This window comes from Oryx dammah, unplaced genomic scaffold, assembly GCF_014754425.2.
Source record: "Oryx dammah isolate SB20612 unplaced genomic scaffold, SCBI_Odam_1.1 HiC_scaffold_12, whole genome shotgun sequence".
Lineage (NCBI taxonomy): Eukaryota > Metazoa > Chordata > Mammalia > Artiodactyla > Bovidae > Oryx > Oryx dammah.
Window position 1 is genome coordinate 43769458 of NW_024070196.1, and position 126817 is coordinate 43896274.

The 126817-nt window shown below is 47.9% G+C and overlaps 4 protein-coding genes across 16 annotated transcripts; 3 read left to right on the plus strand and 1 right to left on the minus strand.

Moving 5' to 3' along the window:
• Positions 1–989: 989 nt before the first annotated feature.
• On the plus strand, positions 990–25766 carry CHFR (checkpoint with forkhead and ring finger domains). 5 transcript variants are annotated; one of them, XM_040251502.1, is made up of 17 exons: positions 990–1123; positions 1278–1421; positions 5810–5909; positions 9103–9212; positions 10098–10157; positions 10304–10522; positions 10905–11072; positions 13121–13277; positions 14169–14486; positions 16288–16430; positions 17462–17578; positions 18074–18157; positions 18935–19005; positions 20242–20329; positions 22769–22876; positions 23316–23388; positions 24684–25766. In XM_040251502.1, the coding sequence occupies exons 2-17, from the start codon at positions 1289–1291 to the stop codon at positions 24724–24726; spliced, it is 1992 nt and encodes a 663-aa protein (XP_040107436.1). In that variant the 5' UTR covers positions 990–1123; positions 1278–1288; the 3' UTR covers positions 24727–25766. The 5 variants fall into 5 exon arrangements, with proteins under 5 accessions (XP_040107436.1, XP_040107435.1, XP_040107438.1 ...); XM_040251501.1 differs by lacking the exon at positions 990–1123 and having other exon boundaries at positions 1132–1421; XM_040251504.1 differs by lacking the exons at positions 990–1123; positions 17462–17578 and having other exon boundaries at positions 1136–1421.
• A 13237-nt stretch (positions 25767–39003) lies between these two features.
• Positions 39004–85151, plus strand: GOLGA3 (golgin A3). 7 transcript variants are annotated; one of them, XM_040251526.1, is made up of 24 exons: positions 39004–39101; positions 45258–45577; positions 47815–47934; positions 50222–50334; positions 54492–55150; positions 56048–56159; positions 60239–60545; positions 63531–63733; positions 65795–65932; positions 67522–67683; positions 67924–68292; positions 69053–69130; positions 69896–70159; positions 71292–71386; positions 72156–72372; positions 74164–74307; positions 74940–75137; positions 75925–76041; positions 78065–78204; positions 78794–78926; positions 79141–79263; positions 80024–80188; positions 81054–81217; positions 81795–84679. In XM_040251526.1, the coding sequence occupies exons 2-24, from the start codon at positions 45445–45447 to the stop codon at positions 81979–81981; spliced, it is 4341 nt and encodes a 1446-aa protein (XP_040107460.1). In that variant the 5' UTR covers positions 39004–39101; positions 45258–45444; the 3' UTR covers positions 81982–84679. The 7 variants fall into 7 exon arrangements, with proteins under 7 accessions (XP_040107460.1, XP_040107458.1, XP_040107455.1 ...); XM_040251524.1 differs by having other exon boundaries at positions 39005–39101; positions 47815–48054; XM_040251521.1 differs by lacking the exon at positions 39004–39101 and adding an exon at positions 39236–39325 and having other exon boundaries at positions 47815–48054; positions 81795–85151.
• A 6864-nt stretch (positions 85152–92015) lies between these two features.
• ANKLE2 (ankyrin repeat and LEM domain containing 2) lies at positions 92016–116803 on the plus strand. The gene is made up of 13 exons (XM_040251529.1): positions 92016–92237; positions 100328–100798; positions 102275–102469; positions 103881–104074; positions 104151–104339; positions 107426–107548; positions 109358–109424; positions 111047–111219; positions 111937–112043; positions 112745–112935; positions 113228–113864; positions 114418–114549; positions 114901–116803. The coding sequence occupies exons 1-13, from the start codon at positions 92051–92053 to the stop codon at positions 115121–115123; spliced, it is 2889 nt and encodes a 962-aa protein (XP_040107463.1). The 5' UTR covers positions 92016–92050; the 3' UTR covers positions 115124–116803.
• A 1307-nt stretch (positions 116804–118110) lies between these two features.
• PGAM5 (PGAM family member 5, mitochondrial serine/threonine protein phosphatase) lies at positions 118111–125067 on the minus strand. 3 transcript variants are annotated; one of them, XM_040251530.1, is made up of 6 exons: positions 124830–125067; positions 122102–122280; positions 121320–121445; positions 121145–121233; positions 120892–121025; positions 118111–119151 (listed from the first exon to the last, which is right to left on the minus strand). In XM_040251530.1, exons 1-6 carry the CDS (start codon positions 125018–125020, stop codon positions 119001–119003), a joined length of 870 nt encoding a protein of 289 aa, XP_040107464.1. In that variant the 5' UTR covers positions 125021–125067; the 3' UTR covers positions 118111–119000. The 3 variants fall into 3 exon arrangements, with proteins under 3 accessions (XP_040107464.1, XP_040107465.1, XP_040107466.1); XM_040251531.1 differs by having other exon boundaries at positions 120892–121022; positions 124830–125062; XM_040251532.1 differs by having other exon boundaries at positions 118111–118907; positions 124830–125062.
• Between the last annotated feature and the right edge of the window lie 1750 nt (positions 125068–126817).

A 126817-nucleotide genomic window follows, 5' to 3' on the forward strand; every position in this document is an offset into this window, starting at 1 on the left:
CCTTGGACTGCAAGGAGATCCAACCAGTCCATTCTGAAGATCAATCCTGGGATTTCTTTGGAAGGAATGATGCTGAAGCTGAATCTCCAGTACTTAGGCCACCTCATGAGAAGAGTTGACTCATTGGAAAAGACTCTGATGCTGGGAGGGGTTGGGGGCAGGAGGAGAAGGGGACGACCGAGGGTGAGATGGCTGGATGGCATCACGGACTCGATGGACTTGAGTCTGAGTGAACTCCGGGAGTTGGTGATGGACAGGGAGGCCTGGTTTGCTGCGATTCGTGGGGTCGCAAAGAGTTGGACAAGACTGAGCGACTGAACTGAACTGATGGACCCAATTATTCTTACACAAACGGGTGGCTACTTCCTTGTCGACGTCCTGGTCGGTCAGACGTGGCTTCGCTGCTCTGAACCGCAAGGCCGGCTCCCGGGACTCGGCACTTTAACTCTCACGCGTTCAGCACGGACGATCCCAGATCAATCTCCTTTGGAACACTCACCGGAGCGCCGCTAGATCCCCAAAAGCAGCATCGCTTGAGTCCAGGAAACGTGCTTTTAAAACGGAGACTGTATCACCGCCTCCAAGAGGTGCCGACCAATACGGAGATGCTCGCGCTTTCCAGAGCTCTCCCAGGGTACTATCAACATTTCGATCGCCAGAAAACTGGCTTTGGAAATTTTCAGCTTTCGTTTACCTCGTCAAATGTAAGGCAGACCGTCGCTTCGCACTTCTCAACGCCATCTGCACTTCCAACGCAGCTTTGGGAATTTGCTTCGGTGCCCAATGCTCGTTACTCTGTCCCCTTTCCGCGTACTTAACATGGGGCTGACTTCAGCTACTTCCGAGATCCGCGAACACCAAGTCGTCCCGGCCAACATCAAAGATGGCCTCCAAGCCCACAACCTATCCTCTGCGCACGCTCCGCTCGCCTCCACGTGTCCACTCTCGATGTCCGTCCCCAAGGTTCCACTCTAGCCGCCGCGTTCAGTGGTTGCCACCGCCCGCCAATCGCAGGGCAAGGACGCCGCGGGCCCCGCCCAGCGGATCAGCTGAGGGATCTGCGATGTCTGTTGACAGCAGCGGTGGCTGCGCGGCCGGTTCCGGGTTCGGCGCGGGGCGGGGGGTAAGCTGGCGACGGGCGCGGGCGTCCGGTGGGACGCTGGGGAGGCTCGCGGTGCGGGCCGCAGCGGTGGGGCGCGGGCGCCGAGGAGGAGCGGCAGGCCGCAGCCTCTGCCCTTGCGGCCCGGGTCTCACCCGACGTTTCCGGGTCTCGTCAGATGTGAATCCGATGGAGCGGCCGGGGGAAGGCGAGCAGCCGCCCCAGCAGAAGCCGTGGGGGAGGCTTCTTCGCCTGGGCGCCGAGGAGGGCGAGCCGCACGTCCTCCTGAGGAAACGGGAGTGGACCATCGGGCGAAGAAGAGGTGCGGGGCGGAGAGCGGGCATGGGAAACGTGGGACGGGCGGGGGACAAGCCTGGGGATGGGTCAGGGCACGGGGGCGGGGACCAGGGACCCGGGATGGGGGTGGGGGACGGGGACCGAAGGATAGAAGCCGGGGGCAGAGGGCGGAAGCCTGGTGATATTAGCAGGGCGAGACCGGGCCCACCAGGCTATGGGAGGCCCCTGGGCGGGGCGCATTCTGCCGTCCAGTTTTTCCAGTGGAATGGGCTTTCGTGTAACAGCTGCCATGTATTCACTTAATGGTCTGCCCAGTCACTTCTGAGTGCTTCATTCAGGTTGTTTAATCCTCACCACAACTTTATGAAGTAGATATAATAATTTATCCCCGGGAATGCAATCTTCTCATGTTTATTACTACCCAAAGCATCTTCTCTAACCTTAATAGAAACGAAATTAGAAAGCAAAGTAGAAGGAACACTGGAAAATCCACAGATATGTGGAAATTAAATAACATTCTTAAAGAAGCAGTGGGTGTAAGAAGAAATCAACAGGGAAATTAGAAAATATCTCGACATAAGTAAAAATATCATATGTGAAGATCGCTCAGTCATGTCCAACTCTTTGCGATCCCATGGACTATATGCATGCATGCTAAGTCGCCTCAGTCGTGTCCGACTCTGTGCGACCCTATGGACAGCAGCCCACAGGATTCTCCAGGCAAGAATACTGGAGTGGGTTGCCATTTCCTTCTCCGCATGGACTATATAGTCCATGGAATTCTCCAGGCCAGAATACTGGAGTGGGTAGCCTTTCCCTTCTCCAGGGGATCTTCCCAACCCAGGGATTGAACCCCGATCTCCCACATTGCAGGAGGATTCTTTACCAGCTGAGCTATCAGGGAAGCCCCAGACTATAATGTACCAAAACTTAGGGGATGCAGATAAGCAGTGCTTAGAGGGAAATTTATAGCTGTAAACAACTACATTAAAAAAGATCTCAAGTCCCAGCTCTTAGAATAGAGTTGCTTAAATAGTTGTTGATTTAATGAAAGGGGAAGCTAAGGACTTGAAGAAAGTCAAACAAGTAGTGAGAGGAAGAGCCCTCATCCTCCGTGCTTACTGCCTCTGCTGCTGCTGCTGTCACTTCAGTCGTGTCCGACTCTGTGCGACCCCATAGATGGCAGCCCACCAGGCTCCCCCGTCCCTGGGATTCTCCAGGCAAGAACGCTGGAGTGGGTTGCCATTTCCTTCTCCAATGCGTGAAAGTGAAGTCGCTCAGTCCTGTACTGCCTCTAGACCTGATAATTTAACCTCCCTTGTAGCTTTGACACTGAGAATGCAGTGCACTGATGAGGCCAACAAAAATATTTTGGTTTTATGTAAATTAATAAATTGTGACTCTGGGAATTCCTTGGTGGTGCAGTGTATGAGACTCTGCACTCCCAATGCATGGGAACTGGAGTTCCATCCCTGGGCAAGGAACTAGATCCCACATGCCGCAATTAAGTTCACAAGATGCAACTTAGACCTAATACAACCAAATAAATAAATAATTTTTTTAAATGAAAATAATACATTGTTTTTCTGACTTTATACTTTAAACAAGAGAGAATGAGAAAAATTACCATTTAAAAGCAAGTATTTTTTGGCTTCATTTTACCCAGTACGATGTACCTGTACCTGTTTTTCTGTCGGGGTCTTCTGGGAGACAGTCTTAAACCCCAGCATCAAGTTGTTATTTTTTTTACAACTTTAAAAATATTTATGGATTATTAGAAACTTTTCAAGATGCATTAATTGGTGTAAATGGATGTTTGATGAAGAGCAGAAGCCCCAGAGACCGCCACCTCCAGGCCCACCATGACACCAGCAGAAGCAGCAGCACCACCACAGTACCGCTTACTTTGGGTTAAAAATTTACATTTCAATGCCTTTGTACCTACTTCATAGGGTCACTGTGAAGATTAAAGAAGCCTGGCTAAGAGTTAGCACTTAACGTTAGCCATTGTTATTATAACACAACACTATAGTATCACTTTACACGTTAATACAAGGAAGCTCCAGTACTTTGGCCACCTGATGGCGAACAATCGACTCATTGGAAAAGACCTTGATGATGGGAAAGATTGAAGGCAAAAGGAGAAGAGGGCAACAGAGGATGAGATGGTTGGACAGCATCACTGATTCAATGGACATGAACTTGGGCAAACTCCAGGAGATAGTGAGGAACAAGGCAGCCTGGTGTGCTGCAGTCCATGGAGTTGCAAAGAGTTGGACATGACTTAGTGACTGAACAACAAAGCAAGGAACATAAATATGTAGTTAAGCTGATTCAGTGAAAGTCCTTTCCTTGAATGTATTAACCTTTTCAGCAAAATGTAGAGTTTAAAAGTCTGCCCAGGCCTCCATAACAAAATACCACAGATCAGGAAGCTTAAACAACAGAAATTTATTTCTTATACTTCTAGAGTCTAGGAAGTCCAAAATCAAGGTGTCAGTTGATTTGTTTCTTGATGAGAACTCTTCTTTCTGGATCACAGAGAGCTGCCTTCTCTTTCTGTCCTCGCATACTGGACCAAGAGACCTGTGGTGTCTCCCTTTTAGAAGTAGTTCAACCCTCTCAGATTAAGGCCCCACCCTAATGATCTTATTTAACTTTATCATCCAGAGTCACTAAATACAGTCTCTAAATACAGTCACTTTAGGGGATAGGGTTTCAGTGTATAATTTGGGGGGGCACACAGGTTATAGAACTTGATTATTTTAAAACTGTTACACACCTGCTATGTAGAAGGCATTATTTTGAGAAAAAGGGAGAGCTGAGTTGATGTGCAGCGGTTGGGCGGGGGGGGCAGGAGTGGGAGTCCTCGCTTTCCCAAAGAGCTCCCCATTCTTGGGGAGTGGCAGAAATGCATACCAGCCATGGCGAGATTAATGAACTGAAAGACAAGTACACAATATTCCAGTTCTCAATTGGAATGCTGATGTTCTGCCATGGAGAAGCCTGTTAAAACCCCACTCCGGTGCCACAGTGACCAGCCTGGCTTTGGGGTTGTGAGACCATCCTGGTGGTTTTGCTCAGTGTAATGGGACAGTCTTGAGCACAGGTGAAATTCACCTCAGATAAATGTAACAAAATGCTTCCCATAATTTGGAGTGTTTGGGCAAATAAGGTTTAAGGATTATGGAAGCATAGTTCACACTTAGTAAAATTTGCCCCTTTTAGGTGTTCAATGAGTTTTGAGAAATAGAGGCACCACTACCATCAAGATACAGAACATTTCTATCACCTCAGAAAGTTCCTGGTGGTTTTTTGGAGTCTGTCCCTGCCCTTTCAACCTCAAATCCTGACACTCACGTATCTGATTTCTACCCCTGTAGTTCTGCCTTTTGCAGAACACCGTCTAAAGCCATCTAAGGGAAATCACACATTATCGCAGCACTGTCTTTGGGTCCAGCTTCTTTCTCTTGGCTGGTGCTTTTGAGGTTCATCCTTGGCAGTTATGTGTATCAAGCGTGTTCCTTTTTATTGCTGGGTGGTGTTCTGCAGTGTGTGTATTAATTCATCACCAGTTGATGGGTACTTGTACTGTACTGCTTCCCACGTTTGGTTATTAAAAATAAAGCTACTGTAGGGAATTCCCTAGCTGTCCAGTGGTTAGGACTGTATGCTTTCACTGCCAAAGGTGTAGACTCAATCCCTGGTTAAGGAACTAAGATCCAACTAGTTGCAGGGCATGGCCCCCAAAACAATAAAATAAAGCTTCTATAAACCTTAGTAGCTATGGTGCAAACCTATCATAGGCAGATTAGTGACTTGGTATTAAAACACTCCTGAAAGCATTTATTCTTTTGATTTTAGGAGAGAACAAAGTATTTGAAGATTTCCCCCTTAGACTTAATGAGAATACAGTAATTGTATTCAGCTATAGATACATCCCTGTTTTGTTTTAAATTTTCTTAAATGTGTACGTGTGCCTGTGATAACTCAGTCATATTTTTGTGACTCTGTCATTGCTTCAATTTTGTGACTATTTATGAAACCTTAGATTACACAGAAGAAATTCAGGACTATAATACTGAAGATATTTAATAAGCCCCTTAGGTATTTCTCAAAGTTCTATAATGCTTATCAGGTTGTCTGCATACATGTGCATATTGTAAAAACGTCGCCATGAAGCTGTTGATGTATAGCTAGAGGTGTTGATGGGGTATATCCTCTGGCTAATGAGGAAGCAGAAAGGTTCAAGACATAGTCCCTTTTCCTTTTGGATTAACACTTAAATGCTTTTTGGGTCTTGACTTAGTGGGTCTTGACTTCTGGTCATGTGATATCATTAAAAGAAGCATAGTGTTGTGCCCAGTACCCACAGTTGTATTCCCCTTCTCTGCACACCCTCCTCTGTTTTAGGTTGTGACCTTTCATTCCCTGGCAATAAATTGGTCTCTGGAGATCACTGTAAAATTACAGTGGATGAAAAATCTGGTCAGGTATCACTGGAAGATACCAGGTAAGCTCTTTCTGAACTTCTTTCCTGTTTCCTCTTTTAGCTTCAGGAATCCAACTTTAGCCAGTGACTGCAGAGAAGAGACAAAGGCCCACTTTCTATAGCTCAGAAGTCTGCTACGGTCTCTGGGTATTGGGAGATATATTTTCTGGCTTCTAGGAATGGGCTACTTAGTGACACTGGTGCCTGTGACAATTCTTGAATGTTTTCAGATTAAAGCAAAAATGTCTCAGAAGTAAGACTTAAAAGGCAGTGATACATTTTGGGTTTTTACAAATATATGCAAGTTCAGTTCAGTCGCTCAGCGGTGTCCGACTCTTTGCGACCCCATGAATCGCAGCATGCCAGGCCTCCCTGTCCATCACCAACTCCCAGAGTTCACTCAGACTCACGTCCTTCGAGTCACTGATGCCATCCAGCCATCTCATCCTCTGTCGTCCCCTTCTCCTCCTGCCTCCAATCCCTCCCAGCATCAGAGTCTTTTCCAATGAGTCAATTCTTCTCATGAGGTGGCCAAAGTACTGGAGTTTCACCTTCAGCATCATTCCTTCCAAAGAAATCCCAGGGCTGATCTCCTTCAGAATGGACTGGCTGGATCTCCTTGCAGTCCAAGGGCTTCTCAAGAGTCTTATGCAAGTTAGGCTTCCCCAAATCAAGAAGTTTCCCTTCCTTTTTTACTATTACACCACATAAGTAGTGTGCGAAAATGAAAAGCTTTTCAAATTGCACTTACCCACTAAAAATATATACATATTTATTTTGTATTAATAGGATTATACTATTATACTGTTGTTGTAATAACCAAAGGCTCAGTGGCTGAAAACAACAGCAATCTGGGATATTATAGGCCTGGGTCCCAAAGTCCAACTCAGGTCTCATTGGCATCAGCTCTTTCTGGAGGCTTTAGAGGAGAAGCTGTCTTCCAGAAGCCACTGCCTCTCTTGGCCGAGGTGGCTGGAGGGGCAGGGGTGTTCCATGCAGAAGGAACAGCAGCTGCAGAGGTCCAGAAACGCCAGCAGGAAGACCCCAATGTCCACACTGGAGAGACCAGACTTTAGTCTGAGAACAGTAAAGAGTCACTAAGGGGTTTAAGCACCCCTTGGAGAAAGAAATGGCAACCCACTCCAGTATTCTTGCCTGGAAAATCCCATGGACGGAGGAGCCTGTAGGCTACAGTCCATGGAGTCGCAGAGTCAGACATGACTGAGTGGCTTCACTTTCACTTTTTAAGCAGAAAAGTGAAATCAGACTTTGGGCTAGAAAGAGCTTGAGGATGGATCTTGAGCCTGGCAGCAGAGCCGTGGCCATGTGAGACAGCTTCACTGGTCTCTGTAAGTGGGCTTTTACTGGGAAGGCAGCGCAGCCTTCCGGGGACCTGCTACCAGCTGCTGAGGACTCGAAACAGAGATGGTGTGACAACACCGCCTGCACTGTTTACTGTCTGGCCCTATACAGAAATCTAGAGTAGTGGAAGCCTGCTCAGAGCCCAGGCTAGAGCCTCTTCCTCACTGGGGGTCATAAGAGTGCAGCCATGGAGTTAGGGCCGAGGTAGACTGAGTGCCCAAAATTGGCTAAGGGGGAGAAGGTTGCTCAGGTGCGCTCCTCCCCCTGGTTGCAGTCTAGTCTCGGTCCACTCAGGAGGACCTCCTCAAGGAGGCGCCTCCTGTCCCGTCTGACTCAGGCTTCTGTCTCTCCCAGTAGTATCCGCTGCCCTCCCATCCAGTAGTGTGGTCCCTGATTTTCTTTTTTAATATTTATTCACTTATTTTAGGCTCTTCTGGGTCTTTGTTACTGTACCAGCCTTCCTCTAGTTGTGGCGAGCACGGGCTACTCCTCCTTACTGTGCATAGGCTTCTCATTGCAGTGGCTTCTTTTGTTGTGGAGCACTGGGCTTCTCCACTTCTGTAGTTTCAGTATGCAGACTCTAGAGACCAGGCTCAGCAGTTGTGGTGCACAGGCTTAGTTGCCCCATGGCATGCAGAATCTTCCTGGACCAGGGATACAACCTGTGTCCCCTGCATTTGCAGACAGACTCTCAACCACTAGACCACCAGGGAAGGCCAAAAGGGTCCCAAAGTCCAACTCAGGTCTCATTGGTGTCAGCTCTTTCTGGAGGCTGTAGAGGAGAAGCAGCTATCTTCTGTGCCAGCTTCCAGCAGCCACTGCCTCCCTTGGCTGAGGTGGCTGGAGGGGCAGGGGTTCCATGCAGAAGGAACAGCAGCTGCAGAGGTCCAGAAGCGCCAGCAGGAATACCCCAATGTCCATGCTGGAGAGACCAGACTTTAGCCTGAGAACAGTAAGGAGTCACTAAGGGGTTTAAGCACCTGATTAACTGGCCCCTGATTAACTGGAGTGGCATCCCAAGCACAGGAATCGCACTGTCTTCCTGTCATCCGTAGTTGTGTGTTGATTTGCTTCTGCCCAGAGCCTGTCTCAGGGCTTCCCTGGTGGCACTAGTGGTAAAGAACCTGCCTGCCAATGCAAGAGACGTAAGAGATGTGAGTTTGATCCCTCGGTCATGAAGATCCCCTGGGGGAAGGCATGGCAACTCCAGTATTCTAGCCTGGGAAATCCCATGGACAGAGGAGCCTGCGAGGCTTCAGCCCACGGGGTTGTACAGAGTCGGACATGACTGAAGCGACTTAGCACACAGAGCTTGTCTCATGGGGGCCGTCGGTGCTCATGTGAGGAATGAACTGAGGGGCTAAGGCTGCTGGAGGGAGGGCTAGGTCTGTGGACAGAGTCTGGTGCAGAAGAGAAGCTGGAAATCAAAGGACATTCTAGGGCTTCACCAGGAGGAGAACATGAGTTTGGAACAGGAAAGACATTCAAACACTTTGACAACATCATTTGGCTGCGAGTGACAGCACAACAGGCAAGGATTTCCTTAAGAGAATTGTAAGGCGGCACAAATGTTTATATTATTCCTATGAGTATTTATCATTTTCAAGGTGATAGGGGCTTCCCTGGTAGTCCAGTGATTAAGACTCCACACTTCAGTGCCGGGGGTGTCAATTCAGTACCTGGTTGGGGAATGAGATCCCATGTGCTGTGCACCGCCACCAAAAACTTTCTTAAATTTTAAAAAAAAAAAAAAATTGGTAATATTGAACTGCTTTCCTACAATTGTAGAAAAGGAAACTTTTAACTCCAAGTTATTTTAAGTAGGATAAATTCCATTTTGTTGTCCCTACAGCGCCAATGGAACTGTCATTAACAAGCTGAAGGTTGTTAAGAGGCAAATTTGCCCTTTACAGACTGGGGATGTCATCTACTTGGTGTACAGGAAGAATGAGCCAGAACACAGTAAGAGGGGGGTTTCTTGGGCTGGACCCACAGGTGAGGTGTGGCAGGGGGCCCTGCAACAGCTGGAAAGCATTTGGGAAGAGGCCTATTGAAGCCAGTATTTCCTGAAAGAATGTTAGCTTACCTGCATCCCTTTTGTGTTTATGTAGATTCTTGGTGTGGGTAGTGTCTGTTTAAGAATGGGAGTGTTGGCCTTGCAGTCTGAGCCCCAGGCATTCTTCAGAAATGCCACCGTGGTCATGAGCCAGGGGTCTCAAAATGGTAGCCAAGGAGAAGTGAGTGAATGGGGAGGGGTGAGCTGACAGAAGAAGACTCCTAAATTGAGAATAAGACTTAGAATGGGGGCTGGAGGCCACAGATGGCTCTGCTCTGGGACACTTGACAGTAGACAGCAGAGGTCAGACAGGATTCCACTGGAGCTTGTCCCAATCTGAGCATCTACATTTGTGGAAGAAGAATGATGCAGGACAGAATTAGGGGAGTCCTTCAAATGGTGCCCCCAAAATAGGAAGAAGGGGGCGGGTGTTCGCTAGGTTGTCCTCAGCATAGTCAAAGCCACCCCTGGCCACACAGAAGGATCTCGTGTCCGCTTCTGGTGGTTTGAAATAAGCAAGGCATAGACTCATCCCTCCTTGTTGCTCTGCTTCCCTTAGTCAGCCTCTTCATGCCAGAAGAGTTTCCTGAGGCTTTTTTGGCTTTGGTTCAGATGTTTTGGATCACTTGCTTTAAATTCCCTTAAACTGGCAGCTGTGGTTATTAGCTGATAAGTCAAAATAGTCAACAAGGACAAAGTGGCTGTGAGGTAGTAGGAGGGAACAGAAGAGAAATGTGAGTTCTCACCTGGCACGTGACTGACAGTGCTCTGATTTGGTTAATTTCTTTCAGACGTGGCATACCTCTATGAATCTCTAAATGAAAAGCAAGGTGTAACACAAGACTCCTTTGGTAAGTGGGATTTTCCAAGAGGAGTGGGTGTGTGTAAAGTGGGTCTGTGTGTTGACTGTCTCCATCAACAGGAATAGTTTGCCTGAGGCGGTGGTGCCCATCTGTGCCCTGACTATATTTTCCTCCTGCTCCTTCTGTGTTCACAGAAGCTAATAAAGAAAATGTGTTCCACGTGACCAAAGATACCTCAGGTGCAGGGCAAGGTGACGATCCTCAGGATCCCCAGGTCCTGCTGTCGTCGCCCGCCACTCAGGTGTGCTTTGAGGAACCACAGCCATCGACGTCCACGTCAGACCTCTTCCCCACGGCCTCTACCTCTTCCATGGAGCCCACCTCTGCAGGCCGAGGGCCTCCCTCCAGCTCCAGTGAGAATGGGGGTCTCGGGGTGGCAGCTACAGTGCTTTCTGTTCACTGTTCCTGCCCTGTGTTGTTACGGAGACAGACAAGCACTGAGGAGTTCAGTGGTGGCGTTAGGCCTCAGGCTGTCAGTAGTAAGGTTTCTGTAGCAGTCGCTGTCTTGTTCCATCCTCAAGAGAAAGCCTGGGAATAGGGAACTATAGCAGTGTGGTTTACAGGTTATGTAATTCATATACTGTAAAAATCACATAGAATGAACCCTTCCAGTTTCCTGGGTTTTTTAACAGCACCTTGTGTCACCTGTGCCTAGTTTGAATTAGTGACACTTCGATCTGCTGTTTCTTCTTCTGAGGCGGGTGAATCAGACTTTCTTGTTTGTCTCTCTCACAGGCTCCAGAGGTGCAGACGTCTCTCCAAAGGGGTGTGGCCCATCTGTGACAAGTGATGAAATCTCCAGCTTCCCTGTGACTCTCCCAAACAGAGAGGGGGCTTCCTTTTCTCTGTCGGAACCCCAGGATCAGGAGGATTTGGAGCCTGTTAAGAAGAGAGTAAAAGCAGGTCAGAATCTTGAGGTTTCATGTAACCTCAGGGCCCAGCAAGACCATCCAATCTGCACCTGTTGGGGCCCCACCGTCTGCCAAAGCCTGAGGATGTTGTCTTAGGCTGACAGCAGATGGCAGCCTGGGCCCTTTCTTTCCGGTTTGTACCATTGGGATTGAACTTTGTTTACTGCCAGGATATGCTATCAGTCTGCAACTGCATTCTTTTTTTTTTGGCTGTGCTGGGTCTTCATTGCTGCACAGGCTTTTCTCTGGTTACAGCAGGCAGGGCTACTCTCTAGTGACATGTGTGCACTTCTCACTGTGGTCGCTTCTCGTTGCAGAGCTCAGGCTCTGGGGCTTGCGGGCTTCAATCGTTGAGGCTCTGAGGCTCCACAGCACAGGCTCAGTAGTTGTAGTGCATGGGCTTAGTTGTTCCATGGTATGGGAGGTCTTCCCAGATCAGGGATCAAACCCATGTCTCCTGCATTAGCAGGCGGGTTTTTTTTTTACCACTGAGCTACCAGGGAAGCCCCTGGAAACCATATTCTCGAGTCGCGACTCTGTCCTAATACAACAGCTAATTTTTAAGAGTATGTTATCTTTAAGTGATAGTTTGAAACTTCACATTAAAGACAATTTAGAGAAAAATCTGTGCTTTAAAAGCCAAAGTTAAAAAGATTGTAAAAAATGTTTGGGAATGTAGTTGGTAGGACAGTAGCTGTAAGGCAGACCTGAGGGCTGCCCGTGGATTGGAGCAGTGTGATGCGAAGGAAGATGGGCCTTAGAAAGAAACTGTATTGCCTAGTGTATTGAGTGGAAAATGAGTTGATTGACCTGGGAAGGGGTGGAATGAATTGGCAACAGATACATAAACAAGTATAAGAATGAAGCCATTTTTAATTATCAGAAATGAAAAATTATATAAGGAAGAAAATTCTAATATGCTATTTGACTGAACAGACTATTTAAGTATAGTAATATACCTACAATATATTGACCCAATAATTGTGTTAGAATAATATTGGGAAGGCTACTCAAAGGGCAAAATCCTTCTCTGTTTTAATGGATATCAGGAAATGATAGCTAAAATCTTCAGCGTAAATGTAGCTTGACAATCCAGAAACACAGTGGCTGGGACCAGAAGAAACAGCTAAAAGACACTGTTAGGCAGGAAGAAAGTCCTTTCCTCAGAGGAGGCGGGGATGGTGAAGATGAGCAGAGGCTGGCGAAGAGGGCTGCTGCTTTTGTTTTCTTTTAAATATTTGATTTTTTAAATCATGTTTCTCTAATAAAAATTAATCTGTGATATAGAAAAATTAAACATGCCAGCCAAAAAGAAAAAGAAAAGATTTTAAGCTCCTGGTAACATTTTTTAAATTTAATTATTTTTTAATTGGAGTATAGTTGCCTTACAACATTACATTAGTTTCTGCTGTGCAGCAATAAGAATCAGCTATACATATACATATATCCCATTCTTCTTGAGCCTCCTTCTCACCCACCCCCCACCCCATCCCACCCATCTGGGTCACCACAGAAGCACCCAGCTGAGCTTCCTGTGCTGCACAGCAGCTTCCCACTAGCTATTTATTTTATATATGATAGTATGTGAAATATGTCAATGCTGCTCTCCCAGTTTGCCCTACCTCTCCTTCCCCCACTGTGTCCACAAGTCTCTCTGGGTCTCTGTCTCTGTTCCTGCCCTGCAAATAGGTTCATCAGTGCTCCTGGTAACACCTGATGGTCTGTATTTTCCAGCACTTCCCTGTATGCATATGAGTCACATTTTTTTATTCAAACAAAAATGACTTCATACACAAATGCTATTTGACAACTGGCCTTTTCTCGTACCTGTGTATCCTGAGTGTCTTTTTATACTATTAACTATTCTAAAACAATACTTAAATATACCAGATTATGAAACTTATTTTGAACCTTCTTAAAAATGTCCTTTGAAATACACAGAGAAAGAGGTCTTCTGTCCACAGTTTAAGACATCTGTAAATCCAAGAGACGTGTTGCCTCCATGGTCATTATGGTCAGAATGTGTCCCTTCCCTTGCAGATGGGGAGCCAGACCTTAACCTGCCCATACTGGTCGCAGACCCAGGCAGAGACCGTCCCGCTGCCTTTGACGTCAGAGCCGAGGCCATGAAACCAGACAAGATGGAGGAGACGCTCACGTGCATCATCTGCCAGGACCTGCTGCACGACTGTGTGAGGTGTGCCCAAGTGGGGTGCTATGGGAGGCCAAGGCTGGGGTGGGCCTTTGGGTCAGGTTGGAGGCTGCACCCACGGAGGGTGCCATAGCCGTTTTCCTTGTACGGCTGACGAGCCGGGAACCAGGCTGGTGACTGAAGCTTCAGAGGAGCCCTAGAGACTGAGGTGCAGTGGCTCTGACCTCGGGTTGGCCTCAGGCGGAGCAGGAGAGCTGCACCGAGGGCGCGGTGTCTCCTGGCAAAGGAAGCTTGGCAGTTAGCATGGAGCGAGCCTCCTAGAATGAAGATCTCTCATTGCTTCTCTGTGGGAACCTGGAATTAGTCTGTCTGAAGTTCAGCTGAAATGCGTGTCCTTTCCACCCACACCCCGTGTCGCTGCTCTTCCTCCCTGGCCCTCCCTAGGGTGCCATGTGACCTCTAGTTTCTTTTTTTTTTTTTTTCCTACTTTCTTGTAGTTGACAGGCACAGAGTTAAAGCAGTTGAGATGGGTGTCATGTTTTTGCAGAGGGACTGTTTCTCTGGCAGGTTTTGGAAGGCAGGTAGCTTCCCCTGGCATTAGCTGAGGATGCAGACCCTGCCAGCAGCAGACCTCACGCATGGTATGGGTGGAATGCCCAGGAAGCACAGGCTCAAGGCCCTGCTGAGGCAAAAGAGCATAGGGTCTGGGGATGGGCAGTTGGCTCATTTTTCTGTTTTGTACCCAAACCTCAGTCTGAGCAGGGCTGGACTGTTTTCCTCCGAGGAAAGAGGCAGCGTGATCCTGGGTCCTTGATCCTCATGCCCCAGGCCAGCCGTGCCCCTGGGGCCCTGGCATCCGAGGGGCTACTGCACTTGCTGGGGAGATGCTTTGCCCAAGAGTGCCCCCAGTTCTCTGAAGCCCATCCGTGCCCTCAGCCTGCAGCCCTGTATGCACACCTTCTGTGCTGCCTGCTACTCGGGCTGGATGGAGCGGTCTGCCCTGTGCCCCACCTGCCGCTGTCCAGTCGAGCGCATCTGTAAAAACCACATCCTCAACAACCTGGTGGAGGCGTACCTGCTGCAGCACCCAGACAAGAGGCGCAGCGAGGAGGATCTGCGCAGCATGGCCGCCAGGAACAAGATAACACAGGACATGCTGCAGCCCAAGGTCAGGAGGGCCTTCTCCGACGAGGAGGGCAGCTCCGAGGACCTGCTGGAGCTGTCAGACGTGGACAGTGAGTCCTCGGACGTTAGGTGAGCCCCTTGGGCCTGGAGCGGGGTGGGTGGCCCAGGTCTAACCTCCCCTTAGGACCAGCTGGCCCAGGCCACTGCTGAGGCGCAACCTGGCAGCCGTGTTGCCTGCCTTGTGCCAAGCACGCCACTCATTCAGGTGACCGTGATGAGGCTTGCTCACTGCCCTGCTTCCTGTGATAGCCTTTTTTCTCTTTTGTTGTGCAGTGGAACATTTATTCTATTTTTTTGTTGTTTATCTGTATTGTTTTCCAGTTTATGAAGATATAACTGACATACAGCCTTATAGAAGTTCAGGGTGTGTAGCATAATGCTTGGGCTTAATTATTGTGAGAGACTGGCCACAGGAAATGATACTTTTGTATTTGCTGAGTCCTCATCAAGTGCCTTGATTCACCAGCTAATACAAATACCACATAAGCACACTCACTCTCCACAGCTTACCTAGTGAACATACATCCTAGAGTATCACTTGAGGTACTTATCATCTGTCAGGGTATTATTACAGAAAAGCCACAGCCACCTGGTAGACAGGATGCAGTCCTAGGAGACCTTATTTTATCGGCTAATGTCTCCTGACTTAGAAGTCCAGGGTATGAATTTTTCTGTTGAGGCCATAATATTTAAAAAGACAAACCCCTACCCCTAGTTTGTCTCTTTTCACAAAATTTAGCACATAATGTTCAAGCAAAAAGAAAATCAAAAATCACTTTTGTGTGAAGTTTTTATTATATATTCATCCATTCATACACATGTGTAGTCATACCTGCTTAATTTTTTTTTTATTAAGAGATTTTTTGTAATATTTTGAAACCTGGGACAAAACCACAGTGCACATTCTGTGTTTACAGTTTAGTCCACATGTTATTTCTTGGAGACAAGCATGTGGAAGTAGGATGTTCATGTCAGGAGTCTCCACGAGAGGATACCTTGCTGTACTTCTGATGTTTGGTCGAGTGCAAGATTGGTGCTCGACAAATGCCCGCCGTTGAGTGCAGGTGGCGGCACTCCCCGGCGTGTGTGGAGGAATCCCAGTGATCCCTGAGACACTCAGGGTCTTGGGACAGGCAGGTAACTTATTCCCATTTACGTATTTTTCTTACAAACATGGCTGAGTGTCTTTTCAGCGTTGCTGCCTTTTCTAGTCATGTCTTGCCTGTCCTTCCCATGGGTGCCAGGCTCAGGCAGGCATCCTCTGACTGAGACCAGAGGAGAGTCTACATGTGCCTTTCCTGCAGATTATGTTTTACCATCTGCAGGTTTGAAGGCTCAGCTGAGGAGCATACAGCTGAAAGGTGCTGTGGACAGCGGCATCCAGCCCTGTGAATTTTCAGATTTTAACGAGGGGAAGGGTGTGCACTGGGTGGCGTCAGACCTGCAAGAGCGCATCCTGCCCAGTGTGGGAACAGGAAGGCTCCACTCCAGGGGATGGCTTAGGGGGTCAAGGGGCAGGCAGGAGATGTCTCCAGACCCCAGGCGTGTCTGAGGGAGAGAGCTCTGGAGAAGTATGGGAAAAGGAGGCTGGGAGGTGGCAGGGAGTAGAGCCTGCTGACTGCTGCTGTGCAGGGTGAGTGTACGGGGCTGGGGGGTGCTGGAGGGCAGCTGTCCTTCCCCTTTGCACGCACCAGGTCCAGCAGCTGATGCAGAGCTGAGACGTGGAGGCGGGACGAGGCCCATGAGCTGGGGTCTGGGTCTGGGTCTTGGCTTGTCATTCGGGCTGAGGCCGTTGTCGCTACCCTCAGCCTCACACACCAGCCAGAGCAGGTGTCATCTCATCCCCCCGAGCTCTGTGCTTTCCTTGCAGCCAGCCATCCATCGTGTGCAGACAGTGCCCTGAGTACCGCAGGCAGGTGGGGCAGCCCCTTCCCTACCCAGGGCCCGGCAGCGAGCCAGGGGCACCGCAGGCCCCCGGGGATGCACCGTCCACGTCCACCAGCGTCACAGCAGGTGAGATGGCCACTCTTTCCTTGCTGTCCTGACCGCTCCGGGTGTGGGTGGTGCTTCTGCTGGCTCTTCTCTGCTCAGATAGCTTGTTGCTTTTCGTGACCTGTTTTGAGCTAAGAAACCAGATAATCAGGTTTATTTGTGGATCTCTGCTCTTGAACACACAGTCCTGATTCTGACACTTACCCTTCCCCACCCCTCCCCGCTACTGCCTTGGGGCAGTCAGCATGCCCTGGGATGCTTGCCAGAGCTGAAGTGACCATCACACATGGGCCCCTCCGGTGAGGGACTGGCCTCTTTCCAGCAACAGGACGTGATGTTACCAGAGCCTCCCTGAACTGTCTGTTCGCTGCCCATTTCAGTGGGCGAGTTCCTAGGTGCCATTAAGAAAGGGACAATAAACATGTGGACTGTGGTTTGTGGCCCTACACTGTAGGGCCTGGCCTCGTTGCCACTGTCAGCCTGAGCCTGTCTAGAGGCCACTGACCTCAGGATTGTGACCCAGAGCCACATTCTTAACCATCTGCCGTATGTGCTGTGCCATGGCTTTCGGGGGTGTCCTTGTAGGCCCTTGTGGGTGGGGATGGCCAGGGTGTTGTGTGGAAGGCCCTGTTGTGACCATGGTGAGTACACAGAGCCTCATGTGGTGCATGAGTGACCAGGGGCCAGGCCACATTGACACAGCTCCTGGGGCAGAGTTAGCCAGCAGAGACTAGAGAAATCACTACTGTTTTATGATCTGTGCTTCCTTTACAGGAAATACTAGAAAACCTTCAAGTGGCCTTTGAAATCTTGCTCCAACTACTGAACCAAAAGCTAGCTTCGGTCACTTTTCCATCTATTAAACCTTTTAGTTTGAGTGGTAGACCGTCGCTTGGCTGGTAGCAAAATTGGCCTGAGATCTGTCCAGGTTTTCTTGTAGGTCTGTGTCCTCATGCGTATCTTGTAGCTGCCCCTCTAGGTGTGGGCTGAGCCGCTCGTGCTGCTGCTCCGGTGCTGGCAGCACCAGCCTGAGCAGGCTGTCTGTTCCACAGCCCAGGACTACGTGTGCGCCCTGCAAGGAAGCCACGCCATATGCACCTGCTGCTTCCAGCCCATGCCCGACCGGAGAGCAGAGCGCGAGCGGGACCCCCGCATTGCCCCCCAGCAGTGTGAGTGAGGGTGTGGGTGTGTGTGTACACCATCCGCCCGGGGCCCCTCCCCACCTCAGAGCCACTCCTATGTGTCCTTCCAGCCTGGGAAGCACTGTTGAGTTAAAGATACAGTTCTGTGTTTTCCACCTGTGTCATCAGGTATCTCTGCAGGACTGTGTTGATAATCTCTCTTTGGTCACCAGTTGATATCTACCCCTGTCATACACACAGGGGGCTCTCTTTCTAGATCCTGTATCTGACACATCACCCCAGTAGTTCTCCAGTGTCTCATTTTATTCTGTTCTGTTGGCTGCATAGTTTGTTGGATCTCAGTTCCCAGAGCAAGGATTGAACCCGGTCCAAGGTGTCATTTTAAAATCTAACAGCTGAACTGTACGTCACATTAACAGTTTCTAGATGGTGGTGAAAATCGAGCTTGTCATTTATTTAATGGTTACATGAGCTTCCTCCTCGCCATGTTGTGTGACTGGTGTGTGTCCTCTGTGTCCACAGGTGCCATCTGCCTGCAGCCCTTCTGCCACCTATACTGGGGCTGTGCCCGGACCGGCTGCCTTGGCTGCCTGGCCCCGTTCTGCGGTAATGCTGGCCCTATCACCGATCACCACCACCTTTCCTTGTTCGCTTGGTGTACTTAAGGCCAGTGGTGGGCTGGCTGTGTGCCTGAGCAGGGAAAGGCCACATTGGTCGCCATGAATTAGCTACCTTTTCCTGGAGGTCTGCATGGGTTTGCAAGTTTCAGTGAGTGTTGGCTCCAAGACAGCAATAACAACAACAGGGGAACTCTGAGTCGTGCATAAGGACCACCCCCACTAAAAACACATGTCTGGACTTCACAACCCCAGACCAGGGGCTATGCAGATTGGACCATTTCTGGGGGGCGTGGAATAGAATGCCTTTTACTTTTTCTCTGTTTGCAATTATACTTCATCACAGAACTTTTTTTTTTTAATTAAACTTTCTATTTCATTATGGGATATAGCTGATTAATAAACAATGTGATAGTTTCAGGTGAACAGCAAAGGAACTCAGCTGTACATATACATGCATCCTTTCTCCCCCAAACTCCTCTCTCATCCAGGCTGCCATATAACATTGAGCAGAGTTCCCTGTGCTATACTGTAGGTCCTTGTTGGTTATCCATTCTAGATACAGCAGTGTGTACATGTCCATCCCAAACTCCTTAACTATCACGTCCCCCATCCTTCCCCCACCACGCCCATGACCATAAGGTCACATAACTTTTCATTCTTTATAGAATCCATAGTGAACGAAATTTGGTTATCCTGTCAGGTGAACAGTGCTTTCATAAAGTGCATATGAAATGGGTAATGCTGCTTCCCTCCATCCCAGCAGAACTCAACCTGGGTGACCGGTGTCTGGATGGGGTGCTGAGCAACAACAACTACGAGTCGGACGTCCTGAAGGTACAGGCCAGGTGGAGGCCAGTGGGAGGCCTCCCGGGACTGTCCAGTGTTGTGACTCTGCATGTTGTGACTCTGCATGTCTGTTTATCCCTGTATCCCCCCAGATAGGTATTCCTCCCTGCCCTTCACACTGAGAAGCCACAGGAATTGTGTTACATAGTTCTAGCTCCTGCTCAGCCTGTCCAGGGCAGGCATGGGGAGCGGCTAGCCCTTGGGTGGAACCAGGACTGCCCAGTGGCCCTCTTCATGCATTTTAGGAGGCAGCTGGCTCTTAGAACTTCAGGGTTTAACATGCACATGTGTCGCTTGCCAGGGGTCTTCCCTTCACCCCAATTATGTGTGGTATGACACCCCCAGGGCAAGGCCCTTCTCATCTGAACAGCACCTCCTCTACCCCACTGCTCTCTGGCTAGGTATTCACAGGCACGCTCTTGTAGGTTTACACAGCGAGAACCAAGCAGCTCCATGTATCTTGAGGGCAGGCCCACCCAGATGTAGACCCTGGCTTCCTTGTCACATGGTCGTGGGCCACACTGTGGCCGCTCAGGCTACAATTAGGTCTCACTGCTCCTATGCTATAGGAATGTCTTTGCAGAATTTCAGAGAGTGCCGACTCTTACACTTGAGGTTCTAAAGCTAGCCTGCCCTTTGAGACTGAGAAGCTCCTTGGTCGAAAAGTTTGTGCTGTGCTGCGTGGGTGTGATACCATGTCTGTCCCAGGCCTCCCAGCTGAACTCATGGAAGCAGGTCCCCTAACTTTATGCAACGCTCACCCTCTGCAAGTGCCCACGACACTTGTGTGTTTTGGCTCTACCCACCTTCCAGGGCCTTTTATGAAATGTCAGCCCTCTTTGCCATTTGTTATATGTTCTTTTTGTTTGTTTTTATATTTATGTATTTATTGGCCAGGCTTTTCTCTGGTTGCAGAGACCAAGGGTTACTCTCTAGTTGCACTGCATGGGCTTCCTGTTGCCGTGGCTTCTCTTGTTGCAGAGCACGGGCTGTAGAGTGTGGGGCTTCAGTAGTTACAGCACATGGGCTCTGTAGTTATGGCCCTATGGGCTCAGCTGCCATGCAGCATGCCGGACCTTCCCAGACCAGGAATCAAACCAGTGTCCCCCCACATTGCATGGCGAACTCTCAATCACTGGACCACCAGAGAAGTTCCCTCTTTGCCATTTTAGTGTTTCCTTCTCCAAGCTCATGTTTCTTTTCTTGCCCATTCCCCTGTTACAGAATTACCTGGCCACCAGGGGTTTGACATGGAAAAACATGTTGACTGAGAGCCTCGGAGCTCTGCAGAGGGGAGTATTCCTGCTGTCTGGTAAGCCTTGTTGTGCCTACTTGCCCCCCACTGATGGTGGTGTTTTCCAGGGGCACCTCTGCCTCTGTCAAATGGTCCCTCCTGCCTGTCCACACACTGGCAGCATTGCTTGTTGGCTTTCCCATGTTCACTCCTGCAACCTCTGCCCACCCTGGCAGAGACAGACAGAAAGGTCCTTATACTTTGAGATTTCTTTTTCTTGTTGGGTTTGAGTCGACATGACATGTTCCAGAATCTTTTCTCATACAGGGGAGGGAAGGAGCACAGCTAGCGAGGTGCTGGCCCCACCACTGGTCAGCATTGACATTCTGGGGCTGGTTGTCAGGGTCTTTGCTGGCCTGTCCCTCAGTGCATCAGGTGACTCAGCGAAGGCTTACCCTCTCTCCCAGGGACACCTAGTGCTTTGTGAAGTGTGAACTTTTGTCATAATGGAGGGTGCAAAAAAATCAGTGAGTGATTTTTTTCCCCTAACATAAATTATTATCAAAGACTTGAAAGGTACTAAGTTATTTTGTCTCACAGACACATTATAGTGAGTATCTTGAGTTTTCTCTGTTGGGACAACTCTATGTGGTTGGATCTTAACTTCTTTTGCTTTTTAATGGCTATTTTTATAAGAATGATGTGGTTCACAAAGAAAACATTAAGTGATACAAGAAAGTCTGAAGGATAAAGTGAAAATCATTGGAAATTCCACCACCTAAGATATACCCAGTCATAATACTTTGATAGCCACCTTCTAAATCTTTGTACCCATGTGTGTGCATCATTTTCATAAATGAGATCCTGCCAGATATGCTTTTAATAACCTATTCACTCAACAGTATATCTTGGGCTCTTCCTACGTCAACAAAGATCTATGCTTTGATTTGTTTTAGTTATTACTTAGCATTCTGATACCATCGTTCATTTAGCCATTTCGTTATTAAAGGGTATTTAAGTTCTTTCCAGCTTTTCACTGTTTGAACCACCATTGAAGCTGTCAAGCATGCAATCCTGTAGGTTTCACAATCAGTCCCCGTCCCCGTGCCACCCCTCCGCCCGAAAAAACACAGTTGTCCCCTAGGATAATAAACAGGACTACTGTCACTGGTTAGCATGGTTGAGGCATGTCCTGGGGCCTGAGTGCCAGCATCCCCTAAGCCTGTCAGCTGAATGTTTGCCCTCTCAGTTCAGTTCAGTCGCTCAGTCGTGTCTGACTCTTTGCAACCCCAGGAATCGCAGCACATCAGGCCTCCCTGTCCATCACCAACCCCCAGAGTTCACCCAAACTCATGTCCATCGAGTTGGTGATGCCACCCAGCCATCTCATCCTCTGTTGTCCCCTTCTCCTCCTGCCTCCAATCCCTCCCAGCATCAGAGTCTTTTCCAGTGAGTCAGCTCTTCGCATGAGGTGGCCAAAGTATTGGAGTTTCACCTTTAGCGTCAGTCCTTCCAGTGAACACCCAGGACTGATCTCCTTCAGAATGGACTGGTTGGATCTCCTTGCGGTCCAAGGGACTCTCAAGAGTCTTCTCCAACACCACAGTTCAAAAGCATCAATTCTTGGGTGCTCAGCTTTCTTCACAGTCCAACTCTCACATTCACACATGATCTCTGAAAAAACCATAGCCTTGACTAGATGGACCTTTGTTGGCAAAGCATGTCTCTGCTTTTGAATATGCTATCTAGGTTGGTCATAACTTTGCTTCCAAGGAGTAAGCGTCTTTTAATTTCATGGTTGCAGTCACCATCTGCAGTGATTTTGGAGCCCAAAAACTAAAGTCTGACACTGTTTCCACTGTTTCCCCATCTATTTCCCATGAAGTGATGGGACTAGACGCCATGATCTCTAGGTTGTAAATATGAAAGAGGCAAACGGTAGGATATTTTATCTGCCATGTTTAATGATAAATGAAATTGAAAATCTTTTTCTTATATGGGACATATATATGCTTGTCTGTGTCCTTGGTTCATTTTTGGACTTGGGAGATTATTTGTGTGATATCTTTGTTAATTAAGGGTACAGTATATTGTCATTTGTGTTAAAAATGACTTTTTTTTATAAAAAAGTCCTCTACTATTTCATTAGTATTTCTCCTTTGTTATATGTGTTCCCATTGTGATATGTAAACTAGAGGCAGTCGCATTTACAAATCCCTTCCTTTGTGCCATTTGGTTTTCATGTCATAGTTAGAAATAGCTCAAGAGAAGAATATTAGATTGTTCTAAATATTTAAATTTTTAATCTAGACGGAATGATTTTGCTATAAGGAAATAAGTTGGCATCTAGGTTGGTTTTGCTCTTGTTTTCCAAATGTCCAGCCCTCTGTCTCACCCTGTCTATGGATCAGTGCATTAGTTCCCCAGCAGCGTGCAAGCCACGTCTGTTCTGCTATGCTGGAAACATGATGCTACCCACTGGCGGGCTGTGCCTGTAAGAGGCTGTGTTCCTTCCAGATTACAGAATCACCGGGAACACCGTGCTGTGCTACTGCTGTGGCCTGCGGAGCTTCCGCGAGCTCACCTACCAGTATCGGCAGAACATTCCTGCTTCTGAGCTACCAGGTGAGGAACCACCTGGCCCCTTCCTGGCCCACAGTTCAGTTCTGCTTGCGTGGGCTCCCACAGTCTCTTGCAATAGTTCAGTACCCTGTGTGGGCCTTTACTCTGAGTTCACAGCAGGGCCAGGGACACAGCCTGGTGGGTGAGGGCACAAAGGCCACGCTTGTCTCAAGTGCTCCTTGCCTGGTGCCTGCACAGGCTCTGGATCGGGTGAGGTGGGTTCTTGAAACAAGATGGCAACTGGAGTCATCTCATTTCTAAACTGGATTTTCAATTAAAGATTTTTTTTTTTTCCTTTCCTGGAGAACAAGGAAGTGAGCTATGAAGTGGGACAAAGCATTGTGTGTCTCAGCTGCAGTGTCTCTTTGGGTCTCAGCTTAAATTCACTAGGCCAAGTCTGTAGACATGTGCATGACATGTGTTCGTTTTTTTCTCTTCCCAGCGGCCGTCACATCCCGTCCTGATTGCTATTGGGGCCGCAACTGCCGCACTCAGGTGAAGGCCCACCACGCAATGTGAGTGTGCAGGCAGGGTGGGGGCTGGGCAGGGCTGGAGAAGTGAGTGCAGAAAGGCAAACAAACCCACGGTTTCCTAACAGGAATTGCTTTTCTTTAAATCTTTTGGCCATGTTGATTTTGAAGCTTTTAGGAGAAGGAAATGGCAACCCACTCCAGAGTTCTTACCTGGAGAATCCCAGGGATAGGGGCGCCTGGTGGGCTGCCATCTATGGGGTCGCACAGAGTCGGACATGACTGAAGCGACTTAGCAGCAGCAGCAGCAGCAGGGATGTTCATGAAGTAGTCAGTTCTCTATTTAAAAATATACTAATTCATTAATAATTGTCATGCTTTTATAAAGTCACGTAGTATATAAAAAAGTCATCATCACTTAGAAATTCTGCTCTTCTGTTATGTCATTTCATGAAATGTTTGCCCATACACATTCATCTCCTTCTCCACCTCCACGTCCCCAGCCCACACGTTCGGGGCTGGGCACTTTGTGAATCGGGGGTTGTGGTCCCAAGTCACAGCCATGTGCACGTCGCCCTGCACCTGGAACCACCTGTGGTGATGTGATGGCTAGAGCTCTCCCTGGGGGTTTCCCACGGGGTCTTTAGAGGCTGTTCGTGTTGACATTCATGTCACCACGCGCGGTCGCCCTTAGGAGTAGATCGGCCTCTGCTTTGAAGCCATGAGGAAAGTGATCGCATAAGTCAGTTTCATGGATTGATGCTGTTTGCGGTGACTGTGATCCCAAACAGCCATTTGAGGTTCAAATTAAAGAAATTGGTTAAAAGAGTCATCATGAGGACTCAAGTAAAGGCAGCCACCTGAGGGAGTGATTCTGTAAAATAAAAATCTTGATTTGTATTTGAGCATAAACTGTGTGGAAGAGATCATTTTATTCTAAGAGATTTCGCTAGTAACAGGCTAACCTGTCTCTATTAAAATGTGGGGAAGAGGGGCAGCAAAGGCACCCTCGTCTTCTCAGAGAGGAGGTCACCCACGGTACCTTGGGGATGCTAACGAGGCACAGGTCTGAGTTTCTGGAAATTACCCAAATGTGCCACTTATATTTTACATTTAGAAGGAGGGGTCACAAAGGAGTCAGACATGACTTAGAGACTAAACAACAACAAAGAGGGTTGCATTTGGGGTTAGTGTGTTTGCTGTATGAGAAACATGCCCTTGCAAACCCCCAAGCACAGGATCACTGTCTCCTGTAGTTCCTTTGGGTGCAAGTACAGAATTCCTTTACTGAATGCATCTGTGATGCCCTCTCGTATGATTTGACTGTTCTCTCCCCACAGGAAATTCAATCACATCTGTGAACAGACGAGGTTCAAGAACTGAGCATCCAGGGAGGCACCGTGATGGCTCAGGAGTGTTGGCAGTCAGTGACACGCATCTCAGAAAATACTGAAAACAGACATTTTAAGGGCATTTCACAGTCCCCCGTCCCCCCCCCCGCCCCGCCCCACGGGGGCCTGGGGTCTCGGCATAGGGCACTCTGGTGTGACCTTTCTTTTGTGGAGCAAGACCCTCTCGGCGAGAACCCCCACCTGTGGCACCCAGAGCCCTGGGGCCGGAACAAGAGCCATCAGCCATCCCCTGTGTATCTGTCCCACAACCACAGTCAAAGCAGAAGTCTCTCTTCAAGAAGAGTGTCCTGGGAGAGGAAGGGGAGTTTGTCAGAAACACTGTGCTGTGAGGAAAGGGAGCACAATTTTCCAGCCACGGGACGCACAGCGGCTCACGTGTGTGTTTTCATAGCTTCGGTGCTCATCTCCTAATGAGATTTAAATATCACAAACTGTAGCACAAATGATATAGTTTATATTTACAAATTGACTAAAATCGGAGACACTGATATTTGAAAGAATAAGCATATGTTCCTGTTTATGAAAAAAAATCATTAGACATCCAGGACTCCCCAGCGTCAAGGGCATGTTTGGGTCACTAACACATGGGCTCCTCCTCGGCACAACTGCAGCCCACCAAGCCGTCCGCCTTCTTCAATACTCCCAGCCTCGGGGCTGGGGTGGCCTGGGGCCAGGCTGCAGGTTGTCCCTGGTGACGCCCCAGCCCATCTGGAACAGCCCCTTCCTGCCAATAGGTTCTGCGAGTCCTTAGCCTTTCCTCCTGCGTTGGGTTTGCCGTGTCATCTGGAATAATACTTGAAATTTTGTTGTTTAAAAAAAAAATTTTTTTTTTTTATCATTTGTTAAAGCCACCCGTTTGTTTGCAAAATTGTACTTTTTTGCTTCTTCTCAGGAATACGATTTTCAACTTTGTCTCGCTCTTGATACAGACTCTGAGAAGCAGTGCTCTGGGGAAGAAGGCCTCCTTCCCGCATTCTAATAAACACGCTGTGTCTGTTTCTCTCCCCGGCACCTTCGTCTGTGTTGATTGTGATACCCTTCCTTTGGTAGGACCGCCTGCAGAGGTCACTGGTTACCTGCTTAACTAGCAGAGAGTGCCCCGGGTGGGGGGACAGGGGGCCGCTGCACTCATTAGCCTCACCAGCCCTGCAGGTGTAGGTGGCCTGGGGCCAGGGCCAGGTCTGAACAATTGGGAAAAGGCATGGCTTCCCTGGGATCCACCAGTCCAAGCCTTAGCCTACTGGTCCCTGATTAAAGCCACAGCTTTGTGTCTAAGCTCTGGCTCAGCTCATGCAGGCACGAGGCTGCCCTCCAAGTTCCTAACTTGGCACATCACCCCCTTCACTTTGGACTCCGACCTCTTCTCCCAAAGTAAGAACAGAGATGCAGGACCCTTAGCAGATGTAGCAGCTTTTTTGGCTGAGGCCTCAACATGCAGCCTTCCCTGGACTACACTGGATCCGTAGGTGAAGGGAAGGGCCCGCACCACCTCAGACAGCTGGTCCATGGTGCAGGCCAACTCCAGTGGAACTCAGATTCCCTGTTTCTGGTGAGCACACAGGGTCAGAACGGACCTTGTCAGCCCTAACCTGAAGAGGAGGTGCAGGACCCAGGCTTGCTGACCAGCTCTTTTATAGGGTGGGCACCATGCAGTGTTTTTTATGACTTTCTGTACTTCCTGTTCCTTGATACCCTCCCTGACCACCACCACCACCCCCTGGCATCCAGCCCACAGTGGGTTGGAGCCTGCTGTGTGCTCCTATTCTGGTGGTTTGGCTGGCACTGAGGGACTCCCATGTCCTTGGGCCCAGCTCATGTCCTCTCACAGCCTCGCTACCCAAGACCCAAGTCCCTCTTGGGCTCCTGGTGCCCGTGTCAGAAGGGCTGGCCCTGGCCACACCGCCCATCTGCTGGGCGTCCTAGGGCTGCACACCAGCCCTTTCTGGCCTGGGTCCTGGCCCCCAGATGACCAAATGGATTCCTCTTTGGGCCAGTGACCAGGAACCCAGCAGGTCATCTTAATACTGCATAGCTAACAGGATTGGGGGCTTCCCTGGCAGTTCAGTGGTGAAGAATTCACCTGCCAGTGCATGAGACATGGGTTCGATGTCTGGCTTAGGAAGATCCCCTGGAGAGGGAACTAGCAACTGACTCCAGTATACTTGCCTGGAGAATGCTATGTAGAGAGGACCGTGATGGGCTACAGTCCATGGGGTCACAAAGAGTTGGACATGACTTTTCAGCTAAACAATAACAGTATTGGGATCACGGGCCCAGGTCTGAGAGTCCCAGTGTGACATTGGTGGATCTTGCCCCAGGGGAAGTACCCCACGGAGAGAGTGGAGTAGCCAGACCTCTACCAGTGGAGGCCCTGCAGCCAAACCAGCTCTCACGCAGCAGGCAGAGAAAAGACCCAACGAAGCTCAGGTTCTGAATCAGGATTGCTGCTGCAGAGGGCACCAGACAAATGACCTGTGCTCTGGAGGAAGGAAGAGAAAGGAGGGATGGATTGGGTTTAGAAAGCCTAGGGTGGCTGGATGCGGGATCCTTCTCCTGTGTATGGTGGCAGCTTCCCAGACCTCAGGTTCCCTCCTAGCAAATACAGGTGAACTGGTGATTTCTCCATCAGTTCAATTAGAAGGCTATCCCTGACCCTAAAGCTGATGACCTGGCAGACCTGAGCTTTCCACCACCTTCCGGCTACTAGCACCTGGTAAGCAGGTGGGGCTGGGGAAGGCAGGCTCCAGAGTCATCGTTGAGAAAGCAGACTGGCCACTGTGGGCCAGACAGCCCATCAGAGCTGAGCCCATCCTCATTTCAGGCCTGCTCTCCCAGGCCTGACCCTAACGGGAATGTGCCACTGGGTCTCAGCTACTCTCCCTGAAAGCGCCAGCCTGGGATGGCGTTTGTAGTTCCAGCAGAAGTAAGTCAAAGGTCCTTGGGTCACTGGGGTGCCACCCAGTCTGGCCTCCATGGCTCTGTCTCCTCATTCCCACCCCTTCCTGGCCCCTCTGTGAGATGAAGCCATGCAGAACTCACTGTAAGGGGTATTGAGGCGCGAGGCCAGGGCCATGCTGGCGATTGTCCAGCCTCCCAGCCAAGCCGCTCAGCACTTGCTCAGCTGTGCCACCTGCTGGTTCATTTCTCTGTCTCAAGTGGATATCCTTTCCATCCTGTCCCTCGGGACGTGAGCAAAACAAACGCAACAGAGACGAGCTGTGCACGTTCCCTCCCACTCTCAGCTGCCACCCCAGGCCCCAGAGAACCTGGAAGGAGGCCCAGCCCCACGGATCCACTGGCTGAAAGTCCTGACCTGCAGATGAGCCACCCAGCCACCAACCAGGGAACAAATGTCACTGTCTCAGGAATGACTCCAACCGGTAACTTAAATACAACTGTCACAAAAATCGTATAAACTTGGAACTCCAAAATTATAATTAAACAAAGGTAAGGAGCACTCAGGACTCAGCCCTTCTTGATGAAGCTTGCTCCCACGGGCGTCTACCTGTCTGGACCTATACGTTCTCTGCAGTGCTGCCTTTGGTTTGGTCTGTGGCTCTCACCTTTGGCGGCTTGACACTTGCCGCACTGTGAGTATTCACAACATGGAAACTGGTAAATGCTGCAACTAGGGTCATTTTTTTTTTCTTTTTCTGGAGAGGAGGTTATTAAACACTTACCAGCATACCATTGCCCCCAACCAGTATAATCATGAATAAACAGCTGCTTGAAGCCACTGCATTTTGGGTCAGCTTGTTACACAGGAACAAATGGCACTACCATGGCCCATGAAGGCCCAGCACTGGGTGGCCCCCGCCCCCCCCCCCCCAGCAACCCTCCCTTTCCACCCACCCCACCCCAGAATCTTCCAAAGCTCCACTCAAAGCTGGGCTCTCGCCCGCTTCTGCAGTGGTGGCCAGGCCTCTGCCCCACTCTGGGCTCACCTCAGACCCGCTCCTGGAGGGAGCCTCCCAACCAGTGTTCTAGCACCAGCCTGTTTGGTTTCTTCCTGGTGCTGACCAATCATTTGAAAGGAAGCATTTCCCTACTATTTATCTCCCCTTCAGAATTCCAGAACAAGGCCCCACCCGGCTTGCTCACTGGCAGAAATGTCTGATAATCGCTGGCTGACTGGTCCTTGCAAAGACCCTGCTGAGACATCCCTCTGCTGGGGCTCTTCCCCGAGGCACGGGTGATGGCTCTTTTCCCTCATCTCTGTCGAGTCTAATGCATCCTCTTGTTTGTTTTCTGTGTGTTTCCTTTTGAAGACAGTGAGCCTGGAACACACCCTTATCTTTGGTGCTCCCGTGCCCACATGGAGCAGACTGGCGTGACAGGTGTGGGAAGCTGGTTTTGCGCTGACGGGACCAGGGATTACATGGCCGTATGCTGTGCTGTGAGGGGGGTTGCTCTCAGTAGCGGTTTTGTGTGCTGGTCCTGGGGCCTGCATAACACTCACCACAGGTGAGGAGGCTGAAGCAACAGACATTTACAGTCCTGCAGTTCTGGAGATAAGGTATCACAGGGCTGGTTCCCGTTGGGGCCTCTCTCCTTGGCATGCAGACAGCTGTCTCCACCCCATGCCCTCACATGGTCGTCCCTGTGTGCCTGTGTCCTTATCTCCTCCTCGTAGAAGGATACCAGTCCACTGGGTTGGGGTCCACGCATACGGCCTCGTTTTACCTCAATCACCACTTAAAGGCCCTATTTCCACACACAGTCTCATTCTGAGGTCCTCTGGGTCAGGGCTTCAACATGTGAATTTGGGAAGGGACATAGTTCAGGTCACAACACTTTGTCCTCAGACATCAAGCACCACAGGGTTTTATAAAATCAGATTTTTTTTTCAAACCCCACATCCTATGAAGAATCTGCATACAATTCGGGAGACCTGGGTTCAGTTCTTGGGTCAGGAAGATAATCTGGAGAAGGAAATGGCAACCCACTCCAGTATTCTTGCCTTGAGAATTCCATAGACAGAGAAGACTCACAGGCTACTGTCCGTGGGGTGGCAAAGAGTCGGACACGACTGAGTGATTAACACTTATATAAGGGAGGGATTGGGGGCAGGAGGAGAAGGGGACAACAGAGGATAAGATGGCTGGGTGGCATCACTGACTCGATGGATGTGAGTTTGAGTGAACTCCGGGAGTTGGTGATGGACAGGGAGGCCTGGAGTGCTGCAATTCATGGGTTTGCAGAGTCGGACATGACTGAGTGACTGAACTGAAGTGAATTGAACTGAACTGAAGGCTTCCTTAGTGGCTCAGTGGTAAAAAAAAAAAAAAAAAAATCCACCTGCCAATGCAGGAGATGCGGGTTCTATCCCTGGGTCTGGAAGATCCCCTGGAGAAAGAAATGGCAACCCACTACAGTATTCTTGCCTAGGAAAGTCCATGGACAGAGAAGCGTGGCAGGCTACAGCCCATGAGGTCGCAAAAAAGTCAGACATAACTTAGCAACTAAACAACAACACTTTATATACTATTAACATCCTGTGGCAGGCTGAATAATGCTCTCTGCCCTTGTCCCCAAAGAAGTCCATGTCCTGACCCCTGGAACCTGTGAATGTCACCTTATCTAGCAAAAGGGATTTGTAGGAGGTAAAACCATCCTGGACTGTTCAGTGGGTCCTCAGTGAAATTGCAAGGGTCCTAATAAATGGGGGGCAAGAAGGTCAGGTAGAAAAAGATGTGAGAGTACTAGAGGCTGAAATGATGCCTCAGAAGTTGGAGGAAGGAGCCACGAGCCAAGAGATGCACTAGAAACTGGAAAAGGCAAAAGAAACAGCTCCTCCGAGAGCCTGGAGAAGAAACATGGCCTGGAGACACCTGGATTTTGGAGATCTGACCTCCAGAAGCATGAGAAAATGAAACTGTGTTGTTTTAAGCCACTAAATTTGTGCAGCTTGTTACAGTGGCCACAGGAAGCTAAGACACACCCTCACCCTCTTCTCCTTTAGTTTTTAGTCTTTAGGAAGAAGCCGGTGTTTTCTGAAGCACTGTAGGAAGAGGTGAAGAATTCTCTGCCTTGAGCCCCAGTGGATGCCTTAGCTAGTTGACTCATTGGCAGGGTGTGGCTGAGCCTCTGCCCTGGTCATAAGGGCTGCCAGTCTCAAGCTGCCCACAACCCAAGTCCACATGGCACCTGAGCCATTTCTTCCAACACCAGGCAGATGATGTCACCCCTTGCCTGAAACCTGCCAGCGGCCCCACCACACCAACAGACCCTGTGTGTTGTAAACAGACCCTTTCCTTGTAAAACTCCTCCATAGACCTGCACATGCCTGCCTCCTTATCACCCAAGGTCAACTCAAGTGTGACTTCCTCAAGGAAACTTTTGAAGTTTAGGATCAACATATACACACCAGGGACTTCCCTGGTGGCCAAGTGGCTAAGACTACATGCTCTCAATGCAGGGGGCTGGGTTCGATCCCTGGTCAAGGAACTACATTCCGCAAGCCTCATGAAAGATCAAAGATTCCACATGTTGTAAGTAAGATCTGGCGCAACCAAGTAAATATGTAACACAAAAAAACATACACACTAGAGAAGGAAATGGCAACCCACTCTAGTATTCTTGCCTGGAAAATTCCCTGGACAGAGGAGCCTGGGGGGCTACAGTCCATGGAGTCGCAAAGAGTTGGACACGACTGAGCACCAACGGAAAAGAAAACTATATACACACCAGTGAATATATATAAAATAGATAAACAACAAGGACCTATGCATAGCAAAGGGAACTATATTGAATATCTTGTAATAAGCTATAATGGAAAAGAATCTGAAAATATATTAATATATATATGTATAACTGAATCACTTTGGTGTATACCTAAAACTAACACATTGTAAATTAGGTACATTTCAATTTTTTAATTAAAAATAAAGTTAAGAAACAAAAATCCCAAGCACATGGTTCTCTTTGCTGCCCCACAATTACCCTCATGAACTTTATTCTTACTTTCTGCATGTTTTTTTGAGCAACTCAGCTTAGGGGGCCTCCCTAAACTGCTATCTAAAATAGCAGCATGCAGCTCCACCTTTCTCCTCACCCTGCCCTTTTCTCTTCTCAACTCAGTTCTTCCTGTCCTATAAGCACAGTTCTTCTGTGCTTATTTTCTGGCCCTGCAATAGGATATAAGCCCCATGACAGCAAGGACTGTGTATGGCAACTAGAATGGTACTTGGCATACAGTATCACACTGCGATAGAATGTAAGCCCCACGACCGCAAGGATTGTGTATGGCATCTAACGTGGTATACTTGGCATATAGTAGACCACAATGAAGGAAGGAAGGATGACGCAGTGGAAGCGGCGTCTGTCCCACCCTAACACACTACCAGTTTCGTGAGTTATCGCTCTAAAGGTCTGCTCTTCTCCACACAAAGGAAGCTGAATCAGAGCAGGGATCTTGTGTCTCCTGTACCTGAGAACACTGACCAGCACTTCTGAGGCACTGGAATGGGTCCATCCATGGATTAGTGCATCATAAAATGGTGCATATCCAGACAGTAGAATTACACATCCATGAAAGGAGCAAAGTTCTGATACACATCAAGCATGGATGAATCTAAAAGCATTACGCTAATTAAAAGAGAAGGCAGTCACAAAAGACTGCATAATGTGTGAAACTTTTTATATGAAATGTCCAGAATAGGCCAACCCATAGAGAAAGAAATTAGGTTAATGGTTGTCAGGGGCTGGGAGAAGGAGGAATGGGCAGTGACTGCATGTACATGGATTAGAGGGATCCTTTGGGGTTTATCAGAATGTCCTGAAACAATCTGTAGTAAATCCAGTGTACTTAATAAATGTGATGCACCCAGTTTTATCTACTAAAATTTAGTGAGTATAGCTGAATTTATCAATACTTAAAAATCACTGAAGTGCACACGTAATATAAATAATGTATATGGTATGTAAATAATACTTTAATAAAACTTTTTAAATGTATGAGATTAGGTGTTTTTTCTTATGTGTGGATATTCCATCAATTTAATATATAATTAGGCTCATTTGTTTCTGTTTGTTTTTAAATTTAGTGTTTGTCATACTCTAATTGCTAATTTAATTATTTCCTCAGTTTCCCCCACTGGTTGTGTCATACGTGGCTGTGGTACTACATCAAAACCAGGAAACTGGGACTTCCCTCGTGTCTCAATGGTAAACAATCTGTCTGCCAATGGGTTCGATCCCTGATTTGGGAGGATCCTATGTGCCACAGAGCAGCTAAGACTATGGGCTACAACTTCTGAAGCCTGTTACCCTAGAACCCATGCTCTGCAACAGGAAAAGTCACCACAATGAGAAGCCCAAGAACCACAACTAGAGAGTGGCCCCACTCGCCACAACCAGAGAAAAGCCCATACAGCTATGAAGATCCAACACAGCCAAAAATAAAAAATAATTAAAAAAAAATAGGAAACTGACATTAGTCTAGAGTGCAGGCACAGCCCTCTGTCATTTTATCCCACATGCAGTTTCATGAATCCACTGCTACATTTAAGGTGCTGAACCGCTTCATCACCATAAGGACCCCCTTCATCCTACCCCTCTAGTCACACGCCACTATTCCTTGGCAACCACTGATCTCTTTTCCATCTCTGTACTTTTGTCACTTCAAGAATGTTTTATGTGTGAGATCCTATCATATAGTTTATTCCTTTGGATATTTGTTTCCTTCCTCAGCTTAATGCTAATGAGATGCCTATGAGATTCATCCAAGTTGTTGCGTGTATCAAAAAAGTAAGTCTCTTACATATGAATCTTCAAGTTGCAAACTTCCAAATATGCAAACGTGTGTTCACATATCCAACCACAGAAGTTAGTCCCATGTCTGGCATATATTGTCACGTGTGTGCATCCTCTACAAGTGGTTGTGCTTTTGTGTACTTTACCATACAGCACTGCATAGATTACAGCAGTACATTATCTTTATTTCAAGCCCAGGATGTCCAGAAGCAAGCATAAAAGCTGTGGTAATGTAGTTGGTACTGCTAAGAAGCAACAACAATGGAAACAAGAGGTGAAAACAATTGGGAGAATGGAGCTAGGCAAAATGATGATAGACTTCACTCATTCTTATAACAATCATTCAACCATTGGCATGATTCTAAAGAACAAGGACAAGATCACAGAATAGGTAAAGTCTGCTGAAACTAATACAACGAAGCATGGAAAAATAATGAAGGAGATGGAGAAACTTCTTGGTGTGCAGGAAATGGCAAGAGGGCTTTCTTTATTTGAGGAGGCACCATTAGTTGTTGAGGCACTGAACTCAAATGTAGAACAGTGCATGAAGGTTGCAGCCACCGTTCAGAATGCAATCTAGTGCTACTGTGCCATCTATGACAAGAAAAAAAGAACTACTACCCAGATATCACTGCATCATTGTTTTTTCAGGAGAGTAGATAGAACTGAATGAATCCTGCAAAGAACCAGAACCTGTACTTCAGCGTCAGGTGTCACTGAAATTGCAGCTTGCCCTTCAACTCCACCTCCTCTCCCTCCTCCAGTCAGTAGCTCTTCTTGTCTGTTCATTTGATGCCAGCCCCTGTGTGTCAGCCATTGTACTATACTACTGTACATTTAAAGGTAATTTATTGTAAAATTTTAAATATTTTCTTATTTTTGTGTGTTTGCTTTTTTCTGTATTATTTGTGTAAAGAAAGGAAAGTGAAAGAAAGTGAAGTTGCTCAGTCATGTCTGACTCTGCGACCCCACGGACTGTAGCCTGCCAGGCTCCTCCATCCATTGGATTTTCCAGGCAAGAGTACTGGAGCCAGTTGCCATTTCTTTCTCCAGGGGATCTTCCTGACCCAGGAATCGAATCCAGGTCTCCCGAATTGCAGGCAGACTCTTAACAGTCTGAGCTACAAGGGAAAGATTATTATTTGTGTAATCAATCCGTATGCAGGTCAGGAAGCAACAGTTAGAACTGGACATGGAACAACAGACTGGTTCCAAATAGGAAAAGGAGTATGTCAAGGCTGTATATTTTCACCCTGCTTATTTAACTTCTATGCAGAGTACATCATGAGAAACGCTGGACTGGAAGAAACACAAGCTGGAATCAAGATTGCCGGGAGAAATATCAATAACCTCAGATATACAGATGACACCACCCTTATGGCAGAAAGTGAAGAGGAACTAAAAAGCCTCTTGATGAAAGTGAAAGAGGAGAGTGAAAAAGTTGGCTTAAAGCTCAACATTCAGAAAACGAAGATCATGGCATCCGGTCCCATCACTTCATGGGAAATAGATGGGGAAACAGTGGAAGCAGTGTCAGACTTCATTTTTTTGGGCTCCAAAATCACTGCAGATGGTGACTGCAGCCATGAAATTAAAAGACGCTTACTCCTTGGAAGAAAAGTTATGACCAACCTAGATAGTATATTCAAAAGCAGAGACATCACTTTGCCAACAAAGGTCCGTCTAGTCAAGGCTATAGTTTTTCCAGTAGTCATGTATGGATGTGAGAGTTGGACTGTGAAGAAGGCTGAGCACCGAAGAATTGATGCTTTTGAACTGTGGTGTTGGAAAAGACTCTTGAGAGTCCCTTGGACTGCAAGGAGATCCAGCCAGTCCATTCTGAAGGAGATCAGCCCTGGGATTTCTTTGGAAGGAACGATGCTAAAGCTGAAACTCCAGTACTTTGGCCACCTCATGAGAAGAGTTGACTCATTGGAAAAGACTCTGATGCTGGGAGGGATTGGGGGCAGGAGGAGAAGGGGACGACCCAGGATGAGATGGCTGGATGGCATCACTGACTTGATGGACGTGAGTCTGAGTGAACTCCAGGATTTGGTGATGGACAGGGAGGCCTGGTGTGCTGCGATTCATGAGGTCGCAAAGAGTCGGACATGACTGAGTGACTGAACTGAACTGAACTGAACTGAATCAGTATTATAAACCAATTACAGGACAGTACTATATGGCTGATTGTGTTAATTAGGTACCTAGCCTAACTTTGTTGAACTCACAAATAAATTGAAGTTACAAACAAAACTTGTTGTCTGCACAGGGCTTACACTATACTGATAATGAACGTGTGGAAAGCAAAATTTAAAACAAAGTATCATTTATAACCACTCCAAAGAAAATGAAATACTTAAGTACAAACTTTGGGCTTCCCTGGTGGCTAAGATAGTAAAGAATCTGCCTGTAATTTGGGAGACCTGGGTTCGATCCCTGGGTTGGGAAGATCCCCTGGAGGAGGGCATGGCTACCCACTCCAGTATTCTTGCCTAGAGAATCCCCATGGACAGAGGAGCCTGTTGGGCTACAGTCCACCTGGTTGAAGAGAGTTGGACATGACTGAGTGACTAAGCACAACAAGGTATAAACTTTAACAAAACATGTTTAGGATCTGTATGCTGAAAATGGCAACCCACTCCAGTACTCTTGCCTGGAATATCCCACGGACGGAGGAGCCAGGTAGGCTGCAGTCCACGGGGTCGCACAGAGTTGGACACGACTGAAGCGACTTAGCAGCAGCAGCATGCTAAAAATTATAAAATACTGATGAAAGAAATCAAAGATCTAAATAAAAGGAGAGACATACCATGTCCATGGGTTGAAAGACAACATAGTAAAGATGCCAATTCTCCACAAATTGATTTATTAAAGTTTAAATAGTTAAATTATAGTTTAAATGCAATTCCTATCAAAATCCCAGGAAGGGTTTTTGTAGATATAGACAATTTTTGTAGAGATAGTTTCTTCTAAAATTTATATGAAAGGACATGAGCCCCAGAATAGCTAGAATAGTCACAAAAAAGTAAAGTGGAAGGAATCATCTCCCCCATATTATGGCCTGTTGTAAAGCTACCATGGTGGAGACTGTGGTGTTGGTGGAGAGAAAGACATGTCACCCAACGAAACAGGGCAGAGAACCCAGATAGAGCCAACAAGCATACAAATGACTTTTGACAATGTGCAAAAGCAAGTTAATGGAGGATGGATAGACTTTTCAATAAACAGTCTGAAACAATTTGATTGTTGTTGTTGTTGCTTGTTGTTCAATCACTAAGTCATGTCTGACTCTTTGCAACACCATGGACTGCAGCACGTCAGCTTCCTTGTTCTTCACTATCTCCTGGAGTTCGCTCAAATTCATGTCCACTGAGTCAGTGATACTATCTAACTGTCTCATCCTCTGTTGCCCTCTTCTCCTTATGTCTTCAATCTTTCCCAGAATTAGGGTCTTTTCTAATCAGTTGGCTCTTCACAGCAGGTGGCCAAAGCATTGGAGCTTTAGCAACAGCATCAGTCCTTCTAATGAATATTCAGGGTTGATTTCCTTTAGGATTGACTGATTTGCTCTCCTTGTAGTCCAAGGAACTCTCAAGAGTCTTCTTTAGCAATACAATTTGGAGGCATCAGTTCTTTGGTGCTGAGCCTTCTTTATGGTCCAACTCTCACATCCATACATGACTACTGGAAAAGCCATAGCTTTGACTATGTGGTCCTTTGTCAGCAAACTGATGGTTCTGCTTTTTAATACACTGTCTAGGTTTGTCATAGCTTTCCTTCCAAGGAACAGGAGTCTTTTAATTTCATTATAGTCACCATCCCCAGTGACTTTGGAGCCCCCTCCAAAAAAAAAATCTGTCACTGTTTCCATTTTTTCCCCTTCTTTTTGCCATGAAGTGATGGGAGTAGATGTTATGATCCTTGTTTTTAGAATGTTGAGTTTTAAATCAACTTTTTTACTCTCCTCTTTGATTCTCATCAAGAGGCTCTTTATTTCCTCTTCCCTTTCTGCCATTAGAGTTGTATCATCTGCATATCTGAGGTTGTTTCTCTCCTCAATCTTGATTCCAGCTTGTGATTCATCCAGCCTGGCATTTCACATGATGTACTCTGCATATAAGTTAAATAAACAAGGTGGCAGTATGCGACCTTGTTGTATTCCTTCCCTAGTTTTGAACAGTTCATTGTTTCATGTCCTGTTCTGTTGCTTCTTGACCTGCATACAGGCTTCCTAGGAGACAGGTAAGGTTGTCTGGTATTCCCATCTCTTTAAGGATTTTCCACGTTTTCTATGATCCATGTAGACAAAGGTTTTCACATAGTCATTGAAGCAGAAACAGATATTTTACTAGAATTCCTTCGTTTTCTCTATGATTCAACAAACATTGACAATTTGATCTCTGGTTCTTCTGCCTTTCCTAACCTAGCCTGTACATCTAGAAGCTCTCAGTTCACATACTGCTGAAGCCTAACTTGAAAGATTTTGTTGTTGTTGTTTTAACTTGAAAGATTTTGAGCATAACTTTACCAGCATGAGAAGTGAGTGTAATTGTACAACAGTTTGAATATTCTTTGGAATTGTAATGAAAACTGACCTATTGCAGTCCTGTGCCCACTGCTGAATTTTCCATACTTGCTGACATATTGAGTGCAGCAATTTGATATCCATGAACAGAAAAAGAAAGGAAAAAACCTTCACCTCATGCTCTATGCCAACAATTCTTTCTTTCTTTCTTTTTATTTTGACTGTGTTGGGTCTTTGTTAGGCTTCCCTGGTGGCTAAGACAGTTAAGAATCTGTCTGCCATGCAGGAGGCCCAGGTTCAATCCCTGGGTCAGGAAGATCCCCTGGCAAAGAGAGTGGTTACCTACTTTAGTATTCTTGCCTGGCGAATTCCATGGACAGAGGAGCCTGGCAGGCTACAGTCCATAGGATAGCAAAAAGTTGGACAGAACTGAGCGAATGTTTCAGTCACTGGGTCTTTGTTGCAGCAGGTGGCCTCTTCTTTGTGGTACACAGGCTTTCTCTAGTTGCGGCAAACAGAGCCACTCTCTAGTTGCGGCTTTCAGACTTCTCTCGTTGCTGAGGGAGGGCTCAGTAGTTGTTGGGGGCGGGGAGGGAGTTGTTTCACTGCACAGGTGGGATCTTAGTACGTCAACCAGGGATGGGAACTGCTGCCCCCTACACTGGAAGGGAAGAGTATTAACCACTGGACCTCTGTGACGGTCCACGAGTCTCTTGCATTTGTACCTGAAAGACAAGGACTAGCGTTGTAGAGGGTTTGAGGGACAGCGGCCAGCACCACCACCTCCACCCACATTGACCCAGGCCCACAAGGGTGCTTAACGAGCAAGGCCGCTAACAAGGTAGAAGCGGGGCCAGAACGACCATACCCATGCACTGACAGCTGGGGCGGGGCGGGGCGGGGCGGGGCGGGGGGGGGGCGGGACCGGAGCTAGGCCACGCCACTTCCGCCGGAAGCTTAACTCCCGGCTTCCTGTTGGAGTTGGTCCGGGAAGTCTGGGAGCTGCGTTTCTGAAAGGGAAAGGCGCCCCAGATTTACTTTCTGAAATCCTCTTCGGACCAGTTGTGAGTGGGCTCTATCCAGACCTTGAGGTTGAAGCAGTCCCCGCCCGAGGGCGGCTGCGGGCTAGCAGAAAGGGACCTTCTTTCTTGCGGAACGGAGGCACTGCGTGCAGGCTGTTTCCGGGGGGGCCAGATTACGTCGTTGCTCCGCGCTCCGCCCCTCGAGGGGCCACGTCTCCACCGGAGCGGCCGGGCCGGGCGTTTGCCGCGGCTTCCGCACCGCCGGGGTGAGGGTCGCGGGGTGGTGCTTGGGTAGGAGCGCTGGTCGCGGAGGGCGCGAGAATCCAGGGAACCGCAGCACAGTCGGGGTATGGGCTGGGAGAAGGGTGGCGGGGCCCGAGCGGACGGAGAGGCCGACCGCAACTCTGTCTTGAGCGGCAACGCCCCGCGCTAGTCTGGCTCCTCACCGTTGGTAGCCTCCGGGCCTGGGAGCTGGCTTGTGCAGCTGTTAGGGAACTGGGCTCATAAATAAACATACATTCGAGCCCTTCCGGAGCTCTGTCTACCCGTGCCAGGGAGAGATTTGTTCAGGGGTACCCACAGCTGCTGTTGGAGCTGCTGAGAAACACCTCTTGTCCTTTTGCAGAAGTTATGTCAAGATGACATGCGTGATTTCGTGTCGGGTGATTAGTGTGAAGCTTGGTTTAAAGAACGCGTGTGATCTCAGTCTCTGAGTCCACTTCGATTCCATCTCTATCCTGGGTGCTTAGAGGCGTTTCACCGGTGCAGTGATTCTTTCCAGAGGGAGTGAGGCCAGGCGTTGTCACTAGTGTGCTGGTGTTGCGTGAACAGCTCCGCCTTCATTCAACAACTGTTGGTCCTGTGATGGGCAACACTCACTGTAGGTCCTGGAATCCAGAGCTGAAATCGTGTCAGGATCCCTGCTGTACTGAGCTTACGTCGTAGTGGAGGATAAATGAGACATTGTTGAGAGAGTATTAGGCGGTGCTTGGGGTGGGTCTGTAGGAAAGCCTGTCCGCGAAAGTGACTTTTGACCTAAGGCTTCTATCACAAGAAATTAGTCATGAAAAACGGTGGGATAAGAGTGTTTCAAGCAGAATGAACAGCAAGTGTGCTGACCCCGAGGGAGGAGTAAATCTGATGTTCTTAGAGAAGTATGGCAAGTGTGTAATGAAAAAGGAAGAAAGCGATAAGGGACAAGGATGCAGTGTGGGGAGGGGCCAGATGGTATGCAGTTTCCTAGTTCAGGGTAAGAGGCTTAGATTTTATTGTCACAGTGTGATTGGAAACCGCTGGGACATTCTAAGCCATTTACAGGTGACTCATGGGTTTGTTTTTTTACTTTTTAAATTGTCCCTTAAGTATTGCAAACATAACTTTTTATTGGAGTGATGGCCTTCAGTTACAGTGGGCCTTGAATGGCAAGAAAAGGAAATAAAAATCATCTGACATTACTCAGATTTTAAAGTAGCCTGTGTTTTTTTTTTTTTTTTTTTGCCAGTTGCCTTAAGCAGCAGTATAATTTTTAAAGTATAGTTAACTTACAACCTTATGTTAGTTTCAGGTGTATAACATAGTAATTTGATGTGGGTTTTTTTTTTTTCCCCCTTGTTTTTGGGTTGCACTCTGAGGCATGTGAGATTCCTAGCCAGGGATTGAATCCGTGCCTCCTGCAGTGGAAGCATGAGTCATAACCACTGGACGACCAGGGTCCTGATGTTTTTGTAGATTACACTCTGTACTTTCCATTCCATGCAAGGTTATAGAATACTGGCTGTATTCTCTGTGCTGTACCTTACATCCTTGTAACTTATTTATACCTAGTAGTTTGTATCTCTTAATCCCCTTCATCTACTTTGCCCATCTTCCTTACCTTCTCCTTTCTGGTGACCAGTAGTTTGTATCTCAGAGTCTGTTTCTTTTTTTGTTTTATTTGTCCTGTTTTTTAGATTCTGCAAGTGATAACATACAGTATTTGACTTTTTCTGTCTTGACTTCTTTCACTGAGCATAATGCTCTTCAGGTCTATCCATGTTGTCACAAGTGGCAAAATTCTGTTCTTTTTTATGGCTGAGTAATATTACAGAGTGTGTGTACGTGTGTGTACACTGTATCTTTATCCAAGCAGTATGCCTTCTTGAATGAGAATATCTTCAGTTGGCTTTTACCTGTTGATTTAGACAAGAAACAATTGAAGGAAAAAGTAACACTAATAATAAATAGCTGTCATTTATTGAAGTCATGGGGCATGTCCCTTGTTGCATTTAATCCTGGCACAAGTTTTTTGGTCTTTTTCTTATCATCTTACTGATGGGATCACCATCTAAGAGTGGTTAAGAAAATCTGCCCGTGATCTCACAGCTGAGTGTGGAGGACTCAGGACCTAAAGCCAAGATGTCTGATGCCTGAGTCTGTTCTTTACGTTACACTGCTCTACAGTGACATGAGCCTTTCTGGGTTTTCACTTTGGCCATGCTCTATTGTTTCTCTTTTTGTTTGGGACATGCTGCATGGCTTGCAGGATCTTAGTTCCCCAGCCAGGAATCAAACCTGTGATCTCGGCAATGAAAGAGCAAAGTCCTGACCACTGGACCACCATGGAATTCCCATGCTCTGTTGTTTCTAAATTGCCGATAGGACAATCATAAAGAAGGTGGAGTAGATGGAGCTGTTGATGTGCATATACCAGATCTAAGTGATCTGCTGTCTGGGGGAAGCTGGAGATCATGTAGTTGCCTGAGATGGTAGTTTCTCAGTCTGAAGTCTCTTAATGTCAGACAGCGGTGAACCTAGAGTTACATACTTTTTGAAGTTCTAAGTGATACCTTTGCTTCATCTCTTCCCTCTGGGAAACACAGAATGCAGGTGGTCAGAAATGGTACTGTGATTAGGCTGATCTCTGTTTTTTTAAATCACAAAATGGAGTGCATGTTACTAATAACAGCTTCCTTGTGATGTACTCCCAGCTGTCTAACCCTCCTTGTCCTGTTTTTGTCAGCAGTCTGAAATAATGAGGCCTGGATGACTGAGTCATGCTAAGTAAAATTCACATGAGGCTGAGGATACATGGAAAATGCCAGTGTATTACAGATAGAGAGACATGTCCCTTCCCCAGAGGCTGCTTCTGGTGTTCAGTGAATCCTGTCTCTTGTCTGGCTTCAGGCAGGGCTGTGTGTGAACAGGAGCCACTTTGATAAGTTACCAGAACAAGTCACAGGGTCTCCAGGGCTGCACCATTCATCTCAAGGGGTGGGGGTTGGGGGGGGCAGTTAGGGCTCCTTGGGAATCAGAAGACTTCTTGTTTATCAAGAAATCCAAATAAAGGCAAGCAAATGCATGGACTGTGCATTGCTATTAGGCTCAAACAGCCTGACACATTTCTCTCTGTCTTTGGTGTGCCTTCCTCAGTGCACACAAACATCTCGGCCAATGCTCTCTTTCCTGCATAGTGTCAGGGTCAGGTGTTGTCACTGCTTGCCTCAGTAACACATTCCCTGTGGCTCCTTAGATGCTTCTCTGACCTGTGGCCATTTACATGCTGCTCTCCCAGTTTGTACCTCCCAGGTGTTCTTTGCCCTCCCAGAACTGTGACTCCCAACTGCATTGAGTAGTAGAATTATCCTATATTTGACAAAGCATTGTGGATATTCAAGGATGCAAATACTGTATCATTTTGTTTTCGAACTACTAGCTTGGTTGCTAAGGGGTAGGACTTGGTGGAGGCAGAGATTTGTTTGTCAGCAGCCTGCATTGAGCACTACTCTGTGTAGGGGATGTTTGAGCGGGTAGGGGCAGACCTGGAGTGGTGATTTCTGTGTCTAGGATCTTACAGGGTGATGGAAGAGATGGGCACACACACAATTGCCGTGTGATATTCACTGACTCAATGGACATGAGTTTGGGTAAACTCCGGGCATTGGTGATGGACAGGGAGCCCTGGCGTGCTGTGGTTCATGGGGTCGCAAAGAGATGGACATGACTGAGCGACTGAACTGATTCACGCGGGGTATCATGATGGCAGGGAGGGGTGCTTTACCTGAGACTCTGGAGACTTGAGAGCAGTGCCTAGTGGCAGACATGAAAGGATCCGGGGGGATTTGCCTGGTGGTCAAAGGGAAAAGGGCAGTGGCGACAGAGGGACCAGCTCTGAAAAGCACTTATCTGTTGTTGTTACCCTCTCAGGCAGGCATCTTAGGGAACATGTGATAATGTAGGCAGCTTCACCCCACCCCCACAAGACAGAAACAAAGACATTTCAAAGCAAAATGCAAATATCTTCCTTTGTTAAGGAGCATTTACCGTACACCATAGGCAGGGACAGTTGATTCCACAGCCCACTGTGTGTGTCCCAGCCCGACCATCTGTAGTCACCTGTCTGTGAAGTGAAGCCTGTGGTGAAGGGACAGCCTGGGTGTGCCCTTGCCTGGCCTTGCGGGCATCACCTCCTCTATGGTGTCACTCTGGCCAGCTTACCACCAGCTCTGCCCATGGAGTGAGGGCAGGCTCAGCAGGTGTCACAGTGGTGTCCTGTGCAGCCAGGTCCCTGTGAGATGGTGGTTTTCAGAGGGACCTGTGGACTGGCCTGTTTGTCTACCCACCTTCCAACCTGGAAAGTGACTCCGTGGATGAAAGAGGTTACCGAATGTTGTAGAGACAGAAACTAAGTTGAGACCTCATTGCACATAGGATCATGTTTGGTTGACCTTGGTACCTCCCTTCAGACATCGTTTCAGTCCTCAAATATTTCCTCTCACCAGGCACCATGAGCCAGCAGCACCCGGTGCTTATTGATTAACTACATTGGATTGTAGCTACTCATGTTTTCATGCAATTCTATCTGTGATCCTTTCAAGTACGGAGTCTTAGTACTAGCTCTGCACTTAATAGTAGACATAGGACATCCCCCAGCAGTCCACTAGTTAGGACCGCATGCTTTCAATGGTGAGGGGCTGGGTTCAATCCCTGGTTAGGGAACTAAGATCCTGCAAGCCATGAGGCCACCAAAAAAAAGTCAGCATAGCCTTTTTATATTCATAACAGCACTTATTAATCCACAATGTCGCTGCCCTGTCGGGTGCCAGATAGCAGAGGGAAATGTGTGGATGATTGACACTGCAGGTCAAACACTGCTGGGTTCCCATCGCTAGGTATTCACAGGTTGTGCCAGCCACTAAGGACTGCCTGTTCATGGGTGACAGGGTGACAGAGAACTGTGGAGAAACAGGATCGTCTAGTGAGAGTCAGCTGTTGCTTAGGCTCTTCTCAAAAACATCTATGTGGCATTTGGAAGCCATGGAGGAAAGTCCCATAAATTTTTGTCCTGGAACCCGTGAAACACCAAACAGTACATAGGGTGATATGAAATCTTATCTTCAAGGAAGTAAATGCCACCATTTCTGCAGAATAATAGCAGCACCTTATCTGTTGAGGAGGAAACGAGGTGATAATATCCTCATTACACTTCAAAAGCAATAACCAGTTGCCAGGCTTTGGGCAGTTTTGCTCCCTTAAATTCAGCTTGGCAGAACAAGCTGAAAGATAGCAGATCTTGTGAGAAATGAAGAATGCATCTGGTCACCTGCTGTGACGTCCTTTCTCTGCCCCCCAGACCCCAGTGGCTATTTTCCATGTGTCCTCGTCCCCCCATGCTTCCTCCATTAGTGTCCAGTTTACCATGCTGCATGCTGTTACGTCTTCCTTGTTGACCTCTGGTTCTAAGGCATGGCCTGGGCACTGACATGCCAGGTCTCCTGGAAGAGGAGCTCACCCTTTGACCCCTGTGAGCACTTGGGCCTCTGTGTCCAATACTAAAGCCACTGGCCACATGCGCTGTTTACATACAAGTCAGTTAAGTTTAAATAAATAAAGACAGCTCCTCAGTCATCCAAGCCCCACCCCCAGCTCTGTGGATTACATAGAGGAGCTCTGCAGATTACATGGAGGAGCTTTTCACCCTGGTGGGGGATGGTTTTCAGCAGTCATCAGTGCAAATGGCCTTCAGGGATGGGCCAAATGGGTTTGGGTCAGTTTTTTATCCTCAAAAAATAGGATGCTGTAGGTACTCAAGGATTGTTTGTTGTATGAATATATTTAATATACAGATGCATGTTGGGAACCAAATGTTAGTCTTGGACTTGTTATTTCAAATCTGACAAATGAAGTTTCATAATACCTTCTTTCTCTTTTTATTCCTGTCAGGTATCATGCATGATATTACCTGGTTTGATTTCAGGCCATCTGTGAGACTGTAAATCTCTTCCCCAAAATGGCAAACCTAGTGTGGTCCGTCCCAGGAGCTTTTGGCCATTGCTAATGGCAGAAACTGAACTCGCTCCCAGTTCACTTGTAGCCTCTGAGCGTCAGCCCAGCCCGTGTCACCCTGACCATGGACAGTGTGGCGGCTGTGCAGGAGGGCCTGGTGGAGGACAGATCCGGCAGTGGCACCTCAGCTCAACCCGAGGGCCCCCCAGAGCCCCCTGGCTCACTGGCGCCGCTGGATCAGTGGAATGAAGCCCAGTGTAAGTTGCCAGTTACTGTGTTCTGCTCACATCTTACCTTTAAACAGGAGAACAGAGGTCATCTTGCCTTTTGGAAGAAGACAGTGGTGTCTAAGAGCTTAATGAACTTTATAATTCATTCAGAGTGTGTTTTTATGTATTTTTTTAGTTGAGGCCAACTTTGACTCAAACACCGTGTGTGTGAAATGGGAATGGAGCAGCATGGTTTACTCATACGGCTTGTGCAGGTCTTCACTGACACATCACTGTCCCCTGCCTAACGTTCTACCTTTTTGGTTGGTTGGTTGTCAGATTTTTACTAACTGGAAAGTGTGCCACTAGTGATCTGAGGATTACTGGATCACATTTTCATGTTAGCTAGTGGCTTATTCGTGTATTGGAAGCACAGAATAAATGACTGCTTCCTCATGCCCCTTCCTGGGCAGTGTGTGCTCGAGCATCGTAACGTGTGTATGCACTGATTTACTAGCAGAAACTGCGTTTCCCTTCTGGTAAAACAGTGCTCAGGCACCTGAGATGGCTTTGCTGCTTCCTGCTCCTTAAGTGCCAGGTGAGGCCGATGCGGCTTGGCCCAGGATCAAGGGTTCTGCAATTGGAACAACTCCTAGGCCTGCCGCTAGCAGGAATGAGCCCTCAACCAAGATCCTTAATTTATTTCCGCCTCACTCTCTTACTGAGAAAATGGAAAGATGAATGGTCCCTGCGTCTTGTGTGTGTGTGTGTGTGTGTGTGTCAGTTACTCAGTCATGTCCAACTCTGCGACCCCATAGACTGTAGCCCTCCAGGCTCCTCTGTCCAAGGGATTTTCCAGGCAAGAGTATTGGAGTAGGTTGCCATTTCCTTCTCCACCCTGCATCTTAGGGTGGTGGTGAAGGCCCATGTGAAATGTGAGCACTTGGGAAGCACCCAGGAGGTGGCGCTGGCCAGTTTTTGTGTCATCATTATTTGTTTATCCATAATTAGACTTCTGTTTGGAAACAGTCAAGTCTTATTATTTATTAGGCCTTCTTTTAGATTTTTTTTAAAGTGCAGTGTGACACTCAAATAATTATTTCGTATGTAAGCAGGAAGCTTTAGAGACTCTACCAGATTTGATAAGCCCATTAGGAAGTGGTATTGACCTGATTAACTTGCATCTGAAATGCACGATTTCCTCCCCACTCCCACCCCACCCCTCACCTCAGCTGTTTGTGTAAAAGAACAGATGGTTGTGTCAGAGCTGTGTGTCAGAGCTGTGGTGGGGTCCTCCCACTCTGTTTTGTGTCTGCCCCCTCCCCACCACTTTATATTCTAGTTTTCCTTTCAGGGAGGCGTGACAGTAAGTGGCTATGTTAGTTGGGACTCACATTTCAAGTGACAGAAACCCATTTTCAGTTTGCTTGGGTACAGAGGGAACTTCCTAGTTGCATACTGGGTACATCATGAGATCCAAGTGGTGCTGACCTTATGGGGACCTGGGGCACTGCAGTGCTTGGGAGCCCCCGGAACATGCCTGGAAGCCTCTCTATGTATCTCCTCGACTCATTGGCTGCCAACTGGCTGCCCATCAGAGGGAGAGCACTTTGCTTTTGATACAAAAATAGGTTTCAGTTAGTGTGCAAGTAACTTGTAGTAATGTTAGTAGAGGAGACTGAGCTTGATACGCAGGTGAATAGTCATCACTGGTTAACTTGGGTTTTTACCCATTAGGTGTTTGTCAGTCAGAAGCATAGATTCTGGGTTCTGTCCTCAGCTTTGGGGTAATCATTCTCATCAGCTGTTCTAACTCTTCACCTTTGATGTCTCATTTTGGATGATAAACTTATGCCTTGAAATAACTTTGGAATCAGCCCTTTGTAAATGTGAGGCGGTGACACTGGTTAGTACTGCTGTTAACAATGCTTATTAGAAACATCGTTGGCCACGTTTTAAGGATTTGTGGAGGGTTTTTTTTGCTGTTGTTTTAAAAACAGACTTTCATAAGATTTCTTACTGGTCTTGTTTAAATGAAAAGAAAATATGACTACTGAAATTCTACAGCTGTAGTGCGGAAGGTGAGGAGGGCACCCTGCAGGTGAGGGCATTACTCTGCGAGGTTGAGTCACTTGTCCACATCACCTGCCCTTCGGAAGGACAAGCTTGCTGTCCTTGCAGAGTGAACAGGTTCCTGGGATGTGGAGAGTGCTCCCATGTCTAGATTCCCTCTTGTCCTGTTTTAGTTGTTAAAACATGATGGCCCAGCACACCCTCTTTTGCAGGTGCCAGTGCCAAGGTAAACAGAACTTCAGATGAAGGACGCCAGGGGGACACCTGTCTGAATGGGCCGACACCACAGTTCCCAGAGCCTCCCTCGCCAGCGGGTCCTGATGCGTCTCCAGGTGTGGCTGGTTTCCATGACAACCTAAGGAAGTCTCAGGGGACTAGTGCTGAGGGCATTGTTAGAAAAGAAGCTTTGCAGTCCCTCAGACTCAGTCTTCCTATGCAAGAAACGCAACTGTGTAAGCATCTTCCTGCCGGGCTCTCCCCCACCCCCTTATCCCCCAACCCACCCTCGGGGCCCCGTCACTCACCGTCCTTGAGAGGCACAGGCCCCGAAGGGCTCGCCCCTCGGCCGTTGCTGTTTTATCACCGTGGTGGGCTGTGCGTTTAACAGATAGCTCCATTTCAGAGGGAAGATACACTTTGTCACAGCCTGATGGTGACAACAGCACTGGAGGCCCCAGGTTGAAGGGCCTGTGCGTGCATGTCTTCCATCACCCGGGAGGGGGTGAGCAAGCAGCAGTGGGGATTTGATCTTGACAGTTACAGCTTGAAGGCTTTCTTTTATGAGTTACTTTAATCAGCCTTTAGTTCGTGCTAATCCCTGGGGATTCAGGGGCAAACAAGTTGCAAACTGTCAGCCTGAGAGCCCTGAAGCCTCCAGGCTTTTCTGACATGCAAGTTTTCACACACAGTCTTGTGTAATCTTACCTAATGGGGTCATTTCACAGCTGCTGTTGTTACACCTCCTCCCCACTTCAGTACTTCCTCCCTTCCCCTCCAGGTCAACCACCTTCTCACATAGTGCCTTACAGGCCTCTGAAAACAGCCAGGTTTGGAGGATCATTGTTCTTAAAATGGGCCTATGTCCTTCACATCATTACATGCTCTTCTCACCTAGCGCTGTCACTTGGAGATTGCCCCACATCAGTTGATGCAGCTCCACGTCCATTCTTTTAAGGCTGGAGGAGCCCCGAGTGTGGCCGGGTCAGGGCCAGGGGACCAGTGCTGCAGTGAGCAGCTCCCCATGCATGTTGCAGCGCTGGTGCTCTCACTTCTATGCACTCCATCCCAGGAGCAGAACTCTGGGTCAGAAGCAGTGGTTGTGTTTATCTCCATCATGGGTGGTCACATGCAAGGGCGCTAACATCCTGTGAGTGGACAGAGATGCTGTTTCCTTGCAGTCTTCACCAGTCTGCTGGGTGTGCAGCAATGCTGCCTTGATGCTTTCATTTGCACTTGCACTCCCATGCTTACTAGAGGGTGTTCACAGGAATTTTTTCATTATGCTGTTAGTGTCACAGCATACTTTAAACATTTCTGTAAACAAGCTGTTAGCATGTCAGCCAGGATGCTGTGTGAAATCCTGGGTCCTGACCTGAGGGGTTTGTGAGCTCTGGCCCCAGGTTCTCCTGCTTTTCCCCTGCCTGCCCCTCCCAGGAATGTGCCCAGCCCTGAGGCCATGCCTCTGGTGGTCTCTGCCATCTGGACCACTTCGTGATGTGAAAAGTATATAAGCTCTTTCATATGAAACTTATATGAAGAGTATGAGTGCACAATCAGTAACAACACTGGTGAATTCCTAGTGAAATTCTTGGTGACTGCTCAGGTTTTAGGGATTATTTAAAACAACAGCAGCTTCCCTCCCAGAATTCATATTTGAGGATGGTGCCGCCCAGGAAGGGGCTCAGTTACGGCATGCCTCTGCTCTCACCAGCCCTTGGCCCTGAGCTGGGAGGCCTGGGTCTTGCCTGCCTTTCACTCACTGTTCAACTCTTTTTTTTACCCAAAGTGAAAGTTTGGGTTTTGATATTTTAAGTTTTGTTAGCTGCCCGAAAGTTGTCAGAGTAGTTCCCCTCTTGTCCCTGAACATGGCCCTTGGACTGGAGTCACCTCGGGTAGGAAACTGAGATAATCTGCTGGGATGTTCCTGGGTAAAGAAGGCGAGTTTGGTAGCATGTTCCTGTTTGCGGCTGCTGCCTGTCATTCCATCAGGATTGCTGTTCATGTTCCTCTGTAATGTAAGGAAGCAGAGTTAGAGCTTGATGGGAGCCTCAGAACACTCACACCGGCACCAATTTCAAGTTCAGTTCTTTAATTACTAAAAGGTGCAAGTTGCACGTCCTGTTTTATTGGCGGGATGCCCATAGGTGGCAGTGCGCTGCTGGCAGACGCACCACCTCTGTGCTGGGCCACTGTGTCTGCCACCAGGTGGGTCCTGTCTGTGGTCCAAGGCTTATAGTTCTCCATCCATTTGCAAACAGTTCTTTCAAACTAGACAGCCATGTATTATTTAAAGCTAAATCATATCGGTAATAAAACACAAGACAGCCAAGCTGCTCTTCTGATTTATCTTCTGTGTCCTGTTGTGTTGTGAGTTTCTAAATGGCTGTTTCCCTACCTCAGGTTCAACAGAGGCTTCGCTGCCCCTGGAGAAGGAGGAGCAGGTCCGACTGCAGGCTCGGAAGCGGCTGGAAGAACAGCTCAAACAGTACAGGGTGAAACGCCAGCAGGAAAGAGTGAGTCTCCCTCTCTCGAACCAGCTAATGGAAAAAACAGCAGGCAGGCAGTCATAATTCTAGGATCTGCTGTTTGTTTCTCTTTGCTGGGATGGGCTTGTGTGTGTCTCTACAAAAATCATCTTTTTCATGTAGTTCCCACCCTTTGAGGAGATTCCCTGGGGCTCTGGTTCCACCCCTCTGGTCCTTCTTCCCTCCAAACAGGCATGTTTTATGTCTAAATCTGCCATTAGAAAAGCAGAGGCAGCGAACATGTGGGTGTAACCGCTCTCTCTACTTGAGCAGCCAGTCCTGGGTTTGACTTGTTTATTGTGTAAGTGATAGTGTTTCTGCTGAACTTTGCTCTATGGTATTAGACTGTGTGGTGTGTCACATACATGATAAGTGTGTGCATGTATGTTAGTCACTCAGTCATGTCCAACTCTTTGTGACCGCATGGACTCCTCTGTCCATAGGATTCATGCTTTAAAAAAATAAAACACTTGCAATGAATGATTTAGTTGTGACAAGTCCTTATCAGAATTGGCCATTTGTTTTCCCAAGAGAGGATCTTGGGTTTTCGAGTGTCACTGCTCTGAAGCCAATGTAAACAGACTGGAAGAGCCAGCACCAGGCTCTGAACTGACTGAGGCTCCCACCTGGTCAGGGGCATTCAGGCATCTATCCAGGTGGCCTGTCAGAAAACCTTACAGTGACAGTCAGTAGTCAGGAGTTACGTGCACCAGGCAATGTTAATTTCCCCACAGATTTTACAGTGAGACTCAGGCAGGTAAAGAACTTGCCAAAGGTCACTTAGCAGTAAAGTGGCAGAACCAAGATACAGACCAGCCAGTGTACATATGCCCTGTCCTGTCCACAGCCTGCCTCTTAGGTTTGCACTGCAAGTCCAGGCTCTGTCTGGGTCATCCAGCATTAGGCAGTTAATGTGTCAGGAGTTCAGGGTGAAATTTAACATCAGTTCCCATCTTTAAAAATTATATGTACATGGGACTTCCCGGTGGTCCGATGGTTAAGAATCCACCTTGCAATGCAGAGGATGTAGGTTTGATCCCTGTTCAGGCAACTAAGATCCCACGTGCTTTCAGGCAACTAAGCCCGCAAGCTGCAACTACAGAGCCCACATGCTCTGGAGCCCATGTATCACAGTTAAAGAGCCTGTGCACGGCAACAAAAGTCCCGCAGGATGCGACCAAAGATCTCGTGCCGCTAAGAAAGACCCAATGCAGCAAATTAAAAAACAAAACAAGCAAGCAAAAACAGTTAAACTAAAAATGTGCTTAGTCTATCAGTCATGTCTGACGCTTTGCAACCCCATGGACTGTAGCCCCCCAAGCTCCTCTGTTCATGGGGATTCCCCAGGCAAGAATACTGGTGTGGGTTGCCATGTCTTCCTCCAGGGGATCTTCCCAACCCAGGGATCAAACCCAGGTCTCCCGCATTGCAGGAGGATTCTTTACCGTCTGAGCCACCAGGGAAACCCAAACTAAGAATAAAAAGATACTTCTTTAGGAGTGTAATTCATACTTCATGTCTAAAGGCTAGAGAGGATGAGTGAAAGTCCCCCCGTTTTGTAGTCTGGTAAATACTTTGAAAGCGTCACCGCACGGGTCCTTCATGTAGAGGTGAAGATTGTGTACAGGGCGAGCGCCCTCTCTGTGCTGCTCTTCATGTGACCTTTTTCATGCGACCTTTCTCACGCACCTGTCCAACCTCAGCGCAGTAGAGACCCTCCTCACCCTTTGTAACCATGCGCACATACCAGCATTGCATTAAGCAGCCTGAAGTGATCAACATTTTAGGTTGTCTCTAATTTTTTGAAATTGCCAACAGTGCTGCAGTGAATGTTTTGTGTCTTGCTATACTTTTGTGGATAAATCCTTAACTGTTAAATTATTGGGTAAAAGGTTTTATGTATTTGTTAGTTGATAAGGACTGGTTTACAGTCCATTTAGCAGTCTGTAAGACTGCTAGACTTCTCATCTTTGGGAGGATTAGAAATAATAAAAATTGAATCTTTGTTCTCAGATAGCTGAGAAAAAAAGTACTTCCTAACAATAAGCACCTTTTTACATATTGGCTGAGTATCTTTGTCAGCCTTTGTCTGTTTTTCAGTTTGTCTTTCTGCTGTGTTGGTACTATATATGAGGAAATTATTCCCTTTTAGTATTTTTGCAAATAATTTTTTCTTAATTTTCCATGACTTCTTTTCTGGTATATTTTTTACTGCACATCAGCTTTTTGTTTTTGTTCATTTTGGCTTTGCTGCTCGGCTAACAGAATCTTAAGGGATTGAACCTGAGCCCCCTGCAGTGGAAGCTCAGAGTCCTAACCTCTGGACCACCAGGGAAGACCCTGCACATTGGATTTGAACGATTACAGTCAGAACTTTCAGTCTTTGCTGTTACTTCTTTTAAGGTTTATGTCATATTTAAGATCTCCCTATTTGAAGGATATAAATTCACCTCTTTTATTTTTATACTAAAAGTAAGAGATAATGTAAAAAGTTTTCATAAGTTATGTCTTTTATTTTATTATGTAGATATAATCCACTTGCTTGGATGGAGGCGAGAGGTAGGAATGAGCCTCTTTGTGGACTGCTGGTCAATTATCTCAAGGCTGCTTATCTTGTAGTCTGTCTTTTCACTTTTTTTGCCGTTCTCCCTTAATATCTATAGACGCCACCAATACTTGGGCCAGTTCTTGGGCTGTGTTCTGTGTCATCAGTCCGTCTGCTGCTTCTCCTGGTCTCTGTGGCTCTAATTACGGCAGCTTTATAGTGTGTGTGTCTGTCGGGGAGGTCCGGTCGGTCTGCCACCCCACATCCCTTACTCTTCCTCGCTGCTCCGACTCACTTATCCTTGCTGCTGTGTCGCAGCGTTCCGAGATGCTCCTCACCCACCTTGTCCCTCACCACTTTGCGACTGCACTGACTTTATAGAATAACATGAACTGAACGTTAATTTATTTGTAGAAGAAAGTCATGTTCATTTAGCATCAAGGAATGTCATCTTCTCACATCCTCAGCTTCATTCAAGGCCAGTTGGGAAGTTCTAGATAACACAATGATATAAGAAAAAGAAATGAGAGATATAAGTATTAAAAAATAGAAGAGGGCTTCCCTGGTGCTCAGTGGTGAAGAATCTGCCTGCCAGTGTGGGAGACATGGGTTTGATCCCTGGTCTAGGAAGATCCCACGTGCCGTGGAGCAACTAAGCCCATGTGCCACAACTATTGAGCTCATGCTCTAAAGCCTAGCTGCAACTCCCGAGCCCACATGCCCTAGAGCCTGTGTTCAGCAACAAGAGAAGCCATCACAATGAGAAGCCCATGTACCGCAACTAGTGAGTAGCCCCTGCTTGCCTCAACTAGAGAAAAGCCTGTGCAACAACAAAGACCCAGTGTAGCAAGAAATATAAAGAAAATTACTAAAAAAAGAAAAAGAGAAATGACATTGTTATTTGCAGGTGTTGATAACACTTTAAAAAATGCTGACCAATCAACTGAAAATTGCTATTATTATAAGTTTATTATAATATTATAAAATAATTGGGGTTCAGAAATTGTCAGTTTGAAATACAGATATGAAAAGTAGTTATCCTAGTATGACCAGTTATAAAATTAGAGGGAAAAAAATAATATTTACAGTATCAACAAAATAATTTCTAAGTATCAAATGGCAACAAAAATGGTTTAGAATCTAGATAAAACACTACATAAGTTTCTCTGTCAAGGATCATGCAAATAGATATGAATAAATGTAGGAAAACTGCTCATTATCCTGTAAGTAATTATAAATTTATGGTAATTCTAATTCAACAGGACTAATATTTTAACTTGAAGAAAAATTTCAAGGTTTATCTAAAAGAATAAACATGAGAGAATAGGCAGGGAAATTTTGTGAAGGAGGTGTGATGAGGAAGGACTTGCTCTAGTAGGTATTTTAAAATATCGTCAGGTCACAGTCATGACAGGCCTGTGCTTGGACTTTCCCTGGGATGGACATGGAGGAGTAAGGTTAAGAATGGAAGGCCTGTGATGTGGGAACATGGCGGGAGGGTGCTCTGTTTATGTAATCAGTATGGCCTTTCTCGGTGGCGATTTTTGAATGCTGCTTGTCAATTTTAAACATAATTTTTGTACTTTTTTTTCCTCTTCAGTCCAGTCAACCTGTAACTAAAACGAGACTTTTTAGCACACTTGATCCTGAACTCATGTTGAACCCAGAAACCTTACCGAGGGCCAGTGCCGTGGCTATGACAAAAGAATATTCCTTCCTGCGCACCAGTGTCCCTCGGGGGCCGAAGGTGGGCAGCTTAGGGCTCCTGGCACATCCTAAGGAGAAAAAAAGTTCCAAATCAAGCAAAATTCGGTCTCTGGCTGATTACAGAACTGAAGATTCAGACGTTCGGAATTCTGGTGGAAATGTTCCAGCTCCGGACTCTACCAGGGGCTCCCTGAAGCAGAACCGAGGCAGCGCGACATCAGTGGTGTCTGAGGTCAGCCTGTGCCCCGAGGCCGACGACCGCCTGGAGAATGCGTCCCTGACTGGAGACAACGTGTCCGAGGCTGACGGGACGGAGAGCGATAGTTCCTCCTACAGCAGTGTCTCCACCCGCGGGACACCAGGCATCCCAGTGAACATGGGGGGCACGCGTGAGGCCCCCTACGTGGTCAGTGGCAGGGAGATCACAGTTGGAGCCCTGGGCCAGTTCCCCTCCATCTCAGATGTCCTGCAGGCTGCAGCAGCCGAGCACCAAGAGCAGAGGCAGGAAGTCAACGGGGAGACGCGAAGCCGGACCAATAGCATCTGCAGCAGGTGGGTGACGCTGGAGCCCACGAGACACCACCTTCTTCTCGGAGTTCCCACTCAGTCCTTAACATTTCATTTATACACTCTCTGTTGCTTTGTTAGAAAAGAAACTGGGTCTGATGAGTGCTTACCTGCAATGTTAAGGTACCCTGCTTTCCAGGATTTGTTGCATTGATGTGACATGGACTCATGTCTCCATAAAGGTGTTCTGGCCCTGTGCTGGCTGTAAAGGTCCTACTGTGGGCGAGAGTTTGAGCTTTAACTGTCTACCTAAATCTTTTTACTTATCTGTTTCTTAAAAAAAGTAGGGAAAGGGCTTAAACCTAAGGACTTGACCTAATTTTAAAAATTAGAAAAGATAGTTAAGAATTCACCTTCCAAAGCAGGGGATACAGGTTTGATCCCTGGCAGGGAACTAAGGGGAGAAGGCAGTGGCACCCGACTCCAGTACTCTTGCCTGGAGAATCCCATGGATGGAGGAGCCTGGTAGGCTACAGTCCATGGGGTCGCTAAGAGTCGGACACGACTGAGCGACTTCACTTTCACTTTTCACTTTCATGCATTGGAGAAGGAAATGGCAACCCATTCCAGTGTTCTTGCCTGGAGAATCCCAGGGACGGGGGAGCCTGGTGGGCTGCCACCTATGGGGTCGCACAGAGTCGGACACGACTGACGTGACTTAGCAGCAGCAGCAGCAACAGGGAACTAAAGCCACATGTGCCTCAGGGTAACTAAGCCCAAGTGCTGCAACTAGAGAGAAGCCTATACCACAATGAGAAAAATTTTTTTTAATTAGGGGAGACTAGCCAGAAGGGTGTGAAATCTGGAGAGTATGGACAGTATAAAGGAAGATAATGATCAATTATACTCCCACCACCTGATCCTTTTGTCTTTATCCTCCAGTGTGTCCATGGAAAGCTCTGTTGCTGAAACTCATGATGAAATGTTGCAGGTTCTTAAAGAAAAAATGAGACTCGAAGGACAGCTGGAAGCTTTATCATTAGAAGCTAGTCAGGTAATTGAAATTTGATGGATGTATTAATGTGCCATGTCTTTGGAAAGAATGTGCAATTTCCTATTCACTACACACCAAGTTTTACACATGTCTTTAGGAAGAAGCTTCATCATCATTAGCAGCCTTGTCCTCTGTAACCATTTATTTTTCTCTGTTCTGTTTGTCAGCCTTGGAAAGAGGTATGCTAGTTTTCCACTCTGACTGTGGGGTCTCTCCCTGTATCTCTGTCAGGATCTGCCTTGGATACCTCCTAGCTCCGCTATTAGAGACCTAAGAGACCATAACAGTTCAATCTTTGGAGTGGATTTCACCTTTTTCTGGCCCAGTGAAATTGTCATCTTTGTCCCTTTAGTACTTTTTGCTTTTTCTGATATGAATTTTGCTTTATCTGGTTAGCATATGCCTGAAAAATCATTTTCCATCCCTTAATTCTCAGCATTCCTATCAACGATCAGAGTAAATCAGTTTAGCTGCCTTTGACCCTCTGCACTTGGCAGGAAGACAGCAAGGGCCTGGGGAGGTGTCTGGTGAAGACAGTGGGGTAGAGGGTGGGGGCTGTCCCCTCAGTAACCTGTCCTGTGGGGATGTGGGGAGGGCACCCACACTAGAATGCTTGCTCTGTTGCATAAACTCCAGACTGAAGAGGTGATTACTGAGGTTTCAAGGTTCCTTTTGGTTGTACACGGTTTTCACTTTGTCCTCCTGTGGAATGTGAGAGATACCTGGAGTAACAGGCAAGTTTGGCCTTGGAGTACAAAATTAAGCAGGGCAAAGGCTAACAGAGTTTTGCCAAGAGAACACACTGGTCATAGCAAACACCTTCTTCCAGCAATGCAAGAGAAAACTCTACACATGGACATCACCAGATGGTCAATACCAAAATCAGATTGATTACATTCTTTGCAGCCAAAGATGGAGAAACTCTATAGAGTCAGCAAAAACAAGACTAGGAGCTGACTGTGGCTCAGATCATGAACTCCTTATTGCAAAATTTAGTCTTAAATTGAAGAAATTAGGGAAAACCACTAGACCATTCAGGTATGACCTATATCAAATCCCTCACGATTATACAGTGGAAGTGACAAATAGATTCAAGTGACAAGTGTGCCTGAAGACAGAGTGCCTGAAGAACTGTGGATAGAGATTCAAGACATTATACAGGAAACAGTGATCAAGGCCATCCCCAAGAAAAAGAAATGCAAGAAGGCAAAATGGTTGTCTGAGGAGGCCTTACACATAGCTGAGAAAAGAGAAGCTCAAGGCAAAGTAGAAAAGGAAAGATGTACCCATTTGAATGCAGAGTTCCAAAGAAATAGCAAGGAGAGATAAGAAAGCCTTCCTAAGTGATCAATGCAAAGAAATAGAGGAAAACAATAGAATGGGAAAGACTAGAGATCTCTTCAAGAAAATTAGAGATACTAAGGAAACATTTCATGCAAAGATGGGCACAATAAAGGACAGAAACAGTATGGACCTAACAGAAGCAGAAGATGAGGTGGCAAGAAGACACAGAAGAGCTGTACAAAAAAGATCTTCACGACCCGGATAACCACGATGGTGTGATCACTCACCTAGAGCCAGACATCCTGGAACGTGACATCAAGTGGGCCTTAGAAAGCATCACTACGAGCAAAGCTAGTGGAGGTGATGGAATTCCAGCTGAGCTATTTCAAATCCTAAAAGATGATGGTGTGAAAGTGCTGCACTCAATATGCCAGCAAATTTGGAAAACTCAGCAGTGGCCACAGGACTGGAAAAGGTCCCTTTTCATTCCAATTCCAAAGAAAAGCAATGCAAAAGAATATTCAAACAACCACACAATTGCACTCATCTCACACGCTAGCAAAGTAATCTCAAAATTCTCTAAGCGAGTCTTCACCAATACATGAATTGAGAACTTCCAGATGTTCAAGCTGGATTTAGAAAAGGCAGAGGAGCCAGAGATCAAATTGTCAACATCTGTTGGATCATAGAAAAATCAAGAGAGTTCCAGAAAAACATCTACTTCTGCATTATTGACTACACCAAAGCCTTTGACTGTGGATCACAGCAAACTGTGGAAAATTCTTCAAGAGATGGGATTGAATACCAGACCACCTTACCTGCCTCCAGAGAAATGTACGCAGGTTAAGAAGCAGCAGTTAAAATCACACGTGGAACAACTGACTGGTTCCAAATTGGGCAAGGAGTACGTCAAGGCTATTTCTTGTCACCCTGCTTATTTAACTTATATGCAGAGTACATCATGCAAAATGCCGGGCTGGATGAAGCACAAGCTGGAATCAAGATTGCTAGGAGAAATATCAATAACCTCAGACATGCAGATGACATCACCTTTATGGCAGAAAGCAAAGAGGAACTAAAGAGCCTCTTGATGAAAGTGAAAGAGGAAAGTGAAAAAGCTGCCTTAAACCTCAACATTCAAAAAATAAAGATCATGGCATCCGGTCCCATCACTTCATGGCAAATAGATGGGAAAACAATGGTAACAGTGATAGACTTTGTTTTCTTGGACTCTCAGATCACTGCAGATGATGACTGTAACCTTGAAATTAAAAGACATTTGCTCCTTGGAAGAAAAGCTGTGACCAACCTAGACAGCATATTAAAAAGCAGAGACATTACTTTACCAACAAAGGTAAAGGTCCATCTAGTCAAAGCTCTGGTTTTTCCAGTAGTCATGTATGGATGTGAGAGTTGGACTATGAAGAAAGCTGAGTGCCAAAGAATTGATGCTTTTGAACTGTTGTGTTGAAGACTCTTGAGAGGCCCTTGGACTGCAAGGAGATCAAATCAATCCATCCTAAAGGAAATCAGTCCTGAATATTCATTGGAAAGACTGATGCAGAAGCTGAAGCTCCAGTATTTTGGCCACCTGATGTGAATAACTGACTCACTGGAAAAGACCCTGATGCTAGGAAAGATTGAAGGCAGGAGGAGAAGGGGACGACAGAGGATGGATGAGATGGTTGGATGGCATCACCAACTCAATGAACAGGAGTTTGAGCAATCTCCAGAAGTTGGTGATGGACAGGGAAGCCTGATGTGCCATAGTCCATGGAATCACAAAGAGTTGGACACAACTGAGTAATTGAACTGAACTGATCCTCCTGGAATTTGATTTGCTCTTCAGCTGTGTCCAAGCCAAGATCTTTGTGGATTGTTACGGGTGTAAAACTTGCTGGCATTTCTGTGAAGACACTAATTATACTTACTACAAGATCTTATTGTATCTGCTCAGTTAGCTTCTTTTCTTTGGGTATTTGTTCTTCTGTTTGTTGTATCTGTTGTTTGTCTTCGCAAGGCTGTTTTTCTCCTATTGCATGTTGATGTACAGCTGTCTGCTCCTTTTTGCATTTTGAAATTGCTCTACATGCACTTCCTGATAGGCTCACTTTAGGGTGAGAGATGCTGATGGGCGGAGACTGTGCCCTTTGCTCCCTGTCTCTTCTCTGGTGCTCCAGGTGCCTGGGCCTTCTGCTGGCCCCACCTTTCCTGGCCCTTCCTGCCGTGTCCATCAGACAGGGGTCCCTGTGGTCCTGCCACCTAGCACAGATGGTGCCTCAGGCTGCTCTGTGCCCCTGGCTGCAAGGCCTCATGTAATGGTGCCCTTTCCCAGCTGATGTGTTCTGTGGGTTTGGTTTTTCCCAAACTTGACTGCTCTGCATCTATTAGAGATCCCTCAGCTCTCAGGTATTGTGTGTGTGTGTGTGTGTGTGTGTGTGTGTGTGTGTGTGTGTACTTTTTTCTTTCTTCAACATCCTTGTGGGTGAGAAGGTGATCACAGAGCCTTCCCCCCATGCTGGCCTGCTCAGGTGCCGCCATGCAGAAAACAAGCACATTCTGTCTTCACCCCACCTACCTGCCTGCTGGGCCTGATTGGAGAAACCCCTTCTTTGGGGATAGCTGTAATGCTGGAGTTCCTGAATATTTGTACAATGTGGTGCTTTCCTGTAAAGGCCACCTGTTGGACACCTTTCTTTGTCTCACTGACTGAGTTTTGGCAGCCCTCTTATTAGGCAGGGCGGAAGTGACTTATTTTTCCTAGAGTCAGCATGGCTGTTTGTGTGTCTCTCCAGGCACTTAAAGAAAAGGCTGAGCTGCAGGCGCAACTGGCTGCTCTGCACACGAGGCTGCAGGCGCAGCTGGAGCACAGCCACAGCAGCCAGCAGAGGCAAGATTCACTCAGTTCAGAAGTGGACACCTTGAAGCAGTCCTGCTGGGACCTCGAGCAGGCAATGACTGACCTGCAGAACATGCTAGAAGCCAAGAATGCCAGCCTGGCATCCTCCAACAGTGACCTGCAGGTGGCAGAGGAGCAATATCAGAGACTAATGGCCAAAGTGGAGGAGATGCAGAGAAGCATCCTCAGTAAGGACAACACAGGTGAGCGGTCCCGCGTCTGCCCCTTAGTTGTATGCAGGTACCCAGGGGCTGTGCCCCTGGACGTTTCGTTTCATCTGCTCTGGTTGTTGTTCAGTTGCTCAGTTGTGTCCGACTCTTTGCAACCCCATGGACTGCACCACGCCAGGCTTCCCTGTCCTTCACCATCTCCCAGAGCTTGCTCACACACTCATGTCCATTGAGTTGGTGATGCCATCCAACTATCGCATCCTCTGTCATCCCCTTCTCCCTGTCTGCTCTGGGGACTGACCTATTGTCCCATCAATGTGCTGGGGGGTTATTGTCCCTTCTAATTTGTACATGAAATGTCCACTTGCCTAATGGACTGTTATCTTTGGTTGAACTTGTGGAATTCTGCATGTTTTTGCATGCGTGTCAAGGGGTGGCTTCAGTTCAGTTCAGTTCAGTCACTCAGTCGTGTCCGACTCTTTGCGACCCCATGAATCGCAGCACGCCAGGGCTTCCTGTCCATCACCAACTCCTGGAGTTCACTCAGACTCACATCCATCAAGTCAGTGATGCCATCCAGCCATCTCATCCTCTGTCATCCCCTTCTCCTCCTGCCCCCAATCCCTCCCAGCATCAGACTTTGTTTCTATCACCAGTCACATCCACAGATGGGTATTGTTTTTGCTTTGGCTCCATCCCTTCTTTCTTTTTGGAGTTATTTCTCCACTGATCTCCAGTAGCATATTGGATACCTACTGACCTGGGGAGTTCCTCATTCAGTATCCTATTATTTTGCCTTTTCATACTGTTCATGGGGTTCTCAAGGCAAGAATACTGAAGTGGTTTGCCATTCCCTTCTCCAATGGACCACATTCTGTCAGACCTTTCCACCATGACCCGCCCGTCTTGGGTTGCCCTGCGGGCATGGCTTGGTTTCATTGAATTAGACAAGGCTGTGGTCCTAGTGTGATTAGATTGACTAGTTTTCTGTGAGTATGTTTTCAGTGTGTCTGCCCTCTGATGCCCTCTTGCAACACCTACCATCTTACTTGGGTTTCTCTTACCTTGGGCGTGGGGTATCTCTTCACGGCTGCTCCAGCAAAGTGCAGCCGCTGCTCCTTACCTTGGACGAAGGATACCTCCTCACCGCCGCCCTTCCTGACCTTCAACGTGGGATAGCTCCTCTAGGCCCTGAAATGGACTTTGGACCTTTGATGGTTAGATGTAATTGTTTCCACTCATTCTGCCTCCCTATGCTAGACCCGCCTGCTTATTCCAGCATTGCAGATGCTGTTTGGAGTATTTAAAAGCAACACTGAGACCAGTGACTAGTAAATATTTCTTTTTCCTCCATAAGTTCAGATTTTGGGTCTAGCTGGATCCCTAGGGGAGCCCCCTTCAGAATGATAGACAAATGAAACAGTGGAGTCTGGGAGCCTTAGTGGTAAGTGAAGGACTTGTGGGGTCCTTCCCTCATGCTCTCTGCTCATCCTGGGGACGCACACTCCATTCCCAGAGTCCATGAGCCACCCACGTCCAGGCACCAAGAACCTGGTCTGTGGGCTCAGCATCTCCCTGTGCACTGCGGGTAGGAGAAGGGTGAGGGGTTGGAGATGGGGAGAAGGCACTCAGAGCACAGGGGCGTGTCAGCCCAGATCTTGGTCCTCCAGAAGCCTGGATAGATGACACCCTCATCCTTGAAGTCTGGGAGCCCGAGAGATGGGCAGTGGTGCAGCGGGATGGCTGTGAGGGACCAGGTCTGCCCTCGTGGAGTCTTGGTCATAAGACTTGTGAGACTAGGTTTCGGGTCTTATGACAGAAAAGAAAGAGTGACAAGCTGCTGTCACAAGAGCTTTATCCTGATACTGGGGAAGTTGGGGAGTGGTGGAGAGCACCAGCTGAGAAATATAATAGCCTACTGTTTTTAGTCTCTGGGCATTTTATGATACCCAGTCCCTTAAGAAAATTATTAATATAATGTTCAAAAAGTTCTGTAGTGCTCGGGTTACAAGGCCTGACCTGACCAGAGCAGGTCAACAGTGACCCACACCCAGTATAGTGCCAGCTGGGTGGGGGATTTGGGGTGCAGGGGATGCTCCAGTTGCCTTCCTAAAGCCCTACCATGCTGAACTTTGAGGCACATCCGTTCTCAAGGATTTCAAGAGCAGAGGTTGGATTTCCCAAGGTTAGGGGTCATGAATCCTGTCATTTTTTTTGTTTCATTTAAAATTTTTAGAATTTAAAATTCTAAGTGTTTTCTTAAGTGTTTGGTGAAATTTATTTTTTAAATATTTGACTGGTTTTGTTTGGACTATGACTTGGGTTTGTGCTGTGATTTCTTGTCTGTTCCCCCTCCCATCATCCGTGTTAAGAGTTGACCATATCAGCAAACCAGTGGAGTTTCTTGTGGATACCATTCCTGAGTTTGTTGATGACTCACAGACTTCAATCAGGCCAAAGTCTCAAGCCAGAAAGCTCCCAGACACACACAGTCGCTCTCCCTGTTTGCAGATTCCCTAGTTATGAATTCACCAACTCACTGAATTTAATCTACTCAGAGCTCTTTCTGGTTGTTTACAGACAGGTGCAGAGCAGAGAACCGTGGGGGTTGCCTGATGTACAAGGCACAGTTTTTCCAGTTCACTTCTTGTTCCCCAAGTGCCCTTTTATGGTCAATTTAGTGCCATTTTTTTGTTTGTTTATTTTTGTGCTTTTGGGGGTGGTTTTGCTATTTACAGTAAACCCCAGCACTGTCTGGTGTTCCTAACTGCAGGATGGTTTTGGTGCGCTTTTCAGAGAAAATTGTTACACTAGACAAACTTCATCCAGGCAAAAGTTGGGTGCTGTCAGCTGTCAGTTCAGTGTTAATGAATCCACAGAAAGTGAAGTCAGGTGTCTTTCAACAGAAGCACATGTAAAACAAGGTTTTGTGTTATTAGTTGATGAGAAGTGACCAGACCCCAACTTGGATGGCCCTGCTCCATGCGGTGGCCTGAGCACTGTGCTTGCCTGTTTCAGTGCACGACCTGCGGCAGCAGATGACAGCCTTGCAGAGCCAGCTACAGCAGGTGCAGCTGGAGCGCGCCACACTCACCAGCAAGCTGAAGGCATCCCAGGCCGAGATCGCATCCCTGCAGAGTGTCCGGCAGTGGTACCAGCAGCAGCTCGCCCTGGCCCAGGAGGCCCGGGTCAGGCTGCAGGGCGAGATGGCCCACATCCAGGTATGGCCCCCACCATAGCCAGAGGGCCACACTGCATGACTTGTGTGGAACACTTGCTTTTCCTCTATATTGAAAAGACTTCTGAGTTTATATTTCACAGAAAGTTATTTTTTAAATCTGCTGACCACCTGTCTAGCTCACACCCCATGACGTGTAGTCACTGCCTTCTGTGATTTTCTGACACAGCTTCTGCTAGAGCATTTTAAATTCTAAATTCCCCCTCTCTGGGACATCTTGTGTTCCTGGCTCTCACTAATCCATCCCATCCCCTCTCTGAGGGGCACCTGCTGTCTGAACCCAGCTATCAAATCCATGCCTGCTGGGGTCCTGGACCCGTTACACCCCAGCTCTCTCGGTTTTCACCACCTCCTGTCTTGAGTTTCTGACGTGCAGAGAGCACGGTACATGCTGCTTCCCAGCAGAGCTGCTCCTTCCTCAAGCTATGTGATCACCTGATCCTTCCAGAAAACGCTCATTTCCCGGACCCCGGAGGAAACACTTCCCACTCTGTCTTTCCATGTTGTTAGGGTGCAAGCATGTTGGCCCCTGATTCTGCGTCAGTGGGAGCAGGTGTGGGTCCCGGTCTGCAGAGTGCTCTGGAGGCACTCGGAAGTGGTAGGCAAATTGCTATAGTACACTTTGCCCCAAATCTCAGGGTTTGGACTAATTGGACCAGTTGTGAAGGTGCTGATGGTACCTTGGTCAGCCTGTCTTCTCTTTGAATTTTGCTGTGGGTTTTATCACCTCCCTTTTTTTTTTTTGTCCAGATTAAATATTGTAATTTAACCTGTTAAAATGTTCAAAACATTGAAACTTTATTTCTCAAGTGGAGGATATGAAGTACTTACTCCACCAAAAACTCTTTTTTAAAAAATCTATAATCTGTAAATATACAAAAATTTATGTTTTTTTGGCAGTACCATTTCTGGTAATTTTTATTTTCATAAGTTTTCTAACACAAAAATTAATTTTTAATCAGAAAAAGTTATCACAATATATTGCTAAATGAAAACAATTATAAAACAGTAGCACAGAATGTGATTCAACATGTGCTGTTTAAAAAGAGGACCATATAGATAAGCATTTGTTTACATACAGTGTAGGTGGAAATAAATCATTGCAAATCAATGCAGTTTTGAAGCTATTGTGGATTTTTTGATGCATAAAAAAATTTAAAGAAGCCAGATTTTTGTGTCCTGACATAATTCAGAAATGGCATTTGGAAGACAAAAATGGAAGATTCCAAGGGAATGGCAGTTGGAGAACCATAGCTGCTTTATTCAAATACCTGTGGCACCCAAGTTCGTATTCCTTGATTAGAGTGTGTAATAAGTTTTTGCCCTCTTTTCCCAGTAGCATAGATATGTCCCAGGAATGCTCAGGTGAGAGGAGAATGCAGGGTGGTCTTTATTCTTTTGTTACCTTGAAATAAAATCCCAGCAAATTATGCTTTCCCTTCTTCTTGGCACCTTCTATTTTAAACCCTGAAGCTCACAACGTCTGGCCGCACCTGGCATCTTACAAGTCTTGGAGCATTCACATTGGCTCTGGAAGGGATGTGCTTGAAGGTCTGGGTCAGACACTGAGTGGATAGCCAGTGCCTCTTCCTGGGAATGGCCAGGGTCAGCCTGATATGTCCAGGATAGTCAGACACTGAGACGGCAGGGCCCAAGATGTGTCTCCCCATAGGTCAGTTCATTGGATGGTTAGATTCCTGGCTGTCCCTGCCGCCCAGATGAGGGCCCTCACCTCAGGGGCTCAGAGATGCACCTTCAGTGGAAACTTGTGCAGGTCTTGCAACAGAGCGCATCGTCATAGGGGTGATGAGCACTGAGTTCTGGGCTGCTGGCTAGCCCCTCTTAAGCACACAGAAGCCGGATGGCCCAAGTGTCACAGTGGCTGCCAGCAGCAAGGCTCCGCATGGAGGGGTCCTGGGGAACAGCCCTCCTGGGTGCCAGCACTATGCAGAGACCCTGAGGCTACCAGAGTGAGGGGCTGGAATGGGCTGGGCTTGTGTTTGGAGTCTAGCAACCTGAAACTTTATGTTGTTTTTCTCTGAAGGTTGGACAGATGAGCCAGGCGGGCCTTCTGGAGCACCTGAAGCTTGAGAACGTGTCCCTATCCCACCAGCTGACGGAAACCCAGCAGAGGTCCATCAAGGAGAAGGAGCGCATTGCCGCCCAGCTCCAGGGCATTGAGGTGGGCCAAGCTCCTTCTGGGTCTTGGGGTTTGGGTATTTTTCTTTTACGTTGATCAAGAAAATAATACACACATATACATGTGAACATTAGTACTATATATGTACGTATGTTCGTATATCTTTTAAAATGTCCTTTTTGAACCATCTGCAGTTATCTAAGGTTTCGGCATTCTGTCCCTCATGTTCGCTCTATGCCCATCCCGTCTCTTGTCTCTTGAGTTGTTAATGGTAACCTGTGGCCCTTCTGTGAGCTGCCATGTGGGCCAGCCTAGTTCAGCCCTCAGCCTACATTAACATTTCACCCTCCAGCAGCCACAAGTAGTAGTTAGGACCGTGTTCAGCCATCTCCGTGGATTATCCCTGGGGAAGGAGATGCAGAGGCTTTGAACTGTGCTCTTTGTCAGCTCTGAGGCCCTGGACTGAATATCTTATCGTCTCTGGGCTTTGTTCTCTTTGTATTAAAATGTGGATAATAATAACCTGCTTCACAGGCTTGTTGGAAAAGTAAAGGCGAACAAGGGTCTGCGGCATCCCGGCAGTGTATTCAGGGCAGTTTTATGCCGAGAACATCAGTGGTCTTTTAGGAGCACGTGGAAGGTTGGCATCCTATGACAAGAGTGGTCCCTGCCTCCCCATGTGTGCCTTTGTCGTCACAGATGATGTGGATGTTAAAAGACAGTCATGTTTTGTCAAACATGTTTCAAGGGCTCAGTGTCAAAGAACTGAGAAGATTTTAAGTTATAAGCTCATGCTTTTTTTCCTAAGAAAACACCCAGGTGTTCAGTCTTATCTACATAGTCATGATGAATGCCGTATTTGCCCCATTGGCCCTGATCTCTAGTTTTACCAAGTGGCCTCAGGAAATAATCTTGTGGAAGAGAGTGTGCCGTGTACCACACCCCAAAGTGGGGACGTGCTGTACAGCCTGTCTTCACACAAGTGGTCGTCATGGCGTTTTCATTCATCACTTTATCCTAGTTCTTAAAACCGGGTGGACTGCTTGCTTCTCTCTTCAGCCGGGTCCAAGAGTCAGCAAGGGAGTTGTGGGTAAAGGAGTAAGCAGCTAGCCTGTCTCATGGGCAGCAGGAGGACACCAGCTTTCTGCCCTCTTGTCACTTTTGGGCTCCCTGTCTGTGGGTCGTGGACAGGTTGGTGATGGAGACCAGGGCTTCTCTCCAGGGTGGTTGGTTTGTCTGCTGAATCTGTAGCCATCAGGTTATCCTCCTTTTTAAAAAATATTTATTTATTTTGACCGTGCTGCGTTTTCCTTGGGGCACATAGGCTTTCTCTAGTTGTGGAAGTGGGGGCTGCTCTCTGTTGCAGTGCACTAGCTTCTTGTTGCCGTGGCTTCTCTTGTTGTGAGGCACGGGCCCTAGGGTGCACTGGCTTCAGTAGTTGGAGTTCCTGGGCTTTGGAGCACAGCCTCAGTAGTTGTGGCACATGGGCTCAGCTGCTCTGAGGTGTGGAATCTTCCTGGCCCAGAGATCAAACCTATGTCCCCTACATTCGCAGGCGGATTCTTTACCACTGGGCCACCAGGGAAGTCCAAGTCCTGCTTTTTAAGAAATTTTCTTTCCTCTGGGCCCAGGCTGACATGTTGGACCAGGAAGCTGCCTTTGTGCAGATTCAAGAGGCGAAGACGATGGTAGAGGAGGACCTGCAGAGGAGGCTTGAGGAGTTTGAAGACGAGAAGGAGCAGCTGCAAAAGATGGTGGCCTCGGCGGCAGCGCTGGAGCAGCAACTGGAGCAGGCAAGCACCTGCTGGGGCTCTCATCACTGCCCTGGTGCCACGGCCGGCCTCACGGTGCTCATTTGTGCTGGTCTGTCCATCTTCTTACTCATGTTCTGTGCCACAGCTTTACACCGAAGGCTGCCTCCAGAGCGTCCATCCAGATTGTTTAAAACCTGAGCACAGAAAAAGTAAACTCTTGGAGCACACAGTGTTTTTGTTCAAGAGCAGTCACATTGACTTTGGTTCCGTCTTTTCCAGGTGAAGTTGACTTTGCATCAGCGAGACCAGCAGCTGGAGGCTTTGCAGCAGGAGCACCTGGACTTGTTGAAGCAGTTCACCTCAACGCAGGAGACTCTGCAGACTAGGGAGCAGTCCCTCGGGGACCTGCAGGTGCGCTACGATGAGCTGCAGGCCAGGCTTGAGGAGCTGCAGGGGGAAGCTGCCTCCAGAGAAGATGCCATCCAGGCCCTGCAGAATGAGAAGATCGTCTTGGAGGTGGCTCTGCAGGCAGCCCAGAGCAGCAGAGAGGAATTTGATAGAGGGGCAAAACGCCTGGAAGAGGGGGCCCTGGACACGTCGGACACTTTAGAGCAGTTGAGACAAGAATTGGCCATCAAGTCCAGCCAGGTAATGCAATTTGCTGTCACTTTGTTATGAATGGAAATCATGCATACGAGAAGTAATGCTCATTGTCTGGCCATTCATTTTATTTGTTTGGTCCTGTTTTGGAACACCTTGCTTTGTAAACATGGAGGAACACTTGCAGGGCAGGGCCCAGGGCTCAGTGGGGAAAGGGTCCATAGCCTCTAGTGTGGTACTTCCAGTCCTGGGTCGGTGGCTGGGTGTGGAGATGGCTGGAAACTAGAAAACAGTTGTTTGAGGCTTTGAAAGTAATCTGCCAAGAAATGCTGGTTTCAATCTACCTACGATGATGAGCTCAGACTTGGGAAAAGCCACTTAGAACTTCGATTTTTTTTTTTCCTTCCTGGCTGCCTGACTTTAGTGTGACCTCCAGGACACATCAACAGAGTGGATGAGGGTGGGGAGATGGCCTGATGGTCCCACACCTGGGAGCTGCCATGCTGTGATGCAAGCAACCAGTAAACAAATACAGAACAAGAAAACTGCAGGGTGTGGAGGAAGCAGAATTAGTGTCGGGAACAATGTTGTCTTCAAATCCTGTTCCATGAGCATCAAAAGGAAGTCAGTGACATGTTTTCTCTCCAAGGAGTAGGTACACTTTTTCTGCAGACACTGACTGACTGTTATCTTCTAGGACAGGATGCTTGGAGGCAGGTTGTTGATGCCTCTGTGCACATGTGTCACCCTGAGACACAGGGCCTTCCTGGAGCCATCAGTGTAACATCTGCACTCATGTCCCTCATAGGTGGAGCACCTGCAGCAGGAAGCTGGCACACTGAAAAAGCAGACACAGAAAATAAAGGAACAGTTTCTTCAACAAAAGGTAAGAACATGTAGTTAGTTTTCTTCCTACAAAACAAGTGCATGAAGAAAATCCTATATGTTTAATCTTTTCACTGGAAAGAAATCACTCAAGAGGAAGGTAACAACTTGGCTCCAGGTTTTTTAAGGCACTTCACTGATTCTAAAACACGCATCTCACCCCTCCCATTTTTATATCTCTGAAGTCAGGTGCATTTTCAGGATGGGCTTGGCATCTATTATCTCACGGATCGTGTGCCCTGCCATCACGTAGCATGAGCACATGTTGCTTCCACAGAGCCCCAAGCCTCCTGTTCAACGTGTCTTTGATAACAGTCACACCACAGTCTAGCATTGAAATAAGGTGTTTCATGTTAGTGAAGCCAATTCTGCTCTGGAGGAATGAACACAGTGTCACCAAGGGTCCGAGGAAGGGCGACTGAGAATGTTATAAGTGGTGGGGGATTTTGTCACTGAAGTGCAAGCGGGGATGCCTTCAGAAGTCAGGCAGGGCAAGTAGAGGGAGAAGGAATGGCCACATTCCCCCAAGAAGGTGACATGGTCAGGAACCCCAGCGGCTGGCGTAGTTGCTATGTGTCTCACCCAGACCTGTTGAGGACTGTAAAATTGTGACATCTCAGTGGGCAGTATTGTGCATTTGCTGAAATACATTATCTTTCACTCCCCAAAAGTATTGTAGATGTAAGCAGTGAGTGTTTTTGTTTATGCCATTCAACCCCTTGGAAGCCCCACCCCACTAGCTGCAGCTTCTGTCTTTGTTGGGCAGGTGATGGTGGAGGCCTACCGCCGTGACGCCACCTCCAAAGACCAGCTCATCAGTGAGCTGAAGGCCACGAAGAAGAGGCTGGACTCAGAGGTGAAGGAGTTGCGGCAGGAGTTGATGAAACTTCAAGGGGAGAAGAGGTCCATGGAGGTGGAGCACTCACGCCTGCAAAAGGAGATGTCACAGGTCCAGCAGCAGGTGGTGGATCTCGAAGGGCACCTACAGTCAGCACAGAGGGAGCGTGATGAGATGGAGACGCAGTTACAGGTTTGGGGGCATCTTTGATGTGTGAGGGTTCAGCTGAACGGGCCTGAGGCTGTATGGTGGGTGGGCAGGGACATGTGGAGAGGTTTTTAGAAAAGTAACCTGGAAAAGGCCCTCCTGGAGCTCAGATGCTGGAGGGTTGAGAGGGGTGGTCCAGGCAGAGATACAGCTGTGAAGGAGCTACTGAGACAGGCCTAGAACCAGCGTCTGAGAGCTGGAGAGTCAGCAGAAAGCCAGGGGACTGCTGGGTGTGGGATGGCACAGAGTTCTGTGCGGGTGGCAGGGTGCATGAGGAATACGCTGGCTGTGCTTTAGGTTTTAAATGTGGTGCAGCCGGATTCACTGTGCATGCCCGAAGGCCCCTGTGGTCGAGAGGAGGCAAGCGTGGAGGCAGGAGCCCATGGGAGATGGTGGTGGCAGTATCAGAGGGTCTCTGGAATGGGACGGGGAGAGGGAGACCTCAGGCCAGATTCCTGCAGCTGAGGAGCATGGCACGTGTGAGAAACTGAGGCAGATGGTAGACCTCGGAGAACAGTGGGCAGGGAGCCAGACCAAGGGCTTTGTCTTACATGTGATGTGTCAGAAATCCCACAAGCAGGCCAGGCAGGGTCTAGCGGGGCAGGTGGGCTGGAGGCCACAGCTGAGGGCTGTGAGGGTACAGGCGGGACAAGAGGGTTGGGAGCTGTGGGAGCACAGGGCTCACTGAGGGGCCGAGCTGGGCCTGGGGGCTGGTGCTCACTGCACAGGGGGAGACGGGGCAGCGGGTGAGGCCAGGAGGGGGCACAAGGCTGCCCCGGGGGTGCTGGGAGAAACCAAGGAGGGGCCTGGGGGCTCTGTCAGGGAGTCCAGTGGGGCCCCCGGGTGGGATCCGGATGCCAGAGGTTTCCCCACTGGCCAGTTCTTCTCACTTGTTTCCACCACATTCCTTGGCACAGGCAACTCAGGATGCTCCTAACCTTTGTTAAAGTGGTCACTTACCTCAGGACTCTCTGTCTGGATCTTCCTCAAAACCCATGTCCTGTAAGGCAGCCCTGAGAGGGCACCATTTACCCGCGAGGAAGCCGGTCCCAACTTTGGGACTTCAGGTGGAGGGCCTGACGCTCCTCATTTTGTCTTTTCCTGTCTTTCTTTGAAGTCTTTGCAGTTTGATAAAGAGCAGATGGTCGCTCTGACGGAGGCCAACGAGGTACTCAAGAAACAGATAGAAGAGTTGCAGCAAGAAGCCACGAAGTATGCAGGCGGGGCATGTGCTGGGGGAGGTCGGGCGGGGTTATGAACCATGCAGGGGACCCCAGTACTGTCTGTTCAGCCCTCACTGGTCCACACCAGGGGACCCCAGCATGGTGTGTCCAGCCCTCACTGGTCTACCCCGGGAGGCTTAGATGTCAGAGTCCAGATTTAAAGCTGCAAAAGTGATTCCGTCCAGACTTGATGGTTACACGTGGATGTGCTAACATAACATATCCTTTCACAAACACTCCCCTGTCTGTTTTTGTTTTTGTTGCTTTTTTGTGTCAAGAACGTGTTGCAATGCCCTTCCTGCCCCAGCTCCCTGCCCAGGGCGGATGCTTGTGTTGGTCCCCCTCAGTCCACGCCAGGCCCTTCCACTCCCACAGTGTGTCCCACAGCACTCTGGTCAGCCACTGTTTTACTGTGAGCCTGAATGTTGAGTTTCTTGCTGCTGATCAGGAGGATCGCTGGAAGTCTTTCTTTTTGGTAGGAGGGGACTCTTTCAGCCTCCACCAAATCATCTAAACAGCTCCAAAAGGGGAGTGGGGCAGTTGAAATGCAGTGCTGGGCTCCTCAGGGGCACCCACCAACCACATCCTGAGGAGGCAGATCTGGGCAGTGGTGGAGCTGGACAGGGTGGAGCCGGGACAGCCTCCATCCAGAGCCCTAGAGGAATGGGGCTTGGATGGACATATACTTCGCGTGTGCTTGGTGTGGCATGTGAATTCAGAGGTGAGCTGAGACTCCTTCTGTCTCTGCCACGTCGCAGGGCCATCACAGAACAGAAGCAGAAGATGAAGCGTCTGGGTTCGGACCTGACCAGCGCACAAAAGGAGATGAAGACCAAGCACAAGGCCTACGAAAATGCAGTGAGCATCCTCAGCCGCCGCCTGCAGGAGGCCCTCACAGCCAAGGAGGCAGCCGAGGCCGAGCTGAGCCAGCTGAGAGCCCAGGCAGCCACCGGCAGCAGCGACCTCACCTTGCATGTGGGTAACTCGTTTGCTTCGGCCACTTGCAGAGACTTGGTGTAGGGGCATGACGTTTATAGGCAGCTCCCCTCCGAAACCCTCTTAGAGGGTCTAGAAAAGCAGTGTGGGGCAAGCGTGTGGGCAGTGTTTTTCTCAGATACCTCATGGTCGTGAAATGACCAGGGACCCTGATGAAGCGTGTGGAGTGCCCCCTGCTCGTTTCAGTCCTCCTCTGCCTCATTGTGGGCAGGAGGCTCTGTAAGTAGGTGAAGATCTGTGAGCGCACAAGTGCGGCATGCCAGGGTTCAGGGTGAGGGTTGGAGAGTCCAGAAAAGCTTTTGGGAAAGGTGACGTCTGAACTCGCCTTCAGTGAAAGGGGGCATCTCAGCAGAGGGGTGCTCCTGTGCCGGCTGTGCTGTGCGCTGGGTCTGGGGGCACAGGATGTGTGGGTGTCTGGCTGCAGGGGAAGTTTGGGCTGGCTCTTGCATGAGACAGAGCAGACTGAGACCTGCCCCGGGTGGAGGCGGGGGAGCCTCGGGTAGTAACGGCACCTGAGGTGCTGGGAGCGAAGTGGAGGCGGCAGGATGGCAACGGGAGGAGCCGACGGCGGGGCTCGCGGAGCCCCATGCCCCGTGGAGGCCAGCGCCAGCGGAACAGGGGTGGGGAGTGGCTCTGGAGACAGGCCCATGGGTCAGACAGCATGTGCAGCATAGTGGGTGGAAGTGGCTATGAAACGCTTGGCGTCAGAAGGAAGAGGGAATGTGCGCATGGCAAGGGTTGAGGGCTGCGTCCTCTGGAGCCTCTCTTCCTACTCTGGCGTCCTCAGGGAGAGCCTGTGGGAAGGAGGGCAGGGCAGCAGGCAGGCGTGCTTGTCCTCTGTGTGTGTCTGTTGGGGGGTGTGTTCATATGTAAAGGCCCTCAGGTTTCCCTTGGGGCTGTGTTAGTCACAAGTGCCACACGTGTGTGTGTGTGTCTGTGTCTGTGTGTGTGTGTGTGTGTGTGTCTGTGTGTGTAGGGGGGTGTGTTCATACGTAAAGGCCCTCAGGTTTCCCTTGGGGCTGTGTTAGTCACAAGTGCTGTGTGTGTGTGTGTGTGTGTGTATGTGTCTGTGTGTGTGTGTCTGTCTGTGTGTCTGTGTGTGTAGGGGGGTGTGTTCATACGTAAAGGCCCTCAGGTTTCCCTTGGGGCTGCACTGCCACTCTGTATTAGTCACAAGTGCCCTGGTTCCCCAGATCCCGGCAATGTGGAGCCTACCACCTCCCTTCACACCCGCTAGTAGGCATGAAGCTCTGCCTCAGTTAATTTGCATTTCATTTATTACCCACAGATTTTGAGTCATTTCACTTAAGCTTAGTATTTGTATTTTTTTCTCATATTTGTTTTTCTCTTCTATCAATTTGAGAATTCATGAGTTGGAGGAACTGTAGAATAGTGTGGTGTTCTCTTGCCAAAATATATAAATTCAATATTCCCTCTCACACACTTATTTTATACAGTATCAGGAGGAGAACTTACTTGCAGTTTCCATTTTGTTTTAAAGTATCTGTCTGCTTAATTAATCTACTTATTTGCCAAAGACAATAATTTATAGCCCTTACCTTTCTGTATTTCCAAAGCATTAACTGAAAAAGTTAGTCATTACTGTGTGACACCTGGTACTTCATTGTGTCTCTTGAAGGAGAGGGAAGACTGTCGCATGTGGCTGGCAGCCTCATGCCGTCAGTGGGCTGCCGTCAGTGGCCGCCTCATGCTGACGTGGGGGGCTTTGGTGAGACCCTGACCACACACACTTTCCATCCCGGCCGTCAGGAGCGGGTCCAGGTGCTGGAGGCGGAGCTGCAGGCTGTCAGCCACAGCAAGATGATGCTGGAGAGGGAGCTGCAGGAGGTCATCTCGCTGACTGGCCAGGAGCTGGAGGAGCAGCGGGAGAAGGTGCTGGAGCTGGAGGACGAGGTAGGCCAAGCCCTGCCGTCACACTGCCCAGGGACGAGCACCGCCCCATGTGCAGGGTCGGGGTGCAGCCCAGCCTGAGTGCTTGGCCTCCACTCTGTGCTTCTGGGGCTTGGCCATCCACTCCCCTGGGTCTGACCACCTGCACTGCTGGACACCCTTCATGCACTTCAGTGAGGCCTGCTGTGCCTGCTCTCGCTCCAGTGTGGCACATACGAAACCCAGCCCGGAAGATCTCCACATAACCCTCAGGCTCAGAGACAGCTGTGGCTTCAGGTGGTGCCACATGCTGCAGCATGGTGATGTCCCCTGGGTTGTGCACAGGATCCCAAGGTGGCTCTCGGGAGCTGCAGGCTGCGTGCACAGTTCATGGTCATCTCTGTCGCACTCAGCTCTGGGCCCACCTGGGCTCCAACCTGGATGTGCTTCTCCAGAAGCCCACAGTCCACAGGCGAGGACTGGCTGTCGGCTGTGGGACTAGGAGAGAAGCAGGCATGGCCACGGCAGCCTTGCCAGCTGTGGAGCAAGGGTCTGCTGTATCTGGTGCTCAGCTGTGTGTTGTTGCTTGGTGGTATTATTCATTTGGTGCCTGGAGTGCAGTGGCTCCAAAAACCGGCGATTTTGATTTGTTTCAGCTTCAAGAGTCCAGAGGCTTCAGGAGGAAGATAAAGCGCCTGGAGGAGTCCAATAAGAAGCTGGCTTTGGAACTAGAGCACGAGAGAGGGAAGCTCACAGGCCTCGGGCAGTCCAATGCGGCCTTGAGAGAACACAACAGCATCTTAGAGACAGCATTAGCCAAGAGGGAAGCAGACCTAGTTCAGCTGAACCTTCAGGTATTGGAACTCATTTGCCGGAAGCAGGAGGAAACCTGCTGCAGGCCAGGCAGACTCTGAGGGCCTTGGCGGCATCGTCTGTGCTTCATCACAGACACCTTCAGAGTAGAGGCATGGAGACAGAGGCCCAAAGGATCTGTCAGAGCCTCAGCCCCTCTGCCTCTTCTGAGGTGGGGCTGGAGCAGGGGAGCTGAGCTGTAAAGGAACTAGACTCAGTCCCTAAGGTTCCCTGGGGGTGCAGAGGAGACCCTTTCCTAGCTCCGACCTGAGGGCCTCCTGTGATTCAGCACTGGGGTTCAAACTCTGGTGGATGTCACCCTACAGACCCCGCTGTCAGTTCCTTAGCTATGCAGCCCCTCTGGGTTTTTTACCAGCCCAGCCCAGCCCCTGCCTTGAATAATCTGGACTTTAAAGAGCTTCCAGATTTTCCTATGTGCTAGTTCCCACCATCTGAGTTACCTGCCTCACCATGAAGACAACTGCATTGATAGCCCCTGATTTATATGCATCTCTTGGGCTCCTAACCCTATGTTTGAATATGATCATATGATTGTGCTCATGTGATCTGAGATTTCAGTTTTGAGAACAATGTTCTCCAGAAGTAGAAATCTCACACCTTTCCTGGCTTGTACCTTTGTTGATAACATGTCATGATGTCTTGTTCCCACGTCATGCTTGATTCCCTCACATGACCCTGATCACAGTGGCCTGTGGTTTCTCCCAGGGCTCTTCAGGCTTTGGAAATTTGATGTCCTTCCTTCCTTACCCCTCTTGGAATGTGCTGTAGGTGCAGGCAGTTTTGCAGCGCAAGGAAGAAGAGGACCGCCAGATGAAGCAGCTTGTCCAGGCCTTGCAGGCCGCACTACAGAAGGAAAAGGTGATGGTGCACGGCCTCGAGGAGCAGGTGTGTGGCTTCCCAACTGGTATCAGACTGCAACCTCACAGAGCCTTTTGGAATGTAACTTGTAAATGTCTAAAAACTCAGCATTAGTACCCTTGACACATCAGTTCCCTTCCAGGAACTTCTCTGTGAATACCTTTGCTAATGGGTCCAAGGACAGGGTGTCGTCTTGGGGTTGGTGACAGAGCCTGGAGGGAGTCTCCATACTCATCAGTGGAAGAAAGGGCTTAGATTAAACTAAGGAGCAGTTGTGCGGATCTAAGATGTGTGCACAGAGCTCCATAGCTGTGTCTTTGCTGGGGAAAGAGACCCTGCATGTAGTGTGGAGCTGAAAAGCAAACTGAAGAACAGTATATGATGACCCCATTTGTGTTAAAGGAGCACCCAAGAACAGTGGTTCTGGAGACCCATGCCATTCTCCACATCTAGAGCAGTTTTCCTGGCTGCTGCCTTCCACACTCAGATGTTCACCAGTGCATCACGTGGTTCATCCCACAGAGAGGCCTGCCCTGGCCACCCCACAAACGGAGTGGACCTCAGGCTGTAGACTTAGAGTTTTAACATCATGATGCATCATCTGTGGTTTCTGTGTAGCTCTTTCCTCATGAGAACATCAGCATCCTGGGACAAGGTCTGTGGCTTGTTTGCCCTCCTGTCCCCAGTGCTTTCTCAGAGCGGACGGCAGAACACGTTTGTTGTGGGCACACTCCCGCGTGTGTAGGTGCATGTCACCTGGGTTTTGCCACTTACTTTTACATTTCTCCATGATAATGTACTAGAGATAGAAGGAAATAATTTTTTTTATTTCATGAGTGAGACAGTAAGACATTCTTTTATTTAGTTTTTATTATTTTTTAAAAATGTTTTTTGGCTGCACTGCACAGCATGTGGAATCTAGTTCCCCAGCTAGGGATCTGAACCATGCCCCCTGCATCGGAAGCACAGGGTCTTAACCATTGGACTGCCAAGGAAGTCCCCAGAGATTCTTTTAAAGTAGTACTAGTTTTAAGATATATTAAGAATATTGTTACGTGATCAATTATTAGCTTCTTCTTGACCCACGTGTGCCTTGTTTGCCATATTTAATCCTTGCTTGCAGTTGCTGCATATCTGATGGTTCTAAACTGAGTCAGCAATACTCCCTGCTTTTCTGTCCCCCACCTTTCTGTCTTTTGATTTGTACTCAGGTATCACTTAATAGTTTTATTCTCACGTTAAAGAAGTTGTAACTAGGCAATTTTTAACTGGAAGTGCTGGGGGGATGATGTATATTTGATTTCTTTTTTTAAGGGGAGTAATTGTAAATGATGCCTATTTTTCCAAGTACATTTGATCTGATAGTCTTAATTGTAAAAATAGTACATACTAGCAACAATTTTTAGTGCATGTGGAGATTAAAGTATCTTGAATCTCTACGTAGTGACAACCACTGCTAATACCCTCTATTGGAGTTTTTTCCAGGTATATATGAGTTCTTTCTATATTCATTTGTCATATACTATAAATATTTTTATTAAACTTCTTTTACATGAAGTACTTGCTAGTGTAGTTAGACAAGAAAACTAAAATATTGGAAAAGCAAATGAAAAATGTTGTTATATTCTGAGAATTTGCTTATCTTCTCAGAAATGTTGAGATAAAATGTTGTTAACCATGAAAAAACTAGTTACATCCTTAAAGGAAAATGAGCAGTAGCGTTATTACACTGAGATGGTCTGATAGAAAGGTAGATTCTTCCTCAATACATAAATTATGAACAAAAGTAACAAAAAATATGCAGATACGCTTGAGAATGACTGTAAGAACCACTGAGGCCAAGAAGGTTGAACATAACGGTTCGCTCAGCAGGTGCTGCTGCCACGTTGCATGCTTTCAGGCCAAGTGTGTGTTCAGTACTTTCATCCTTGACAGGCACCTTGAAAAGCTGTGGAAGAGCGGCTAGGAGGTGGGGGTTGGGGCAGCTGCCTCCACATGTGCTGCGAGGTTCTGCCTCTCTCCTTGACAGTGCTAATGTTTTTTGTTTTAGGTTGCTGCAGCCAAGGCAGAAGCGGGCCACAATCGCCGCCACTTTAAGGCTGCCACCTTAGAGCTGAGCGAGGTGAAGAAGGAGCTGCAGGCCAAGGAGCAGGAGGTCCAGAGGCTACAGGCAGAGGCCGACGGGCTCCAGTAAGTAGGAGTGGGTGCCACCACCATCTCATCTCCAGTTAGCACCTTCGACGCACCAGGGTCCCCTGTGTTCTAGCAAATTGCTGGGCAGATCTCTGGAGGCATATCTAAGGAGGAGAAATGCATCCAATTGCTATATCAGAATGCCTGCAGCTTAACACTGAAACTTTGGCCTTGATGCTGTGTGCTCCCACTTTGTGCCTTGCTGGTCCTTCTGTGAGGACAGAGAGCCCTGGGGGCTGTGCCCACCACTGATGCTCACTGTGGGCTCCCACTGGGGGGTCTCGGCTCAAACGTGTGTAAGTGCACATGTGTTGGGCGGTGTACATGCACTGAACTCTGCGACACTTTCCCTCCCATTGTAATCTACGATTGGGCACTCACGGAGAAGCCCTCCCAGGGGTTGTGAGGATTAGTTGAGCGAGTGCATTCACAACTCCAGAACAGTCCCCATCCAGGGAGTGCGGTACACGAGTTTTGTCCTTATGAATGTTACCCAGGACATCTAACAGTCAACTGAAAGCGTTTTTGAGTGGGAAGGTCATTGGAAGAACGCTGTAATTTTACTCCTTCTCATTTTTTGTGCTAGGATCCAGGAGGGGAAGCACTCGCAGGAAATAGCAGAATTCCAGGCAGAGCTGGCAGAGGCCCGGACCCAGCTCCAGCTGCTGCAGAAGCAGCTGGATGAGCAGCTGAGCAAAGAACCCATAGGAAACCAAGAGGTGACTCACTGGGCAGCTTTTCCTCCCCAGTTAACAGGACTTACAGAACGAGACTCTGCTTGACACATTCACTTCATTCCCTCTCTTCTTGGAAAGGGATTTTTTTTTTCCTAAGTGTATTAAATGATACGAAGAGATAGAGTTACAGCAATTTTATAATGCAAGGAAGCCATTTTAAAATTCTTTGGATCATGTGATGTTTTTCCATCTCTAGATGGAAAATCTCAAATGGGAGGTGGATCAGAAAGAGAGAGAAATCCAGTCCTTGAAACAGCAGCTGGACTTGACCGAGCACCAGAGTAAACAGGAGTTGGATGGAATACAGCAGTCGTTACAGGTACAGGTCATGTCAGGGCCCCAGCAGCAACCCCCCCAACCCCACCCCCCGCGCCGAGCTCTTCCCAGTATCATGCCAAGCAGCATGCTATATGCACAGCAAGAGTTTTTGATGGATTGAGTGCTCACACCAGATCATTCATGTTTCAGAAAGCAGCCCAGGTCAGGCAGCTGAGGGACACCAAGCAGAGAGACCAGAGTCCCTGGGCTGAGCTGTGCAATTGTCCCAGGAATGAGATCTCATTAAGTCCAATATATGAGAGTGCAATTCACCAGTGTGTGATAAGCTTCTCTGAGAAGAAGTCTATGTACATATAGTCTTGACTGCTCGAGGATGGATCGGGGTTGGGAGGCGGGGGGTGACTCTGACTGAGATTCCTACATGTGGATGGACAGCTTGTAATCATCAGAACTGCTTTGTCTTCTGTCTCGGGAACAGTTAAGCTTATTCTAGTAGCTGACCTTGGAATTTATACAAGGATTGGGTTCATTGTCAAATGTGAATGGGAATGTTACTGGTTCCTCGGCAGAAGCTCTGAAGTTTGGATGGGAACATTGAGGACAGAATTGTAACTGGATTCTCTGCAGTGTAGACTCCTAGAGAGGAGTGTTGCTGGGAGGGGAGCTTCACATGAAAGCTTTAGTGTACAAAGCCAGGCTAGTAGCCCCAGCCCCTTAGAACTGTGACGTACAAACTAAGATTTGTGCAGTGTGCTTAAGATCTTTCAGTGTTTGAAAATCTATGACTCCACTTTCTTCAGAATATTAAATCTGAGCTGGAGATGGTACGGGAAGACCTGTCTATGACCCAGAAAGATAAATTTATGCTTCAAGCTAAAGTGTCAGAACTGAAGAACAACATGAAGACACTGCTCCAGCAAAACCAGCAGCTCAAGCTGGACCTGCGGCGAGGAGCAGCCAAGACGGTATGAGGCCAGCCAGGCCATCAGCAGGCCGTTGTAGATGTGCTGGCTGATGGTCGACAGCCATTCAGTCATAAAGTTACATTTAACCAGGGTTGGGCAACAACCATGTGAAATGATGATGGCATATTCTTTTTGGACCACCGGCCAAATCTTTTTAATTTAGTGCTTTTTCTAACAGGACGTTGGCCTCTTTCTATGAATTCAGATGCCATTTTATTGTAATATGCTTTACAAACCAAATGAGGGCATGGTTTGCTTGTGTTAACAAGAGTCCCTGGCCTTCTAGGTGAGCCCAGCTGGCACACACAGCTGCCAGAACAGGCTCGAGGGCCCAGGAACCCCTGAAACTCCTGTCATGAGCTCTTTCAGATTATCTGTTTACCCACAATTTGTTTCTCTCCTCAGCCTATGTAAATACTTTGCTGGTGCAAAGAACTCACTCAGATTCAGAGGTTTATTTAGCATGGTTTGGTTATCTATGGAAAAAGTTAGAAGTCCAAGGAAGGGGAGTCTTACGAGTCGGAAAATTGACTTAATTTCTCAGGGAAACTCAGAGTCAAGGCCTTGGTCTCTCTGGAAAGCCCCACCTGTGAGCTGTCATTAGGGGGCCTCCGGTCAGGTCCATGCCCCTGAAGAGCCAGGACTATAGTATTTGTTACATGGTTAGGAAGAAGATTTTCTATTTAGCAGACATTTCCTGAACCCCCAAGGCTTCCAGCTCTGCAGAGTGGGAGTTGCCTCCCCAGAAACCCTTGGGGAGCTGGGGAGGTGCCTCCAGAAGCACGTGTGATGGCAGGGACCCTTGGGGAAGGGGTCGGGGGGTAGGCCTCCAAGTGGGAAACTAGCCGTGTGCTTTGAAAAACAGAGAAAGGAGCCAAAAGGAGAAGCCAGCTCTTCCAGCCCCGTGACACCGGTGAAGATCCCCGACTGCCCCGTCCCGGCCTCGCTGCTGGAGGAACTGCTGCGGCCCCCTCCCGCCGTGAGCAAGGAACCCCTCAAGAACCTCAACAGCTGCCTCCAGCAGCTCAAGTATGAACTACCCTGGGCTCCGTGGCTTAGTCTTTACAGATAAATTTCTTGTTTAACTTGGAAGAATCTTTCCTGTTACAGCACCCCATGTCCAGCAGAGGCCGAGCAGCTCTGGAGGTGGGGAATGGGAGGGGACCATGGGGTCCCATGCCTCTCGCTCTGTCTCTAAGGTGGGAGCTGTCCTGAGCTAAATGACACTCAGTGCCAGGCATCAGGAGGCCCATGTCTGGAGAGTGTGGGCAGGTATCGTTTGACCCCCAAGAAGCCAGGCAGGACAGATTCAGCTCTGTCTTCCCTACATTCTCCCCAAGCAGCGATCAGCGTGTACAGAGCTGCCTGGCTTGTGGGCCCCTGTGAGCGGAGGAAAATGCCCAGAGTCCCTTTTGTTCTGTGACCCAATCAGTTTGCTGGTCCCACTAGAGAGATTGAATGGGTCCTGTGAGTGTGAGCACCTGCTGTCCAGTTGAGGCTCGTCAGGGCCTACTCCTAGGTGATGGGCTGTCTCTAGGGGAGCAGCGGCGCCCTCCCTGGCTCTCCTTTGACCACGTCCCTTCTTCTCCCTCCCCTGTCTCTCCAGGCAGGAGATGGACAGCCTGCAGCGCCAGATGGAGGCACACGCAGTCACTGTGCATGAATCGCTGTCCTCATGGACTCAGGGGGACCCCGCCAGCCCCTCACCACCGGGAGATCACGCCAACCCTAGAGGAGACACAGAGCGGCATGGTCAGCGCAGGGCCTCACTTGAGAAGGGCTTGGAACAGTGACTCCAAGCATCCCCACCCCGAGTGTTTGTAACTACCCCGAGGAATGTTCTCTCATCGATGTTATTTATTTGACTGTGTGCTCTATGTTTTTCTAAGAGGTGAAATTTAAGTTTTGCGTTTGCCTTTACAAGGAGTAAAATAACAAAACAGGAGCCAAGGATTGAGAAATAATCATTTGCAGATCACAACCAGCTTTTCCCACGAAGTGACCAAATCTTAGAAACCTAATTTAGGTCTCAGTGAGACATTTTTGGATGTGTCTGAAGCATATGTGTAGAGGAGGTATCTTAGGCATGACCATAGACGCTGCTCTCGGACGGTTGCTGGTAGAGACGTTGCACAGCTGAGTCCGGTTTCTCACTTTCCTGCCTGATTCAGTAAGAGTTTTACTACCCTGCAGGAGTGAGGCTTCATTTGCACCTTTGGTTTTTATTTTATTTTATTTTGATTTCAATAGCCATCTCTCCATAGGATATGTATATAAATACTGAAAATCATAATCTAAACTTTAAAAAGTATATCCTTATATTATTTAAGAATGACCCGAATTGTCTTTTTATTGATTGCCTTTTGAAAATCTGCTGTTAGGAAATAATGTACATGTAGAATTTAGGAATGTCAGAAAATTGTATTTTAAGAAATTTATTTACTTCCCAAAGCCAAATATTCTTAGACAGAAGTTCTTTGTTATTTTAGTTTCACTCTATTTTGAGGGTCTTTCCTTGTCATGAGTGCACAACACCCACCTGTTCGAGCCCTGGTCCTGCATGGCCTCGCTCACCCCAGCCAACCCCTGGGCAGGCCTGATGACCACCAGGATGCCACACAGACACCACGGTCAGCAGGCGCTGACCTGACGCATGAGGTGTGCGGAGGAGCTTCAGGAGAAGAGAGGAGGGGCGGTGAGGAGAATAAGGCAGGGCTGCCTGCAGGCTCCCAACCTGGGAGCAAGGCTTCCCCAGGCCTCCCACTTTGCCTGTGTGTGGAAGTGTCCATCAGCACTGTGTGGTCATCACGAGATTTGCCAGCCTCTGTGTGTGACAGCCTTCAGAAGGGCCTTCCCCTCTCATCTGGAGAGCAGCAAGGTTTCTGAAAGGGGCAGGTCAGCACAAGAGGGTCCCTGGAGCCTCCCATGTGGCACGCCTTATTGGAAACCAGACACCCCAAGTGTGTGAGGTCCCACCTAGAATGACTGAGACTCGAGGTTTGAAAGTCTGTCACTAGTTTGCTAAGATGATGTCAAGTAATGTTTACTGTTCCAAGTTGAGAGAGAGAGAGAATGGGTCTGTGTGGCCCTCGTGCAGGGCGGCTGGTCTGAAGATGAAGTCTGCGGTGTTACTGATCAGGCCAGACACGCTCGTGTCACCTCATCACCTGGATCTCTTGTTGAGAAAACAGCGTGGTGTTTTTAAGCTGCTTGCATTCTCTCACAATATGCTGTTAGAAGGTCAATCAGTAAGGTTAAAATAGCACTAACCAGAAAGATGTTTAGCATTTTAAAAAGTTCTCCAGCAAGTATTGGAACTTCTAAAATATGTATATCATTTGTACAGGGTTATTCTTGGAAACTATACTTGAACCTTCATTATATAAAATATATTCTACTTTTCCTTCTAAGTTGGAAACCATTTTTGACAAAACTGTTTTTGTACCATTGGAAAACAAAAATGGTAATTTACATTCTTATTTATTTTGGCTGTGTTATCCTTTAATTTTAGAGCCAAGAAGTCACTTAGCCTCACTTTGTAGCTGCTTTCTCGCTCCTTGCTAAGGTCTTCTGGAAAATCACTGTGCATCTTCTTCCTTAGGAAATGATGAGCGAATCTTGAGTGTGTCCATCAAGAGAAAGCCAGTCTCTGTTTTTCACCCCTTTTCCTTTGTGGAGTCACCCTCTGTTTCAGCAGCAGCACCTCCTTGGGGCTCCTGCCAACCTCCTGTGCCAGCCTTGTCCATAGTTCTGGGCCAGCCTGGCCTGCCTCTGGTCCAAGTGCTCTGGCTGTCCCCCACCCCCTGCCCTGTCCTGTGTGTGCCCCTTGTGCCGTCATGCTGGCCTGCAGTTCCCGATCCGGGGCCCTTGTGTCCAGGCTTCCTTAACAAATCATCCTGAAAGAGGAAGTTGGACTGAAGTCACCTGCTCTTGGTTTGTTAAGGCTTTGTTTTTTCCTCTGAGAGACTTTACTGGCACTCCTGCCTCCCAGCATTTGAAATATTCTTCTTCCATGGGCAGAAATGGGGATTAGGAATTTGCTTATGGAAAACAACAGTCAACTCTGGAGTACTTGTAGAAACACATTCGTCATCACGTTGCATTTGTGTATGTTGTTAATCCTGTACCTCGTGTCCTCATTGGAGGGTGTGTCAGCTTGGACACTTCACGATGTTGACTTGATTTTCTTATGTTCCAGAAATAACTTACTGCGAGGTGGTTATCATTGATTTTTCCACGGTACCCATCACATAGATGCCACGGATTTACATGCCTTTGTTCTACTATTCGGGAGGTGTAACAGGCATTGTTTTTGATAGGATGTGAAACTGGTTCATTCTCTGGCCTGGGGTCCAGGTACCAAGATGGGCCTGAAGAAGACAGCCCGTGGAAGGCGGTGTTAGGAAGATTCTCGTTAAACTCTTTCTCGGTTTAAAGACTTTCTTGGTCTTAAAGATACTGCTAAAGCCATGGGCCTGCAGAGTCATCAGGACATATATTCCTATGAGTATTTTTTTAACAAAAATTAAATGTCATGTAAAGACTGCTAGTAGTGAAAGGGACCAGCAGATCTGAAAGATAAATGTCCCGGAGCCTCCCCAAGAGCCCATGACAGGCATAGTGCAGGGGCGTGTGAGACACTCTGAGCCTTACTCAAACAAGTCACTCGCTCCCATGCCAGGCGACTCTCAGCGTATGGTGGTCTCAGGTTACGACAGGATCCTTGAGGGTCATGTTTTAAAAGGATCTAGAAAACTCGGTGGTGTTAAGTTATTCATGTCTATTAAAAATTTCCTCATTAAAAGGGAGTCCTCAGGTTGGGGCTGTTCAGGGGAAAGGTGTCACCATGCACAACAAATTGTAACTTTAAAAAGCATGTCGATTTTTTTATAAATTTAAGTGTGCTTGGGAATTCCTTGAATTTTGTGCAATAAACTATTTTTTGTTAAAGATTTTTATATTTCATTGGGGGTGGCTTCATTTTCAGCTATATATTTTGTCATTTCTGGGAGTAACTTTTACCTCATGTTGTTAACCAACTCTGTTCAAACACTTAAAAGAATTTTATTCTGCCAAAGCTTCAGATGGCTGTGAAATGTCTCACAGGGGAGACACTTCTGAGTAAACCACTCCTGAGGCTGTGGATGCGCCACACACGTGCTTCCTGGTCTGGAGTGTTGTCCAGCCTCTGCCTCCACTGACCATCCCTTGCCCACGGCAGTCTCAGCCTTGTGGCTACCCAGTCTCATCCGTCTTTTTCATTCACACTTTCTTTTCAATCAATGAGAGTAAACCGGATGTAGATTCTTTACTTAAATGTTCTCATTCTTCAGTTAAATATTATCATAACCAGCGTGGTAAAAAATGTACAGAAAATGAGAAGTTAACCAGTGATCACAGAATTTTATTTTGTGATGGGACAGATACATGTTTATTGTGCTTCTGCCTCAGTGTCTGTAAGCAGTTTAGGGGCAGGCATTCCGTGTACCACCCAGACCTAAATGAAACTGCTCTGACTGCCTCCGTTCGGGATCTTAACTTCTTGAAACATTGCGATGCAAATTCTCATCTCTACAATCAGTAGTCATGAAGGGGGTGATCATAGGTATTAACTTTTTCCTTTTTCTGTAAAGCTGCTACACATTTGCAGGCCCCAAACAAATGAGTTGATGGATGTATTTTTAAGCTGTATCTCCTTTGTCACATAGAAGTTCTCTGCTGTACCCTCCTGACAGTCATACAGTGGGTATTATAGGAGTGGTCCAAGTGAAGATTCATGGGCAGCTGCTTCCTGGCTCCAAGGGGGATGGAGTACCGGCAGAAACACGTGAGAAGTGCGGGACCAAGGATGTGGTGCTGAGTCCTCCAGATCACGAAGGCTCCTCTGTTGTCATGCAGACTAGGTGGGGAGTAGAGAGAGGATTACTGATTGATGCCATGGTGCCCAGTGTGATGGATAAGCATGATAGCTGTTGGAAAAGTCTCCAAGCCTTCCCCTTAGATGAGGCGGAATTCTTAGCCATCAGCAGTGGCCCATACCAGAAGCAGCATTTATTGGAATTCTGCTTGCCTTTATGCCTATTTCACTTAGCAAAGAATATTGCATCTTCTGGTAAAAAAAAAAAAGTTTTCTTTGGCCGTGCCTTTTTCCTGGAAAAGGAGAGGTGTTAAACTGTGTTGCTGATCCTTTTGTCTGCCTATTGGTGGGGGTGGTGGTGGTGGCAGGTGCGGCACTCCTATGCCAGGCCCCTTCTCTCATCCCAGCCTGTCCGTGTGGAGTGGGCACCTCCAGGAGCTCAGAGCAGCCTCTGCCCCAAGCAGTATGCTTCTGGGCCAGGTTGGAATTGGAAACGTGTGAATCACTGCAGCATCTGGAGGTGGAAGCATCTAGAAGTTCTCATCAACTCAGCCTTCTTTCACCTGGTCTGGGAATTGCTGGAGAAAGTGACCCGCTGGGTTCTTACACATAATCTGCAGGTCAGAACATGACACAGGAACGCTTCTGGGCTCGTGAGTTCTCACAGGACCTTCATTTTGTTTGTGAGCTTTCAGCATGCATTTCTAAATACCTGATAGACATTTCAAAGTGATTTTCCTATACTTGAGCTCTGGTGTGTTGAAAGCCAAAGGGGTCACCTTCATCCAGAAAACAGCCCCTTCCCTTGACTGACTGACTTACAGTGATAGAGTCCCCCCTGGCCTTCTAACCCTCAGGGTCTCCTCCTCGCTGGTCCGGCCCAGCCCACAGCTCCTTCACAGCCCAGGTCTCTGCTTCATGCCCCCTTCCTTCTCCGCATCAGCTTGGAACATGGCTTAGCTATAGACCCAGCCCTGTGGCGGTGTCCAGGCCTTCAGAAGCATCCTCCTTGCTCTGCTGCCCGGAACATATGCTTGCTAGCCCTGCAGGTGGCCTGCTGCCCTGTAGGACTAAGTTCTATACACATGACCCTGATTGGCCTCTCTCACTTCTTGGTGGAGCTTTGACCAGACTCCAGAGCCCTCACCAGTGCTGTCCTCCTCTGCCTCCCTAGACACGTGCACAGCAAGGTGGCAGGCTCAGCTCCCCGAGCCGGAGAGACGGTGCACAGCATTGGCTGCCTGCTGCAAATCCTTCCTCAGGGTTACAGTCTCATCCTTGAATGGTACTCCCAGTCAGTGTGAACACCTGAGTGATGGTACCAGCAGCTGACCCACAATGGGTGGCAGGTGACAGCAACAGTGACCCTGTTCTCTCAAGCCCCTGGAGACTGGGGGTGACCTGTTAAAGCAACATGACACAGCCTGTCCTGGCCAGTCCAAGTGCCCACAACAGGCCTGGGCCATGCTTGGACAACTCGCCCACTCCCCTTGTAGCGAACTGCTGCCGCCTTGCCTTTTGATCAGTAACCACATGTCAGGCTGGGCAGTCAACACACTTCCCAGAGCTATTCAAAACCAGCTCTGCAGGAGGAGAAAACCTGATGCCTAGCATCTGATGAGGTGTAAGCACCCCACTGGGGCAGATGGGACACGACCACTGGGAAGTCACTGGAGCTGGGAAGGGTTGTGGGCAGTCACATGTAGGAGACTAGCACACCAGGCTGTCCCCTCATGATGCAACAGGTAAGCAGAAAATAGACCTGGGTTAACTTTTGTAAAACCTTCCCTGAGGGCTTCCCTGGGGGGTCAGTGGTAAAGAGTCCACTTGCCAATGCAGGAGGCACAGGTTTGATCTCTGGTCCAGGTCTTACGTGCTATGGAACAACTAAGTCCTGGCACCACAACTTTTGAGCCTGTGCTCTTAGAGACCAGGAACGGCAACCACTGAGGCCATGCACTGCAACTCCTAAAGCCCAAGTGCCTAGAGCCTGTGCTCATGAGAGAAGCCACCGCAAAGAGAAGCCCGAGCACCGCAACTACAGAGTGGCCCCTGCTCACCACAACTAGAGAAAAGTCCGTGCAGCAACAAACACCCAGCACAGCCAAAAACAAGTAAATCTTTTAAAAAAAAAAGAAAAATGGAGGTAGGGATCAGAGTAGGAGACAAATTGCGATCATGAATTAGATTAAACCAGCTCCTCTCCCAAAAGACCATCAAGTCTCTTAAACTTAATTTTCTCTTCATTTGTAGAAATTCACTTCTACCTACAGGGATTTACATTTCAAATTCATTTCTACCTCAAAGGTGAATAGTGGCCAATACAGTGTTGGCTTCTTTTAACAGTGGAATCGTGTACCACCACCACCCCCCACACCATCCCAGTCTTGTTTAATGGACCATAGACTGCATTAGATGGCAGTTAGGAGGATCCAGCCATAATAGGATTCCTATTGTTAGCTGGATTCCACAAAAAATCCTGGTATTAAGATACTTGTTAGGCTGGTAAAGCTGCTATGAGACCCTGAAATTTAGTGGCTTAAATGAGAGAAGTTTCTCTTTCATGAAACAGCCCGAGCAGTAAAACAGAACTGATAAGGGCAGCTTCTGGTGCCTTCTAACCTCCAGCCCCACCTGTGGTCTAGGATAGCTGCTCCAAGACCCACTTCCTGTCTGCATTTCCCAAAAGGAAGGCATATTGCATACCCTCATCCAAGAGTACCGCTCCCTAGCAGTGTACACTGTCTGTTGCCTCCACTTAGTCACTGGGCCACAGGATGTGTGTTTAGCTGGACAACAGTGTGTCCCGCTCCAGCTGGGACTTCTGTCATTAAGAGAATGGATGATACTGGCAATAGCCTCTTATCACCATACACAGTCTCTCAAATAAGTCGTCTCCACTCTGAATCACTGGGGTTTATGATTGCTATAACAAAATCCCTCACAAAGGAGGCTGATACTGCTACTGCTTGAGTGCATGCTCAGTTGCTCAGTCATGTCCAACTCTTTTTGATCCCATGGACTGGCTCTTCTGTCCATGGGATTTTTCAGGCAAGAATACTGGAGTGGGTTGCCGATTCCTTCTCCAGGGGATCATCCCTACCCAGGGTTCAAACCCTTGCTCTCGTGTCTCCTGCATTGCAGGTAGATTCTTTACTGTTGGGGAAGCCCTTAAAGTCATATATATAACTTTAATAATTTTTTAAAGTATGATAGAAGTGGTAGTAGCAGCTAACATTTACAAAGTCTTGCACTATAGCAAGAGCCTGGCACATATTAATCCTCATCTCTGAGACAGTGCAATGATCATTCTATTTTATCCCTGGAAAAAAAAAAAAAACACAACATAGGGAAATTAAAGAATTCACCTAAAGTTACCTGGCAGGCAGGGGCAGTCTGACCCAGTGCTTGGAGCTCTCATCACTGAACAAAGTCACAGACTCAGAAACGTCAAGTCTGAGGAGAGGCTGGGGATAAAGATCCATCTTCAGGTACTTAGAAATTAAAGAGAATATAAGGTAAGATCTCATCTAACACGGTGCTCTTTATCCCTTTTCAAATATGGTTATTTTATTGGCTGCACCCTGTGGCATGTGGAATCCTAGTTCCCTTACCAGGGATCAAACCAGCACCCTGCAGTAGAAGCACAGTCTTAACTACTGAACCACCAGGGAAGTCCCTATTCCTTTTTAAATGTAGACAAAATATACGCTAAAATAGGCACAGATTTTGGTGTATATTTTGGGAAGTTTTGACAAATGTCAGTCAAATGTGTACCGGTATTCCTATCAATGCAAGTAAGATGCAGAGCGCTTCACACAGTGGAAGTCCCTCACGTCCGTCACAGCTCACCACCCCACTCAGAGGAAACCCGTGGTCCGATTTCTATCACCAGAAGCTTTGCCTTGAGCTTGAGCCTCTTATAAATGGAATTGTGCTGTACTGTTTTTGTGTGGCGTCCTTAGCAAGGTTTTGATTCAGCCACCTTGTAGCTAATAATAAACCTCTGTGCAGGATTATCATATGACGATTCTAAATTTGTTTATCCATTCTTCTGGGGTTTATCCAAACAGCTGGGTGTTTCTCGCTTGGCTATTCTGAATAAAGCTGCTGTGAACATTCTGAGAACTTTTACTTTTCACACTCAGGGCCGCAATGCTGAACCACAAGGAAGTGTACATTTAACTTCACTAGAAACTGCTTAGTGGTTTTCAAAGTGGTTGATTCATTTTACACTCCTACCAGCAGTGTATGAGAATTCTAAAACGGCCCCACATCCTCACCAACATTTGATACTGTCAGTCTTCTAATTTTAACCATTCCTGGTGGGTGGAAAACAGTATCATTGTGGGTTTAATTTGGACTTCACCCATTCTCAGATTCACTGACTCTTCAATTGTTGTGCTCAATTAACTGTTAGTACTGTCCAATTGATTTTTTTAACCAAGGAAGTCAATTTTATTTCTTTAGTTTTTTTTCTATTAAAAAGTAAATGTATAAATTACAGTAAAATTCGCCTTTTTATTGTACATGCCTGAGAGTTTTGACAAGCGTAGTTGTGTGACCCCACCACTATTAAGACAGATGCTTCCACCAATCGCTAAAATTGATTAAGCCACTGTATAGTCAGCCCCTCCCCTGCCTGCAGCGACCACTCCCCTGCCTGTCCATCTGCGGAAGTCCAGTGAATGGGGTCACCTGGTCACTTAGGTACAGCTGTTCAACTGTGTCTGGGAAGCCGTGGGTCTCTCCAGGGATAGGATGGTGAGAAAGTAGCCTACACTGGTTAAGAAAGTTACGCAAGTCAGATAAGCCAGACAAGCCAAATGCCGACATGAGTCTGCTGCCAAGTTAAGAGGAGTTGTTGCAGAGAAGAACCAATTCTGACTTCATGCTGGAACTGTTTCTTTGACTTACTTTTCGTTGCTGTTATTATAATCATACATAAATGGCACACCTCAAAGGACCCTGCTCCTCTGCCTGTTAAAGTGGGTTTGTTCAGCTCATAGATCATCTGACCCTGCCCACCTGTGCATGGCGGCAAGAGAGAAGAGATTAACACATCCCTTCCAAAGACTGGCCTTTTCCAGAGATGTTTTGCAAGACTGATGGCCCCTTTTACTTCCTCATCACCTCTCCCTCTCTATTCTGCTTTTTGACTTTAGTTCCTCATTCTCTCTCTCTGCCTATATGAAAAAAATATGCCATCCAGACTCCGATAAGATGGTTACTTTGAGACTTTAGTCAGCCATCTTCTCAGTCAGACAGCTCTCCAAATAAATTCTTATTCCTTGCCACTACACCTCCTCTCTTGGACTCATCGGGCCTGCCTTGCACGAGCCGAGCAAGCTTCAACTCGGTAACAGAGTCTTGATGCAGCTGGAAAGTGCACGGAGAAATTTGTCTTCTAGAATCACAAGATGTCAGAAACCTTGTTTGGAAGCATGTCCATAAGTAAAATACCAGGAGCTGGCCTGTAGGATATTGGTCGCTTTGAGCCGTGTTTCCACCTAGCGCAAAAAAGAAACCAGAGAGGTTCATTTGTGGTTCCACTGAGACTGGAACCCGGCCTGGCCTGAACCGCCAGCACAACCTACTCCCAGATCCCAGGGACTCGCTCGGGAACCTGCCAGCGCCTGGACAACTTCTTTCAGGGCTCCAGGCCCGGGCCTCAGCGATCTGTGGACCCGTCTCCGGACCCGCCCCTGGGGGCAGTCTGCCTGCCCGAGGACCCCGCGTGCCGGCTGCCCGCGCCACTGCCCGACCGCGCCCTCACGCGCCCGGAGTCTGAAGGCGCGGCGGTAGTGGCCGCGCTCTCTTGTCGAGCCGCCGGGCGCCGGCGCGGGATCAAGCGCCCTGTCTCGCGCTTGCGGATCCGGCCCCGCCCCGGCTTCCCTCGGGCGCGGCGCCGTCAGGCAGTGGTGCAGGCAGCCTGGCGCGCGGGGTCCTCGAGCGAGCGGGCCTCGGCGGCAGCGGCGGCGGCGGCAACCGGGCGAGCTGTGGCGATGCTGTGGCCGCGGCTGGCGGCGACTGAGTGGGCGGCGCTGGCCTGGGAGTTGCTGGGCGCCTCGGTGCTGCTTATCGCTGTGCGCTGGCTGGTGCGGCGGTTGGACAGGCGGCCGCGGGGCCTGGGTCAGAGCGGTCCATCCGACCCGCCGCCCCGCGCGGCTGCGGGCCCAGCCCCCGATCCAGGTAAGACCGGTTCGCGGGTGGGCCCGCTCCATTATCCGGGCCTGGGTCCTGCTTCCCGTCTTCTCCCACCCGCCTCCCCGGCTCGGGTCCCCCCTAGCTCCTCCTCTCCGGGCCTGGATCCCCCTCCCTGGCCTGAGTAGGTGTTCTGGGAAGAGACTTGAAGTGAAACGCGCGAGTCCTTGACTTGCAGATGGTGAGAGCGCCGCAAAGCTGGACGCCCGGGAGCACGTCTGTGCCCAGTTTTGTGGGTTTGAGCCCCCTAATTTGACCGAGAAGGCAGTGTGCACCCTGCGTGCATCCCAGGTCCTCCTTCGTTCAGTTTTCTTTCACCGCGTTGCCCGCAAGTTTGGTTTCTTCCTGAAGGATAAACAACAGTTTCTCAAGTACCCTGATAAGGAGATAGAATTTTATTAGCAAAAAGCACAGTTGATGACCCTACCTATATCTCTCGGGGCTGCAGCGGTCCTTACAGATGACTTAGTTTTTACAGCTGAGGGAGCAGGCCTCAGGAAGGTCCCGCTCGGCGAGGATGACAAGTCTGAGGCAGAAGCCATGTGGAGATGCAGGCCTGTTGACACGAGGTCCAGCTAGCCCTCCAACCTGTTGGGTTTCTGGTTGTTTCCCTTCTCTCATCCCCTTCAAGAAGTTTCAGGTGATGTCCTTAGTAAATAACATGCTGCTATGTCCAGGTACACTGCCAGCACTGTGTCAGAAAACCCCCTGTGACAGAAAACCCTGTCAGAAAACAGGACGCCCCAGTGAAAGGCTGTGCAGACACTAAGACTGAAGACGGTTGGGGCCAGTGGTGTCTGAAAAGTGAAGGGAAAGCCGCTGTCAGTCTCTTTGCAACCTGAGGGGCTGTAGCCCACCAGGCTCCTCTGTCCATGGGATTCTCCAGGCAAGAATACTGGAGTGGGTTGCCCTTCCCTTCTGCAGGGGAATCTTCCTGACTCAGGCAAGGAAGCCGGGGCTCTTGCTTTGCAGGCAGATTCTTTAGGGTCTGAGCCACCAGAGGCTAAGAAATTACAGTTTGGAGTGTCTTATTTATTTCTTTTTAAATTTTTAACATATTTCTAAGTCACTTCAGACAAAAAATTACAAAAATGGTACAGAAGAAATAAACACATGTGAAAAGATGTTCAAAATCACTAGCTGGTCATGAAATTGCAGATTAAACTTACAATGAGATATCACTACACACCTATGAGAATGGCTAAAATAAAAGATACCAATGACATTTGGTAATGCTAGTGGAAACCCTGAGAAACTGGGTCTCATTTACTGCTGGTAGAAATTTTTTTTTTTTTTTTTTTAAATTTACTGCTGGTAACAATTTTAAAGGTGCAGTCATTCTGAAGTCAAACTCCCAGTTTCTCAAATAGTTGAACCTGTACTTCACTCTTGGGCATTTACCCTAGAGGATCAAAAACTTATTTTCACACGAAAACCATTATGCAAACGTTTATAACTTCATTTGTAATTGCCAAAAACTGGAACAGCCCAGATGTGTCTGAAGGATAAAACTGGCATCTTCATGCTGTGGAATGCTGCTCAGCAGTGAGGCCAAACTGTTGATCCATCAGCAGTTCGGATGGATCTCAAGGGCATTATGCTGAGTGAAAAAAGCCAACCTTAAAAGGTCTGTAGTGTATAATTCCATTTATATAACATGAAGTGAAGGTATTATAACAACGGAGGACTCCTCAGTGGTTTTCATGGGTAGGGGACAGTGGAGGAGGTTGGATATGATAGTGAAGGGTTGGCAGGAAGATCTTTGTGGTGATGGAACAGTTCAGTAATTTAGCATGTCTGTGTGAAGCTATTCATGTGATAAACGATCATATGGTAAGCGATCACGAAGTTACATACAAAGACACACTAGGAGAGTGACTGCAGAACCCGGTGAGCGTGCGGTTAGTTCAGTGTGTAGAGCCAGGGTCGGCTGCCTGGGTTGGATGCAGTGCTTCAAGTGTCCCACTGAGGGAAGCCACATGGTGAGTCCACAAGACCTCTCTACCATTTTTCAACTTCTTATGTTTATAATTAAAATATAAAATAAAGAGTTAAAGAAACCCTGTATACATCCACTTAGATTTCCAAATGTTAGGATCTTGTGTAATCATACTGCTAGTAGTAAAGTCAGGAAATGTTATACAGTCTACAGACCTGCCTCAGTTTCTTAATCTCTATCTTTATGTCTCTATCAAATGAATGGACATGTTGCAGATACTTCTAACTCTAGCCCAAGGGTCAGCAAACTGTGGTCCACAGGCCAAGTCTGGCTCCTACCTGTTTTTGGAAGACAGCCATCTTTCATCTATGGCTCTTGAGTGTTTGCAGGTTCTTTGGCTCATAGAGCCTCAAAATTTACTCTCGGCCCTTTACAGAAATTTTCTGAGGCCTGTTGTAGCCTCTCCCTTCTCTGTCAGTGAGGAGCTTGGGTCTCAGCAGCCACAATATATCCAATTATTTGCTGATACCTAGCGGACACACAAAAAGCTTCAGAATCACTAACTTATACCACTGTGAAAACCTGCCTTCCAGCTAGAGTGTCTGTGTACCCTTCCTGTCTTTATCCTTAGAGGAGAGCATCACATGTTATTTTTCAGTGGCTACATTCCTTCTCCCATTCATTATGTTACTAACTTGTAATACTGATGAGCACATTTGTTTTGGTTTGTATTCCACTTGGAGGTCTCCCCTATCTATTTATTTACGTAGTTTTTGTCTATGTGAATCACAGACTGTGTTACTAAAAGTCAGAACATAAAATCGTTCAGAAGTGTCCTCTCCCCTGCCCTCTGGCCTTCCTATCTGTTTCCCATCCTCCCCTGAAGCTAACTAGTCTCCTTATTTTCTGCTTTATCTTTTCTTTCCCACACATGAGCAAATATTTGTGTATTAAGACTATCAGTAACAGGATATATGTTTGTCTTTATTCAAGTTGACTTTCTAGCATACTGTGTATTCTGCAAGGCTAATAAGCTTGTATTTACTTAGTAATAACTTCATATCCCTGACATTTATGGATACTTTGTCAGTGTCAAACCCATGCATTATAGTTTATCTAATTCTTGTTAAGCTAAGAAGTAGAGCTATTATTATATCTGTTTTATAGATGAGGAAACTGAGGCTTAGAATTTACATAACTTGCTCAGGGTCGCACAGTTAGTGATATAATGTAATTGTTCTCTTCATGGCTTACTTGGTTACAAGGACAAACCCCTCTTCAGATTAGCCTATATTAAAAAGATAGCTTTAACTGTTTATAATAGCCAGAACATGGAAGCAACCTAGATATCCATCGACAGATGAATGGATAAAGAAGTTGTGTTGTGTGTATATATATACATATGTATATATGTGTATATGTATACACAATGGAATATTGCTTAGCTATAAAAAGGAGCAAATTTGAGTCAGATCTACTGAGGTGGATGAACCTAGAGCCTGTTATACAGAGTGAAGTTGCAAGTCAGAAAGAGAAAAACAAATATCATATATTAACACATATATATGGAATCTAGAAAAATGGTACTGATGAACCTATTTGCAGGGTAGCAGTAGTGACACAGATATAGATAACAGACTTGTGGACACAGCAGGGAAGCAGGGAATGAGAGGAATTGAGAGAGTAGCATTGAAACATGCATTACCATATGTAAAATAGATGGGAATTTGCTGCATTTTGTAGGGAGCTCTACCCAGTGCTCTGTGACAACCTTGAGGGATAGGAGGTAGGAGGGAGGTTCAAAAGGGGAGGGGATATATGTATACCTATGGCTGATTCATGTTGATGTATGACAGAAATCTTTACAACATTATAAAGCAATTATTCTCCAATTAAAAATATTAGGTTGGTGTAAAAGTAGTTGCGGTTTTGCATTGTTAAACTTTGCCATTTGATATTGGGATACATTCTTAAATACATGTGGTTATGTTATCATTTTAATGTGTTTCTTGCTTTTTTTTTTGCTGATGACAACTTGCTGTTAATTTTATATTCATTTTAGACTATAGAAATGATGTTAAGCAAAAAGCAGATTTGAGCAATTTTTTTTTCATATAATTTTTTTTTTTTACTTTACAATTCTGTATTGGTTTTGGCATACATTGACATGAATCCACCACGGGTGTACATGCGTTCCCAAACATGAACCCCCTCCCACCAAGCAATTTTTTTTTTAATTCGAGTTCAAAATGGGCCGTAAAGCATTGAGACAACTTGAAACATCAACACGTTTGGCCCAGGAACTGCTAATGAACATACAATGCAGTGGTGGTTCAAGAAGTTTTGCAAAGGAGACAAGAGCCTTGAAGATGAGGCGCTTAGTGGCCGGCCGCTAGAAGTTGACAGCGACCAACAGAGAGCAATCATTGAAGCTTATCCTCTTACAGCTACATGAGAGATTGCCTAAGAACTCAATATCGACCATTCTGTGGTCATTTGGCATTTGAAACAAATTGGAAAGGTGAAAAAGCTTGTTAAGTGGGTACTGCATGAACAGACTGAAAATTTTAAAAAATCGTTTTGGAGTATTGTCAGCTTTTATACTACTCAACAACAACGAACCATTTCTTAATCAGATTGTGACATGTAACAAAAAGTGGATTGTATACAACAGCTGGCTCAGTGGTTGGACCTAGAAGTTCCGAGAAGGATAACTTCCCAAAGCCAAACTTGCAGCAAATAACGGTCTTGGTCACTGTTGGTGCTTTGCTGCTATACTGATACACTGCAGCTTTCTGAACCTTGGCAAAACCCTTACATCTGAGAAGTACGCTCAGCAAATTGATGAGATGCACTGGATACTGCAGCGCCTGCAGCTGGCACTGGTCAACAAAATGGGCCGAATTCTCCAGAATACCTGGCCACACATCACACAATCAACCCTTCAAAAGCTGAACGAATTAGGCTACAAAGTTTTGCCTCATCTGTCATATTCACCTGACCTCTTACCAGCTGACTACCACTTCTTCAAGCATCTCAACAACTTTTTGCAGGGAAAGCACTTCCACACCAGCAGGAGGCAGAAAATGCTTTCCAAGAGTTTGTCAAGTCTTGAAGCATGGAGTTTTTTTTTCCTCATTGGAAAAAAATGTGTTGATTGTAATGATTCCTATTTTGATTAATAAAGATGTGTTTGAGGCTAGTTATAATGATTTAAAATTCACTGTCAGAAACCGCAATTACTTTTTCATCAATCTAATACATTTTTTTAAAAGATAGCTTTAGAGTCAGGACACAGGGATGGTGTATGCAAAAGAGAATGTTACCAGGATCAGGGGGAGTTTCTCTCCTTTTGCTCATAACATCTGCCCCAGTCCTCCCCACCCCTGCTTTGCCTTGCGCGTGGCTTCAGCCTGCCCTGCACTTCTCATACCAGCCCCCCCATCACATCTGTTGACCTTATGCCCAATGTTCAGACTCCCCGTAGGGGCTCTCTGAGTGGGCTCCTGTAGTCAGTTGGCCTCCCCCTTTGTTTTCTTGGCAGCTCTAGAGGGGGCTGTGCAATACGTTGATTGTTTAAAAAGTCTTGGAGTGTGTGAATGGGGGAAGGGTGGTATAAAAATTTATTTGAAAAGAAAAATACAGAAAGTAACCATCATTCAGCTGTTACGGAGTCCAAGCTCACTCTGCTCGCTGCATGACAGCCCAGCGAATTGGAGACAAGGTGTTGAGGCAAGGATTAAGCATTCATTTATGTACCCTTGACACCCAGCTCTGTTTTTCTCACTCTGAATGTCTTCTGAATCTCAGACTTGAAAATCAAAATGCCTACTTGACGTGCAGTGGGTGTCTCTGATACTCACTTCCTAAATCCCCATTTGCATCTTTCATATTCTCTGCCTCAGGGAGAATCGCTTTCTAGGCATCTAGACTGGAAATCTAGGTATTACTATAGGCCCACTACAGTCCCTCCAGACCCCACTCCTGGCATCTGATCTGTGGTCAAGACATCCTGTTTCTCTAGTCTGAGCCCTCACCTCCAGCCCCAGTAACTGCAGCAGTGACCCATGCTCTGTCCTTTCTTACCTTCTCCCAATTCTAGCTGACCGTACTTAAACCTGTACCATAGATTTAACTCCTCTTTCTCTAAATGTATTGTTGAAAGCTCCAGCTCCAGTTCACATCCATTTGATTGGTGACTGTATAACTTGAACAAGTCACTTAGCTTCTCTGATTTAGGATCTCTATCTGTGAAGCAGGGGTGAGCAATGGCAATAAACTTTCATGCAGAGTTACTGTGAATTTTAAGTAATTTAGTGCAGACAGAGTGCTTAGGATAGAACCAGGCACTTGGGAATCCCCCCACATGTTAAATATTAGCTATTTGTCATCAATATTAGCAAAATGACTTTCAGAGCTATCTGTGTGGCTCTTCTGTTTAAATCTTTGCATAATCTCTCATCATGTATGGAATAAAATACAGATGTATCTGTAGGGTAAATTTCTGGAGTTGGAGTTTTGATGGACATTGTCCAGTTGCTTTCCTGGGGATTTCTTCCGAATTATTCTGCAGCTGGGCTTCCCAGGTGGTCCTAGAGGTAAAGAGCCTGACTGTCAGTGCAGGAGACAGAAGAGACACAGGTTGGATCCCTGGGTCAGGAAAATCTCGTGGAGGAAGGCATGCCAACCCACTCCAGTATTCTTGCCTGGAGAATTCCATGGACAGAGGAGCCTGGTGGGCTACAGACCATGGGGTCACTAAGAGTTGGACACGACTGAAGTGACTTAGCACACACACACGCACACTACAACTAGCGACAAGTGGTGCACCTGTTTCTCCAGCGTGCTGGCCTCCCTAGAATGTTGGTGTGATGAGATCGTATCATAGACTGCAAAGAATATGGGGAAATAATGGATTGAGATGAAACTTTGAAGTCCTTTTTTTTTTTGGTCACAGTCTGTTGCTTTCAGGATCTTAGTTCCCCAATCAAGGGTCAAGCCCCCTGCAATGGAAGCACAGAGTCCTAACCAGGGAATTCCCTGAAGCCAGCTCTTTTGCCGCTTTTTTTAAAAAATGGAAGCATAGTTGATTTACAATGTCATATTAGTTTCAGTTTACAGCATAGTGATTCAGTATTTTTACATATTGTACTCCATTAAAAGTTATTACAAGATAATGGTTATAATTCCCTGTGACGTAAACCTATCCTTATTCCTTGTCTATTTTATACCTAGTAGTTTGCATTTCTTAATCGCATACCAGCTCTTCTTGCCCCTCCCCTTCCTCCCCACCAGTAACCACTAGTTCTCTTTTATCTGTGAGTCTGTTTCTTTGTTGTTGTATTCACTAGTTTTATTTTCTAGATTCCTCATACACGTGACTACACATAGTATTTGTCTTTCTGTCTGACTTCTTTCACTAAGCATAATACCCTCCAAGCTCTTCCATGTTGTTGCAAATGGCAAAATTTCATTTTTTTGTAGCTTAGCTATTGTGAATAATGCTGCTGTGAACATTGGGGTGCTCATATCTTTTCAGATGAGCGTTTTTGTTTCCTTTGGGTGTGTGTGGATAGATAGATAGATAGATAGATAGATAGACAGATCCCAAAAGTGGGATTGCTGGATCATATGGTAGTTGTGCTTTTAGTTTTTTGGAGAACTTCCATATTGTTTTTCCAAGTGGCTATACCATTTTGCAGTCTCATCAACAGTGTACAAGAGTTCCCTTTTCTCCACATCTCCAGCCTCTGATATTTGTAGACTTTCTGATGATAACTATTCTGACAGTGTTAGGTGATATCTCATTGTAGTTTTGACTTGAATTTCTCTAATAATTAGTGATGTTGAGTACCTTTTATGTCCCTGTTGGCCACCTGTATATCTTTGGAGAAATGTCTGTCTTCACAGGTCTTCAGGTCTTCACCTCTGTAGTTAAGTTTATTCCTAGGCATTTTATTCTTTTTGATGTGATTTTAAACAGGATTTGTTATTTTCTCTTTCTGGTAGTTCCTTATTAGTGTATAAAAAAGCAGCAGATTTCTGTACATGAATCTTGTACCCTGCGACTTTGCTGAATTTGTTTAAGAGAAGATGTACTTACAAGCCACCAGATTGATTTTCCTTCTTTTGGGCCTAGGTGAAATGACAATGGATACCATCTTGGCACGACTGAAGCTCCTGAATCCAGATGAGCTTAGAGAAGAGATTGTCAAAGCTGGATTAAAATGTGGACCCATTACATCAACCACAAGGTTCATTTTTGAGAAAAAACTGGCTCAGGCTTTGTTAGAGCATGGTCCACTGCCTTCACACCTGCCCGACCCTGGTGGCGCAGATGCCCCATCCCTGGGCCAGGACACACAAAGGACTGTGAAGTCAGCAGTAGGGGGCCCGTCTGGGCAGGTCAGCTTTTCTGAAGACAGAGACTTTGGTTATAGTGTGGGCTTGAATCCTCCAGAGGAAGACGCCGTGACATCTAAGACCTGTTCAGCGCTCTTCAGTGCCTCAGGCGGCGTCAGCAGCCAGAAAGCCGTGCTGAGGGCCTCTGCAGAAGTGCCTCTCTACTATGGGGTGTGCCCGGCCTTCGAGGACACCCCAGCAAGAAATGGTAATGTGACCAGTAGGGTGTCTCTGACACAGGTGGTTCATTTACATCAGGGCAGAGGGATTTTGAAAAATCACAAACTACAGAAGAGAAGAAAGAAGACTTTAGTCACCATAATACTCCTCCAAACTAAGCATTGTTCACATTTTTGTATTGAACGCTCCTGAATTTTTTGTAAATCTATAGGAATTTTTAGAAATTAAGGAAATTGGATTCTATGGAGATATAGTTCACTTGTAAATATTTACGGACTGGCTCCATGTTTTGATTAATTATCTCCCTCACTTTTTTTTAATTCTCTGTAACCTGACCACCTTTTATATTAATGAATGCAAATGGCCAGTGAAGTTATAATTTTCAACATTAAAGAATTATAATTTTAAATAAGACTAAAATAGCATTGGAAAGAAGTAATGAAAGCTTGATATATGTGTGTAGTCTATAAAGATGAAATTTATTCCTCCTACCCAAATCTTACTGTTTTGTGTATCATTCCTGACCCTGCTTACTATGTTTTATTTATATATTTAAATTTTAATTACTTTATATTTTTAATATATTTTAATTTATATTTAACATATATATGTAAGTATGTACATTATTTTTGTTTTTATAAAATTGGTAAGAGTGTCACGTCAAAAGGTTTTTTGTATTTTTTTTCAGTATGCATTTTTAAAACTGAAAGCTACGGTCCTCCAAAAGATATTACTATTTGCTGTGAATGAGTGACTTTTTAGCCTCTCTATAATATGAAATGTACATTTTTGTCTATCTGAAAAGGGAAAACAAGTATCTTGTTTCTGTTCTGTCAACCATACTGCATGTTATTAAACTTCCCTTTTGGTCTTTTCAAATAAGGGAAACCTGTCTTATTTTTATATCTAGTACCCTTTTTTTGTGTGTGTATTTTTTATTTACTTATTTATGGTTGTGCTGGGTCTTTGTTGTTACACTTGGGCTTTCTCTAGTTGCAGTACATGGGCTTCTCATTGCTGTGGCTTCCCTTGTTGCAGAGCACAGGCTCTAGGGCAAGGGCTCAGTAGTTGCCTTACTTTGCGGCATGTGGAAATCTTCCCAAAGCAGGGATTGAACCCATGTCTTCTGCATTGGCAGGCAGATTCTTAACCACTGGACCACCAGGGAAGTCCAATAGTCATAGTTTTTTGACTTACTTTTAAAATTATTTAGATTGTTGGTCCATAAATTTTATATCCTTAGGTATAAAAACTGCAGATACAGATACAAAATATTTATCATTTATATTCATGCATATTCATATGATCAAACTTACTGTGTTCTTTTTGCTAACTGAAGCCCTTTTTTTTGAAGATTAAAAATCTGAACTATTAATGAGAGTAAAAATAAGGCTACTGGGTAACAATTGTTAATAAACAAACCCAGGGAACTTCAAATGTGAATTAGGTGACCAGGGCTCCAGTTAATCATCTCTGATTTTCCTTTGTCACTTTTCCCATACAGAGAGGATTCACGTTTATGAAGATAAAAAGGAAGCCTTACAAGCTGTCAAGATGAACAAAGGATCCCGATTTAAAGCTTTTACAAACAGAGAAGATGCTGAGAAATTTGCCAGAGGAAGCTGTGATTATTTCCCTTTTCCAAGCAAAACCTCTTTACCACTTTCTCCTGTGAAAACGGCGCCACTCTTTAGCAATGGTGGGTTAAAAGGTCATTATATAGCAGTTCATATCTGGCATTACTGTCAGATTTACTCCTGGGTATTTTACACCCTCTTTCTTGGTAACTAGTTTTCTCCACCTTTGAGAGAAGTCCAGTGTGCTGGGAGTAGAGAACTGAGGCCCAGGCCATGGAGCAGCTGGAGGAGGATGGGTCAGTTGGCTGGTCTGGGTTGAGGCAACAGGAGCTGAGTGGGCCAGGCAGCTGTTGAGGCCCCAAAGCTAACAGGGCCGTGGGAGATGCAGCGGAAGGGCCTCCATTGTCCTGTGTTTTGTCCCTCTTAGCGCACTTTCTCTCCTGCAGCCTGTTGGGTTCTAGGCCTTTTTAGATGCTGAGACCTATCTACTTCTGCCCCGAAGCTACACCTTCTTCTAAGACTCGTGGTACTTGCTTTTGCTTGTACTTGTGAAAGCGCTTTGTTGTGCATGTGCTCAGTCAGTCATGTCCAACTCTGTGACCCCATGGACTGTAGCCCGCCAGGCTCCTCTGTCCATGGAATTTTTCAAGCAAGGATACTGGAGTGGGTTGCCATTTCCTCCTCCAGGGGATCTTCCCGACCAGGGTCAAACCTGCATTCTCTTACATCTCCTGCATTGGTAGGAGGATTTTTTACCCCCTCACCACCAGGGAAGCCCAAGTGGTACCTGCTTGGCCTCAAAGAGTTCTCCAGTAGTTGAGCTTGCCTGCGGGAGCCGTCCAGCTGGAAACCTGGCCACTGCCACTCCCAGCTCAGGACCAGGGTCTTGTGGGGCCTTTGCTGTCAGCATCATACAAAACCCCAGTGGACTAGCCTCATTCTGGCCCCTCTGTGAGCTCACAGCGGCCCTGCTTCCCAGGCTGGCTGGGGTTGCTGAGGAAGCAAGCGGCTCTCCTTGCAGGCAGTTGGCCTTGGATCAAGAGTGCTGTGTGCCTCCTCTTCTATCCCTTCATGGAGGCACTTCCTCCGTGGAAGCCAGGATGATTCCCAACACTTACATGTTTCCCTGTTCACGTTTGGTGACAGTTCCTCCAATGGCTTTCACACACCCACAGGTGTTGTGATTCAACCAGTAGACCTTCCTCTTGACTCACTGCCTTGCTGGAGATGCTCCTTGTTCTTGCAGGGTCCCGTGCAGGAGTGGATCGTATCCTTGGCAGTGTGCCCATATCCTTCCTCCCCCTGCTGAGCTTTACAGCCTGTCCTTCACTGCCCTAGGCTGGAACACGCATCCGTCTGCTGCAGACCGTCCTTGTTTCTTAACCTTTTACTCCCAAGTAGATCATCAGCGTCTATGGGAAAGATTTTTCTTGCCCTCAGTGAAGCACATAGCGCTTTCACAAGTACAAGTACAGTGGATAATGAGAAAATGTTTGTGAAATTCAATGTCCTTCAATTGTCTCTTTGTGACAGACGGGTTGTACTTGTCTGAGTCAGAAACAGCAAGCAAAGAGCGAGCAAACAGCTATAAAAATCCGCGCACACAAGACCTCACTGCCAAACTTCGGAAAGCTGTGGAGAAGGGAGATGAAGACACCTTTTCTGACCTCATCTGGAGTAATCCCCGGTATCTGATTGGTTCAGGGGACAACCCAACCATCGTACAGGTAAACCTATTAGTATCATTAGCATTAAGACTGCAGGTGATGAAAGCGAAGCTCAGAGTCTGCTATTTTCCTTCAGGAAGGGTGTCGGTACAATGTCATGCATGTGGCTGCCAAAGAGAACCAGGCTGCTGTGTGCCAGCTCACCTTGGAGACGCTGGAGAACCCTGAGTTCATGCGGCTTATGTACCCAGATGACGAGCCGCACATGCTGGAGAAGCGCATTTGCTATGTGGTGGACCTGTACCTCAACACACCAGACAGAGTGGTATGCCTCGTAGCCATCCTGGGGTGGAAACAGTATTTGGGTGTTTATTTACCACGTCCTTGCTCTGCATCAGCTCAGAGGAGATGCGCATTCCTTGAGGTCAGAGAGCCTCCTGCTGGCCTGCATACCTGGGTCTCAAGTGGGGTAGAGCTGCCCCCAGGGCACTTCCCACCTGGCCTTTGTTCAGAGAGGCTTGAGCTGAAAGGAGGGGGAGTAAATGCCCCAAAGCTAAAGGGAGAAGGAAGTAAAAAGGTTTTGATGCCTTAGAGTCCTATGTATGTCTGTTTACATTTAATATTATGTGAAGAATATTTCCTGTGGGGTTAAAATGTTCAATGGGGCGGCTTTTTTTTGTTTGTTTTTAAATATTTTATTCAATTATTTTTGGCTGTGCTGGGTCTTTATTGCTGCTCGGGCTTTTTTCTATAGTTGTGGAGAGCAGGGTCTCCTCTCTAGCTGCAGTGTGCAAGCTTCTCATTGCAGTGGCTTCTCGTTGCAGAGTGCAGGCTCTAGGTGTGCGTGCTTCTAGTTGCAGCATGCAGGCTCAGTAGTTGCAGCTCATAGACCCTAGAGCGTGGGCTCAGTCGCTGTGGTGCACAGGCTTAGTTGCTGTGCGGCATGTGGGATCCTCCCCACCCAGGGACTGAACCTATATCTCCTGCATTGGCAGGCAGATTCTTCACCACTGACCCACCAGGGAGCCTCCCGGTGGGGTGATTTTTAATGGTGCATAAGGCATCACTGACTCGATGGACGTGAGTCTGAGTGAACTCTGGGAGTTGGTGATGGACAGGGAGGCCTGGCGTGCTGCGATTCATGGGGTCGCAAAGAGTCGGACACGACTGAGTGACTGAACTGAACTGAACTGAAGGCTTAAGTAAGGATTCTCGAAACAGAAGAGTTTTACATATGTATATAAGGGAGAACCCAATGATGGCTGAAAGCCAAGGCCTGTAAATTCTGAGCGAAACCTAGGAGTTTGAGAAGTCGTGGTCAGCAGGAGAGGAAATAAAGAAAGCCTAGTGGATTATTTTGTAACATATTGAATATGATACATTGAAATGCAGAACTGGAAGCAAGAATACTTTTCTCACAAGAGAGAAAAGGACAAAGGGAAAAATTTTGGCCATGCTGGCAAAATTAAGGTGAATGTGAAGTCGCTCAATCGTGTCTGACTCTTTGCGACCCCATGGACAGTAATCTACTAGGCTTCTCTGTCCATGGGATTCTCCAGGCAAGAATACTGGAGTGGATTGCCATTTCCTTCTCCAGGGGATCTTCCTGACCCAGGGTTCGAACCCGGTCTCCTGCATCGAAGGCAGACGCTTTAACCTCTTGAGCCACCAGGGAAGCCCAAGAAGAGCATAAAAGAGAAACCTGGTTACATGAAAGCAGTAGTAAGTGTGAAATAGGCCAGAGAGAACAAAGTCATGGTATATTAGACTAAGTGTGAACAAAATGAATCAGGGTGTGTGACAGTGCAGTTAGGAAGTGTGACTTCTTGATGCAGTACAGGCCCGTGTGCCCTGCCGGAAGTATAATGCAGTGTTTTTCATGCCTGTGTAGCGCTCATTGAAAATATGCAGGTGTGTCCACAGAGACCACTGGATAAGTTCTTGAAATTAGGTGTTACAGATCCCATTCTTTGACCACGAGGCACTGAGAGTAGGAATCGCTAAATTGATGTTGACCTCCTTAATTGGTGTTGACCTCCAAGCCCAGGGGCTCAGCAGAGGGTGTGGTGTGAAGGAGAGGCTGGATCAGCCAGGAGTGGCTAGAGGACCCAAAGCCTGCGAGCTGTGCGGGAATGAAAGTTGCTGGCAGGTATGAGGGAAGTGACTGGGGTCAAGCTGCTAAAGCTCAGAGCAGGTTAGGGAAGGATGTTATGTGCTTGAGCCAGAAGGAAGGGGAGTGTGGAGGGCACTTTGCAGTCTATATCTTGAACACTGAGTGGACACAGCTGGCCTTGATGTGCAGCGGCCCCGGCCCCCTGGGCCTGCCTGGGAGCTGTGGTGATGCTGCAGCCTTGGCCACAGGGCTGGAGGCGGCTCAGGTGGACTGGGGAGGGCCTGGTGGGAGAAGGCAGGCAAGCCAGGGCTGGCAAGGGGCAGCCTGTCCCATTCAGTCAGTATAGCTTTACTGGAGCCCAGCTCTGATCCTTCTGTGTGTCTACAGCTGCGGTGGGTGGGCCGGGTGTGTGTGGCAGAGCCTAGTGGCTGTTTACTGCGTGGGAAAGCCAGGGGCGGTGTCAGCAGCTCCTGGAGACAGTGAGATGACCTTAGAAGGTGCAGAATGGGAATGGAGCTGCCCTGAGGGTATTTGCTTGCCCTGGGGCCTGGGCTCACCTTGGAGAAGGGGGACTGGAGCTGGGAGTGTGGGTGCGGGCAGCAGGGCCCTTGGGACTCTAGATAGCTGGGAGAGAAGCTCTGAGCACGCAGCATGGCATGTAGAGGAAGGAACCCAAGGGCTGGAACGTGTGGTGGTTGCAGGTGGACCTAAGCAGATTCTGTTTTGGCCGAACTGGCCTCCTAGTCTGCGGCCATCCAAGTGAACATGCCGGGGGCGATGGCTCCTCAGCTCAGGGGCCTGATGGTCTGTGGGGAGACTGGGGAGGGATTGAATTGGGAAACCTTGTGGAGTCAGAAGTAGGGAGTTTCATTTATTGCAATACTAGCCATTGGAGAGAGTTGTGAGTTCAGACCAAATCATGGGCTTGGCTCAATTCTAGGTCTTGTTTTTATCTATTTGTTTTACCTTATGAGCACTGATTTTAAGACACTGTACTGGGCCCTGAATTGTTAAAGCTGCTGTTTGCTGACCAGGTGTTACACCCTAGTGCTGTTGTAAGCTCCCCCCAGCCACTGGACACACAGGAACGGAGCGTTATGCTGGGCTAACGCCCTGGCATAAAGTGGGTGTATGCTAGTGTGCCAGTTATTTTTCAGCTATAAAGACACTGCCTTTTTATAGGCTTTTATTTTTAAGGGTTTTTGTTTGTTTTACTAAATACTTATTTTTAGTAACTTGAAGCAACTTTATGAACCAAAAAAGTGTATGTAAGTGTTCTTCTTTTGCATTTCTTCCAGGGCTACGACACACCATTGCATTTTGCTTGTAAGTTTGGAAACGTTGATGTGGTCAATGTGCTTTCTTCACACCCTTTGATTGTAAAAAACCCGAGGAATAAATATGATAAAACACCTGAAGATGTAAGTACCTATTAAAATCTTACTACATAGTTTTAGAAATGAAAATATATAAAATTACAAGGTCTGCAACCACAGCTACTGTGAAGACACTAGTAACTGGGTACATGTGTTTGCCTTATGGCAACAGAAGCTTGATTGTCAAGTAAGATGTACTTTGAAGAAGATGCCTCTATAGAGCCAGGAGGGAGTGAACTGCCCTAGTTTGCAGATTTTATTTTCCTGAACTGGGTGGTCAGGCTGTCCTCTGTGGCTCACTGTGTTTTGACAAGTTCCCTCTGCATCCTTCAGCTCACCAGGGTCAGAGAGAACATGGGAGGTGGTGCTTGTGCTGCTGATGGTGGTGGTCATGGATGTTGGAGATGGTGAGGCTGGAGTCAGTTATGATGGTGGTGATGTGAGACGATGGTGAGGATGATGGTAACTGGTGAGGGATAATGGAGATGGTGATGATGTGATGATGAAGATGCTGCTGCTCGTGTGTTCAGCTCGGTGTGCACTAGGAGCTGTCCTGCGCCCCTCTTCTATATTCTCGCCTGGCCCATACAAGCCTTAGGAACAGGCCTTGTCAGAATGTATGTCAACAGTTGAGCAAAATGTGCTTTGGAGAAGGCAGCAGTGCCTCTCTGCAGTGAGGTGGAGAGGAAAGTGGACCTGAAAGAACTGGAAGATGAGTTAATTTGTAACATGCATGGGAGCTCTTGGCTGGCGTGGACCTGCCAACCCTGTGGAAATAGAATTTGTAAGATCCTGTTCTGGCAGTGGCACCTCCTTTTCATTTGCTGTGATTATGTAAGTTGCACCCACTTCTGTAGCAAGTTTAGAATTCACATAAAAAGAATAAAATTTACCAGCCAATTCTGCAACTTAGAAATTACCATTATTTTGGATAAATCTGACTCAGCTTTCTGTGTGCATGTGTGTGTGTTTTCTCGGTATAAGATGGTGACACATTTTTGTTTCACTTTTTATTTTGTATCATACTGATAGCCTTGATAGTTTCAGGTAAACTGGCTGAGGGACTCAGCCATATATATATATGTATCCGTTTTCCAAACTCACCTCCCATCTAGGCGGCCACATAATATGAGCAGAGTTCCACGTGCTACACAGTAGGTGGTGACACGTCTTTAAAGCATTGGACATCTCTCACAATCAGTCACAGAATTTAAAAGAAAATGTTGCACTACTTGAAGGGTTCACTCTGCAGTGGTAGTTTGTTTTTCTCACAGGCTGGCAGGAGATGGTAATTTTGTGGTTCCTTCCTTTTTATTTTAAGGTTATTGGTTTTTTATTGTTTGTAGCTAAAATGTTCACAATTCTCTGTATTCTCTAATGTCTGAGAACATTGATTCCTGTAGTTGCAAAAATGAAACATCTGTGTCCCTGTTCAATAGAAGTTGTATTTCAGTCCAGCCAAACCGTAGAAGACAGGCTCCCAGGCAGTGAAGAGTATAGCCCTGAGGTGTGGATATGTCTGCTCTGACTTGATTGTTCACCTTAAGGTTTCCTTTCATTGCAGAAAATTAGGAAATGTAGACAGCATGAAGAAAGAAGGTAAAATTTACCTGTAATCTCAGAGTTTGTTCTCCTTGTCCTGGCCCCTTGGAGCTTTTACAGAACATTGAAGAAGGAAGATTGCACTGTTAAACATACATTTTTTATTGTGGGCTTTATGAAATACTCAGTGTTAGGATCTATCTATCCTTGTTGTGTTGATTTTAATACTTGCTTCTGCAAAATCATTTTCATGATAAGAAAATGTGATAAATTCGATTCAGAGTGTTCACTTTTTTTTTTTTTTTTGAATAGGTTATTTGTGAAAGAAGCAAAAACAAATCTGTGGAACTGAAGGAGCGGATTCGAGACTACTTAAAGGGTAAGGTGGGGAGTGGGCGCCCAGAGTGAGGAGGCCCTCCATGAAGGTCCTGGCAGCATCTAGGCTGCCTTGTGTGTGGGAGTGAAGCCAGAGGGCTATTGGGACCCCCTCAGAATTCCCCTGGGTTCCACCTCGTTTTTCTGGGAGACCAAGTTGTCTATCACTTGACTGTTGCTTGCGGCCTCACCCCTTGACCTCTGCAGCCTCTTGGGCAGCAGGTGCCTCCGGCGCCTCTTCCTTGGCCACAGCCTGCAGGGCAGCCAGAAAGCAGGAGAGGCCTGCCTGGAGCCAGTGTGTCAGTGGTTGTGGCTCCCTGTCCTCCACCGCCCTCTGCCCAGGCTCGCCCAGGCTCTCCCCGTCTCCGCTTCTGCGACCTCCTGGCCCTGGATCACCACTCTCCAGGCCAAGGGCTTCTCAGACCATAGCCCATGGGCCAGTCCTTCCTGCTTGGTTTCCCGGGGCCTCCAGCCTCTGGCCCAGAGTGCCCAGGCTGTGTCCCAGCCAGCCTGCAGGCTCCAGGGCACCTGGTGGTGGAAAGCCCCGCTTCCTACCCCCTTTTTCCTCTGTGTTGTTTCCAGGGAGTTTGAGCAGTTGGCAGCAGCTTGCTCAGTGGCCTTGCTGCAGATACTGGAAGATCTTTGCCTCCCCTGTGTGCTCGTCTTTATCTTCTTCCCTCTGGTTTCCGTTCCTGCCCAGATCCTCGATGGTTCTTTAGTGCAGGGCTTGGTGAGGCCTCTTGGTGTGAAGTCTTATGGGCCCCCGGCAGCCACCACCATCGCTCGCATGGTGTCCTTGGTGCTTTCCTGCCACATTGTCCCTGTGGCTTCACAGCCTTTGTCCTTTTCAGATTCCATACCAAAGTGTGTGATTCCAGGTCTGTTTGGATATGTGTGTTCAGTGATAACAAAATTGTAACATATGAAACAGAATAGGAGTTGGGGGAGGACAGAGGTTGACATGCATCTTCTTTGTAAGGTTTCTCCAGCTCCTCTTCAGCTGCTCTGGTTCACAGGTCCCTCTCAGTCCTCCTACGAACCTGGGAACGAGCATGTGTTTGCTGCTCCCCTTTCCTTTTTTCTTCTCCTCCTTATTTCTCTGCAGAGGAAGAGCGTGAGGCTTGTTAGGTGCAGGAGTCTGGCGCAGACTGACCTCTCTTCAGTTGCTCTGGCTTCAGAGCTTTCTCAGCCTTTTTACTGTTAATATCTTTGACTGGCATGCAGAGCCTGTGGGGTAATAACCCAGCTGATTCTCAGGCTGATTCCCAGGGCCTAACGGCCACTGTTGGAGAAGGCAATGGCAACCCACTCCCGTACTCTTGCCTGGAAGATTCCATGGACAGAAGAGCCTAGTAGGCTGCAGTCCATGGGGTCGCAAAGAGTCGGACACAACTGAGTGACTTCACTTTCACTGTTCACTTTCATGCATTGGAGAAGGCAGTGGCAACCCACTCCAGTGTTCTTGCCTGGAGAATCCTAGGGACGGCAGAGCCTGGTGGGCTGCCGTCTATGGGGTCGCACAGAGTCGGACACGACTGAAGTGACTTAGCAGCAGCAGCAGCAATGGCCACTGTGGTGCAGGCTGTTCACACACATCACCTAGCCCCATGTGTTTTCTCCTCCCAGGTCACTACTATGTGCCCCTCCTGAGGGCAGAGGACATGTCTTCTCCTGTGATCGGGGAACTGTGGTCTTCAGACCAGACAGGCGAGGTCTCTCACATTGGCCACACTGGAGGCTTCTCCAAAGACCCTGTTCTAACCCTTCGAGCCTTCGCAGGGCCCCTGAGTCCATCCAAGGTGAGCATCTGTGGAAGGTTCTGGAACAACTCCTGGCTGTCTCCACCAGGAGTGCTGGTTTTTTCCAGCCTTTTGCTTTGTGCTTGTTCCTGGAGACCAGGTCTCATGAAACTCCAGTGAGTTGTCAGTGAGGCTTTAGAACTTTCCTGGAGGAACAAGAGTGTCTTGACCCTATTATTGTTAGCTAGAGCAGGTATGTGACAGGCGGTGCTCCCAAGAAATGAGGTTTACCTGGGCTTATTCTCCCCATGCTGGCATTACCTGTGCCCATGCTCCTTGCACAGCATATGCCCATTCCATTGTCCTTGGATTTGTGCTGTCACTAGGAAACTTCCACTTGCAGACTCTGAAGTTCACCTTCCAGATGGAGGTACTTCATATACTGATCTGTATGCACTCTTTCCTCTTGGTAAAGAAAGCTGTAGTTAGTTACCTTAAACTATAAAATGTTAGGAATAGATTTAGCTGCATGAAACATAAAAAGCACTTATTGGGCAGCAGGTCTGTAGGGTCTCCCTCAAACCCTCCTGGTTCAGTTCTGACCCTCAGCCCAGCCCGGGCCTTGCCAGGGTCCCTCCTGGCCTCTACTGTGATACAGCTGAAGTTTCTTAGCTCCAGGGCAGGAGGGCATGTTGCCTGCACTGTGTTTGGGGTTGGGCGGGGGCACTGCCTGGCAACGTGGGTGCATGGCACATCTCAACACATTTTCTGTTCTAGGCAGAAGATTTTCGTCGACTCTGGAAAACACCGCCTCGAGAGAAAGCGGGCTTCTTCCACAGCGTCAGGAAATCTGATCCAGAAAGAGGCATTGAGAGAGTGGGAAGGTACTTAAAGAGCACGAAGTGACGAGCCGAGTGGTGGTGTCTTGTGTGCCATGTGCCGGTGTGCTGGTCGGGACTTTCAGAACGTGATTCCCAGAAGTGTTTACTGGTAGACTTTAAAGCCTTTCTACTAAGGTCTAATTTGCAGAGGTGTACGTTGCAGCCTGTGCAGCAAGGCTCCATGAAAACAGTTCCTCCTGGCAGTCAGGTGGGGTGTCCAAGGAGCTTGAGGCTGTGTGGGGAAAGGAGCCACACAGGGAAACTTTTTCTTAAAATATGTGCCCAGCTTTAAGTTCACAACTTGAAAAGGACCTCTAAACATTTATGTCTGGCCCAAACCAGAATTGTCTTCAACTTTGTACTGTTGTTTTATGAAAACCAAAATGTTCTTTGTTAGCGGAGTTTTACAGTTTGCCCTTTTTTATCTCTTGTGAGTGTTGGTATGAGTGGAATGGTTTGTTTGTAAGTGGTACCTTTCTCACCCATGACCTTGACTCATTCCGTAGCACTGTCTTACCCTATGAGGAGGGCGCTGCTTCAGGAAGTTAAGCATACTCTTTCAGCCCCAAATTCAGGATAAAATGAAACCAAGGTTGCAGGTGCAGTTTGGGTATTTCCAGCATAAAGTGGCTCTTTTCTCTGTAGTCAGTTCTGTGAGTTTTTCTTCTGCTCTCAAAACTGGTTAATTTGCTTTATTCTTACAGGGAGCTGGCTCATGAACTGGGGTATCCCTGGGTCGAATACTGGGACTTTCTGGGCTGTTTTGTTGATCTGTCTTCCCAGGCAGGCCTGCAAAAGCTAGAAGAATACCTTACTCAGCAGGAAGTAGGCAAAAAGCACCTACAAGACATGGGAGAAAATGCAGCGTGTCTCCAGGAGGACACTTCAGCCCTAGGTAAGGACACGCAGTGCATCCAAGACTGGTAAGACTGGCAGCCGTCCTGTGGCCAGGTCTGTGGGAACCTGTGGCTTCTCATTTTCCTGCCCATGATGGGGGACAGCTGGGCCTGGAGCCTGTAATTCTGTCTGCAGGGTCCTGCTTGACTTTTTCCAAGGTTTTCTGTCTTAAACAACAAGGAGGAGGCTTTGAATACGGGAGTGATTTGTCACAGGGTTTGTGCTACGCGTGGTGACATCCCGAAGTCCCCTTGTCAGCACCTCTGAGAGCTGGTTTCTCTCCCTCACAGGCCGTCAGAGGAAGTGCAGCAATTCCATCTCTGTGAGGGCGTTTCTAGATGAAGATGATGACATGAGCTTGGAAGAGATAAAAAACCGGCAAAACACAGCTCGAAACAACACCCCGCCCAGGGCAGCTGCTTTTGGAGACTTGGGGTGTGACATCCTCCCCTTGGAGCAGACAGAACTTATCGAAGCCTCAGCCCCGACCAGTCCCCACAGCAGCAGAAATGGGTTTTGCAGCCCTCTGAGGGATGGCAAGACCCTGAGTGGGAAGAGGCCCAAGGCCCAGAGTGGGGAGGAAGACCTCCTGTCACCCGTCTCCGGCTTGACTGTTGAGTTTGATAAATTGAATTTGCAGAATCTAGAAAGTAGCTTTTCTAAGACACCAAATCAAAGAGTGAAAACTAGAGATAAGAAGATCCTGACGTCAAGAGTGAATGCAGGAGGAAGTGACGTGTTAGAACCTCTTGCTGCTAATAGACTTGGAAATAACCAGGGAAGGACAGAAAATGAGATGTCTGCTGGAATTGCTAACTTGTGCCTGAATCCGGACAGTTCCGTGCATGAGCCCCGCTATGGCAATGGCTCGGAGCCCTCGGAGGTTCCTGCCTCAAAGGAGCCTGTCCAGAGGCTCTTCCTTTTTGGGTATGAGTCGGGGAGCACGCACGAGTATTGGGGGGTGGGGGGCACAGGCGCCAGTATGATTCTTGGACACTTCCCTCCACCCCAGCCAGCCTGACAGGCACTTGTTCCATCTGTCTCATGAGTTGGTGGCTTTCTATCCATCCTCATTGGTCCTCCAGGCCAGTGGGAGACAGCATTTTCCTTCCTGGCTCCTCCTCGCATCCACTGTACTTCCCACCATGACTGAGCTGTCCTATGAGTTTTAGGAAGAAAGGCCATCTTGGGGTCAGTCTCAGTTGTCCAGCTGATGGCCTGTTCCCCCTTCTGCTCTGACTTCCTGGAGGTGATTATACACAGAGCGCGTCTTGCCAGCAGGGCTAGGGCCGGGGTCTCCTCCCTGTGGGCAGCATGTTCCTTCTGCCGCCCCCACCCGTGCTGGTCCCACCCTCACCCTCATCCCCACCCCCACCCCGTATTGCAGCCTGCAGGTAGTGCCTGTGGTGGTGGCAGCGGACGCAGTGGTGCTGGATTTCTGGGTGTAATCACGGAGGTTTCTGCTTCTTGTGCCTTCTAGAGAAGAGCCGTCAAAACTGGATCGGGATGTTCTGGCAGCCCTGGAGTGCACGGACGTGGACCCTCGCCAGTACCCAGCCGTACACAGGTGGAGGAGCACTGTCCTTTGCTACTCGCCTTCGGACAGACAGAGGTACCCACAGGCCTGGGGATCAGAGTCGCTAGATTCATGGGGAAGTTCACACAGACCCGTTAGCCAAGCTGGTGGGAAGTCCCCTGATGTGTGACCGAGGGAGACAAAGTGGAAGGGTGCTGCTGACAGGTGGGTACGGGACGGAAGTAGCCCAGGTTCCTGCTCAGGGTCACATGCCACTTGTGCGGGGAATGGTAGTGAGCTTTCAGTCTTCAGGGCCCACAGCTCCCAGGCTTGCAGCACCTCTGCCCATGTTCTCTCGGGGGCAGGGGCCCAGATCCTGTCTGTGGCCTCCACTCGCCCCATCCCATCCAGCCGTCCATGCTGACTGCCCGTTCTTGGTTTCCTCAGCTGGTCCAGCCCCTCACTGAAAGGGAAGTTGAAGTCTCAGCTCCTGGACGTCAGTGGCCCTTCTAGCGGCAGCCCTGGGAGAAGCAGCCCTGCAGGCGGCAGCCCTGGGAAGCCTGGCTCCACACCTCACGCCTCCGGCCTGGGCAGCCCTGGGCGCTACAGCCCCGCCAATGGGGGCCACCTCCGCCGGATGGCGCGCCTGGCCCAGCTTGCCACCTTGTAGGGCCCATGCACACTGCTGGGGTTCTTGGTTTGTTCTTCGTTGTTTTGTTTTTTTAAGAAAAGTACTGTGTTTATTGCTGAAATTTCACATGCCGAAATAATATTCTGATTAATTTATCAGTCCTTATTTAGAGAGTAAAATAATTTTAGAAGTTGCAAATATTCTGTATAAAATTTAGCTTTCTGTTATTTGGAGAGAAGGTAAACACAAACTCCTGCAGATTTTCTGAAAACCCTCAGTGTGGTTTCAAACAGGCTCTGTTAGCTGCCCCAGGTGCACATGTAACAGAAGAGGGCGCCAGAGAGGCCGGGGTGCCCCCTCCTCCCTCGACAGTGCTGCGCTCCCTTCTGCTCTTTTCCTGAAACACAGGTGAAGTTAGTGCCTCTGCCTTTTCTGGGGAGGGTCTTTGACTTTCTAGTTCATGACAGAAAATCCTCTCTGCTTTGCCGGTCAACCACTGACGAGGTGGGCATCCAGGAGTAAAGGAGCCTTGCATGTGTCGGACAATTGCAGCGACACTTACAGCTGGGAGTCACTGAAGGCATTTAAGTGAGTGACCAGAAGATGAAACTAGCTGTTTTCTAGAGGAAAAATGGTAGTCGCTGGGAGTCATGTGAATAGTCTCACACAGGACTCACTCACCAGCGGTCCTTGGAGGGTGTTTCCTTTCTCACCAGCACTTGGCCTTTCACAGTGCACCTTATGTAGCTGCCAGTGCAGTGTAATAAAGTAACCTGAATGTTGTTCCCTGGTTTTGAGGTGTACTGTGTATTTTAGAATGCATTTCAGTTGGACTTGCTTTATGAAAGAGCATCACATTTTAGTAGAGACAGAAGGTTTGCTTTGGAGGAAATATCTGATCCCATTTCTGTCCTTTCATTGTGGTTTGTCTTCCCTCCCACTGGGCCATACCTGCTGGAGGGTTTGCACACACAGAGCTCAGCATCCCAGAGGGCTAGGACATTGCAGCCGAGCTGAGGGCTGTTTCTCCCGTGTTACCAGTGACCACTCACAGCAGGGTTCTAGGGGCATTGTCAGTGTTTGATCAAAAGTGAAAACTACCAATGCGTCTGCTGTCCAGTGCCTTTTGTAAATCACTTTTGATTCTTCTGAACTTAACTCTTGGAGACTATACAGTGATAGGAGGTAGACATAAGTGAGAGTCTTTTTTATTTGTAAAGATTCTGAATTGAAACTTAAGTTAAAAAAAAGCTTATTTCTTTCACACAATAATAAGAGATAGGTCAGGAATATCAGACCTGAGATTAAGGTTTTAAAATTCAAAAGGTTGTTACACAGGGTGTTCTCACTTGTGTAGTAGACAACCTAGGCATAAGAGAAAAATACGTTCCGTTCTACACACCAAATGGCGTGTTTAAAAGACATCTCTAGTCTCAAAGAAATCAGAACACAGATGTAGTCATAGTGATGATCTGTTTTCTCTAAAATTTGACCATGCCATCCTGTATATTGTTATAAGTATTCAGATGGAAATTAAAGTAGGGATGTGCCCTAACTTTGCAGACTGCTGTTCCTGTTTTCTGAAGTTTAGACCTTTGATTATTTCTCCACTTGTTTATGTAAGTTGGCCCTGGTTCCACTAAATGCATTATCATGTGTCCCGTGGTGATTCTACATCTTTTTAAAACTACTTAATGGAATAAATTATTTTTAAAACCATGTGGTAGTCATTCGAAGCTTTTAGAAAGACCTCTCTCAACTGTGCCCAGGAAAAGTGCCCTTTTTAGCAAACTCTTAAGCAGTGTTTGGGTTAAACAGAACATCAATCTGAGAGTGGTTTATTTGCTGTCTGGGGTCCTTTCATTCCTAACACAGTTGTGAAAAGCCTTGCTTGGCATCAGTTAAACTAGCAAATATTTTCTAAGTGTCCTATGAAACAGGAAGCCTTTTTCTGTGATGTTGACAATCAGTGTGTAATGTCTTTGGTTGGAAAGAGGTGATGGGAACCCCATCATGGTGGGTGGTGGCTGTGCTGTGGTCTACAGTGCACGGGGCCCCAGAGGGTCCCCTGCTCCTGGGGGAGAGCAGGCACCACACCCACAACCAGGTCTTATGGAGTAGTTTTTGGATGTTTCCAGAAGCGTTCACAGCTCAGGATGGTTGTAGGGTAACTGTCTTGTCGGGCACAGTTGCCAAGTCACTGGGCACATCGCCATCCCATCCCCAAGCCAGATGTGCTCAGGCAGTCGGAGGCATGTATTTCTCATTCCGTGTGGAGACCCGCAGGCAACTCTGGGTCACATGTGCCCTCAGGTTCCTTCCTCAACTGTCTCGAGATACTTTGGAACAAACAGCAATGCAGCCAGTAGGAACCACCTTCATTCCCGCTGCTGTCAGTTCAGGATCCCTCCTGATGCACAGGCTCTCGGGGTGGGTTTTTATGTTGGTCACATTTACGATGTCTTTCCTGATGTTTCGTAAGTTCTCAGTTATGTCCCACCTCAGGATGGCTTCCTGGGCCCTTGACACCCTTGTCCCGCTCCTGGGCTCGCTTTCTGTTTCTGAAATGTTGCCCTGCTCCTCAGTGGTCAAGTACAAAGGGTGGACATGCCACTGAAAAGACAGGTCTGCAGACAGGACAGCAATATGACCACCCAAACCTAAGGAAACAGGGAAGACCTGTAGGTGCCCAGGGCTCGACTACAGGATCTCACAGCACCCGAGGCCAGACACCTGGCACTGCCTTTCACTTTTCTGGTCTTGGACGTTGGCACAGCCCCTGGCGAACTTGTCAAAACTATTTCTACAGAATGGTGCATGGTTGTTGCTTTTAGAAAACCACTTAAGCTCACTGTCCTGGGTCAGGGCCTCTCACTGAGGCCCCTCTTGGGCAGATGCCCTGCAAAACTTCACCCCAGGGTACACAAGATACTGGGGAAAAGGGCTTTCTGCTGAGACTTTCTCTACTAGTTGGGGCTGCTGTTGTGTCATGCACAGGCCTCTTGTTTTAAAACATTCACAATTAGTACTTTGAAAAACCAGTAAAATAAAATTTTATTTTGTAGTTATTTCCAAAATTGACAGAAACATCAAATACTCCAATTAGTTGCACTGATTACAGAAAATGTTCATAACCACTTAATAAAAACTGTACTTCCTCCTAAAATAACAGCAATTTGGGGTGGACACACTAAATATTTTAATCCATAAGCATGAAAGATTAACAGCCAGAGGCAAACAGGGACTGAACTGTCAGTTGAACGTTTTACTGAAACGGGCCACTCCTGGGGCATTCATCACTGCCTCTCTGGCAAGGCCAGCAGCTCGAGTCACCTCCCTCACCGGCCAAGGTGCTCCTCCTGTGTGTCCAGAAAGGCATCACGACACAAAAGTTCAGATCCCACAGCGTCAGGGAGGTGTGACTTTGGAGTGAGAAACTGGTTTCCAAAGCAAGAACCAGATGAGGAAAATCTTTATGTAAGTGACGAGTTTTAGGAAACGAATGTACGAAGCAGAATAAGTTACAAACGGAAGAAGCGCTGCGCCCTCCTCTTCCTCCTGCCTGACAGGCTCTGCTGGCAGACACCCTGCTGCCGTGTCTGCCTGGACCCCATAGTCATAGCATCTGGGGGCCCTCAAACAGGCCTGCTTGGACCCCTCAAGCTCGTCCTGGATGAGAGGGAGGCAGACACCCTGCGAAAGAGATGAAGCTGGTCTGATCTGAGTGCTTCCCTTTTCCTTCCTGGACCGTGAGTTAAGAACTCTGTGTTGTAGATCCTTTTGCCTTCCTGCTGCCTAGAGGTGGCCGTCCCCGCTGCGCAGCCTGTGGGGGGGACACGGGGGAACCTGCGGTCTTGGCGGCACCCACACCAGGCCGGCGACGGGCTGAGGAGGACGTGGGGCCTCAAAGCGGCCCTCAGGAACGGGAGATCTTGTCAGGAGGCATGAACCCTGTGTCCCCAAGGGCCCTGAGAGCCACTCGGCCATCGGGCCGGACCACCAGGTGGGTAATGCTGCCGTTGTTGAGGGAAAGGCGGAGCCAGCCTTCTGGAGGGAACTGCAGTGCCCTGAGGAGAAGAGATAATGTGCTAGAAACAGGCCAGGTGGGCCAGTTCTCGACAAAGCTGAGGGTCCCCCACCCCAGATGAGAAGTCCCTGGTCAAACTTCCAGGGGCCAGATCCAGCATCTGTAAGTCCCTCCTGTTTTCAGATGGCATTTCTCAGAGGAAGGAGCTGCCGGGCAGATGTCAACCTAACAGACCAACAAGGGGTAGGGGAGAGTCCAGTCCCTCTGGGATGGGGATCAACCGTTCTCAAGGCCTGCAGGTGAGGCACAAGCACCCTGGTTAACAAATGCATGCAACTTAACCTGCTTTCCCAGTGTAACCAGAAGGGGGCAGAGGGCAGCCAGATGGTGCAGCAGGTGCAACCACAACCCCTGGAGCATTTTCATGCTCTTAAAAGTGCTTTTGAGGCATAGTATTTGCTGAAGAGCCCAGCATGACTACAGCCTCTGTCCATGTCACCAGACACTCTTCCTGCCCTAGAACTTTGGGGTCAACAAGTGGCAGCCCCGTGGCTTGTCTCACCACTACTCTGTCAAGGGTTTTGCCGACTTGAAGGAGTAACTACCTACACACTGCTTTTTAAAGTCTCAACGTCACACTCACCACTTTAAAAAACTGTCCTAAGTTAGGGGGCAGGTTGCCTTCCCATTTCCTGGGGCAGAGGCCCTGGCTCCCAGCAGCCCTGCCTTTAGCACAGGTACCACTGCTCCAAGCCCAGTCATTTCTGGCCCGTTTTCAGCACTGGGTTCGCCTCCCAGTGATGCTGGGTCACTGCTGTCCTGGGATATGGAAGGATGTGTGTTTTACACAGCCCAGAAGTCAAAGCTCAGGCAGCTGGCTTCTGCGTGTTAAAAGCAGCACACAGGCTCAGGCTACAAGCCTGCAGCCCAGCCCTTCCTCCCAGCAGCACCTGACCTCGCCTGGAACCTGCTCTCCCAGCATGGCGCTTCTCGCCTGGAGCTGTGTGTGATGTCTGGACAAATGGGCCCATGTGAGAAGGAGGATCCCCTCAGCTCCTGAAGCACCTGCCAAACAGCTTCTAATGGATACGTGGGAGACAGGGTTACAGTTATTTCACATCTTGCTCTACGTGGGATTTGGTCAAATACATGAGCACCCTGCTGGCCTTTCCAGGTCCAGGCCCTCTGTGACTCACGGATGTGGCTCAGGGCAGGCATCACTGCAAAGGCCTGGAACTTGGTGGGGCCAGGACTAGGGAAGTGGTTGGCTGGCTCCAGTGACACAGAAGCCCCTGGAGAAGCTCCCGACTTCATACCCTGGATCAGCTGGAGCAGGCAAGTGACTAATACGCTCACAGGTTATAATCCTGCACAAACAGGTCCATAAGCCCATAATTGCAAAAAATTTCCAGTTAATAAGCTAAGGGAAACACGAAACTATGAGGCAAACATCGAGTAACCACGGCAGCATGATCCAGCGACAGGTGCTAAACCAGTCACTGCATGTCAGGGAAATGGGGTGTTGGCATATAAAATGTGACTTTGCAGTGTGAGCAGCCGGCGCATAGCGCCCGAACCAAGCAACCACAACATCACCCAGGAAAGACTGCCAACAGAGGGCATTTGGTCTGGTCTGTTCCCACCAAAAACACACAGTCATGAGAAAACTGGACTGAAAGCCATTCTACCAGACCACCAGCTGGACCTGGAGGAGACACACTGTGGGCACAGGCTGGCAGGAGGGGAAGTAGGGCCAAGGGCATCCGGCAGGACCCCTCACCGGCACACGATGTAGCGAATGACATTGGCGTGGCATATGAAGATCTCATAGCTGTCCTCCTGCTGCTTGGCATCCGCGCGGTGGATGTAGTTCCGGAAGGCGGCCTCAATCCGCGCTCCATCTTCATAATACTGCTAGGGGCAGAAGAAGGAATCGTGCGTATGGCAGTGTGGGCCCCGCTGCCACCAGGAGCCCAAGGGCAGAGTGGAGGCTGCTCCCCACAGGAGGCTGCCCCGGGGGGAGTGTTTTTTACCACAGCCTCTGGCTTCCAGTGAGACACGGGGGGGTCAGGCTCGATGGGGGCGCCTTCCCTCAGCAGGTCTGTGCTGACCTTGCAGACGCCTGCAGAGAAGCACAGGACTCAGCCCCTTTAGGATCGGCTGCCCCTCTCTCCCTGCTGCTGGGCACCTAGGGTGCCTGGCACTCACCTGGCAGGTGTTTGCTGATGATGTCAGTGGTTTCTACCGCACGGGTCATGGAGGAATGGACGATTTTATTAAACTTCAACCCCAAGCTTGCAAGTCGGAGACCAGTTAGTTCAGCCTGCTCACGACCTTGAAGGTGGAATACACTGGAGAATTACAGGTGGTGGGAGTCCCTGCTTGTTTCTACTTCACAAATACTTCAGTCCTTACCAAGCACCATTAGGGCTGGGGGACAAGACGGGCAGCCCCTCCCGGGTCTCAGGCCTAAGGAAGAGGTCAGGCTTTCAGCTGGTAAAGTCAGTGAGACAGACAGCCACCTCCAGCCCCATACAGAAAGAGCATCAAAACCAACGGCCACAAGGACCTCCCTGCCTTGGGGAGGTGGATAAGAATCCACCTGCCAATGCAGGGGCCACGGGTTTGATCCCTAGTCCAGGAAGATCCCATATGCTGCAAAGCAACTAAGCCTGTGCACCACAACTACTGAGCCCATGCTCCTCAACAAGAGAAACCACTACAATGAGAAGCCTATGCAACGTAATGAAGAACAGCCACCGCTCACAACTAGAGAAAAGCTTCACAGCAACAAAGACCCAGCACAGCCCAAAATGAATACATTTTTAAAAACTTATTTAAAAAAAGGTTGAGGACGTTTTCAAAGTCTGTCTTGAGTCAGAATAAGCTGATTATCACTATTAATGACAAGCTCACACCTGGGCCAAGAACACCTGGCACAGGCCCAAGCAGGCCTGCCGGGCGGGTCAGCAGGCAGCCCGGCCACATACCCAGGGGCGTCAGCGTGCGGTCCTTCTCCAGGGAGGCGTCCACGTGGTACTGCGAGTGCCTGATGAGGAAGATGTGTCGTGTGGCCTTGGCCTTGCAGTGGTCCAGCCTGGACGTCAGCTCCTCTTCTCCAGGCTCTAGGTTCCTCTTCCGCAGGTTGACCAGGGACAGCGGTTCTCTCCTGATGTTGAAACACAAGACGGCGCGCTCTGGGCCCCTGCTCACAAGTCACCCCTAGTCTTTCTGACAGAGGGGCTTCCTGTGTTGGGAGGTGTAGGGGAGGAGCCAACGTCCTCTGTTCTCGGTGCTAGCCTGCCCTGGAGGCTGGACGGTGGACAGACAGGTAAGCAAAGCCTCTGTGCTGTCATGTCCTTGTGAGGAGACAGACGGTCACAGCAAGGGGGCCAGTGACACAGAGAACAGGAGGGAGAGGCTGTGGGAGGGCAGGTGGGGCATGCCCACCAGGCAGCCGCGCTGACAGGGATGCTGTGCTGCCCCTTCGCAGCCACTGACTGTGTGGCTACTTACACTCAAAACCATAAAAATTAAGTACAATTAAGACTCCCATTTCCTCAATCACACAAAGCACATTTTCAAAGCTCAGCAGCAAGTGGGACAGTGGCCATCACACCAGACAGGGAGACGAATGTTCCCAGTATCATGGGAATCCCCCTGGTTGGCCCTGCTGGGTGCTGGGAAAGGGCTGATGGACGGGGGGGTTGTGGCTGGGAGGGCACAGCAGTAGCAAAGATGCTGAGAAACGAGTCTAGTGAAGACAGGCTCTGTTAGCTCATGGACCAGAAGTCGAAGTTAAATGTCTGTGAGACTGGCAGAGCTGGGAAAAAATGTACTCTGCTGAGACAGTGCTGGAAGAACAAGTTTTGAGGGAAGTCATGGTGAATTCAAGGGTTCTGCTTGGGCCATGTGAACCTGGGGTACCAGTAACATAACCAGGCTGAGATGCCACACTAGCAGTCATGAGGGAGCTGGGGCTCAGCCAGAGAAAACCTCTGGTACCACAGGCACAGATGCAGGATACCACTCTCCTTGCTGCTGCTGCTAAGTCGCTTCAGTCGTGTCCGACTCTGTGCGACCCCATAGACGGCAGCCCACCAGGCTCTGCCGTCCCTGGGATTCTCCAGGCAAGAACACTGGAGTGGGTTGCCATTTCCTTCTCCAATGCATGAAAGTGAAAGTGAAGTCACTGAGTCGTGTCCAACTCTCAGCGACCCCGTGGACTGCAGGCTACCAGGCTCCTCCGTCCATGGGAGTTTCCAGGCAAGAGTACTGGAGTGGGGTGCCATTGCCTTCTCCGACCACTTTCCTTACTCCCTCATAAATCTAGACTTGGCAAGCAAATATAGCATGTCAGCCTCAAACAAAGCTGAAGTCTGGCTCTCCCTCAAGTCCTTTAACCTCAGAGTGACCGTTTCTTTGGAAAGGCACAAGAAATTAAGAAGATTGTACTGATGTTTAAAAGGGAATATGACCCCAGCCTAATCATGAGAAAAACAAGACAAATCCCAACTGAAGGACATTCTACAAAATACCTGATCAGCACTCTTCCGAACTGTCAAGCTCATCACAAGTTAAGTCTGAGAAACTGTCAAAGCCTGATTGTCATTTAGGATCCTGGGAGAGACAATGGACTACAAGTAAAAACTGAGGAAATCTCAACAAAGTATGGACATCAGTTAATAATATTGTACCTACACCAGTTCACTGATTGTAACAAATACCCTATGTTAGAGTAAGGTGTTAACAACAGAGGAAGTTATGTGTGGAACTCTAACAAAACAGGAACTCTACTGTCTTTGCAATTTTTCTGTAACTAGAAGACTATTTTAAAATGAATTTATCTTTAAAAATGAAAGGTTAAAAAGAATACCTCTGAAGTTGTCTATACAATGAGGCTAACAATAAATATTAGTTCTGTGCCCCACACTCAAAGTGTTAAGTAGGAAAGAGCAGGGACTGGGTAAACCATCCCACAACCCAGAGCAGTGCCATCCAATAGAAATAGAACACCGGCAACGTATGTTATTTAAAATTTCCAAGTAGCCACATTTACAAAGTAGGAAGAAACAGGGGAAATTTCAGTAACTCACTTTATTCACTCCAGCATATCAAAAATACTATCGTTTCAATACAATATTTTAAGATCTGCACTGCTTTGGTTTTTAAATTTAACATTAAGTAAGGCTAAAAACTGCTTCCGGATCACAGAACCCACCATTTCCAAGTGCTCGATAAAAATACTGACAGCCCGAGGCCGGGGTGCCTGGGACCCCTGGACCTCATGTCAGCTGGCCCTGTCCCTGCGCGGTCTCCTCGCAGAGGCTCCTTCCAGAACCCACCTCCACCTGACCCTCTCGGCAGTATCCCAAATATGGGATTAGCATGCCGTCACCCAATCTGAATATTCATGAGTTGACAGACAGAAACAAGGACGAGAGCCCCATGAAGGTCCAACCCCTCCGTTTAGGACTGAAAACGACCACTCCAGGAATCCCGGTACTCCTTCCTCAAAACGACCCCCTGGGCAGACAAGGAAACTGGCGCTCAGAAGAGGGGTCGAGGGACGCCTCATGTCCGCAGCCAGCCTCGCGGCCAGAACCGAAAGAGAAACCCGCACGCAAACCTGCCCCGCCCGCCCCTCCGTGCGACCCACCACACCGACCAGACGGGACGGCTAGGGCCCGGGAAGGGCTACCGCCGCTGGCCCCGCACCTGTCCCAGTTGGGGTCCCAGACGCCGGGCCCGGGGCGCGCGGCCCCTGCCCACGCCGGGGGCTCGACCACGCGCGGCTCCGCGTCCCCGCCCGCGCGGGGCTTCCCCACCGCCACTGCCGAGAAGAGCACCGCGGCCGAGCCTCCGGCCAGGCCGCAGGCCGCCAGCTGTAGCGCCTGCCGGAACGCCATGCCGGTCAAGTCCCGCGTCGACCCCACGCGGGCTCCGCGCAGGCGCGTTCGGGTGTGGACGGCGTGCGGCGAGGGACACGCTTCGTTGGGCGTACGCTTCGGTCGGCTGGCTTCGCGGGAGCCGCCGCGTTCGCCGCGGTGACTTCCGGGGATAAAGGCGGAGCCGGGTGGTAGGCGGTGGTTCTGAGACCTTTGGTCGACCTGCTGCCGGAGGCCTGCTGTGGGAGTCGTTTCCGCCGTTGAGCGAGGGCTCAGATGGCGCCCCGGTTGAGTCGTCTGGGCAGGGGCCCGACCCGAGTACTTACACCTGCATCTGCGCAAAGAGCCCAGGGAGAACCCTCGGATAACTTGAGGTTCTGGTTCAGATGAACTAGGAAACTCCAGCAGGGTTTGCTGGTTGCTTTGTTTTTACGGTGGCAAAATACACATATTGCAGAATTTACCAACATAACCGCTTTTAGGTGTACAGCTCAGGGATATTAAGCACGTTCTCTTTGTTGTATTGAGTATCACCAGCATCCATCTCCAGAACTTTCTCATCGTCCCTAACTAAAATTCTCTGCCTGTTAAAACACTAAACTCCTCACCCGCTTCCCTCAGCCCTTGGCATCCACCATCCTGCTTCCTGTCTCAGTTCAACTGCTCCAGGAATCCCAAAGAAATAGAGTCAAACAGTATTTGTCCTTTGGAGCTGGATTATGTCACTTAACAATGTTTATCTGGGTCATCTGTCAGAATGTCCTTCCTTTTTAAGGGTGAATAATATTCATCAATGGACATCTGGGTTGTTTCCCCATTTTAGCTATTGAGAATAATGCTGCTGTGAACACAGCATACAAATGTCTCTTCAAGTCCCTGCTTTAGCTTTCTGTTCTCCTGAGTGTATACAACTAAATGGATGCTGGATCATCTTGGCAGACTTAAATGGGGAAGTGATATGATCTGACTTACATTTTAAAGTCACTCTGGATTTTGAAGAATGAACGTATTCCACAGAAATACCCAGACCTCTGCATAAACATTGTGTCTTAAACCCATATATTTATGTCTCCTTCCAGAAGGTCACTTATAAAAAATGATAGCAAAAAAAAAATTTTTTTTAAAGGACAAATTCAAAAAGATGTACTTGAATTCACAGAAGAAACCAAGCAAAGAGATCAGCTGACAAAATTTTGAAAGCTGGAAATCAGATTGTTATTGATCTGAAAAGATGGAATATCAATTGCTTTCACTGAGGGAAGCCAAGAAGCAAGCTCATCCAGTCCTGTGAGTCTGGAAGAGCCAGATGAGTTACAGATACTGGCCCCAACAAAACTGGGTCCCTGCTTGGCCAGCCCACCACCAAGTACCGTGTCACAAGTGCAACCCATGTACACAATCTTCCAAAGAATGTCTGAGTGGCTTTGACTCTTTTAACAATGATACACATCCAAGTATTTACAGACATTTCAGGTAATCCTGATAGGGTAAAACAAAGATCAAATCAACCCTGAATATTCATTGGAATGACTGGATAGAGCCAGCTCATTGAAAAAGACCCTGATGCTGGGAAAGACTGAAGGGAAAAGGAGAAGAGGGGACAGAGAATGAGATGGTTGGATGGCATCACCGACTCAACGGACATAAATCTGAGCAAACTGCAGGAGATAGTAAGGACAGGGAAGGCTGGCATGTTGCAGTTCATGGGGTCGCAGAGTTGGACATGAGTTAGTGACTGAACAACAACAAAGATCAAATAGAAAAAAACAAAAAGAGCCCTGTGAAAACAGAAAACAGCGCACAAGACAGAAGAAAACT

What these genes read in the sequence shown, in the direction of transcription:
- CHFR (XM_040251502.1), top strand. Translation starts at nt 1,289, where the DNA reads ATGGAGCGGCCGGGGGAAGGCGAGCAGCCGCCCCAGCAGAAGCCGTGG. An exon ending in CCGCATTGCCCCCCAGCAGT is followed by an intron (nt 17,579 to 18,073) that starts GTGAGTGAGGGT and finishes CTGTGTCCACAG; the next exon opens with GTGCCATCTGCCTGCAGCCC. An exon ending in TCCTGCTTCTGAGCTACCAG is followed by an intron (nt 22,877 to 23,315) that starts GTGAGGAACCAC and finishes TTCTCTTCCCAG; the next exon opens with CGGCCGTCACATCCCGTCCT.
- GOLGA3 (XM_040251524.1), top strand. Translation starts at nt 45,445, where the DNA reads ATGGACAGTGTGGCGGCTGTGCAGGAGGGCCTGGTGGAGGACAGATCC. An exon ending in TGAAACGCCAGCAGGAAAGA is followed by an intron (nt 50,335 to 54,491) that starts GTGAGTCTCCCT and finishes TTTCCTCTTCAG; the next exon opens with TCCAGTCAACCTGTAACTAA. An exon ending in AACAGTTTCTTCAACAAAAG is followed by an intron (nt 69,131 to 69,895) that starts GTAAGAACATGT and finishes TTTGTTGGGCAG; the next exon opens with GTGATGGTGGAGGCCTACCG.
- ANKLE2 (XM_040251529.1), top strand. Translation starts at nt 92,051, where the DNA reads ATGCTGTGGCCGCGGCTGGCGGCGACTGAGTGGGCGGCGCTGGCCTGG. An exon ending in GGACACCCCAGCAAGAAATG is followed by an intron (nt 100,799 to 102,274) that starts GTAATGTGACCA and finishes TTTCCCATACAG; the next exon opens with AGAGGATTCACGTTTATGAA. An exon ending in CAGAGGCTCTTCCTTTTTGG is followed by an intron (nt 113,865 to 114,417) that starts GTATGAGTCGGG and finishes TGTGCCTTCTAG; the next exon opens with AGAAGAGCCGTCAAAACTGG.
- PGAM5 (XM_040251530.1), bottom strand. Translation starts at nt 125,020, where the DNA reads ATGGCGTTCCGGCAGGCGCTACAGCTGGCGGCCTGCGGCCTGGCCGGA. An exon ending in CCGCACGCTGACGCCCCTGG is followed by an intron (nt 121,446 to 122,101) that starts GTATGTGGCCGG and finishes TCCACCTTCAAG; the next exon opens with GTCGTGAGCAGGCTGAACTA. An exon ending in CATCAGCAAACACCTGCCAG is followed by an intron (nt 121,234 to 121,319) that starts GTGAGTGCCAGG and finishes GCTTCTCTGCAG; the next exon opens with GCGTCTGCAAGGTCAGCACA.